The sequence below is a fragment of the Chionomys nivalis genome, chromosome 7, assembly GCF_950005125.1.
Source record: "Chionomys nivalis chromosome 7, mChiNiv1.1, whole genome shotgun sequence".
NCBI lineage: Eukaryota > Metazoa > Chordata > Mammalia > Rodentia > Cricetidae > Chionomys > Chionomys nivalis.
In genome coordinates this window covers 85,230,645-85,374,823 of record NC_080092.1, presented here as the reverse complement: position 1 = coordinate 85,374,823, position 144,179 = coordinate 85,230,645, and the positions used below count along the sequence as shown (strand labels likewise).

At 43.1% G+C, this 144,179-nt stretch overlaps 1 protein-coding gene across 1 annotated transcript; it reads right to left on the bottom strand.

The window, feature by feature from the left end:
• Positions 1-87,789: 87,789 nt before the first annotated feature.
• On the bottom strand, positions 87,790-143,242 carry Itgb3 (integrin subunit beta 3). The gene is made up of 15 exons (XM_057776482.1): positions 143,144-143,242; positions 126,798-126,883; positions 117,457-117,652; positions 116,104-116,356; positions 113,200-113,362; positions 112,480-112,641; positions 110,222-110,317; positions 109,551-109,640; positions 108,478-108,612; positions 105,788-106,217; positions 96,686-96,908; positions 95,353-95,453; positions 93,266-93,385; positions 89,634-89,800; positions 87,790-87,970 (listed from the first exon to the last, which is right to left on the bottom strand). The coding sequence occupies exons 1-15, from the start codon at positions 143,217-143,219 to the stop codon at positions 87,905-87,907; spliced, it is 2,364 nt and encodes a 787-aa protein (XP_057632465.1). The 5' UTR covers positions 143,220-143,242; the 3' UTR covers positions 87,790-87,904.
• Between the last annotated feature and the right edge of the window lie 937 nt (positions 143,243-144,179).

Here is a 144,179-nt window from a genome sequence, read left to right as displayed (position 1 = left end):
AGCAGCTTTTGGGTGAAAAGTCCCAAACTAAGGACATCATAATATATACCATCAAGTCAAATGGAATAGTACTCGATGATAAAAGAATGAATTATTGAAGCATGTCAACACTATTGTGCCACATAAAGGAAGCCATCAAAAAGGATTTAAATGCAAACATAAATCTTAAGAGAGAAAGATAAGTGATTGCTAGAGGTAATAAGTGGAAAGATGCTGTGGGACAATGGTCTTTTATCCTGTCACTTGTATTATTTTTAATAAAATGCTGATTGGCCAGTAGCCAGGCAGGAAGTATAGGCAGGGCGACCACGTAGGACATAGAGGTGGGGTGACAAGAACAGGAGAATTCTGGGAAGAGGAAAGGTCAGTCTGCAGTTATCACCCAGCTGCAGAAAAAGCAAGATGAGAATCCCTCGCTGGCGAATGTATCAAGCCACATGGTTAACACAGATAAGAATAATGGGTTAATGTAAGATGTAAGAATTAATTAATAAGAAGCCTGAGCTACTAGGCCAACCAGTTTATGATTAATGTAGAACTCTGTGTGTTTATTTGGGACTAAACGGCTGTGAAACCTGGTGGGACAGAAATCTCTGTCAACAGAAAGAAGGTAGAGAAGGCAGGAGACATTGTCAAGGGATGTGGAGAAAATCTGGGGGGTAGGATGTGTTTATTATCTTAACTGTGATGAGGGTATCACAAATGCATGTACAGGCCAACACTTCACCAAATCATGCAATATAAATATGAAAACATAAATTTTATATACAAGCTATATTTCATAATGCTGCTTCAAAAATAGTATCTTAAGACAATAAAAACTATGGCAAATACTTGAAGTCAGAGTCACCTGACCCACCTTCCAATACAGGATCTGGTTTATGTGTACTTAAAGTGTCCAAAATTTGCTTGAGACTTACTTCATCATTTTCTAAAAAATAGAAGGTCATAATTATAAAATGGCAAAGTGTTAGTGCTACTGATCACTAAATGACAGAAGGTGGGACAGGCAGGTGTTAATAACCCATTGTTACATAACTATGAAAGAAAGTAAAAAAGCCAAATATTCTAACTTCTGAAATGAAACAGGATTCAAACCAAAGCTATCTGAGATAGCTCTACACAGAGTTTGAACTATACTTATTTACTTAACTTAAAAATAAAATATAAATTTTTATATATGGACATAAATATGTATATATGTAAAATAGACTCTGATGTATAGCTCTGATAATAAGTCCAGGAGAAAAAAGTATAAATTTTAATGTGTTTTCAATACCTTCTGTTATATCATAGCCCATTTATCTATCTCCGCCTGACTTTTCATTAGATTTCAAAGGTCAGTTTGTCTCTTAATTGGAAGAATGACTTTAATCAGGAAGATGAAGAGGGGTCTGGGAGATGACTCAACTGGTCAAGTGCCTCCCCCTACACACACACGCGCGTGTGTGTGTGTGTGTCTGTGCGCGCGTGTGGTGGTGGGGTAGAACGCACATGTAGGGGTGAGGAACCATGTGAGAACCCAGAACTTTCATAATGTAGCTTGCTGGGCAGGGGGCCCTCTGTAACTCCACCCTCAGAAGGAAGGTAGGGTAGAGGATCCCAGAGCAAGCTGGCTAGCAAGAGAAGCTGTATCAGTGAGCTCTGGATTCGGCTGAGTGATTCTGCCTCAATGATAAGGTGGAGAAGGATCCAGGAAGATTTCTGACATCAATTTTGGGCCTCCACATGTACATATATGTACACACACACATACCTACGCATATACAAATGAAAGAAGAAACTTTTAAATCATAAAACAGTAAAAATGATAGGACTGGGGTATAACTCAGTTGACAAAGTACTTGACTCACAGCAAAGTGGATCTGAGTTTGACTCCCTAGAAAAGCCAGGTGTGGTGGCAACCACTTGGGATCCCAGCCCTGAGGGGATGGAGACAAAAGAACCTCTGGAGCTTGCTGGCCAGCAGGCCTAGCCTAAACAGCAAGCAGCAAACCAATATGAGATTTTGTCTCAAGAAACAACGTGGATGGCTCCTGAAAAAGGACAATGAAGGGCCTCTGGGGGCCTCCTCACACAAATACATTCACAAGCAAACTCCAAACACATGTGTAGCTACACACACACATACACACAAATGCACGTGTATGTTGTGAGATATTCATACACCATGTGAAGGTGTATTGCTGTGATCGGTGTAATAAAAAAGCTGAATGGCTAGTAGCTAGGAAGAGTTTTGGTGGGACTTCCAGAGACAGAGAGGACTCTGGGAAGAAAAGCCAGAGAAGAAAGGCAGAGAAGTCAGGAGACACAGAGAAGAAACAGGAGGTGCAAGATGGAAGAGAGGTAATGCCACATGATAGAATGTAGATTAATATAAACGGGTTAAGTTTCAAGAGCTGATGGGACAAGGCTAAGCTAGGGCTGAGCTTTCATAGTAAGTCTCTGTGTCAGTATTTGGGAGTAGTTGGTGGGACAGAAAAGGACACTACATTTGGTGCTCCAATGTGCTGGCATGACCACACAGACACAGCAGTCGTGCCTGCCAGCCACAGCAGGCTGCTGCTCGCAGGGACTCGGGAAAGAGGGCTTCCCAGCTTCCCAGAGCTGGGTGGTAAATGCAGCTTATGCATTTATGGGGGGGTTGTCTGCAAATTGTTACTGGTCATGGTAAGGGAGGAAACTAAGCAAGGAAGGTTAGATTCAAGGATCTCTTTCTGAAAAGAGATAAAAGGGCAGGTTATTGAATCTACTTTAAACTAAAAAGCAACCATTAATCTCAAATATTTCACTTTGGTATGAATTTTTTATGTGGATACAAAATGAAGACTATTTTTGTTAGAAAATATTCTATATATGTTTCTAGTCTTAAGATATTTCTGTATATTGATACAGATTTAAGGTTATTTTTGTTATATTGTATATGTTTCTATTCTTGTTTGAGATATTATAGCTATGCAACTCATTTAAAAATGCAAAGTTTTAGTTCTTGAAAACTATTTAAGATAATAAAGACATTAGGAGTTAGCCATCTATAATAATCAAACATAGTAATGTTAGGTATGTCTTTAAGGTCAAACAAATATATTTTAGACAGATAGATGGTCTTTAAATACTTCCAAGACCTACAGAATATGGCATTTAAGATATTTTAATAATGTAAGTCTTTTCGTGACAGTGAGACATATCTGCTCCTGGCAGCACCAATCTTCAGAGAAGGTGATACACATCAAAGAACTTCCACATAGAATTTGCTTTCCTTTGTGGCAAAGCTATCCAATGGGAAAAGAAACTACCATTGCCTCGACTGCTGACAGCATGCTTGTCCAAACTGGACAAGCAGGACACAAAAGAAGGCATTTGACAAACTTTGCTAAGACAAGGTAAGACAGTCCTTCAAAAATTCCTGCTTCACAAAAGTCTATCAGATATTCTAGACCTGTAGGCAAAAGATGGATGCCCCAAACTTACAGAGAAAACTTGGGTGACTATCCAGGCAGCCAGATATCTCTGTCATTTCTACAGTTTTGGAAGTTGCTTGCTCTGTGCTTCCTGTTTACTCAGACATATCCTTCTCAAGTTTTTTATGGGGCTGAGGACTAGGTAGTTATAGTTTTACAGTTTTCTTTGCTTTTTTATGGGGCTGATAACTAGGTAGTTATAGTTTTACAGTTTTCCTTGCTACTAAATTAAAAAAAAAACTTACATAAAAAATATAAAGTCTATGAAGTTGAGAAACATAAAAGCTTAAGTTGTTTATCTAAGAAAATGTTTAGAGGTCTAAAAAGATAATTTTAGGATGGTAATACAAGTTATGATAGAAAATGGCTTATTTATAAGACTTTAAATTCATCAAGATAAGATACATAATAGAGTATTTTCTCTGAATATGTCAAATACAAATGTATTAGACATTGTGGATGTAATTCTTATCTAATAATTGTTTTTATTATATACAGCCTTACTATGTTAGAGATAAAACCTTTCCTTTTTAAATAAAAGGGGGAAATGTTGTGGAATATTTGTACTGTAATTGGTGTAATAAAGAGTTGAATAGCCAATAGCTAGGCAGCAAGAGGTTAGGTGGGACTTCCAGAGACAGAGAAGACTATGAGAAGAAAAAAGGCAGAGAAGCCAGGAGATATGGAAAGAAAACAGGAGGTGCAAGATGGAAGAAAAGCAATGGCACACAAGAGAATATAGATTAATATAAATGGGTTAATTTAGGTTATAGGAGCTGGAGGGACAAGCCTAAGCTGAAGATGGGCTTTCTTGAGTAATAATAAGTCTCCATGTCATTATTGAGGAGCTGGCTGGCAGGACAGAGGAAGGCTCATTACACATGTACACATCGTCATCATCTTGGGGTGGGTTATACAGCATGTAAACTATATCTACATGTTAAAAAGACACCAAACAGTTGCAAAGAAGAAACTGTACAATAAAAAAGAAGAATTCACCATTGACAGAGGCCTGTTTCAGGATCTCCTGCATCGTATTGTGGCTTATTGGAATTCCAGTACTCGTAATATTGGAGACCAGTTCACTTGCAGCTATCTTATTTTTTCTGATATTATCAAGAGATGTAATCTCTTTCAATAAGCCTGCAAATACAGGAGGAAATGAAAACAAATGTTGACGTTGAGATCAAGTAATTTTTAATCCTTGGTACCCACAGCCTACAAAAAGGAAGTAGGTATATATCTTTAAAGGCATTCTGAGTCAAAAAACTTTTAAAACACATCAGTGCATTTTTTTTTTAGAGGTCAAACAACAAACAAAATCACACAGTAGGTAGGTAAAAGCTCCTTTTCTGCATAAATTCTGAGGAAGCTCATTTTGGTTGTGAACTGTTTGCTCTCAGAGGCGTTTCTCCTACCCACTCCACTGTAATGTACCACCAGCAGCCGGGCTTGCCGACACCTGGGCAGCAGTTCAGAGAAGGAGGTCAAGAAGCAGGAACTGAAGTCAAGGAGTTGAGGAAAGGAAACTGTGAAAGAAAACCCTGGTGCACAATAAAAAGCAAGGCCTTGTCTTAGACTTCGGGGCCTTCCTCTTTCACAAGCATGTCTGTGAGCTCCACTGCTCTGACCTTCCCAGGGCTTTCATCAGTGAGACGATGACCACACAGAGAGTGAGAGACGTGAGGGAAATGTGCCACTAGAGTAATGAGACATTTCTACAATACAGCATATGTATATTGAGAGAAGTAATTTATACTCAAGATACAAATTAAACATGCTAAGGAAGGAGAAGTCTGGATATAACATTTAAAATAAGACAGAGGAAACATGGGGAAGATGCTGAAAATAAAGATAAAACAAACAGTATTTTAGAAAAACTTGAAATACCGAAGATAATTTCTAAATTTAAATTTTATTCTTTTATTATGCTTACTGTTGAATGGTGTTGCTGGACTAGATGATTCAATGAAAGAAGTAACTGTTTCTTTTAAGATCACTTCTTTTTCTGCAAGGTTAAAAGAGTAGGGTTTAAATGAGTCTATTTAAAACAGGACACCAGGAACTGGAGAGATGACTCAGAGGCTAAAAATATCGGCTGCTCTTGAAGAGAACTGGGGTTCACATCCCAGCACCCATATGGTAGCTCATGACCACATGTAACTCCTGCTAAGGGGATCTGACACTTTCCTCTGACCTCTGAGGGCATCAGGCATATATGTGCTACACCTATATGCATGCAGGCAAATATTCATACACATAAAATAAAAATAAATATTTAAAATATTTGTTTTAAGATCATTCCACTCAACTTCCAAATTTCTGTGATCACAGCACATTGGTTAGATTGAGGGAGTGCAAATATACGTGTGGGCACACACCTCCCACACTCACAACACACATACACAACACACAGAGATTCAAGGTTTTTAGGGGGTGCTGGGTTTTTTGTTTTGTTTTGTTTTGGTTTTGGTTTTTGGTTTTTCAAGACAGGATTTCATTGTGTAGTCCCAGCTATCCTGGAACACACTCTGTAGACCAGGATGGCCCCATTCAGATACTTACCTGCCTCTGCCTCTGCCTCCTGAGTGCTGGATTAAAGCCATGCACCACCACCGCCTAACAAGTTAGACTCTAAAAGCCTCTACTGAATTTGGAAATGTTCCATTTTCTTTTTAATGCTATTCAGGACCTATCACATTTATTGCATAACTCGTGATTTTCCCCCAACTTTTAAAACTCATACACAGGTTATGTATCAAACCGTTTTCCAGTTCTTATTTATCTTTTTTTAATATACAAGTATCATTAGCAGATGATTAATTTTATTACTTTTAGTTTCTAAAATTTTTATTTTTTTCAAATTTCTTCATTTAAAATGTTTATACTTCTCTGCCATCAACTTTATCTTTTATTTATTTAACTGAATACAAAACAGTAGAATAGAATGAGTAAAATAAAAACAGCAAAAAAGTAAATATGTAAGGGAAATACAGTATGAGGCTAGATTGACAGCTGACAAAACAAGGCAAAAACTTCATTAACTTCATTAATCACAAAGAGTCCATTAACGGTGTGGTGAGGAGTGACAGCCATTTCACATGTCAACATAGGCTATGAAATGCCAATTTGAACATCTTGAAATATAAATATAAGTGTTCTTGGAGGCTAGTGGAGGTCAGCTCAGACTGTTTACAGCCACATACACTCACTGCTGCCACAGAGATCAGAACATACAAGTTTCTCCTAGACCACAGCAGAAGCTACCCACTGGTGTAGGAGTTCCTTCTGTCTATGTGTTGCTTTTGTTAATGAATAATGAAACTAGCTTGGTCTATAGCATGGGAGAATGAAGGCGGAGTCAGAGAGACACTATGGAGCAGCCACCAGAGTCAGACATGCTGAAACTTTGCTGGCAAGCCACTGCCACGTGGCGATACACAGATTAATGGAGATGGGTTAAATTAATATGTAAGAGTTAGCTAATAAGAAGCTAGAGCTAATGAGCCAAGTAGTGATTTAAATAATATGGTTTCTATGTGATTATTTCGGGTCTAAGCAAAATGGGCAGCTGGGAACCAACATGCAGCCCTCCTCCAACAACGCACCACTTCCTCAGTTTTTAACTTCCATTCTCCCAAGTTCTCTGGCACATGTGTCTGAAAAATAAGGCTATTCATGAAGCTATAGTCTATGTATTTTCTGTACATTTTACCTTTCATGTTTTATGTCATTGTAGTTTTTTAATTCAATGGCTGCAGAGTTATGCTTTGAGCAAATAATTTGCATAACTATTTAACACCCAGGTTGTTCTCATCCTTTCATTGTGTTTTCATGGAGATCTTCATCCTCAAATCTCTTTATTCTTCTAGAAACGTTACTCTCAGATAAATTTCTGAATTAACTTATGGGTTATTGCTTGCATCCAAAATGTATCATATGATAAAATAAAGATGATTTCAGCAAATAGTCATACTCTTTATATTCTTTATCCTCAAAGAGTGTTTAGTATCAATTGAAATTCAAGTACTTTATAGTTAGCTAAATAATACATTAGACTATATAAGCAAGATAAATATATATACATACATATGCATACATATATGTGTATGTATATATGCACATATATATGAAAAAGATATCCTATGAGCTGGGAATAAAGCTCAACTGGTGAGGTGTTTGCTTACCTACACAAAGCCCTGGGTTTGATTCCCAGGACTGCATGAACAAGGCATGATGGTGCACATTGTAATCTAAGCAATCAGTAGGTAGGAGGAGGAGGACCAGAGGTTCAAGATCATCCACGGCCACAATAAATCCAAGGCCAGTCTAGGATCTATGAATCCTTTTCTCAAAACAGCAAAACAAACAAATGGAGCAGATTACCCCCAAAGGTCCCATACTGAGTAAACATAATGTAACTCAAGGATGCAAACATTAGGCCAAAGTTTCTCAGTTGAGCAAATATTAAAAGCAGATTTATTTAGTTACTATAAAAAAGAAGGAATTACAGAACTGAGAGGCAAAAGTTTCTGACTGCATTCCTCTCCAAGCAGCCTGCTAGACCAAGCTAAGTGAGCACTGCTGCTGCCCACCTTGATGTATGGCAAGCTGTGCACATCCATTCTCCTTGCAAAGAAAATGGGACCATTGCAGCGGATGCCTTCTGGTGACCCCAGAAGTCACACACATATTGTCCTTTAGCAGCTCATCAAGTCTAAGCATCCTATGACTACAGCAATGGTGACGGGACTAATATTATATCCTGTACCAAAAGAATCCAAAAGCCCATGTGTCACCTTTAGAATCCAGGGCTGAAGAAATAGAAACACAATATTTTTAACTATTGCATAACAATGAGAATCTGGTTTCGAAACATTAATAACAAGATTATGTCTATTAGTCTCATCCAAATAAAGATTCTCCAAACATTCTCCACCTTGACTAATATGTGGGCATCAGTTTCATAAAGAGCTCCCTAACACAGTGTTAACGTTCATTTAAAAAGAGGCTGTCTGAGCATGCTTCCCCTAAAGCTCCCTAACACAGTGTTAACGTTCGTTTAAAAAGAGGCTGTGTGAGCATGCTTCCTCCAAAGCAAGACCTGAGAAGTAACTAAGTACTCACCATCCATTTCAGAAGTCGGAAACTCCCCAGGCTTGTCTTTCTCCTGTAAAGATTTCTCAAAGCTCTTTATGACAGATAAAAGATCTTTAACTTCAACTTTTTCATCAGTGATTTTATCGACAATGTTGCTTGTGTCCTCTATTCCTATTTTGATGGAAAAATATAAAAGCAGGGCTAGTACTTTCAGCTACAACAGAGATCCACTTGCATCTACCTCCCCAGTACTGGGATTAAAGGCGTGTGCCACCACCACCCAACAAGGCTGGACTTTTTTATGAAGACTGCAGATAGAATCGGGTCCTAATTCTTGAACTATCTTTCCAGACCCATAACAAACAACTTGATATGAAGAAAATGTATTCATTTTCTAGAATACCAGTTCTTTTTTTTTCTTTGTTAAATAGGAAGTGCCATAAAATTTAGAGGTCTTGATGCTCAACTAGAAAACAATATAAATTAAGGCATATTATCTTAAGCATTCAACTCACAAAGCTAAACAACAACCATCAAAGTGGCCCCTAATGGTGTCAGGGCCCACGGATGTAGCTCAGTTTAGACAGCTTGCCTGGCAAGCCTCTGGTCTCAGACACCACATAAGCACAGTACAGACCAGCACCTGGGAGCGTAGGCAAGAAGCTGAGAAGGGGCTCTGCTAAAAATGACACATACAAGAACTGGGGAGCTGGCTCGGCAGGCAACAGTGAGGACCAGAATTTGGATATCCAGCAGGCATGGTGACCCACCAGTAATCCCAGGCCATGAAAGAGACAAAGGATCCCCAGAACAAAGTGGCTAGGTAGACTAGACCCAATCAGTGAGCTCTGGCTCAGGTGAGAAACCCTGCTCACTATATAAGGTAGAGAGGAACTGAGGAAGATGGCATCATCAACCTCTGGCCTCTTGAATACAAAGTTCCACCCACCCACATGCCAGCACACATATTCGCATGCATACACACATACCAAAAATGTAAATACATACAGAAGCCTACAAACCTGAAACTTCTGTCTGCAGCTTTTCAAATTTTATACTTACTCTGGCACTCATTAAATATATCAGTGTTGGCCAGTCCTCTGATGACATCCTTCAACTGGACCACCTCACCTTTAACAAAAGGAAGGGACTGTTTAGATACTCTGACTTAAAAAAAAAAAAAAAAAAAAAAAAAGACTACTTGATGTTTTTATAAAGCCAGTGTTGGAAAACATGGAAAACACAAAAATAAAAAGGAAACCCAACTATTATCTTGGAACATGTGATAAGCAGATCTAGAATAAAACCTATCAGGGATATTACTTTTAAAATATGTTCCTTCATTTTGGGGGCTCAATAAATTATATTTGTGAATATATGTACATACAAAGACATATAGGCATACAGTGACAATTTATGAAAAAATAAGAGGCCATGAACTTGAGGGAAAGCAGGGAGGAATGTCTGGGAGGGTTTAGAGGAAGTAAAGGGAAGAGAGAAATGTAATTAAAATACAGTCTCATCAGGCAGTGGTGGCGCACGCCTTTAATCCCAGCACTTGGGAGGCAGAGGCAGGTGAATCTCTGTGAGTTTGAAGCCAGCATGGTCTATACAGTGAGTTCCAGGACACTCAGGGCTACACAGAGAAACACTGTCTCAAAAAAACAAAAACAAAAACATAAAAAAAAAACCCACAGTCTCAAAAATAATCAACAATATTTTTTAAGCAGGTTGAGCAATAAGGACAAGCCAGTAGCAGCACTCCCCCATGGCCTCGGCATCAGCTCCTGCTTCCAGGTTCCTGCACTGCTTGAGTTCCTGCCTTAACTGTTTTTAATTGTGAACTGTTATATGGAAGTATGAGTGAAAAATCCGTCCCCCCCCCTGCAAAAGAAATGAAGTAAATAAATAAAATTTCCTTTAATACAAATGTTTTAGTTTAAAAAGTAAGAGAAATATTCTTTTTTTCTGAAAGAGAGAAAGAGGAGGATGAAGAGGAGGAAAAAGAAATCGGCTGGCTACAGCTCCTTGAACACTTAGGATGAGTGACACAAGAAACATGGCGCCTTCGCTGATCTAATGTAAGATCATCTTAAGTGTCGGTTTTTTGATGAAATGACTACTCACTGGAAGGAGTAGTGTTATCCAGCGCCTTCTGGACTTCACTGTCTGTTAGGTCGATTCCTATAGCCTTTAAATTCTCCTTAATGTCAGAAATGGCATTAGGATTATTTCTGTCAATGTCAGCATTGTAAAGCTGCTCTTTCTCTCCTGGAAAGAGACAAGGACCACAGAATTAGAAGAGAATCTATTCAACCTGGGGGGAAATGAACATTCTACAGTTAACGATAAACCTAACACTGAAACACCAGCTGGTTTCCTCTAAGATCAAAAACAAAAAAGACTCCACCTTACCCAACGCTCTGCCAGAGACTGTGGCCAGCATACAAAGCAGAGATAAGGACAACCATCTGCTAAATAAGAGGAAAACTGACCATCTATGGTAGACAGCTATGCCACTTGAAACATCTCCTAAAACCATAATTTCGTAAGATTCTAGAATATGAGGTCAATGTAAACACTGTATGCTTGGGAGATGGTTTAGTCAATAAGAGCTCTTCCAGAGACCTGGGTTCAGTTCTCAGCACTCACACTATGACTCACACCTGTCTGGAACTGCAGTTCCAGGACATCTGACACCCTCTCTCAGAGGCACCAAACAAGCACACGGTGCACGGCTATATATGCAGATAAAACACCAATGCACACAAAAGAGCAAAACAATAATTTTTAAAAATTCAAAACCTTATCTTGTAGAAAAATATCAAAAAAGAAAAAAGATAAACACTGTAATTACATCTATATTTTGAAACAAAAACAGAAAGACTTCTTCTATATCCAAACCACTGAGGTGTATAGGATTTCATTTTTGTGCTTAAATACTGAAGAGTTTGTAGTTTACTCCTATCTGTGAATATATACATATAATATTTTTCTACATATATTTCCCCTTTGCCTACCCAGTTTTCACACCATCCTCATCGGAAGAGAACCAATCTTATTTCCTATAGCAACCTGAAATGATACCAGTATTTTGTAACCATTTAACAAATGTCAACCATAATAAGGTCTATTCCTGGATTTTCTATATCACTTTGACCTTTTAACTTTTCATGCAATAGTATCAAATGATGTGATTATAAAGATTTGTGGTATAAAAATGTAAAGACGTGGTAGGTTAGGCTTTCAGCAGCTCTTCCATCTCAGTGTTCTCATGTTAATTTTTATATGCTAATTTATATATGCATCAAGCTTGTTGGTTCTAAAAAGAAGCTGTTGATTTATTTTTTTATTGAGACTATATTAAATATATATATTTAAAAAGTCACTTAATTATTGACCTTAAGGTAGTCCTCTCCAGAAAAGAGGTATTTTTCTACTTTCTTCCAAGTAAAATATAATTTTGTATTCTTCAGGAATGATTTAGTATTTTTGTTCTACAGATTTTGTAAATTTCTTAGGAAATATATGAATGAAAACATGATTAAACATAATGAGATATCCAAGTATGGTGATTATAGGATTACAGATGTGTCCCACCACACGTACTGAAGAAGGAGGATCGCCTCAAGTTTACGGACAGACTGAGCTCTATAGCGTGTACCAGGCCGGCCTGAACTTCATGGCAAGACTCTGTCCCAAAAGTAAAGTAATTATGAAATACTTTTCAACCTCAAAAAACAGGGGATCCTGTCATTTGCAAAAACAGCTGAACCTAGGGGACATTTACTTTGTGAACAATTACTGGATGGTGTCATTTGTACAGAATCCAAGAAGCAGAGTGTGATGATGGCTGTCAGGAGGAAAATAGGATGTTGGTCAAAGGGTAGAAAGTTAGACATGGTAACTTCCGGAAGTTTATCACAGAGAGTAGCAGTGGTCCCTGCACTAGGGGCTAGCGTAGGAAATGGATCCTAAAACAGCACAATGGAGCTCTTATGGATGGGATGTTCACACATTGTTTATGGTAGCAGTTACACAGAACCATACTGCTAACTAAGTTTATATGTTATTCATAAATTTGTGAAAAACACAGTGTACAGTACTTGATAATGTAAAAAACTAATAAACAGTCTTAAAGATCTACTCCACTCAATTGCCAAACCCTTTAAAAATTGTTTTATAACTATTCTTCATTTTCTAATCATTTCAGAAGTCAAATGTGCATCATGAGTGATCTCGGAGAATAAAACATCACTGGATAATTCTCTAGCACTCTCAGTGAGATTGCCCACAATTCAGGGTTTACGTTACATTTAGTAACATTTGTGTCATCATTCAAAGCAAAGTTACAAATAATCTACCTTGCACTGTCTGTCTTCATACTGCATTTTACATGGGCTTTAATCTAAATCTAGACTGTTTTCATATGCAAGCCATAGTTTGTCTTTCCAAATGTGAGCATTAAACACATTCTAAGGAAAACTCACGTTCAGACTTTAGAGCTGTCAAGGTATCCCCAAACATGATCACAAAGTCTTTAACGGTAACTTTGCCTTCTTCTGGAAAGCAAGGAAAAATTTAGCTGAAAGAAATAATGTTTCTAAATACATTAGAACTCAAGACAACAGACAACAGACAGGCCAACCTGTACTATTTCTTTTCTCTTGTCTCTTACATTCTCTAAAATTTGCAGTTCTATTTCTTTCTAAATACTTATTGATTTCATCATATTAGTGATAATATATTAAAACAGATTCATTTTTTTAAATCTATGACATTATTGTTATTTTTCTTCCCACTGCCTGTGACCCCATCCCCAGAGATCTGAGACCTCTGGCCTCCACAGTCACCACGTGTACACACACACACACACACACACTAAAACTTTAAAACAATCTCTCAGTACATGTCTTCACTTCTGAGTTCTACTAAATATTTGAGGAAGAAAATAGAAAGAATATTCTCCAAATCATTTTAAGAACTTAGTAAAGACAAATCCAACCGCACCTGTCATTAAAATAATAAAGTTATCTTGTACGTTAGTAAATATCTGCTTCTCTGAGCCACCACTGTGTGCAGCAGCCCCTGTCGTCCGTGATTCAGTGTCTGGTGGATTAGCACCTGACTTGGGGCTCCAGGAGCCTGCTCTGCTCTACAGGTAGAATTCTTGTTGATCACAGCCCATGCCAATCAGTTCACCAGATTACCTCACTCCATAAGCACCACTGTTGGTTCCCCACTGGGACAGAATGGGTCCTGGATTCCCTGTTTTATTTGGCTCTGTGGAGCTCTGAGTTGGCACACCAGTAAGGTAGCGTGACCAGTCACCCCACTGCAGTTGGTACAGGACCATCCTCCGTCTTGTGTGCTCTACCCAGATACCTTCTTCCTTCACCTGTGGAGAATAGTCCATTTAAGGCAGATAGATTAAAAGCACTTACCATGCCCAGGCACATTTTTTAACACTTCCGTCAGTATGGCTTTAGCGGAATGAAGATTGTCATTCACCAATAACGTCTTGAAGTCAGAGACATCAATTAGATCCTTCTGGAGAACTTGGGGAGTGGCTAGGAGGAGCTGTGTGACTACAGAAAGACAACCAAAGAAAATGTTTCAACAGCAAACACCATGCACTAACCACCACTTGCTTGAGTTGCATAAAATAATGGAAACATACATGAAACTTCGAACATAGCTTTAAAAACAGGAGCTAACAATCACTAAAACCTTAGTGCTCGACACTGCTCTAAGCACCTCACCTACTTGATCTCACAATAACCTTAAAAGTAATTGTTGTTAGGATGCCCATCTTTCAGGTGAAGAGACTGAGGCCAGCAAGATTAAGTTGACTTGCTGAAGAGTACATTGGTTAATTGATTGACTACATGGTAAGAACAAAATTCAAACCCAGGCAACACAGGTCCAAAGCCAAAGCTTTTAACTACTGTACCTTTCAGACAGACACATTTGGGTAGTCAAACTATGCCCAAACTAGTAATGGACCTTTCAGACAGACACATTTGGGTAGTCAAACTATTGCCCAAACTAATAATGGCCCAAAACATTGGGCCACAGATTGCTTCACATGTGGGCCCCTGAGACCACTGTAACATGTTACAGATAACCTTTAAACCAAAGCTACACTGCATTATTTAACTAAAAGTTGTGCTACTAAAACAAAAGAGACGGTAAAACAAAAGGGTTAACCTGAGGAGCAAAATGTAAACATGCTGTCATTTTGTTCAAAATTATTAATAAATACTACTCTTGGGGGACATAATTGCCCAAACGTCTGTTGGCCCAGAAAGCTCCTTCCTCCAGCTCTTGTTAACACTGCCCATAACTGAGAATATATATAAGACAAATATATATACATATATGTATGTATGTACGTATGTATACCAAATAGAAAGCTGGCTGGACAGATATAGGAAGGCAAACAACTCCAGAACAACTACTAGATGATAAGCTTTTTAACAGATGCAACATTTAATACCCAGTCGTGATCTTTAATCTTGGCTGTCAGCCTGACAGGTTTACAACCAACATAGAAATACATCTCTAGCTAAGTCTATAGAGAGTGCTTCTGGAAAGATTGACACTGAACAGGAGAGAGCCTGCATGTGGGCAGCGCCACCCCACGGGCTAGTCCTGAACTGAATGGAAAGGAGAAAGAGGGCTGAGCAGCAGGGTGCATTTCTCTCTGCTTCTCGACTGTGACTGCCCCATGCTCCTGCCGTCCTACCGTGTCACGACGGGCTGTGCCCTCAGACTGGAATCCAACAGAAGAGCCTTTTCTCGCACTGATTTTGTCAGGGATGCTGTCACAGCCTTAAGAAAAGTGATTGACAGACACAGAACCAAGGAAGACGAAGACCAAGGGGGATACTTACAAGCACTCAAAGACTCAAAGCTCCACACTCTGATGCTTCTTTTCTTTGACTCTCACGGAAAACAGACATTAGCAAAATACAGAAAGACTCATAGCAAGGAAAAATACAGACTCAGGAAGCAAGTCAGCCCCAGAAGGGAACTAAAAATAAGGCCTGAGGCAAGAGCTAGCTGAATAGCAGACACGCGGAGGGCATTTCAAACCAGGGCTCTTAAAGGACATAAGCCTGTGTGTGCTGATAGTTTTGTGAGAAATGAAAAAAATAAGAGATCTGTAAGAAAATGTGCACGTTTTAAAACAAGATGAGTTCAGTGTGGTAGTGAAGGCTTGTAGTCCCAGGCATGGGAAGGCTGAGGCAGGGCATATGACTTTGTGATCAAAACCAATAAAGCATATATTTTAAAAGGCAAGGTTTATGTTTATAACTTATGTGTCAATTACAAATACACATCTAGGAGCTCAAGAAATGGCTCAGTGATTAAGAGTGCATACTGCTCTTCACAGAAAGCCCCAGCTCAGCTCCCATCACACACACTGAGAAACTCAGGACAACCTGTAATTCATGCTCCTGGAGAGTCAATGTCTCTAGCCTCCATGGGCACCCACAGGACCATTCTCATGCACATATGCGTGCATATACACGCGCGTTAAGTCTTTAAAATACATAACTAATTTAAATTTGCGTAAGTTATAAAGCAAATTTCCGGTCACCTTCTTGAAGCAGAAGTACTCACATACCTATGGAGTCCTTAAAGCTTGGAGCATTTTTCACCTCCTTTAAGAAATCTTTTAAGTTCACCTCCATGTTATCTGGAAGGTCAAAATCAAGCATGCTGACATTAAAAATGTTGTATTTAATCAGCACATAAAATTAAGATTATGATTCACAATAATTGTAAACTCGTTTTCATTCACTTTTCTCAAATTACAGGAATTATTTCAATAGAACTTCTAACACTTATGATTCATTGTTAATATTATCATTTTATTTCCTTTATATATGACACTTTACATGTATTAATTCATTTAATCTTTATAATACTATATGTTTGTGTATCATTAATATGACTATTGTTAGATGATGAAAGCAAAGAGAAATTAGCTTGTTCAAACGATGGGATCAGGAAGTTCTAGAGGCTGTTATTTGAAATGATTCAGTCTCATTGCAGGAGTGACAATGTTACTATAAGTGTATATAAATACTGATACAAAGTCACAGTAGTCCTGAGAGAGTCTAAACTATAATGAAATGACAATATGGGTAACCCAGGAAACATACCAGATAAGCCACAGGAGACACCATATAAAAGGTACAGTCTATTCACCTATGACTAGGGTCTTGTAAAAGAAATAAGAAAGGTTAACCAGGAACTAAGATACAGACTGCTGAGCAGTGAGTAGCAACACTACAGCCATCTTAGAAATAAAATTAAATAAAATGACTAGAAAATGTACCTAAATATTCATTCAGAACCATTCAAAAAACTGAGTCTATGCTAAAATGGGAGTTAGAACATATCCCAAGTGAACTGAGATGTATAAAGGGCTTCTTCCTTTCAACCAGTAAAAGGGAGGCATACTGGGGCTGGAGAGAGAACCTCAGAAGTTAAGAATCCTTCCTGCTCCTCCGCAGGGCCCAAGCTCAGCTCCCAGTACCCACATCCAGGAGTTTACAACCACCTTGACCCTAGCTCCAGAGGATCTGACGCCCTCTTCTGGCCTCCTCTGGTACCTGCACACATGTAGCACTCGTGTGCACATAAGTAAAAAAGAAAAGAGTCTTAACATTAAAAAAGGAAGCTGCATGTTCACTAACGCAGTATGAAGGAGGCCTAAATTATCCAATCTGACACACAGTGGGGGGGGGGATATTCCTGTGAGAAACTGAAGATCCACCCAAAATCTTGTCTGGGTTTGGAGCCTAAATTTATGTCACTTAGATGTGGCAAAATCAAAGGTTCAACTTCAGTGCCCAGCACTCATGTCCAGCAGCTCACAGCCTCATTAACTCTAGCTCCAGAGGATCCAATGCTCTCTTCAGCCTCTTCAGATACATCCACATAGAGCATACATACACAGAGACATATATATCACACACATAAATAAAAATAACTCTTAAAAATGAAATAAATATGTTCACTGACTCAGTAGAAACAAGGAAGACTAAATCACTAAATCAGATAAAAACTGACCCAGACTAGAAAACAAACTAGAGAGTCAGGCAGTGGTGGCGCACGCCTTTAATCCCAGCACTCGGAAGGCAGAGGCAGATGGATCTCTGTGAGTTCGAGGCTGGCCTGGTCTACCAGGACATGCTCCAAAGCTACACAAAGAAACCCTGTCTCAAAAAAAAAAAAAATCAGTCAATCAATAAACTAGAGGAGGTAATAAAAATCAATAACCAAATCGTGTGAGACAGGCGCTTCCAAACCTAGAACACTTAGGATTCCCACAAAAACAAAGACAGACATTCCCAAAATAAAAGTTCACCTCAAATCAATGAAACTCAGCATATTCTAGAAGATTGCCAAATGATATCATTTTCTAAAAGTAAACATGCATACACATACACACATATCTAGTCACATGCATGTAATTCATGAAAAGGGATCAAGTATGTATCACTGAAGTCAGTGGTGGGAAACGAGGGTAAATATGGAGCCACTTGGGAGACAATTACTCAAACAAAACAACTGCACTTTTAAAACGCATTTTAATTTATTTGGTTAAAAATCATTTGTGGCAAGCACTATCTATAAAAGGACAGGTGAAGTTGGATCTCCTCTAAAGAAAGATTCCATATCAAGACAAAATACTTTCTATAGTGTATGATATTTCCCCACTCAGGCTTATAAGTAACGAATGGAAATTATCTAATAAGTATATATCATAACCAGATGAGTATGAGCAGTTAGATATGTCAATAAATATGTAAATTAGTTTTATTGGCCCTGACTTATATCAACCAAGCTTCCAATAGCATGACTCTATTTCTCATGTTAATCTTGTATATATATACTGCATATCTACATTCCCAGGAGTAGGAAAAATGAAGACATTCTTAAGCAAGGAATAAAGGGGCAACTCACCACCAGTGCCACACTGCTCAAGAGCGTCTCTGAAGTCTTCTTCACTTAGATTAGCATGCAGAGATTTCAAGGCATGCTCCAAGTTAGATATGGAGATTTTGCCATTATCAACATGTGACAGGCTGTCAGCAGCTTCTTGGATTTCTACAGGGATAAATATGTACAACATACTATTGTAAAAAGTACATAAAGGGCTGGGAGTGGTGGCGCACACCTTTAATCCCAGCACTCAGGAGGCAGAAGCAGGCGGATCTCCATGAGTTTGAGGCCAGCCTGGTCTACTTAGAGAGAGAGTTCCAGGACAGTCAAAGACACATAACAGAAAACCTGTCTTAAAAGAAGAAAACATACAAACCAATTTATCCAAAACCCACTATGGGCAAAGCCATGCGTTAAATACTTAGCAGAACCAAAAATGTAGTAGAAGTAAAATATTTTCTATTGGTAATGATGACCTGCTTATGTCAAACAATATTTAAGTTAAAAAAAAGTTTATGGCAAAAAGATGGTAGTGGATGTTCTAGCTTGCTCTCTGTCACGGTGATAAACACTGACCAAGCACTTGGGGAGGAAACGGTTAACTTCAACTTACAGCTTAGTCCTTCATGAAGGGAAGTCAGGGCAGGAACCTGGACTTCATTTCATAGAGCTTTATTACAGGTTTATCAATGTTCTCTCTCAAGCAGATCCTCTGTCCACAACCTCTATAGCCAAAATGACAGTCCCACACATCTCACAGAATTTATAATACAAGATATATTTTAAAGCATTGGTGTTTTACATTTTTTATCTACACCATTTCTCTTTTTAACTTCAAAACGAAGTTGTGTTTATTTCCATACTCTTAAGTCACACACAGTGACTCAAGCCTCCATGAACGTCACTGGGGAAAAAACATCATCTACACCCTTTCCACTTCATGGTCGTCTTACAGCTACCAACAAGCTCCATCGGAAACCAACCCCTTGTCAAAGAGTTCCCTGTAAATTCCTTAAGGAGAGAGACCGACACTGCTGTCTCTGTAAACATAATTAAAATCTATTACATAATCGGTGCTATGAGGGAAGACACACAAGATCAATCTCAGATTAACCTTCTCACTTCATTAGTGCATAATAAACGTGGACTAAGGCTCTATGAAATGGAATATGACAGCTGAGCCAAGCTCCTGGGTGGTGGGGCAAGGGTAAGTTGACCCAACAAGAAATATTACAAAGTAATAGTGTATACAAAAACATGGACCCAAAAGCAAATTGAAGCAATTTAACTTATGGTAAGTAGTATAGCTATAGAATAAATACAAAAACATGCATGATAAACAGCAAGGCTAAAGAGATTTTTAAAAAAGCAAGCCATTTATTCGATGAATGTTTTAAATTATAAGTTATCATAAAAGATCCAAAATAATATCTTGTATACTAAATTTAATTAGCTTTTCTTAACAGTAAGATAAGAACCAAGATTCACTGTATTCTAGAGCTGAAATTATCCCTAGGCCACTGGCACTTCCAGACAAATAGTAGGTGATAACATTAATCAAATAATTAAAACCACAAACAGTTACTTATATGGCATAAGTACTATGAAACAGAAATGAACTAATAAGAGCACACGACAAAGGAAATTAGTCTGAGTTATCCGATGAGGAAGGAAGCTCACTGGCAAACATAAATGAGCAAAACAGGTCAGGCGAGAATATGCCAAGAAACAGAATATATAAATGTTTAGGAGTAAAAAGATAAAGTTTGTAAATTGTGATGAGATGGGGGAACCAATATAGCTGAAGTAGTACAGACTGCAAAATAAGCAATGCAAAGTGATGTCTATATGACCGGATACACCTCTCCTGCACATCCACCCAAAGACCTCTAAGTCCCCCCACAGAGATACTAGCTCATCGTGTTTGTTGCTACCTTACTCACAACAGCTAAGAAACAGAACCAGCCTAGATATCCATAGATAAAGAAAACGTTATTATATACTATGGAACTGTATTCCACTGTAAAGAATAATGAACTCATGACATTTTCAGAAAAAAATAATGGGTGGAACAGGAAAAATTATGTAAAGAGAAGAAACACAGACTCGGAGAAAGATAAATATCACATTTTCTCTCTCAATCAGATTATAGATCTAGGCGAGATACATTAAAAATACACCAACATTTGAACACCATGTAAAAAAAACTCTGTTGCTCTGTGAAATGTGTGCATACATATCACATATGAAGTTCATACTCACCACTTATTGTTGGTAATTTCAGGTGTGAAGACAGAGCTTCCTTTATAAACCCTGAAAACGGAGAGAGAAACAATGAAGTGAAGAACAGCATCCTGCCCTTGCCTACTTGGACAGGAAACGGGATAACCCGAGTTCTTCTCTGGATGACAGTAACCAGTGACAGCCTTCCCTTCCCAGTCAACCATATTCTCATTCTTCACTCTCGTTCCTCCCAGCTTCCTTTGGGAGCCCCTTCACCGAGTCCTTAAACATGGCTAAACATGGCATTCCTAACGTAACAGGAGCCCCTGCTTTCCTAGTGCCTATCAAGAATTCACTTACTCTCTTAAATCAATCTCTCGCCCTCTCTCCTTCCTGTCCTCTTTCTCAGCCTCTCTTTTTCATCTACCAAGCTGCTACCCCTAGCACTTTTCCTATGTACCAATTGCAGTTATCACATTATCCCACATTCTTTCTACGGAGCTGTAAATAGGAACAAAGGTTTATTGGAGGGACAGATCATAGAAAAGAAGTCACTCTGTTTTTTAATTGTTATTATTTTATATGCATGCATGTTCTGCTGGCATGTACGACCGTGACCACGGGTGTAGCTGTTGTCTATGGAGGACAGAAGAAGGCATCAGATCCCTTGGAACTGGAATTACAGACAGTTGTGAGCTGCTATGTGGGAGCTGGGAATTGAACCCAGATCCCCAAGAAAAATAGCCAGTGTTCTTAACTGCTGAGTCATCTTCCCAACCCCACTCTTTGTGTAAATGGTCCCACTGCAATTGAAGAATGTTTTAGAATCATTTATAGGTAGTAGGGTATTATTTGAAACAAAAGGTTAAAACACACATATATCATACCTTAAATTTTTTTGTCTGGGTATGATGACCTAACCTTATTAAAAATATTTCCAAAGTGTTGGGGTTGAACAATCCTGTAGATAACTATGATTTCTAGACCTCGGCACTATTAACATTTTGGTCCAGATCACTACTGACTGCAGTGGTGCTGTCCCCGGTACTACAGGGTGAGGATGCTTAGCCCGTGGCTCTTGTTACTCTCCAGATGTAGTCCTTCTCATTGGCTCTAGCAATAAAGACTGTCCTGAAGTGCCAGAGAGACACTCAGGAAATTATGAGGGGTAAGGCACGGGGTGTGATGGTCAAATTTCACTGGCCATCTCTTGGGAAAATTTTAACTATCTATATTTTTTGCTAAAACTCTATCAAAATGCAGTTCAAAATATAGTTAAGAGCCATACAAAAGATCAAGTAAAGTTTTGTAAATAAACAGATAACATAGTTGGCTACAAAAACAAGCATGCTTCAATTAAATTATTCAACAGTACTTTACCTAATAACCTTTCACAAGAAATAGGGGAGGAAAAAAACGGAGAAGACAGGAGGGGAAACTATAGTGCTAAGATCATCTAAAATACACACAAAAATGTATTAATGTGGAATGAAATTTGTGTAGAAAATAAACATTATTTTGAAGACGCACAACAACATAATGAAATCACCTGAGATCAGTTTGTAATACTGGTATGGTAAAATAGTTTGAAATCCTTGAATAAACATTTAGGAAGGGGGCTGAAGAGATGGCTCGGACACTCTTGCAGAGGTACTCAGCACGGTTCTTATGGGGCAGCTCCCTGCTTCCTATGTCTCCATGCAGGGGGTCCACAGTCTCTGGTCTCCAGCACCTGCACTTGCGTACCCACACACAGAGCCATGCACATACACATGGCTAAAAATAAACTTTAGGGACACCCAGAAAAACAGTAATGTTAACCATTAAAACTGAAAGCCCATGGGTAAGCTCCCTTAATTTAAAAGATGTAAAATAAATGTAATTATGAGCCACTGGCTGTCTGCTTAATCAACTTACCCTCGGCATTTTCCACTCCCTCCAGATAGCTGTCTTTAACAGACCGATAACTTCCTTTCATGGAGTCCAGCGTATCAATGGCCTCTTTCAATGCTACAAGCACAGAAAAGGTGCAAATAGAACACAATACAACATAGATATACCATGCATTAAATACGTCATTCGGTTTGTGGATCTAAATTTTTGAGCACAGTGGGAAAATCCATGACCTCTTTTAGATAGGCACTGCCTGGATGGCATTCAGGAAGCCCAGGCAGTCGTGTAAGCAGAGCCTTCCACCCCACTCTGAGAGTTCTTCCCACCAACCGTCTTCTCCGTCTTCTAGCTATATCCTTCCATCATTATAGATAAACTCACCTCTCACTTTTGTTTTGTTTCAGAGTCTCACTATGAAGCCCAGCCTGGGCTTATATTTGCAATCCTCCCGCCATGCTTAGAGAATCACCCTTGTTTACATTCAAAACTATCTTGTAAAGCCTAGGATTTGGACAGAGTGTTTCAAAATACATACAAAAGTATATTACTTTTTCAGTAAAAAGTTCCCTTCCTTCTCAAGCATCCTCTGAACCCAGTTCTCCTCTTTCCACTTTCTTTCTCTTGCTCCTGCCAGTTAACTTCACCCTATTATGGCAAACAACCCTACTCTCCTGTGTGTAGTAGACACTTGAATAGGAAGCCTACAGTCAACGAACCCCTGTAATTAAGAGAGAGACAGAGAGAGGGGGTGACAGACAGACATTAAAACAGAGAAAAAGCTCCTACATCTAAAATATACATCGAGAAAGGCTTCCCTAATAATTCACTGAGCGAAACTGATAATAAACTACTTAAATTTTATGTAAAAGTAACCATGTTTAATAGATTGCCTTTTTTTTTTCTGAGTCATTAGCCTATTTTAAACCAACATATAGCTGGGTGGTGGTGGTGCACACCTTTAATCCCAGCACTCAGGAGACAGAGGCAGGCGGATCTCTGTGAGTTCGAGGCCAGCCTGATCTACAAGAGCTAGTTAAAGCTACAGTGAAACCCTGTCTCAAAAAACAAAAGCAAACAAAAACCCAACATATAAAAGTTTTTGACACACACTTTTTATCCCAGCACTTAGGAGACAGAAACAGGCAGATCTCTGTGAGTTCAAGGCCAGCTTGGTCTATAAGAACTAGTTCCAGGACAGGCTCCAAAGCTACAGAGAAACCCTGTCTCGAAAAACCAAAAAGAAAAAAAGAAAATTTTTTGAAACTTGACTTTAATGGACTAAGGAAGAATTAGGTCCCCTACTAAAGACCTCATTCTCTAACTCAAATAAATGAGAACTAGAAGTAACACGCATGGGACCGTGTGGTGGTATTTTGTTTGCGCTCTAACAAATAAACCTTATCTGGAGATCAGAGTCCGAAGTTAGCACTAGTTAACCATGGAGGCCAGGCAGTGGTGGCACACACCTTTAATCCCAGCACCTGAGAGGAGGAAACAGGAAATGATATGGCTGTGCGGAGAGAGGAAGTAATAGGCAGGGCAGAGCCCCTTTTCGGGTGAGAAGTGGAGAGGTAAGAGGTGACTGTGGCTTACTCCTTTGTCTCTCTGATCTTTCAGCATTCACCTCGCCATCTGACTCCAAGTTTTTCTTATTTAGACCAATTAGAACTTGCACTATAGTGCAGCGGTGAAGCTACAACACTGGGATTTAGAGTTACCCTAAACTACTGTCAGATCAAAGGGAAAATGGCGCACAACTGGAAATATTTAGAAAACAACAGGAGCCCAGGAGATGCTCAGTGAGTGAAGCCCTCACTCTGCAAGCCACCAGGAGTCAATCGTGAGGACTCCACCTGGGTGGGCTTGTCAAATCTTGATCAGCTCCAAAGCCCCTGCTCTAACCACCACAGTCGGGTGCATTTCCACTCTACACACACACAGGCTGAAGCGGATCAATCACAACGGGTACTGTGGAGACTAAGCATCAAACGTGATGCTTGACTACATGTCCTCCGAAGGATCCCGAATTGCTGCCTTGTGACAGTTTGACCGGAAAGCTCTTACCAGTGTAGCTGGAAAATTTCGAGCTGTCTCTCAGAGCTTCCATACAGTCCTTAACGCTCACCGTGTTGTCTTCTAGAGTGGAAAGAAGAGAAGTGAAAAGTACAGATTCCTGGGCAAAGTCATTTCAAAACCTAAAATTAAAATAAACATCTGAAAATGTTTCAGTTTTTTAAACACTTTATTTACAAGGTGCTTTTGGATTCAATAGCTGTTATTTCTTACCATAGCTCTACAAGGCTGCAGACACACTACTTCCAACTTGGCCTGACATGGAATTCAGGCACCAAGAAGGACCTGTAATTTCAGCTGGCCCAAAGCGGCAAAGTAGTATTTCTACTCGGTTTAAATTCTCAAGCCATCCTTCACTGGAAGGAACAAGGCAAGCAGAAGGACTTTAACAAGGGTGCTCCCCCAAAAAATGAAGCTTGTTTATTTTAATGGCTTATTTTGTTAAAAGGTTTGTTTATTTTTATGACTGCAAAAGAGTAGATTTTTAGAGGAAAAGAGTAGATTTTTAGAGGAAAAGAGTAGATTTTTAGAGGAAAAGAGTAGATTTTTAGAGGAAAAGCTTCTTGTCAAAGATTATTTTCAGAAGCGTAACTGAACATCTCTAGACATGCACGCCATTTTTGCAAGTCCTCCTACAAAAAAAAAAAGATAAAAAAAAACAAACACCTTGATAAACCCTGAGAATAGTGCAAATGCTTACCAGAAACAATATCCGATTGAAGGACTTTTTCCACTTCATCTTTAAATGATGTAATCCCAAGATTCTCTAGAAAATCTTCCACGGTCTCCCGAGATACCTTCTCACCTTCGAGTGAGTTAAGACCTATAGCTATCTCCTCCAACTCTAGAAATATATATTTTAAAAGACATTTGATCATTGAACTGAGCTCTCATTTTTAAAACAGAATAATAAAGACTTGTGTCTGTGTAGTCCATGGTTAATTAGTAAATCCTGAGTTTAGGGGCTCAGGACAGTTCAGTGGACAGTTCAGTGGGTAATGGCACCTGCTACATAAGCCTGAGGAAAACCAGTTAAATCCCCAGAACTCCCAGTGGAAGGAAAGAACCAACACCTGAAATTTGTCCTCTGACCTCCACACACGTGTTGAGGCATGTATGTGCCCATATGCATATATCATACACATACATCATCATATATACTTATCATCATCATAATAATAAACTTTTATGTGTACATACTGAAGGAAAGCATAGAAATTTACAAAAGCTATGCTCTGATGCCTCCAAGCTCTCCAAGTAAGTCTAGTAAGTTGGTAATGGAGAGAACATTCTGGAAGCCAAGTTCCCATGTGCCACCAAACTTCTAAACAGGCTTTTCCAAAGATAGCAGCCTCAGTTCTGCTGTGTTAACCCTTTCTTGGCCTTCATAACTCTCCTTAGAAGTTCCCAGCCCTATGTACACTGGGTGGCAATGCCATCTTCCTCGTCTCCGTGGTCATCTCTCAGATTCAGGTGCCCAACTAACATCAGCACTTTGTGACTTAGTTTACTTTGTTCCCCGCCTTATAAAAATGTCACCAATCCTGAACAACAGTCTTTCCAAGCACTGCCCTCCAGTTTCAGAATTAGATATCAAGTTGTAACTCTTTATTCAATACATAACATGCTCCCAATGTCATTTTATTACTGCACGTGGATTACTAAATTTGATCCTAATGGCTGTGTAAACATAATGCTATTAGCTTCTTAATTCTGGAGATAAGAAAGTGAAATTAGAGGTCAGATAGTGTAGAAGAAAACTATTGAAGTACAAAAAAGTGATGAGATAATAATAAATAACAATAATATATTACAATAAACAAATTTCTGAGAGATCCTATAAAATAAAGCAGTCCATAGGATAGTTCTAAGCCTGAGGCCTAAAATGCCATAGGAACATTTTATACATAGAAAATGTTAAAAAAACACTAAGAGAGGAACTGGAAAATGGCTCAACATTTAAGAGCACTGACTGCTCTTGTAGAGGACCAGAGTTCAGTTCCCAGCACCCACCTTAGTGGCTCACAACCATCCTTAACTCCAGTTCCAAAGGACCCAACGCTCTCTTTGTACTGCCAAAGGTACCAGACACATACATGATCACAAACATATCAGTAGGTAACACACTCACACACACACAAAATAAATATAAATCTTAAAAATAAGAAGATTTCCCATAGAGTCCAAGAAGTGAAGATGGAATTTAATAGATCTTTCAGTGGACTGCTTTATATTTAAAAAAAAAAAAAAAAAAAAAGTCCTTTTTTCTGAAAGAAGCTGCCAACTTCTCATCAAACTAAGCTTCGTCTGCCTTCCATCAGAACAATGCAAATACGTTAGCTAGAAATCAAAGCAAATTATCAAAATAAACAGTTTAAACGGTCACAAATAATTTACTTACCTTCATTTTTTTCTTTCCTTCTTAACTATCACTGGGGGATTGAACCCAGGATCTGTTTGCTCATTAGACAGAGGCTCTACCAAGCTACAATCTTAGTTCCAGTATCTTTTCTCCTTCTCCTCTTCCTCCTGCTTCCCCCTCCTCTTTTTCCCATTCTCCTCTCTGCATGTATGTGGTATGCTTGCATGCGTGTTCACATGCGTGGGGGTATGCATATATGGAGATACAGGTGTACATATGCACATGCATGCCAAGGTTGAGTGTCTGAGTCTTCTTCAATCACTCTTTACTGTATTCATTGAGGCAGGATCTCTCCACTGAAATTGGAGTCCATCATATGGTTAATCTAGCCAGCCAACTTACTCTGAGTGTCCCAGGTCTCTGCCTTCTAAGAGTTAGAATTATAGACAAATGCTGTATCTACCTGGGGTTTCTGTGTGTTCTAAGGATCCAAACTCAGATTCTCAGGCACATATGGCAACACTGTATCTGCAAAGCCATCTCCCCACCCCACTCCACACCCATAATTTACCTTTTAGCCTGAGGGTGTCCCGCATGTCCTTCACTGCTTTTGAAAATTCATCAAGTTGTACTTTGTCACCTTTTGTGAGAAAAATATTTTATTAGATTACCCTCAATAAACAAAAGTTAGAGTCAATGAGCCAATCTACAAAATGCAAATCATGTGGTTTATGCTTAAGAATCATATTTTTTAGTAACAGGTTGATTTATGGAAAGAGGGAAAATACTACGGAATTTAAACTGAGTCCTCAATTTCCATCAATTAAGAGAAACCATACAACCCATAGTCATAAAATGTAGAGAAAGTACTAAATAAAAAATAAGAGATAGGTCTCAGTTTTAGTTCAGACTTTGCCTGAAGAAGAAACTTTTGATAGACAACCTGAAGGCTGACACCCTTTTATTTAGGGAAGAGCATGGACATTCCAGACTACTACCAAGGGACAAATGGGAGACAGAAGCAACTTTCTTTCCTAACCGCTACCAAGAAAGCTTAGGCTGGAGACTTAGCATTCTTGTAGCTGATGATCACAAACTACAACAAAGCACAGGGGCCAGGCAAGGCACATCCCCGAGCAGTCAAAGTCCTACTTTACAGGTTTCAAATATAGCTACAAATATGATATCCTGCCTTCTATCCAGCATATGTTTTAAATTAGCACTTGAATTCCTAGGAACTATATAATAAAACTACATTCCTATACTGTACTACATTTTCCTGTTTCTTATAGAAATTTCTGGAATCTACCTAGCTACAAAGGTTTTGCCTCTAAATCTGTCAGCTATCCTGACTAATGTAATAAGAAAATATTACCACAAAATTTGAACAGATACTTTATCCTTTTTTTAAAGACAGGTTCTTGCTAGGTAGTACATGCTGGCTTGAATTTACTATGCAGCCCAGGCTGGCCTTCTCAGTCTTCCTCCTTCAACTATCTAAATATGCTGAGATGATATGCATGAGCCATGACATACCCTGCCTCAAACAGATCTCAAATTCCCCAGTCTCCCAGTCTCTTCTCTTCTCACTGGTATACACATGATGATATTAAAATAAAAATAGATACTGATGTTTTATATAAAACAGCCAATATATGAACTCTTTTATAGTTCCTAAATCTATGTATTATCATTTCAGCTGTTAGACACTCCACCTCATTGAGATCTGATTCTGTAGGAGGCTTGGAGGTCTTTATGCTCCCAGACAAGCACTAGGGAAACCTGGAAAGCTAAGCACACAGGGTTGTTCCTTCAAGGGAAGGAATGCAAAGCCAGTTATCCAACCGAAAGACTGGACTTGATGTGCTTTCTGGCCTGGTGACCCCTGCATTATCTATGTGGATACTCTCTAGCCCTGGACCCTCTCTCAGACCTTTATCATAAATTTGTTTTTCCTCAGTCAATCTATAGAGCCTATCTTTATGGATTTTACAAAGAGTTTTGATGGAGTCACATCTGATCTTGATTTAGCTTAGTTGTGCATGCAGTATTTGGTTAATTATCAACAGAATAATTCACCAAATTGTGCTGTGCTTAAATACTCCTCTTAGAGGCAAACTCCAGAAGCTTGAACCAGCACTGGCTACTGAGTCACGCTGAGCTGAACTGCCTTCTTTCCTCCTGCAAACTGTCTGCTGGCCGTGAAGGCTTCAGAGACCCCTTCATGAATCTAAAAGACTGCTGGGGGAAAACAGAGAAAATGCTCCATGCCATCTTCTCTGGCCAGAGAACTCTTGGATAAAACCTGAAAAGCACAGCTGACTCAAGAAAAAATAGACAAACAGGACTGCATGAAAATAAAAAGGGTTGTCAGAACAACAACAGCCAGACTGAGCAAGAGACAGGCAGGCAGACAGACAGACAGACAGACAGACAGACAGAAAAACACACACACACTGTGGGCAGGAAACTAGCAACCACTCACCCATGAATTGAGAGAAAATATTCTCAAATCATACATTGGATAAAAGGTCTACTAATCTAAAATTTAATAATGAACTCAAAATGCTTAACAACAAGAAAATATATAACTCTATTTTTAAATGGGCAAAATTCTTGACTAAATATTTCTCCCAAGGAAAAAAACAGGTAGCTCTTAGATGTATGAAACATTCTCTATGCATGAAAGAAACACAAGCTGCTCTCACAGTGAGATCTCACTTCATATCTGTTTGATTGTTTATCACTAAAAACAGCAACATTAATCCTTGAATACTTCTTAATTTAATATTTGGAATACCCACCATCAACTGTTGCTAATTTCACAGCATCTAAGAATTCATCCTTTTTTAGATGACTATTCAAACTAGACAGTGTGTCCCACAAGTGAGGAACATCCATCTGGTCCTTGCTGAGATCATGGAGTCTCTCAATAGCATCCGGCAACACTAAGCCATGGACAAAAATACAAGTTTCATAATATATTTATCCAAGATATTAACATAACAAACTATTATTTGGAATAATTGACAATAGGGATTTGGGGGTTAGATGAACATTAAATATAACATAAATGAACAGCCAATTTTCAAGTATCAAACACAATAAAATATTTAATAATATGTCTTAGAAGTTCTGAACTTTTTAAAGAACATATTCCCTCACTCCTGGGTAATCACAAAAAAATAATTTCCTAACTGGGAGTGTAGATCAATGGAGCAGCTTCCCTGCATACTCAAGGGCCTGAGTACAATCATCAACAACACAAAAATAACACTTTTCCTTGAGGTTTAGATTTTTAAAAGTCTGAGTTCCCAAACATTTAAAAAATGTTGAGATTTTACTTTTCATTGTGTGTATATATGTAGCGGTACAAGTTTGCATGAAGGTGCCCACAGAAGGCAGAAGAGCATGTCAGATCCCCTGGAGTTGGAGATAATGGTGCTTGTGAGCTGCTCATTGTGGGTGCTGGGAACCCAACCAAGTCCTGTGCAAGAGAAGCAAGAATTCTTGACAGCTGAGTCACCTTTCTGGCCCCATGTTCCCTTTGGGGGGGGGTGTTTTTTGAGACGTGGCTTCTCTGTACAGCCCTGAGTGTCCTGGAACTCATTCTGTAGAATAGACTGACCTCAAACTCACAGAGATCCACCTGCCTCTGCCTCCTGAGTACTTCGATTAAAGGTGTGTGCCACCACCACACAGCTCATATTCCCAATTTTTAAAAACAACAAATCAAATATTTTTGCTTCCTGTAGTTCCCAAAATTCTCCCCTATCTCCTTCTTCCTATATTGAAAGTTTTGTTATTAGTGTAATTTTAAACTGGAGAGTGAAATTATCTTCTTCCCAATCACAGAAAGACCACCCTACTGCAATAGGAAGAATGGGGAAAGTTTGTAGTGCTTCAGAGACAAAGACGCTGGCTGTGATGGCTATGACAAGGGTGACAGTATGGAGATATGAGAAGATGACAAATCAGGATGTAATTGGAGAATGAAGATGTGTTCAGTGAAGAATTAAATGGAGGCTGAAGACTAGAACCACTCAGTCCTGAGAAGCTAAGTAAATAGTAGTGTGTGCAGAGTTTCCCACAGGAAAAAGAAGCTACTGGGGAAGAGTTGGAGATGAACTGGGAGTCAAAGGATAGAGGGACAGTTGAGGCAGTCAGATCGCCACTCTGAAACAACCTTCAAAGATGGGATCCAGCATGGAGTCTGCGGTCATGCTGATATTTAAAAATCAACCACCAAAGCAGCAGCCATTAAACAAGATCAAGAAATAAATGCTGATGAACTGGTAGTGGGTAGAGACTAAGAGCCAACACTGTCTTGGGTGCTAGAATTAAAAGGTTAACAAGATGAAGATGAAAATTGATTTAGCAAAATGCACTTTAAGTGTTCATAGGAAGTTAGTGTAGAACAATGCATCTTTTTATAGAAGGAACTGAGGCTAGAGATGTAGTTTAGCATGTCAATACTTGGACCTAATCCTACCACCAAATAAATACATAAATAGCCCAACTAACAATTAGAAAACCTGTAGACCAAAGCAGCAGGCTTTTTCTTCACTGTAGCCAGAAAAGATATTTTTATATCAATTTTAAAGCACCAATTAAAGAATCTGAGAATGGCCAACTACCTTGGCACATGTCGGTGTGCCACCAGCACCCAGGGAGCTAAGGCTTGAGAATCACCTGAACCCAGGATGGGGAGTTTAAGACCAGCCTGGAAAACATCATACACCTCATCTCAAACAAGCAAAACACTGTGATGGATGAGACGAAGGGGGCAGTGTGGCACTGAGGCCAAAGTGGAAAAGCCAATTAAGAATGACTCTTACCTGTAGGGCTATACTAGTGGATACAAAGTTTGATGGGGGAGCACCATGGGATGGTATAATGTAGATTTTGAAAACACACAGCTTTATCTGAGCTCTATCATAACACTAATGTGGACCAGATGTGTGGCACCAAGCAGGCCTAAAATAAGGAGAACTCTGTATCTTGGGTTTCTCTTCTAAAAAAAACATTATAGCATTAATATGGGAATCAATGGGGTAATGAAAAATATTCAGTATTAGTGCATGATAAATATTATATATGAGTAACCATAATACAATAGCTGTAATTACTATAAGTATTTATAATTATTTATAAGTGCACATAAGTCTATAGTTAAAACTAAAATGTTTACAAGGTCTTTCTAGATGAAAATTAGGACTAAATGCACTTTTTCTTTGGTTTGTTTGTTTGATACAGGGTGTCTTAGAATTTTCATTGCTGTGAAAAGACACCATGACCACAGCAACTCTTATAAATGAAAATATTTAATTGAAATGACTCACTTAAAGTTTCAGAGATTCAGTCCATTATCATCATAGTGGGGAGCATGGTGGCATGCAGGCAGATGTGATGCTGGCTGCATCTTGATATGCAGGCCACAGGAAGTCGACTAAGACACTGGGCAGTATCCTGAGCATAGGAAAACTCAAAGCTCATACCCACAGTGACACACTTCCTCCAATGAGGCCATCCCTACTCTAACAAAGCCACACCTCCTAATAGTGCCACTCCCTGTATGATTATGGGGACCATTTACATTCAAACTACAACACAGGGTCTCATTATGTAGCCCTGACTGTCCTGATACTATGTAGAGTAGTTGCCTTGAACTTATAGAGATCCCCTTGTATCTACCTCCCAAATGTTGGAATTAAAGATGTATGTCACCACGCCTAGCATTTTGCTACTTTTTTAGGAATTTAAATAAAAAGCTTAAACTCTACCTAAGAACTAGACTAGAAAAAAATTCTGATTTTCATACAACATAAATTATAACATTTATACATACATAATTTTTGAGAGAAGTATTCGCTCTTGCTCATCATGGTATCAATAAACTCTTTAAAATTCACTGGTTTTGTTTCTAAAGGAAAGAGAAATATTTTCTTTAATATCTTCAAGAATTAAATTACTATGACAAATGCTGAAAATTATAAAAAGATACAACTACATCCACTATAAAATACTAATCACTAAAATATATGCTTTGAAAGAAAAAAGGCAATTCAATTTAGAAACAAAAATCAAACACTTTCTAGAAAGTTGTTCCAAATAGTGCACAGTATTGTAACTCTTAGTGCATGTTACCTGACCTTTTATTTTGTCCATGTGTGCTCGTGAATGTCTGGAAGATCTTTATCTCATCATCTATCACTTTCTCTTTGCCTGTACCCCTCTCACAGACATTATCACCATTGCAATAATTTTCCAAGCAAAGCAAGTAATGAAAAGATTACAGCCATACTTAGCAACACAAAGTGACACAGTCATTGCCTGGTGATCTGTCAGATGACTAATTAGTTTAGCATCTTATAAAAATATTCATAGCCCTCTGCACACATGGGCTAGGGGTGCTTTAACTATTCTGGGACATTGTTCATTCACACAAACACTAGAATTGGCTCATAAAAGCCTGAATTTTGATGGAATCTCTTTAGACAAACAAATTAGAGAAATGACAGTCTTAATCTATGGTCATAGCACCCTCGGCATTCCCAGATCTCAGCTCCTCCCAAAAGCTAAATAGCATTGGATAGAAGAACAGACTGGTTTCAGTCTCTAAACCTATCAACGTAGGACATGTTCCCATTCAGATCATCCCTTATATCCAAATGAAGTCATATTTTCTCTATACAAGTTCTATACAGATTATATTTTCTACTTCTTTTTAAGTAGATGGTTTAAATCTATGCAACTCAAAACATTATAATGAATTCTCATACACCGTGCTTAGAAATCAATTATTATTAACTCAACTATTCGTCCACGTGGAACCTGTTTGACTAGCCCACCTCTCTCTCCCTTAAGAAAAATTCTTACTCGGTTACATGGGCACTGGCACCCCAAACTGGTGAGCTTTTACTGTGAGTGGACAGCTCCGGCATGAGGGCAGCACTTTGGCCCCTTTCAGTGCCTTGTGTCCTGACCTTCACCTTGTCAGGCAGCATGATCAAAACTTGGCTTCCTTTTTCTTTGTAGTTTTACCTGGGAAGAGTATCTGAAAAGACTATTAAACTGGCGATGACGAATTTCAAGCATTTAACTGTACTTCCGAACTTTCCTTTACTGACACTTTTTCTAACAAAAACAATAAAGTCATTATTCTGACAACAGTTTCCTTGAAAATTTATCATTTACCATCAGCTTCAGTTAATTCTTTGATCTTCTTTAGTTCTGGCTTAGGAAGAAAAATTCCAAAATTTTGAAGACAGGTGTCTAGATCCTCATAAGCAACATTTTCATTCTGAATTTTACTAATGCCTTCAATGGCATCATTCAATGCTGAAAATAAATTTGTTAATGTTAGAATTAAGTAAACTTAAAACAAAAAAAAATCACAAGTATTAAGATGAATGTCAGGACTATCATTAAATAAAAATACAAATCACTTTAGACATTATTGCATAGTAACTGCATAACCAGAATGCTTTAAGGGGTGTTTGTGTGTTTGTTTGTTCAGGTTTTCTTGTTTGAGGACTGGGTCTCATTAGCCCAGGCTGGCATCAAACTCCCGTTGTAGCTCAGGATAATCTTGAGCTTCTGATACTCAATCATCATGCACGGTTTCTGCAATGTTGGGGATCAACCCCAGGCTCACGTGCATGCTAGGGAAACACTCTTCTGAGCTGTACCTCCAGACACCAATTTTCAGTGCTAAAAATCAGTAAATAACAGGATCAGTAAACAATATTCTACTTTGCTATGTGATTCCTACCTAAGAAATGCCAACTTCATCATATTGACAGTATCACCACTGAAAGTGTATAGAAAAAAAATCTTATGAGAATGGTCTATTTAATTCAAAAAGTTAAAATTCCTTGGTGGTTTATTTCATATTAGCATACGTAGAAAACCTTCCATCCTTATTGATAATTGAGATAGTATTTTGTGGGAACATGTAGTTTGGTCCATGGTAAATTCATTTAGTTTAATCTTCTTTAATATAAATATAATTACTTAAAAATAATTGTCCTAAATCTCTTTTATAATGGCTTAAAATCTATACTTTATTCATTTGGACAGTCCTTCACTAAATTTAAATTGTTAGATTTGTGCTGTAAGGAAAGCATTCCTTTTTTCCTTTTTTCCCTTTTTGGGGGGAGTTGAGGGACAGTCTTACTATGGAGCCCTGACCTGAAACTCACTCTGTAGACCAGGCTGGCCTTAAACTCACAGAGGTCCACCTGCCTCTGCCTCCCAAGTGCTGTGATTAAAGGTGTGTGCCATTATGTCCAGCCATGAAATCATTCTTAAAAGAAATTCTTCCAAAATATACAAGTTTTCATACCGACCCCCCTCTATGCCGGGATTTTGTCTAGCTTGAGCTCTCAACAGGTCTTCTGTATGCTGTCTCAACTGCTGTTCGTTCATATGTGCTACTGCTCTGTGTGTCCAGAAAACACTGATTCTTTGTGGTCATAAACCACGTCTGGCTCTTGCATTCTTTCTGTCCCCTATCCTTGAGCCTTGGGAAGAGGGGATATGATAAAGTTGCCCCATTTAGGGCTGAGCATTCCACAGTCTCTTATTCTCTGCACTTCTCCTGGCCGAGGGACTACTGGCTATTGATAGAAGCTGGAAAAGGGAGACTCAATTTTCTTTGAGTTGGTTGAGCATGTTCCAGTGGAAGGCTACACACCCAAGAGTATATGGCAGTGTCAGCTACATTTGATGAGTATTTTTAAAAGTGAGCACAACCTTGGGTAAGTAGGGAAGGGAAAGGGGGAATCTGGGAGGAATGGAAGGAGGAGCAAATGTGATCCAAATACATTGTACGAAATGCTCAAAGAACTAATAAAACTGAGAAAAATAAATTAATAAAAAATCAAGCAAACATAGTTATGTGTGCATACAAATATATGCACAGTTTTTAAAGAGGTTGCTAGAGCAGGTGGCAATCAACATAGAGAACAACTGGCCAAGGTGTGGAAATAAGAGACTACAGAAGGCTCAGCCCTAAATGTATATAGCACATGCCCTCCTCTCCAGGCTCAGGGATCATTGTGGGAGAAGGAACAGAAAGAGTCTAAGAACCAGAGGCAATGGACGACTACAGGAAACGGTGTTTTCTGGACACAACTGGGCAGCTGCACTATGAACTCACAGCAGTTGCAGCAGCATGTATAAAGACTGCGCGAGAGCAAGCCAGGCCAAATCCCCAGCATGGAGATAGAAGCTGGGCACACAATCCCAGCCTAGCCATGGAGCTATTGACAAAACGTTATCTGCTAGGGGATGGAGACACAGTTTTCTCTAAGAGTATAGTTCCTAGTGAGAAGGCCATGCTCCAGTGGAGTGCCACGCATCCAAAAATATTTGGCCAACACAAATTCGTCTTAAAGGTTTTTTCTTTCTTCAAAAAAATGCTTCTGGCCGGGTAGTGGTGGCACACGCCTTTAATCCCAGCACTCGGGAGGCAGAGGGAGGCAGATCTCTGTGAGTTCGAGGTCAGCCTGGTCTACAAGAGCTAGTTCCAGGACAAGAACCAAAAACTATGGAGAAAGCCTGTCTCGAAAAAATTTAAAGAAAAAAAATGCTGCTGGAGAGATGGCTCAGTGGTTAAGAGCATTGCCTGCTCTTCCAAAGGTCCTGAGTTCAATTCCCAGCAACCACATGGTGGTTCACAACCATCTGTAATGGGTTCTGGTGCCCTCTTCTGGCCTTCAGGCATACACACAGACAGAATATTGTATACATAATAAATAAATAAATAAATAAATATTTAAAAAAAAAAGAAAAAAGAAAAAAAAGCTTCTTTATTTACACAGAATTTAGTAGTGGAAATATATTAATGTTGTTCCAAAACATAGATCATATCGTTTTTGTTTTTGGACATGTGTTTCATTGCCTTTTGCTCATATTTTAGTCAGAACATAAAAAAAAAAGGGGGGGCGAGGGGGACAAGCAGTGGTGGTGCACACCTTTAATCCCAATGCTTGGGAGGCAGAAGCAGGCGAATTTCTGTGAGTTCGAGGCCAGCCAGATCTACAGAGCAAGTTCCAGGACAGGCTCCAGAGCCAGACAGAGAAACCCTGTCTTGAAAAGCCAAAAAAAAAAAAAAAAGAAAGAAAGAAAGAAAAGAAAAGAAAAAGAAAGAAGGAAGGAAGGATGGAAGGAAAGAAGGAAAAGAAAGAGAGAGAGAGAAAGACAGAAAGAAAGACAGAAAAAAAAGTAAAGAAAGGAAAAAGGAGGAGGAGGAGGAAGAAGAACACAAAGTTCATGGAGTAGATCTGGGAAGACTTGGGGGTGGATGGTAAATATAATCAAAACACACTGTATGAAACCCTCAAAGAGCTAATAAAAATTTAAATTTTTAAGTAAGAGAGGTATCATAAATCATTTGAAGAAAAAGTGAGATCTGGAAAAATAAATAGGTTTTCTCAAATGTAACATTCAGATAAAGTATTTTATTTCATATTTTAATCTTGTTTTAAAAACTATTTGTATAAACAAAATAATTCCAAGCAAAAAACAACAAAAAATGAAAACAACAATGGATTGTGGTGACCATTGCATAACTCTATAAACTTACTTAAAAATAAGTGAGTGGCTCAATATTATATGTATATATTATAACCTAATAACTGCCTCATAAAATGTCCTCAAACAAAAGTAAAGCATATCAGTATTTCATTCAAACAGGTTCTTTATGAATAATTGAAAATTAATTCCTAACCAATGAGGCCAATCACCCGTTTGTTCTCCTTGCTATTGCTTGTATTGCTGACCTCTAGGTAGCACGACAAGCCTATGAGGCATCAAGTTACCGAGTAGACACCGAGTTCTACAAGCTGGCTGTTGACTTGCCTAAGAGCCACAGCAGTAGTGAATGTGGCAGTGAGTGTCCATCTCAAAGCAAAAGTCCAACTCTTCTTGTTTTGGCTTAGTTTTGTGTCATTTTAAGCTCTGTTTTGTTTGTGTTGGAGACAAGCTATGTAGCTCAGCCTTGAATTCCCCATTCTTTGTTTCAGCTTTCCAAGTGTGGGGATTAGAGAGGTATGTTCCACCATGCCACACAGAAGCAAGTTCACAGTGCTCTATTGAACCTTCTTTTCCACCTAATTGCTCTACCTCCAAGTCATTTTGAATCAAATTTTCTACCTACCATCATATTCAGAAAAATTGTTCTCCTTGGAGACTGCCATGATAAAGTCATCTAAATTCACCAATCCACTTTCTGTAAGATAAAGAATTTAAATTACACATTCCGATAGATTTTACATTAAAAGTATGTTTTCGTTTTCATTAAATTAAGAGAAAAAACTTACTTGATCCTTAATTTCACCACCCTATTTTGCCCTCATACACTCTCCTAAAATGAGTCTTACTGATTTCCGTCAGTTCATATCTTTGTTTCTCTTTTTTTAATTTATGAGATTAGGTTTAGCTTGGAGAATCCTGCTGAAGAGAGAAAGAATTGCCCAAGCCAGAGGGATCATCACAAAAATCCACAGAAACAACTAACCTGGGCTCATAGGCACTCACAGAGTCTGAACCAACAACCAGGGAGCCCCCATGGGACTGACCTAGGCACTCTGCATTTTGGGGACAGTTATGCATCTTGGTCTACTTGTGGGACTTCTAACAATGGAAGCAGGTGCTGTCCCTAATGCTTTGGCTGGCTTTGGGGAACCTATTCCTCATACTGCGTTGTCCAGCCTTAATACCAGGGGAGGTGCTTAGTCTTAACTGCAACTTGATATGCTATGCTTTTTGATAACCATGGGAGGCCTGCCCCTTGTCCCTTTCTAAACAGAAACAGAGGAGGAGTAGAAGGAGGGGGGAGGAAGAGGGGAGGTAGGAGGAAAAAATGGGAGGAGAGGAGGGAAGGGAAACTGTGGTCCGATGTAAAATAAATAAATTAATTTAATTTAAAAAAGAAAAAAACTCTCTAATACAAAAGCCTTCTCAAACTTAAGGGTTCAACTGCTACCTTAGTCACTAGCTCCAAATCCCTCCTATGAGTAGAACCGTCAGTTACTTCTCTTTAAATCCAAGCTACTTGACTGGAAATTTTTATAGGCCCTGTTTTACTCCCTGGTCTCTACAGCTAGCTCAGTGCCTAGTCCCACTCTAGAAGACAGCACAGACAGCAATGCGGAGCCTTGCCAAAGCAATGCCAGTTTTCCAAAGCAATCCAGTAACTCGGACTCACAAGGTTGTTTTTTTTTTTTTTTAATTTTACCTTTTTCCACTTTTACACTTCTTTGTTTTTTCCTGTGTGTGTGGAATGTGTATATATATGGTGTGGTGGTAGTGGTGGTGATGGTGGTAGTGATGGTGGTGGTGGTGGTAATGGTGGTGGTGGTGATGGTGATAATGGTGGTGGTAGTGATGGTGATAATGGTGGTGGTGGTGATGATGATGATGGTGGTGGTGGTTATGGTGGTGGTGATGGTGATGATGGTGGTGGTAGTGATGGTGGTGGTGGTAATGGTGGTGGTGGTGATGATGATGGTGGTGGTGGTGGTGATGGTGGTGGTGATGGTGATGATGGTGGTGGTGGTGATGTTAGTGGTTATGGTGGTGGTGGTGGAGGTGGTGGTGATGGTGGTGGTGGTGGTGATGATGGTGGTGGTTATGGTGGTGGTGGTGGAGGTGGTGGTGATGGTGATGATGGTGGTGGTAGTGATGGTGGTGGTAGTAGTTATGGTGATGATGGTGATGGTAGTGATAAAGGTGGTGATGGTAGTAATGGTGGTGGTGGTAATGGTGGTGGTTATGGTGGTAGTTATGATGGTGGTGGTGGTGATGATGGTGGTGGTGGTGATGATAGTGGTTATGGTGGTGGTGGTGGTGATGGTGGTGGTGGTGATGGTGATGACGGTGGTGGTGGTGATGGTAGTGATGGTGTTGGTGGTGGTGGAGGTGGTAGTGGTGGTGATGATGGTGGTGGTGATGGTGGTGGTGGTGGTGATGGTGATGGCGGTGGTGATGGTGGTGGAGATGGTGGTGGTGGCAATGGCGACAGTGGTGGTGAAGGTGGCGGAGGCAGTGGCACGATGTATGTGTGGGTGTGTGTGAGAGAGAGAGACCACACACTACCATGCCTGATCAGCTTTGATGGGCTAGAGAGATTCTCTGATCCTCAGAGTTGAGCAGCAAGAGCTTTATCCACAGAGCCATCCCCTCAGTCCTGTATTTGTTCTTTCTTACTCTTTAGAACGGCTCATTCTGTTCCATTCCTCAGTAAGGGGAATACCGCCCCCCCCCGCCATTTTAACCCCACAAAAGTATTACCTTTTTCAAAAGTTTAGAGTTAGCAAGTTCTCACCGTTATTAATGATTTCTGGCACAATCTTCTGGAAGACTTTATCTGATAAGGTAATCCCTATCGAAGGTAAAATGGACTGAAGCTCGTCTGGAGAAATGTAACGTTCCTGGAGCTTACTGATAGCCCCATGGGCGCTTTCTAAATACACAAAATGTAAGATGGTTATATGTAGCTAAAGCAATAGTGCTACCAAAATCCCTTTGTTGTTTTTTTAATATGTTCTGAAACAGTATCTCACTATGTATCTTAAAATAGATTCTCACCCTCTGCATAGCCAACCTGGCCTTGAACTCATGGGGTTACAAATACGAACCATCATGCTGGTACCTAAAATCTTGAGTAATGGAGGCAGTCACACAAAATAGAGTCCCTGTTACTCTATTTTTAGGGAAGTTATTTACGCCGAAGAATGATCTCATTCTTCCTTACATACACAACATGATATGGAAGTGGTGAGTGACATCATTTGATTTAGTAATGCCCAGGTGGGTGACGTCACTGCTTTGTGAAGGCCTCTTCTACCTGTGGACTGTTTTAACTCTGTCACTCCGTAAACCCAGGATTTTCTTACCTAACACACAGTAACAGCAGCCTAGTAGAAGAGGAACCAGAATGAATACCCGTCATCTTCCTTCATGTGTCATATTCTTTCCTCAATTGAGTTATTTGAGCTACATGTTAGTGTAGGAATCATTTCTTTTTCAGTAATCCCTTATTTTAACTACTGCACTAAATGATCATGTGTTTTTGTAAAGTTTCTTTAAAGAGAGCAGACATGATAGAGTAACTTCAGCAGACTCTAAGAAGCGCATAACTAAGTTCGAGCCAAGGTACTTCCATGATGGGAGTAGAACAAAAAGACAGAAATCATTAATTATCTTTTATGAGGGCCACACAGCCTCAGATACCTAAGAAGTACAGTATTCATTATTCTATTTCTAATATTTTCCATCCATAAGAACTAATACCTGACATACTGGGAATATCTTCACATATTTGAACTGTGGGACTCTAAAATTTCACAGATTTCCTACATATTCAAATAAATTACCAAAAAAATTACCAAAGAAAAATACACCTATTCTCTCTTCCCCCCTCTGCTCCCCCCCCCCCCGTGTGTGTGTGTGTGCAAGTGTGCAGGTTGTGGGACTGGATATGGACATGTGTGCATGTGAAGGTGGAGGTCAAAGGTCAGCCTTGGGAGATATTTTTCAGGTGACATCTGCCAAGTTTCTTGAGACAGGGTTTTTCACTGGCATGGAGATCTCAGTTTAGGCTAAGCTGGCTAGCCAGCAAGCTCCAAAGATCCACCTATCTCCACCCTTTCCCAGGAATTATCACCAAAATCACAGAATCATATCCACTGGTCTGTGTATCAGTAGCGGTGGTGACAGAGGCTAACAACTAAAAGGTTAACTATATTCAGGGGGAAAGTGTTTAAGTGTTCAGTGATTGGCCCACGCAGCCCATGTCTGCAAAGACTGAAGCACTCCAGAACCTACATCCTAACTGAGACATGGGACACTGACCTAAGGCCCTAAGTGTAGCTTTTTCCTTAGATGCAACTGGTTTTAGGGTGCTGGGCTGCTCTTTCACAGCTAGCCTCTCAAGTTTTGAGATGGTAGAAGTATCGCTTTTATCCGGTAACTTTTCGAGGCTTGTAGTACTCCTTGGGATAGATGGTTTAGACTTTGAATCTTGAATCTTTAACTTTTCAAGGCTTGTAGTACTCCTTGGGATAGATGGTTTAGACTTTGAATCTTGAATCTTTAACTTTTCAAGGCTTGTAGTACTCCTTGGGATAGATGGTTTAGACTTTGAATCTTGAATCTTTAACTTTTCAAGGCTTGTAGTACTCCTTGGGATAGATGGTTTAGACTTTGAATCTTGAATCTTTAACTTTTCAAGGCTTGTAGTACTCCTTGGGATAGATGGTTTAGACTTTGAATCTTGAATCTTTAACTTTTCAAGGCTTGTAGTACTCCTTGGGATAGATGGTTTAGACTTTAAATCTTGAATCTTTAACTTTTCAAGGCTTGTAGTACTCCTTGGGATAGATGGTTTAGACTTTGAATCTTGAATCTTTGGGTATGGTTCCTGAAATCCCACTTGATTACTGTCAACCCGACTTGAGAGTCTTCTTATTTGTAAGGAAGTTTTTGATCGTTTAATTTCGGGCTCGTCGTGTTTCTCCACGGTTTTACTGCGAGGTTGAAGGGGAGGTTCATTTTTTGATGTGATAGGTTCAGACAGTCTGGAACTCCCTTTCTTCCTGGGTTGTAGATGGTGTCCTGGTATACTTGATAATCTTTTACTTGAAGTAGCTTCATCCATAATTGCTAAGAGAAATATATTATTTTATTTATTGATTTCATTTATTCATATGATTCGTTCAAAATTCAAACAAATCAACTAAGTTCTCATAAAGGCCAATCTAGAAATTATGGATTGCTTAAATATACAAAACAAAGTTTAAGGATGCTGGAAGGGCCAGTGATTAAATGATCAAACTATTAACCAGTACAATCTTACAGATTATTATATTTAAAGACTTTCACTCAAATCTATTTAAAGTTAAATAAAATACTCTGCTGGCATGCATTGTTCTCCACCTCCAAATTTAGAAAGATAACAGGCTAGTAAGACAATACAATTAAAAATACCCTCATTGTAAGTGTGCAGAACTACAATAAGTTGCAGAAGGGGAGCATTTGTTAATAAAGCTAAGATCCAAGTAATTATTCTCATGAATACTCTCATTGGATGCAGGCAGAAATAATTTGATACAAAAGACACAAATCTAGAAAATGAAACATCTGAAGTTACAATTTCATTTATAAAAATCCACGTGATGGTGCTGAAGGAGACTTTGGGTATGAAAACACACTGTAAAGTATTTACACAACTCTACTTGTTGTGGGATATTTGTACAGCGTGTGAAGATGTGTCACTGAGATTGGTTTAGTAAAGAGATGAATGGTCAGTAGTTAGGCAGGAGAGAATAGGCGGAACTCCGGGGGAGAGAGAGGAACTCAGGGTTAGAATCTAGGTGCACAAGAAATGCCAGAGAGATGCTGAGGAAGTCAGACATACAAAATGGAGGAGAGACACAGAACCACATGGCAGAACGTAGATTAACAGAAACAGGTTAATTTGAGTTATAAGAGCTAGTTGGGAACAAGCCTAAACTAAAGGCCAAGCTTTCATAATTATTAAAAAGTTTCCATGTCAGCCAGGTGCTGACCTTTAATCCCAGCAATCTGGAGGCAGAGGCAGGTGGATCTATGTGAGTTCGAGGCCAGCCTGGTCTACAAGAGTTAGTTCCAGGACAGGGTCCAAAGCTACAGAGAAACCCTGTCTCGAAAAAAAAAAAAAAAGTTTCTATGTCATTATTGAGGAGCTGGCAGTCCCAAAGAAAGTCTAACAAAAAAAGGTTTGCTATATTTGGTGCCCAACATGGGGCACATAAATTCACATAGGGCCTGAGAAAGTTGAAAAAAAAAAAAAGTTCTGAGCATGGAGCCAGACTCAGCTTCCTAGTAACCACAGTCTATCATGTTGTCCCAGTGCTTATGGTGTACAGAGGCATGACTCCTATCAAAGGCCTTTCCATGAGCTGAGCATGTAAATGGTGCTCTACTAGGAAGAAAAAAAGACTAAACAGAAATGCCTGCGTTAGCATGAACCCAAAAACTTCCCAGAGCTGCAGCAGATAAACACAACTCCAGACCAGGGCCCACAGGCATGAGGCTTAGCTCTCACCTACTTGAAGGTAACAGAGCCAGGCACCAACACCATGTGCTAAGAAGATCCACATGGCAGTAACCTGACTGTCACCTAATCATATAAGGTTTGGCTCAATGGTCAGAGAAGTGCTGTAGACATGCAAAAGAAAAAAAAGTCCAGGCTGAGAAAATCTCTGAATAGGTATAGTATTCCTGAAAATATATTTAGATACTGGAGAAAGAAAATAAAATGGGTATAGTCATAAAAAATAGTTTTAAAATAATAAAGATTTTAAAGAAATAGTATAGTAATATATAAAAAGAATAAACCATGTAAGGATGGAAAAGAAAAAGATAGGGAGTCTGGATACTATATAGTGCTTAGCTGACTTTGAATTTTTTGATGTTGATGAGCAAAGGAAAAACTGAGAGACACTGGAAGGCAGAAAAAATGCTAAATTAAGCCAGCCTACATATTTTAAAGATGTCTTAACTTCAGAGTGGAAGTCAAAAAATGTGTTGCATAAAGGAAGAGGTTATACCTTTCCACAGCAAACAAAAAGCTATGGATTCTTTCAAAATTAATAAAGGCAAGATTTGATTGAGGTAGAACTCTTGAAAATCTTGGCTGCAGACATGAAGGAAGAAACCAAGAAAAACTACAAGACAGATGACATATAAGCTTGTCCCTCTACATGGAAACAACTCTGAGACTAGAAGAGACATGGTAGAGCTTGTTGGCTACAGAGTACTCATGATAGTTTGGTTGTACAGTCCAAACAGACTTATAAAGTTGATAGATACCTTTTACCTGCTCAAATAATAAACAAAAAACATCTTTAACTGATTTGTGCACACCGCACACTCCATACTTGTATTAATACAGATACGTATATTACCTTTAAAAGTTTGTGTATTTTCAGAAAAAAAGGGACCAGACACCAATGAAGACAAATAGCCCAGGTGATTCACCCTCTCAGAATGCCTCTGTTGCAGTTTTCTCAAAATTCTGTTTCCAGAATAACTTCAAAGCTGCTAGCTAAGATGATTCAGCCTCACAGACTACTCCAGCCAGGACTTCAGATAAGCTCTACACTTTCCTATCACACATAGACTGAACAACAGCTAGCTCTCCCAGGACTTGACCATTATCCAAATTTTCTCAGTGACCCCTAAAGATGCCATCACCTCCAGACATCAAGAAGCAATATTGAAAACACGATACCAACATTCTCAAGAGATAGGGTAGGTGGTTTTTGTTTGTTCAGTGGGTTATGGATGTTTATCATCATATGGAGGGGTAGTTTCAAGCTGTTACTGATCAAAGCCAGAGAAAACAATCCAAACAAAGGAGGTTAGATTCAGGGATCTCTTTCTGAAAATAAAAAAGGTGAATATTGGAATAATGGGATAAAAAGGCAGATTATTGAATCTACTTTTAGATTAAAAAGCAATTACTAGTCTAAAATATTTCACATTATTATGAATTTTTGTATATCGATACATTTTAAAGGTTATTTTGTTACAATATACTATATATGTGTGTATGTGTGTGTGTTTCTATTCTTGTTTAAGGTATTGTATATATGCAATTCATTTTAAAATGTACTGTAAAGTTCTTCACGGTCAACATGACAAAATGGCAGCCTACAGAATAGGAAAAGCTCTTCACCAACCCCACATCAGACAGATGTCTGATCTCCAAAATATACAAAGAACTCAAGAAATTGATCATTAAAAGAACAAATAATCCAATGGAGTACAGACCTAAACAAAGAACTCTCAACAGAGGAATCTAAAATGACTGAAAGACACTTAAGGAAATGTTCAACATCCTTAGTCATCAGAGAAATGCAAATCTAAACAACTCTGATGTTCCATCTTACACCTGTAAGAATGGCCAAGATCAAAAACACTGATGACAACTTATGCTGGAGAGGTTGTGGGGAAAAGGGAACACTCTTGCATTACTGGAACTCACACAGTCCCTAAGATACAGGGAAAGCTGGAACACACACAGTCCCTAAGATACAAAGGAAGCTGGAACGCATACAGTCCATGAGATACAAATCACCTGTAAGTAGTCTTCACGGTTTTATTAACAATGCTGAATTATACTGGTATATAAATATGCTATAAGGATGGATTTTGTGGGAAGACTGTGTATGCTGAAGACACAGCAGGAAGTTTACTCTCAAAAATTCTAAAAAATTTTTAAAGTTTGAAAGTTCCCAATACAAGCAATGATAAATGTTTGAGGAGATGGGAATGCTGATTATCTTGAATCAAAAAGTATGTTCATTCCAAAAATTATCACACTTTCCACATGTGTATATATGTCAATTAATCAATTAACAAATTAATGTCAATAAAAAAATCAACATGTAATACCAAGTAATAAGGATAAATATCAATTATCACCTCTGGAAAACCTAAGGTGGGGAAAACCAAAGGCAGGACTTCCTCTTTATAATAAGCTAACCAAACTACAAAATTTTTTATAATTATTGGAATAATCTTGACCAAATTATATTTGAACAAATAAAAGGGAATTTAAAATGTGACATAAAGTGCAGTGAAAGAGCAAAAGGGATATACTTAATGGAGAACTATGCCAAATAATTAGGAATGGTAAAGAATTTGTAAGGAACTAGAGTCAGGGAAATACTAGTGCTATATAATTGATATTAGGAAGGCACGCTTACAGAATGTTCTGTTTTGGTCTTCCTGATTAGAAGGTTAGGGAAGGAGGCTCAATACTCATTCTAAGAGTTTAAAAAGTTGTGGGCTAGGAGTTAACTTGAATATTGCTTATAAACAAAACTTATAGCCACAAAGGTCCCTTACAGACATCTTCATACTGTTGCTGCAGATCATCCAAAGCAAATATAATGTCCCCAATATCCACCGTGTGGTTACCTGTAATAGAAAGTAATTTAAAGTACTTCTATTTACTTTTGAACATACATATAGTTGTCAACTTGAATATAATATAAATATGACTCAGAAGAATGTGCAGATGGAACCAGAGGAATTATGAGTTTTGAGCACTACCTGGAATTGTTCATTAATATCTAGGTACACAATGAAGTATAAAATTAAGACCACAGTTTTCCCTTTAATAAAAGAGTTTCTTTATCGAAGGAAACAGCCACATTTTAAGTGTCTTTGCTAGAAGATCAAATTAACATTTTATAAATTTTTTTTTTTTTTGATTTTTGAGACAGGGTTTCTCCGTAGCTTTTGGTTCCTGTCCTGGAACTAGCTCTTGTAGATCAGGCTGGCCTCGAACTCACAGAGATCCGCCTGCCTCTGCCTCCCGAGTGCTGGGATTAAAGGCGTGTGCCACCACAGCCTGGTTAACATTTTATAATTTTTTTGGAAAATTTACTATAGATATCACTTCAAGAATTTACCCCAATTGTCTCAATTTCTCGATTGTGGACTCAAGAACAGAAAATGTGTATTTTGATTATTCTCCTCAATTCTTAGCAAAATATCTACCTCCTATCACTTAAAAATGATTTTCCATAAACAAAATATACCAAAGGCTGTAAAAAACAGCACCAAGTCAGAGATGCTAGAAGAGCATTACAGCATCAGTCCCTGTACATAAATCTACAGTCCCTCTACATAAATCTACAGTCCAGTCCCTCTACATACGCATCATAAGTGGGCAATCCAAACCTTGTTTCCTAAGGTCATTATTTCCCTTAATATTTCAGCAAAACAGTGGAGAGCCCCATACTACATACTATCAAAAACCAGTACCTACCCAAACGCTGAAGGTTCCTGAGCAGTTTTCACTGTCAGCGCTTGTACTCTGGATGGTTGTGGCTTTGTTTTTGAGATAAGACCTCATGCTATAGCCCAAGCTGACTTGGATCTCACTGTGTACTACATGCTGAGCTTACACCACAGCAACCCTCTTGCTTCTGCCTCCCATGTGCTGGGATCACAGGCATGTGCCACCACACCCAGCTCTCACAGAGTCTTGATCTCACATTAGTATCTGTAGACTATCATCTCTCCACCTCCACAAGAGCCTACGCACAACCCATGGGCCTTTCTCTGTTAATCAACTTGTTTCAATTATTTGTAATTAAAGACAAAAGCACAAAAATCAATTGTGCTACAGTTTGAAGCTGTGTGGATATTCTCTATCAGTTGCTAGATCCCTACCCCTCCCACTTTTCCATCAGTCTTCTTACAGTACTGAGCCACTGCTCTGTACCAAATTTTCTCATTCAGTGAAGTTAAACTTGCCTCTCTGCTCAGTTCAGGTACCTCCTGGTTGATTTTAACTCTCATCACCAAACACACCTATTAAGATGAGTTTCATGGGTCCAGGAGGTGGAACTGGCAGAGTGTTTGTCTAACACCCCTGAGGCCCTGGGTTCAAAGCCCAATACCCACAACACAGAGAGTAAAGGTCAGTTAACTCATATTTATGTTATTTATAAAAGGTTATTATATTATAAATATTATTTATAAAAAGATTATAAATATGTTATTATAAAATAACCTTTTTCTATAATAATCATAATTATTATAGAATATAATGTGATTATATAATTATAATGTTTTGAATAATTATTGTTTAAATATTATAATTTAAAAATTATAATTTTTATAAAATTTATAATTTAAATATTATAATTAAATAAATGTAATAATTATATTAATTATAATTCTATAATGTAACACTATGACCAAAGCAAGCTGGGGGAGGAAGAGGTTTACTTGTTTACACTTCCACATCAGTGTTCATCATGGAAGGAAGTCAGGACAAGAACTCAAACATGGAGGGAACCTGGAAGAAGGAGCTGACACAGAGGCCACGGAAGGGTGCTACTTACTGGCTTGCTCCTCATGGCTTGCTCAGCCTGCTTTTTCATAGAACCCAGGACCACCAGCCCTGGGGTAGCACCACCCACAGTGATCCAGGCCCACCCACATCAGTTACTAAGAAAATGCCCTGCAGGCTTCCCTACAGCCTGATCTTATTTTCCCAATTGATGTTCCCTCTGATGACTCTAGCTTGTGTCAAGTTGACATAAAATTAGCTAGCACAGCCTTGAACAGCACCTTAAAGTATTCCAATCCATGAGGAAGGTAATACGATCAGATCTATGCTTTGAACAGATCACTCTGCCTGTAGTGTAAAGGAATCAAAGCTGGTTTGGGTAGACTTGGGAGGTTGAACTGTGATAGTCCAAAGAAAAGTTATGTTTTTTTGGATTAAAGTAGGGAAGTAGTTATCAGAAATATCTCAGGGTTTAAAATACAAAAACTTCACAATAATAGAGCTGTTGGGGATGACTTTGTTTTCTACCTCCACCCCTCTATTCCTAATGATAACCTCTGTGATAGATGTTTACAGCCAATTCCTACAACAATCCTTGGGAATCAGTTCCGTTGTTCAATCTACCTCCCCAAATCACATGGGAGACCTAGAGACCTAAAGACTTAGGCAAGAAACCATAAACCAAAACAGAAGGTTCCGCAATAGTTTCACATATAACCTGTTGTCCCTAGCAGGGCATACCCTGAAGACTATAAGATAATATGGCTTGAAACTTGTCTTTAAAAATCTCCACTTTCATGAACCTATCACATCTACCATGCAAGGGCTCATCACAAATAATAAGCTGCAGCTATGGGAGGCTGAAGTAGAAGGATTTCCACAGATTCAATGCCAGCGCAGGCTACAAAATAAGTTCTAGAAAGGTCTAAGATAGAGTGAAAGCCTGCTTCAAAGCCAAAAGGAATTAACAGTTAAGAACACGTTACTCTTTCAAAAGACCAAAGTTCAGTTCCCAGCACCCACACAATGCTCACAGGTGTCTATAGCTTTAGTTCCAGGGAATATGATCCCTCTTCTGGCCTCTGTGGGAACCAGACATGCATGTGGTATATATACATATTGCAGGCAAAATAACACACTCGCATAAATTCTAAAAAACTAAACCAAACAAATAACAACAAACTTGCAGAGCTATGCATAGCTTAGTTCTATCTTCCAAGCTCCACAAAATCACCTCTAGAAAATGACAAAAGACAGTGAAGCCCACTTAAAAGGATAGAATACCTGATTTTTCTGTCCTATTTATACAAACTGCTGTATCAACCTACATTGTCTCTCTCATTCCTCACCATCACTTCATCCAATTAACCCTACTGATCTTTAAGATTTAGTTCAGACATCACCTTCTCTGATAATCTCTCCCTGGTACTTCCAATGACAGCCTACAAACACCCCACTACAGGCATTTACCACACAGCATCACAATTTACACGGTTCTGTCCACACTAGAACTGTATTTTAGCCACCTGTACTCCACCCAACATTACTCCAGGCACAGTAGACTAACTGGCTTGTTGAATGAACAAATCATTTAATTAATCACTAATTAATCTATTATTGTAGGCTATCCTTTGGTCAAATGTTAGCATAATATAGAACCTCTCATATATCCTTATAATATTTTAAATCAAGCTATGCTGTGTAGAGAATAACCAAAGAGGATAGGAAAGTTTAGCCAAAGCTACATAATAAAATTGAGAATTCAAGAATTCTCTGTCATTTCTGAAGTCAACATTGTTTCTTCACACTCTAAGAAATGACCCATCTAAAAGACAAGAAATGACCATTGAAGATGAGATTGGGCTGAATGTTTTCAGACTTGAACTTCTAATTTATTGTTATTGTAATGTGCATATACATATATGCATATATGTATGCATGTGTGTCATATGTTTGTGGTCAAATCAAGTACTCATGATAACAAGGCAAGCACTTCACCAACTGAGCTATCTCACCACCCCAATGTTGAGTTGTTTGTTTTTAAGACAGAGCCTCACTAGATGACTAACCATGCTTGGGCAGGAACTCTCAGAAACCAGAATGGCCTCTAACTCATAGAGGTCAGCCTACCTCTGCCTCCCAAGGGCTGAGATTCAAAGTGTTATGACACCATGCCTGGCAATGTTGAAGTTTTAAAAATCCATTTTATTCTCAACTTTTGGGAAATATACCAAAATAGAATAATTTTAAAATTTTTTCAAATTTTCTACACTAATTTTTATTACCAATATCAGTCAGCAGTACCAGCAGCAAAAGGGAAAATCGAGAAAGAAGACACAGGAGCTGTAATAGAACTGGTAAGCAGAGTTCAGATAACTCACTGTCCACATAAGAGTGACTTATCACATCCTTGAGCGTCTCGGGATTTACTGGAATACCCATGCCATCCAAAAAAGCTGCCACTTCATCAGTGGCCACATGACCACCTTTCATCTTAGAAAAAGTCTTCAAGACATCTTGAAATTCTGGAGGAACAAAAATGATTCAACTGTGAGAATTAACAGCTTTTCCTGGAGAACAGGAAAAAGTAACCCTAGACACATAGGTTTCACGGTGACATTTCACACATTCAAAATATGTCAACGATACATAATCACCTGCATTGCCCTTCCTTTGTTCCCCTCCCCACCTGTTCTCTCTTACCAACCCCTTCCCCCTTCTCCCTTCAGGTCTTTTGTTGCTACTGTTGAACCAATGAGTTTAATTATGGTTACAGGAGCACAGGCACCTTACCAGTGGCTACACCACTGAGGAAAATGGGGAGAGATCTCTTGGTTTCCAATAATATGCTCCATTGTTTTTGTTTTGTTTTGTGAGATTTTGTTTTTGTTTTTTAGGTTCTATAAGATCTAGGTTTTCTGGTTCTCCCTTGTTACTCACTGGTAACTCATTTACCTTGACAAAACATTTATATTATGTATACATGTATTTGTAGGCATATATGTTAATAGTGGTATACAAAAATATGCTAACTGGGTGTAGTGGCAGTGTTTGTAATCCCAGTTCTTAGGAGGTAGAGAAAGGACAATCAAGAATTCACAGCCAGCCTCAGCTATATAGCAAACTCAAAGTCAGTCTGGGTAGCATGAGATCCTGCCTCAAAATAGAAAAAAAGTATTCTAAAGTCAATATTAAACGTGTAATGAGCCGGGCGGTGGTGGCGCACGCCTTTAATCCCAGCACTTGGGAGGCAGAGGCAGGCGGATCTCTGTGAGTTCGAGGCCAGCCTGGTCTACAAGAGCTAGTTCCAGGACAGGCTCCAAAACCACAGAGAAACCCTGTCTCGAAAAACAAAAAACAAAAAACAAAAACAAAAAAAAAAAAAAACGTGTAATGAGCTAGGAGGGGCTGAAGTTATTTTAGAGGTCAGTATGTAGATATATTATATCTAAATTAACATATATACATTATTATATATGTTGTTTTAGAGGGAATAAAAGAAACTTGATTACTCTCAAAACATTTTAACTATAAGCATAAAATAAATACAGGAAACCAATATAGACTTAAATATAAGTGATGATTTAGCAACTATGGAATCTATACAGAGAAGTTTATTCTTAGGAATCTATATGGAGAAGTTTATAGTTAGAAAATAGTCAGATGACAAGCAGATAAAGAAGCCCAGAGTTACGGGAATTTGAAGGAAAATCTAAACAGGAAGTAAAAAAATCAAAAGGGAAAAGCAAGTATCTTACCTATTTCCCATGTGAGTGCTGCCCATGTGAGTGCTGCCCATGTGAGTGCTGCCCATGTGAGTGCTGCCCATGTGGGTGCTGCCCATGTGACTGCTGCCCATGTGACTGCTGCCCATGTGAGTGCTGCCCATGTGACTGCTGCCCATGTGACTGCTGCCCATGTGAGTGCTGCCCATGTGAGTGCTGCCCATGTGAGTGCTGCACATGTGAGTGCTGCCCATGTGAGTGCTGCCCATGTGAGTGCTGCACATGTGAGTGCTGCCCATGTGAGTGCTGCCCATGTGAGTGCTGCACATGTGAGTGCTGCCCATGTGAGTGCTGCCCATGTGAGTGCTGCACATGTGAGTGCTGCCCATGTGAGTGCTGCCCATGTGAGTGCTGCACATGTGAGTGTTGCACACGTGACTGCTGCCCATGTGAGTGCTGCCTATGTGAGTGCTGCCCATGTGACTGTTGCACATGTGACTGCTGCACATGTGACTGCTGCACATGTGAGTGTTACACATGTGACTATTGCACATGTGAGTGTTGCACATGTGAGTGCTGCACATGTGAGTGCTGCACATGTGAGTGCTGCACATGTGAATTCTGCACATGTGAGTGCTGCCCATGTGACTGCTGCACATGTGACTAATGCACATGTGACTAATGCACATGTGACTAATGCACATGTGAGTGTTGCACATGTGACTATTGCACATCCAACAGGTGCTCAATGACATTATGTGAGTGAGTAAAAAAAAAGTTTTGCTTGCTTTTCCAGGAATGAGATACTACCACACTGATTCTAAAGAAACAGAGTCTGATTGACTGCAGAAACACATGATCCCAAGGACTGAGCTAAGAAATTGATCTTGCCTAACAAGTAAATGAAAAGCACTAACAGTCTCAAATTTTTGGAAGTATTGCTTCTATAACTAATATAAATAGTCCTTCCCATCACTTTATCATTTATTTGTAACATAAAATAAGTAATTAGGAAGTCGGTAAGTATCTGAAGTTTTAAGGAGGGATTATATGCAGATTTGTGATAGAGTGAGGAAAGTATTATCACTGGAAAAGAAAATAAGCACATACAAGCACAAAAACATAGACATGAAAATGAAGTCAACATGAGTATAGGTTTATGACTAACTAGGGAAGTAGATTCTTGCTGGGAAATATTCTGTAGAGATGGTTCAGCAGATAAAAGAGCCTGAACTCCAGAACCCATGACGAAAGGAGATAATTGAGTCCTGAAAGCCGTCCTCTGACCTACAGAGAAGGGGGGGGGAGAGAGACAGAGACAGAGAGAGACAGAGAGAGACAGAGAGAGACAGAGAGAGAGAGAGAGAGAGAGAGAGAGGGAGGGAGGGAGAGAGAGAGAGAGAGAGAGAGATTTTATAAAGGAATTAGTCTAAGAGCTAGGGAGATGGTTAAATTGGTCAAAAGCTTGTGGCAAAGTATGAGGATCTGAGTTCTAATCCCCAGGACCGCCATCAGACCAGACATGGTGTCACATGTCTGTAATCTGTACAGTGAGATGCTCACACCCCAGCTAGGCTGGTGTACACAGCAGGAAGAACAAAGAGACCCTGTCTCAAATAAGGTAAAAAGCTAGGATCGGCGCTCAAGATGCCCTCTGACCTCCATATACACACTGTGACATGTGCACATACACATATACAAATGAACATTTACACATACATACATAAAAATAAAATAATTCATCTAGTAGTGATTTAGCACTTACAGAGAAAACAAAAGTTTGGTGATAGAAAATTATGAAGCTGCAGCAGTGGTCCCGGGGTTGGGATGTTTGTGTGTGTGTGCATGTGCAATCGAGGAATTGAATTAGGTTGTCAGCCTTAAGTAGCAAGTGTTTTTACCTGGGGAACCATCTTACTGGCCCCAATCCAAGTCTTTTATGACAAAAAAAATTAGGGGCTGAAAATGGTTCTGCAGTTAAGAGTGTTTGACATTCTTTCTGAGGACTGGAGTTTGATTCCAGAACCAGACCCTCTTCTGACCTCTGTGGATACCTTCATACACATGGAAGACACACACACACACACACACAGAGAGAGAGAGAGAGAGAGAGAGAGAGAGAGAGAGAGAGAGAGAGAGAGAGAGAGAGGCTATCTATAAATACTCATGTCTAATTTGCCTAAACTATGGAATAACAGAAAATGAGATTCTAAGAAGACTTAAGTTCGTCTATCTAGCCCCACATTAAAACCAGTTGCTAAAAATAAATAAATAAAGCCAGTTGCTATCAATCCATTCTGTTTTATACTTCTGATATTATTTTTACCTGGATTCTGAGAGGTCAAATGAGAAGCATCATTCCTGGCGTTCAGGAAATCTGTGAAATCCAGCATTCCATTAACTATAAAGATGGTTCAGAAACAAGGAGAGAAAACGTCCATCAGTAAACCCATTAAGTTGAAAATGTAAACTGAAAATGTAAGTATAATTAACTGATACCAGAATATCATAGCTTGTACGCAAAAGCAGTCACTCTTTTACATTGTGTGGAGAACAGAGAGAGACAGAAAACTTACCAGGAAAAACTTTGAATGCCATATTAATGATCAGCATTTCAGTAATACCATGAATACTACAGACTAGAATCATCAGTACTTTCCTGCTCTTTATGCATGATTTCATCAAACTTGTATTTGTAATTATGCACGTGTGTGTGTGTGGGTGTCTGTGGGGGTGGGAAGAATACCTGCATGTGAGTGTAAGTTCCTGTAGAGGCCAGAAGAGGGCGTCAGACCTCACAGAGAAGAAGTTATTGATGGTTATGAGCTATCCAACATGGAGGCTGGGAACCAAACCCTGACCCTCCACAAGAACAGCAAACATTCCTAACTACTGAGTCATCTCTCTAGCACCACAAATCTCTCTCTCTCTCTCTCTCTCTCTCTCTCTCTCTCTCTCTCTCTCTCTCTCTCTCTCTCACACACACACACACACACACACACACACACACACAAGTACTCTAACTTCTGCATTACATATTCAGAAATGAAAGAAAAACAAAGGGTCCTCAAACATAAGTGTATTTTTCTTCAACATTTTTTCCTTGTTTGGACTTTCAAGACAGGGTCTCAGGAAGCCCAAGCTGGCCTAGAACTCATTATGTAGCCAAGGATAATCACAAACTCACGATTCTTCTGTTTTGACCATCCAAGCATTTGGGATTAAAGGTGTTTCCCACCCACAAGGCTTCTCTGGCTTTTTTCGTTTTCTTTTTTTCCCCCTCCCTCTCTGACATCACTCAATGTAAGTTAGGCTAAAGTAAATGATAAATATTTATGATCACAGAGATATGGTATATTTTTCTTACCTCCTAAAAATTGTCAACTATATAATCAGGCATAAAATGTTGACATAATAATGTGTACACTACCTTACTAAAAACCTTTAGTAACCTTTCCCATTCTATACTTTTTCAAGTAAAATCAAAACATTCAAAACATAATTTGACATAAACTATTGTCCCACCGTCAGTTTTGAAAATTATAACGAAAAGTTACACACATCGCCAGGCAGTGATGGTGAAACTTTTAAGCCAAGGTTATAAAGTTACAGGAGAGAGACCGTGACCTGAGGGTGGGGTGTACAGTACCTGGTGAGATAAGCTTTGAGATGTAGGTCTATTGGTAGCAGACTGGCAAGTGAAGAACTGGCATGTTTTTCTTAGGGTGCTTTGTGTAACAACCTCATTAGACATCTGCACCTCTGACCTTGTGCATTTCTGTAAGATTTCAAACTTATGATCTATTTACAAAAAAGCCTTTAGTCTAGTTTGAACTTGCTTTAAGATGAAAGTAAGCTGTGTGCAGTTAATCTGAGCAAAAGAACAAGGCAGGCTTTTAAGTGTCCACAGTCCTTGTGGGACAAACAGATCTAGTTATAAAGAATGTTCCAGCATAGATTCTATGTATCAAAATTATATAACTGAGAAGTCATCTTCCTGACCACCCACAGATTTATGAGCCCATCAGACTGAGATGCTATCATGAGATTACATATACACATCACATGAAACTGTATGGTAATGAGGAGTAATCATAAGTTATTGCACAAGTGAAATTACAAATGAAAGTAGCAGTTTTCAGAGTCAGTGATCTACAAGCCTTGCTGACAGGGTACCCATCAGGGAATACTTCCTCTGGTGGGTTGACATCTGAAAAAGCAATTGCTTTAAGCTGTAATTGCATCGTGACCTGCAATAGCTTGTGACAACCACTCCTGACAGACATGTAGCCAGAACATTTCTGGGATAAGCACGCCAACACCAATGATAGTGAAATGAGGTGATGTCACTGGTGTCACTGGTGGACCAAGGCCTTACTTTCATTATGCCAGGGTGCTTATTCCAGAATGATCCAAGCACCAGAAAGACAAAATATGATGTGTTCACACAGGATAATAGCATACAAATGATTAAGCAAACAAGAGGTAGCATACAAAAATACAAAAGGAATCTTGTTTGTATAATATTAATATAAAACTCAAAGATTATATATAACAAACTTTGTAAAAAAAATTTAAATAAATACAACTTTTAAATATTTTTAAAAACACATACCCAAAACAATGAAAATATACAAAAGGGAATAAAGAGCATACAACTCAGGACAGCACTTTCCTCAAACTGGACAAACCAAAAAATGGGCCATTTCATGAACTTTATGGATAGATGCAAATTACTGTCAAGGTCTTAGATTTCATCTGGAGAGACTAGGTCAGATACTGATTTCATTGTTAATAAAACATAACTACTAAAATCTAAATAAAAACAGCTCACTCATTGTCCAATGATGAGACTGTCTCATAATCCAATACAGCAATCAATCCAATTACAATCACCTGGAGTATAGCTTTTTAATATCATTGTAAATACTGTTTTTAAAACATAATAAAAATTATATCTTGTAAATAGTCATTTAGCTTTCCCATCATCTGTAATTAGTGAGCTAAACATAGCTTACATTCATGTGTGCAGGACGCTAAAGAGAAAACTCACCATCAATGTCAGTGGTCTTCAGCACCTGTCGCATTTCTGAGTCACTCATAGAAATCTTCAGGATGTGGAGGATCATTGACAAATCATTCACATTGATCTTACCCTGGCGAACTTTACTAAAAATTATGCAGGCTTTAGGAAGTGCTGCATGGGCATAAGGAAACAATTAAAATGATTACCTATCCTGATTATCCCACACTCTCACCAGAGAAAACAGTAATGATCACTAAGCCGAGAAAGAGGAGGACATTTTTATTTACCCAAACTGTCCCTTTAAACTCTTAACCTGTGACTTGGATGTGTCTAGAACATTGAACTTGTCCCGTCTGCTCCTGGAGCAGCACTCAGGATAGAGCACAACCAAAATGTTCTACGTTCGTACTGCTTCTAGAAGGCACGACAGCTACTTTATTTTTCCCAGTCCTACTTCATAGGTGCTCCTCTCCCTCAAAACATGTCTGCAGAACTGAATTCTGTTTAGTTTAATGAAACAAAAATTTAAAAAAATATATTCAGTAGCCAGGAAAGCTGAGGCAGGATGATCAAAGTTCTGAATCTCCCGGGGTTGCATAGTGAGCTCCAGGTCAAACTGGGCTAAATAGTGAGACCCTGAGAGAAATGGGGTGGGAAGGAGGAGGATGGGCCAGGAAAGAAGAGGGAGGGAGAGAAGGAGGGAAGGAGGGAGGGAAGGAGAGAGGGAAGGAGGGAGAGGAAGAAAGGAAAATAAACTGAAAAAATAGTAACATTAGGATGCTAATAAAAGGTTTGTGGAGGGATGGAGCTAATGACAGATTTCAGTGAAACGGAAAATGAAAAGAATGGGATGTTAATGAAAGAAACTATTTTAAGAAGTTTCTCTGGAGGCGGAAATTTTTTTTTCAATTAAAAAAAAAGAAAATACATCTTAGGAGGAATAAATTCTTATATTTATTAAAAAAAAAAAAGAAGAAGTTTCTCTGGACTGGAGAGGAGGCTCGGTGCTCATCTATGTGACTAGGGTTTGATTCCCAGCACCCACATGGCAGCTCACAACTGTCTGTGACTCCAGTTCCCAGGACATCTAATGCCCCTTCTGACCTCCATAAGTACTGCACACACATGGTGTAAAACATACTTGGGCAAAAACACCTATACACATTAAAAGAGAAGACACATGGGGAGAAGGAGGAGGAGAAAGAATGAGGACAGGGAGGAGAAACTTCTAATATAGAACATAGCTCTACTTAGTGATGGCCTTTAATCTCAGCACTTGAGAGGCAGAGGCCGAGGGATCTCTATGAATTCCAGGCCAGACTGGTCTACATAGTGAATTCCAAGCCAGCTAGAGTTACATTGTATGGCCCTGTCTCAAAACAAAACATATACATATATAATCATATATGTGTATATAAGTTTTATGTGCATATATATGTGACCCTGTAGAAGCAGAGATGTATAAATAAATATAAATGAAATGTAACAGGATTCATCTGCTGAAAGGGAGCCATTTCCAGACAGATAAAGGGAGAATGTGAAGGGGATTTGTGTCTAAGAATGTGGGTAGGAAAAGCAAGATGTTTAGTAAGATTCTTCCCAATAGCTTTTATTACCTGTCTATAAAGAAATAAATCTATTTGATCTAGCAATCTCACTTCTGGGTTTGTTTTTAATGAAATCAGATAAACTGGGAATGATGATGTATAGCTACAGTCCCACCACTTGGAAGGTGCTGGCAGGAAAGTCAGAAGTTCAAAGCAATCCTCTGCCTCATTGTGAGTTTGAAGCCAGCCTGGGCTACAAGAAGCCATCTCCAAATATATATATAAGATAGCACTTTCACATCTGTGACCAGCAGTATTCATAGATGCCAACACATATAACAAACTACATAGACCACAGCATCAAAAGATGAATTAATTTTTAAGTATGGTGCATACACATAGAATATCATTCACTTAGCCTTCTATAAGAAATAGTTATTATAATATGTGGTGGTTGGAACAAGCTGGAAGATGTGTGTTTAGTGAAATAAGCCAAGCACAGGGCAGATCATTCTACTTACACTAGTTATCTAAAGAGTCCAACATAAGAAGCAAAGACTGTAATTGTGGCTGTTAAGGACTGAGGGAGGGGAAAGAGAGGTCACTCACCTATGGATATAAGATTTCAATTGCATATAATAAACTCTAGAGATTTCTACAATAGTATACACGTAAATAACAACACTGCATTGTACACTTAAAAATATGTGAAGGAGGTAGTTCTCATGCTAAATGTTCTTGACATTTACAAAGAAATGGGCTTTAAAATGTTTACTTTCATAGATTGTAGATAAGCACATTGTGTGAGTGTGCATGTGCAAGTGTGAAGAGATCAGAGGTCAGTCTCAGTGCCATCCTTCATGAGTCTTCTGCCTGTCTCCTGAGACAAGGTCTCTCAATGGGGCCTGAGGCTTGCCAACTGGGCTAGGGTACCTGGCCAGGGAGCTTCAGGGATCTGCCTGTCTCTGCCACCCAAGGGCTGGGATTAAAGGTACACCGCCATGCCCAGACTTTTTCATGTAAATGCTGGAATTGGCTCACTTCCTCATGCTAGCATGGCAAGCACCTTATCAGCTGAGCTCTCAGAGAGAACTGTAGCCCTAAGATAGAAGTAAATCTTAACTAATTTTTTTATCTTTAATGCAGTTAAAGAATAGGTGATAGGACTGAGAATTTGAGGGAAACAGTGAAAGTGTGGAATAGACCTCAAAGGAAACACAGGAAAATCTGGTCAAAAGTTAAAGGGAACCAAGTGTGCAGAAGACTGGCAGATCTGCGTCCAGCAGGGTCTTCATAGAAAGAGAGGGAGGGAGGGGAGGAAGGGAGGAGGAGGGAGGGAGGGGAGGAAGGGGGAAAACAGAGGGCATGGGGAGGGAAGAAGGAGGGGGAGGGAGAAGATGGAGTGTTGGGGAAGGGTGGAGGGAGGGAGGGGGTATAATTTCTAGAATTTCTTATTACCACTTAATTCTTGGTATTTTAGGTATCCTTCATGTATTTGTTCATATAATGTCATGTAGAGGTTAGAAGTTATCTCCTTCCTCCTGTCAGAGAAAGGGCCACATTAGAAAGCAGCAGAGGACATTCATAAAAAGCCCCACAGAAAACTATCAGCAAGCCTATAAATATCTTGAATTTTTTATTTTTTCCTGGTTTTATTTTGGTGTTTTTTTGAAACACAATCTCACCAAGTGGCCAGGCTACCCTTGAACTCTTGATAATCCTCCTGCCTTCACCTCACAGGCGCTGGGACTATGGCCCTATGCTACCTCTCAACCCAGAGTAGCTTTGTTAAAGAGCTCCACGCAATAAGATTTGCTTTTATCACCCCAAAATCCTCCCCTTGCTCCTTCCAATGTCTCTGCAGGGAGCAGAACCTAACCTTGTCAACAGACAGATTCACTAGCTGCTGGCTCTGGTTGCAGTTTTTCCTGCTCTTAATACAAATCACAGTAATTCTTCAAAGAAAGGTATTTATATGAAAAATAAGAGCTCTTTAAACAGCAAAAATAAAATAAAGAAATCCCAGATTCCATCATCAGCTATAAACAGTCTGGAGAGAAGGACTCATCTGATATGACGCAAAGTGTAAACAACTAAAGCCACAATCAGTCGTGTTGGCAGAGGTCTTAAGAGTCCATAGACTCCTGTACACTGGTGGAAAGTGAGGGGCTGAACAGATGGCTCAGGTTAAGAGCACCTGCTGCTCTTCCAGAAAACCTGTCTAGTTTCCAGGACCCCTACCTGGTGGCTCACAGCCACCTGTAACTCCCTCTTCTGGCCCCCACAGGCATTCACACATGTGCACAAACACACACATGGAGCCAGTGCACACCTTTAATTCCAGCACTCAGGAGGCAGAGGCAAGAGGATCTCTGAGTGTGAGGCCAGCCTGGTCTACAAAGGGTATCCAGAACTACTTCATAAGACCCTCTCTTTAAAAATGTACAAAGTAGGACTGGAGAGAGGGCTCAGAGGTTAAGAGCACTGGCTGTTCTTCCAGAGGTCCTAAGTTCAATTCCCAGCAACCTCATGGTGGCTCACAACCATCTGTAATGAGATCTGGTGCCCTCTTCTGGCCTGCAGGCGTACATGCACACAGAACACTGTATACATAATAAATAAATAAATCTTTAAAAAAAAACGTAGAAAGTAAGGCTCAAGATGCAATGTGAATTTTATAAGCACTAAAATAGGGTGTGAGACCAATCAGTATACAATCCTACAAACAGTGCTCTAACTTCTGCCTGAGCCTAAGATCACAGTCTTTCATTTAAACAAATTAATGGCAGTCTACATACAGAAGAGATACATAAATGCAGAGAAAAGTTTTAAATACAAGTCCCTCATTTGAAAATCAGAATACAATGATTTGAATACCGAGGAGTTGAGGAAGATAAACTAGGGCGTAGTGAAGTCTTGTGACTACCAAAGTGGCATGGCAACTTGTACAAAGTGCTCTCTTTCCCAGCAGTCTTCTCCTTTGCCACCTTCAGGGACGGAGAGGCGATCTAGAGCCGAAAGCAAGTGTGTTGGTCATGAGATCATTCTGGTCACCCAGCATCCTTGAACACCAGCCTCTTGGAAGGCAGTCACACCCAGCGTCTCACTTACCTAAACTCCTGGTAGAAACCTTGACATTTACATTACAATTCATATGCACTCAAAACTTTTTTAAACTATATAATATTCTTTGGAAACACCATTGTTCTTAAGTTTATAACTAATTACCTTCTAATTAACATTTTTAATTAATAGATTGAAGATTTTATAGAACAGGGGAAATCTATGGCAAAGTAAGACGTTGACTCATCTACCAGGTTAGGCTCCTTACAGGCTTTAGCTATACATGCAAAATCCTGCGGGGAACCACTGGTTATTCCAATGATAGAAGTAATTTTATTTCAGGGTATCCTTATAGTTGAATAAATTAACCACTTAACTGTAGCATGTATAAAGAAGATTCAAAAAAGATAACTGACCAGATAGATAGAAAAATATCACTTCGGAAAATGAGAACTCATTATACATGTTTTCAATTTTACATGGATCTTAGAGCTTTGAAGACTATGCAGAGAAGACTCAGGCCCCAGGAGACTGATGGGAGTTGGTACTAAAGTTCCTTGTAAGCTAATGTCCTCAAAAGTAATGTTCTAAGTACCAGACTGGAAAAACAGCAACAATAACAAAACTTAACCCCAGTGGAGGAGCACACAGAATAAAGTCTTTGTCTCAACTCTAAGCTAGAGGGAAAAAGGAAAGAAAAAAAAACTTCTATTCATAGTGATTATGACCAATCTCTAGGCATGTGTGAATATTTAATTCAAATGCATAAGCCAAGAAAACCAGAACATTTAGATCCCAAATTTGTAAAATTTGTGCAATGCAAGGCAGAAATGGGTGCACATTCTCTTTCAAAAAAACAAAGAAGAGGAAGAAGTAAAAAAGAAAAGGCTCTTTTGTAGTCAGACATGAGGATGCTGCAAGCCTGTAATCATGGCACTCAGGAGACAGATGCAGGAGGATCACCAAAACTTCAGGGCCCTCCTTGTCTGTACAGAAGGTTCCAGGGTAGCCAGAGCTACCACGTGAAACCCTATCTTCAAAAATATATATCTTGGAGAGGTAGAAAATCACTAGTTTCTTAACAATGTGGATCTCCTACATATGAATAAAAGGATACAGGCTCACATAAGGGAAGGAGAACTGTGGCTGGAATGTAAAATGAAATAAATAAATAAATTAGTAAATGATAAGGGAAAGAGAGACTGTGATCCAGATGCAGGGAAGACCATGTGAAGGCCATGTGAAGACCACGTGAGGGCCACGTGAAGACCATGTGAGGGCCATGTGAAGACCATGTGAGAGGCCATGTGAAGGCCACATGAAGGCCATGTGAAAAACATGCAAATACCACACGAAGGCCATATGAAGATCATGTGAAGGCTGTGCAAAGGCCATGTGAAGACCATGTGGAGGCCATGTGAAGACCATGCAAAGACCATGAGAAGGTCATGTGAAGACCATGCAAGGGCCATGTGAAGACCATGTGAGGGGCATTTGAAGACCATGTGGGGGCCATGTGAGGGCCATGTGAGGACCATGTGAAGATGAGGAAAAATGGAGATGCATATCACCAACCAAGGAACACCAGGGTCAGAATGAAAACTTGATGGAGGAAGGTCATTGGCTAATAAAGAAACTGCCTTGGCCCATTTGATTGGCCAGCCTTTAGGTAGGTGGAGTAAACAGAATAGAATGCTGGGAGGAATAGGAAGTGAGCTCAGACTTGATAGCTCTGCTCTCTGGAGCAGACGCCATGAAGCTCCGACCCAGGATGGACGTAGGCTAGAATCTTCCCGGTAAGCGCACCTTGGGGTGCTAACAGATTATTAGAAATGGGCTAAATTAATACGTAAGAATTAGCCAAGAAGAGGCTAGATATAATGGGCCAGGCAGTGTTTAAATGAATACAATTTGTGTGTTGTTATTTCGGGGCATAAGCTAGCTAGGCGACCAGGAGCTGGGGGCTGCAGAAACACAGCCAGGAGCTGCTTATGCAACTAAGGCAGGAAAACCACTGGAGCCCAAGATTTGAGTTAGCGTGGACAACACAGTGAGCAGCCATCCAAAACAACAAACCAATCAATCAATCAAACAAAAAGCAGAAATAAGGGGTGATGTCTTAGTTTCCTTCCTATTGCTATGATGACATACTATGAAAGAGCAACTCGAGGGAGGAAGGGTGTTGGGGCTCACGACTCCTCATTCTAGTCCATTACAGCATGGATGTCACCATAGCAGCAAGGATTTGAGGAAACTGCTCACATCCACCATCAGGAAAAGAGAACAATGAATGCACACACACTTGCTCAGCTCAGTTTCTCCACTCTTACAAAGCGCAGGATTTCCTGACTAAGGGATAGTGGCACCCACAGTGGACAGTACTTCCCACCTCAATGTAATCAAGATAATTCCCCCAAAGACATGCCCAGAAGCCCACCTCTGAGGTAATTTTATATTTTATCCAGTTGAAAATTGGCACTAACCATCACAGGAATAAGAAAAGGAAAGGAAGAGGAAGAAGCAATATTTAAAATTTAAAATATTAAGAGATGGTTCAGTGGTTAAGAGAACTGGCTGTTCTCCTAGAGGACCCAAGTTCAATTCCCAACATCCACATGGCAGCTCATAACTGTCTGTAACTCCAAGATCTGATGCCCTCAAACAGACATACACACACATCAGTCCACATTAAATAAATAAATAAATAAATAAATAAATAAATAAATAAACTTTTAAAAAATGCTTTAAAAAAACATTTCAACACTTGGTCTAAAACATCAAGAATATTTGGGGCTCGGGACAAAAAGGAAGTTTTCAGAAACTCAACTCACCTCAGTTCTTTTACTATGAAACTGTACTTGTAAACTTTTCTTTTTTATTTTCTTTGATCCTGAAAACTCAGTGGATTTTTCTTCTCTATACAGGAATAATGACGTTTCATATCTAAATGACACAGAAATTAGAATAACTTCTAGATTGCCTTGATAGCTTTGCCTTCCTCTCAAACTTTGATTGTGGACATTTCCAAACAATATGCTAATCTCCCCATGTACCATCACCCAGTTCAAATAATGGCGTATGTAGCCTCATTTTGCCTTTTATTCCTGCTTCCATCTTTTATAAATTTGAAGTCTCAGTATTTATTTCATTTGCACATATTTCATCAGTATTATTTTATCTGTAATGATTTAATAAACATCTCTATAAGGCCTGTTTTCTTTTTAAAAAAACATTTAAAACATCATTATGACATAAAAATTGATAGACATTTCTTAGTATCAACAAATGCAGAATCGGTGTTCAAGTTTCCAGATGTCTGTTAAATATCATAAACTTTAAAACTCTGTATCAGGATGAAGCAAATTTCTTTTCATCTGCCTAGCCTCTCCTTCTATTTATTATTCCTGCTGCTGTTGGGCCATTTGTCCTCTAGCTTTTTTGACTATTACAGCTACTGGTTAATTTAACCCTGAGCAAATTGTGAAATAAGAGAAAATGTCATCATTTATCCACTTCCTTCCTTAGCAGATACCTTGCCCTTTTGGATACTATATCCCCATTAAGTCCAACCCTCCCAAATTGCTATCCTGAGATCCCAATACCTTGTTCTGAGATCCCCCCAGCCCCCACACACACACCCTAAAACTGTCCTACGTTTAGTCACCTATACAGACCTCTGGCATCAAAGGAAATGAGAGAGAGAGAGAGAGAGAGAGAGAGAGAGAGAGAGAGAGAGAGAGAGAGAGAGAGAGAGAAGAGCTACAGGATTCAAATGATCTAATTTTTACAAACCCAAGCCCAGGTGTCTTTCTTAAATTGTGTTTAAGACAAACTTACAGACCTATGGACCACTGCTCCCAACTAACTGGAGCTCCGCCTTTTAGACTGCCATGTAGATGCACCTGAAGTTAGAGGTTTAAGAAGAGCTGTGCAACAGCTGAAGCTATGTTTCTAAAAGAATGAGCGCAAATGCACACACTCCTGCTGTCAGAACACATAAGATGCATGTCGGGGTTTCTTAAACTTGCAAAAGAATAATTCCATAGTGTAAATTCAAAGTTTTTAACTTACATTCTTTTATATTCTGGGATGAAACCCTTACATTCAGATGAATTTTTCTTCCCTGTTGTTTTAGAAGTTTTGCTGTATTTCTTGCTTTCAATATTTCTTGATGACAAGTTAGTTGTGAAACAATCAGAGCCTTGAAGTGATACATCAATGCTTTCTTCTGTCTGAGAATAATCAACAGTCACAATCATGCATATTGCTTCCCATGTACATATTAGATAGAACATTCAGCTAAAGGGAGTTTGGTTTTAAAAAAAATCTTACTCAGTCAAACACTATTATTCTAAAGAAGATATATATCTCTTAATATGCTGTGTAACTATAAAATGCACAACATTAATGAATATATATAGGTGTAAAGCTTTTTAACATGTTTTCAAAACAATCATTTTTATCACAAAAATAACTATTTTCAGATATAAACCTAAGGCATAGTCCATGAAAGAAAAAAATTATAAATTGCACTCCATGAAAATACATACTCTATGAGAAACACCATCAAGCGATTGAAAGAATGGCCAGAGACATTGGGAGAACAAATTTGCAAAGGACACATTTATTAAAGAATTATCATTCTAAAATATACAAAAAACTATGCATGTTGCATGTATATGTGTATACACACATGTGTGCATGCAGATGCATTCATCCTTGTATTATGAAGGCAAATTTAGAAATGGGTAAATATTCTGAACAAATTTTGCCACCTAAGATGTACAGATATCAAAAAAGCTTATGAAAAAAGTCATGTTTTTAGGAAATAGCAAATTAAACAAGACGCCACTATATGCCTGTTAGAATGGTAACAATATAACAATTAAAACTATAGAACAATAAAAGAAACTCAAGAAGGGGCTGGAAAAAATAGCTCAGCATTTTAGAGCATTTTTGAGATCTTGCAAAGAATTCCCAGCAGCCATATGGTAGCTCACTACCATCTATAACTCCAGATCCAATGCCATCTTCTGCCTTTTGCATGCATCAGGAATTCACACGGTGCATATAAGACATGCAAGCAAAACACTCATACACATAAAATAAGTAAGTATAAAAAATATGAAAGTGAAGACAAGAATAGATGATGAATACACTATGTCATAAATTGGAAAAACATATTGTGTATCACACAAAGTAACCAATAGGGTTGATGAAATTATCAAAATTAAAATGTTACTTTTCATAGAAATGTAAACAATCCTAAAATTTGTATGGAACCATAATGGGCTCCAAGTGCCCAGAACAACATGAAGTTGGGAGGAAGATGTGATGAAGATCCCTGGGAAAGCAGGAGGAAGGGAGCTGGGGCTGATATGACCAAGATATAGTGCATTCATATGTAAAATTTTCAAAGAATAAAAAAATAAATAAAAGAATCAAAAAAAAGAGATTGACAGAATTCCAAGTGATTCTAGAGTCTGTCAAGTTGAAAGCCCTAACCATCACAAATAGTTGTTATCAAAAAGATTAACTGACCAAAATGTGGAGGAAAGGGAAAATATGTATTGTGATGGTGTCTTGTGGAATATTAGTTTAGGATGTGTTACATGTGTTTATGCTATGTAATATTTGATTGATGATGCAAAGACATGTTGCATTCTTCTATGTTGCATTTGTTTAACTGTAGAGCTGTGTTTCTTTGCCTGTCTAAAACATTTGATTGGTCTATAAAGAGTTGAATGGCCAACAGATAGTCAGGAGCCAGAAATAGGCAGGGCTGCCAGGCAGAGAGAATAAACAGGAGGAGAAATCTATAGACTCAAGAGAAAAGCAAGGAGCAAGAGAATGAGACCAGGGACCAGCCACCCAGTCAGCCACAGAGTAAGAAGGAAAGAAAGATACATAAAATAAAGGTAAAACCCAGAGGCAAAACATAGTTGAAGAGAAATGGGATAATTTAGAAAAGCTAGCTAAAAACAAACCAAGGTAAGGCTGGGTATTTATAAGAATAAATATCTGTGTATTCATTTGGGAGCTGGGTGGTGGGCCCCCAAAGAATTAAAAAACAAACAAACAAAAAGAACCAGCCACACTTTAGCGCCCCACATTAGGCACCAAATGCTGTTTTGCATTCAACACAGTGACCGCGCCTGAAGCAACTGCTGTCCCAGCCAACAACTGCAACTTCATAGCTACCAGCAGCAGTTCAGCCACACGGGCCAGGAATTCTGTTCCCTCAGACTCTGGCTCCATCAGGGCTGCTAAAGGAAACTTTACCTAAATCTCTATCCTTCTACAGAACTCAGGTCTCAAAGGCTGAGGTGAAATCCTGCTAGCTCAGAAAGGCTGACCAGCAAGTGGTGAACCTCTTCCCCTTTGCTCACATCTCCTGAGAAAAGAGTCATCCACACAGGTGGCAAAGCCTCCCCTAGGTCTGGGTTATCACACTCAGTATGGTTTTTTCTAGTTCCATCCATTTGCTTGCAAATTTCAAGATGTCATTGTTTTTTACTGCTGAGTAATACTCCATTGTGTAAATGTGCCTCATTTTATTTATTCATTCTTCAGATGAGGAGTGGGTAGGGCTTGGGATGGGGAAGAGGTGGAGGGGAGAGAGGGGAAGCTGGGGCCAGTGTGTAGAATGAAAAGGAAAGTTTTAAAAAAAATAATAATAAATCTTTAAAAAGGGAAACTTTCCCCCAAGACAAAGAATAAGATAATATGCACTTATATTCAATGTTGTGCTGGAGGCCCTGAACAATTGAATTAAATTAATGCACCTGAGCAAATAAAAGTATAAAAACTAAAAAAGAGGGGGTGTCCTTCTGTTCAGTCCCCACTAAAGAACCCTTGCTACACTTATTTCCTCCCTACCACTTCCTGTCAGCTAGTTACTGAATCAGCCTCCTGACCCCAAGTTAATTTTATTTAATAAAACAAATGCAACACATCTTTGCATCATTAACAAAAGCAGAAACAAATGTAACAAATCTTTACACAGTTAAAATAATATTCCACAACAATTGTGGGTACATAAACTAATACAGCCAACTTGGAAAATAGTATGGATGTTCTTGAACATAACCGTCACATAATACAGCAACTCAGAAAAGCTAAAATCAAGGTACTGAAGAAATGTCAGCATTCCTGTGTTCATTTTAGCAGGACTCATAATAACCAAGATAGAGACTCAACATAAGTGTGCAATGATTGGTAAGTAAATAAAGGAAATATGCATAGACATAGCACAATACCATACTGACTTAAATAGAAACTCAGTCACTTGCAAAAGTGTGAAAGGAACTGGAAGGCATATGCTGCATTAGATGAGGCATAGAGAGATAAATAATGTAAGATCTTAGTTACATGCGGAAATCAAAATATTGGTTTCGTAAAAATATAGGAGAAAAGTGCTTATCAAGAAGTGTGTCTTGGGGGACTGGAGAGATGATTCAGAGGTTACGAGCACTGGCTGCTTTTCCAGAGGTCCTGAGTTCAAGTCCCAGCAACCACATGGTGGCTCACAACCATCTGTAATGAGATCTGGTGCCCTTTTCTGGCGTGCAGGCATACATGGAGGCATAATACTGATACATAATAAATATTTACAAAAGATAAGAGGCATATCACTTATCAAGAGACTTTAGGCAAGTGGAGTGATGGCTCAGCAGGGAGAAGTGCACACTGCTCTTGCAGAGACCCAAGTCCAATTCCCATCGCTCATATCATTAGATTCCCAACTGTCTATAACTAAAGCTCCAAGGCATCTAGTGCTGTCTTCCGGACTCTGCAGACACCTGCACTCATATACATGTAAACACACACACACACAGAAATTAAATGTGAACTTGTTTAAGATGCTGGCAGCTCACTATACCCATATGTATCTGGGTAGCACCAACTCAGTGGGTTATTAAAAAACAAAAACAACATGAAGTTAGGAAGGAGACGTGTTGAGAGCGTCCAGGGGGAGTTAGGAGGAAGAGAGAATAAGCTATACCTAAGATACAGTGCATGCATGTATGAAATTCTCAAATAGAAACAGACTGATATGAAAGGGGAAGGATAGAGAAAGGGAAGTTAAGGATCAAAGGGGGCAAAGTTTCAGTTAAACTGAAGGAATGTTTTAATACTCTAATGTACTGACTGCATGCTGACTATACTTGTAATAATACATGCGAGCAGTTGCCGTGACTGTTGGTTGCCACCAAAGCTAGCTAGTAGGGCTATTGCTAAAGACGCCACACATAGGAAAACCAAGCTGAAAATGTTCCCTCTCTACTGGCTAGCCCCAACGGGCTAGACGCTGCTCCACAGGCTACTGGGCGAGAACTGTCAACAACTGTCTAGCTTGGCTGTGGCCCCTGGGTGCAACAATACTGACTGGCCAGGCAAGATGAGCTCACAGGTAAATTAATAGCAAACTAATTGTGGGGATAATCAACCACTTTCTGGTTGGATCTGATGCCTGCTCCACAAAGGAGGATTCACACATCTAACCGTAAGCCTGGTCAATAGTCAGGAGGGTCATAAGCCCTCGTGGAGAAGCTCTTTCACTGAATGATGTGCCTGTCCGACCGCTTCCTAAATAACTATGTTTATGGCCACAGGGAAGGGCTATTAGCTTTTATAAGAGAAGTTTCCGTTTACAGTGGTCAGTGGTGACTATAACTAGTCATAATACAAAAATAGCTAGTCATAACTAGTCAAAATATAAACAACTAGTCAAAACATAAAGGACTATGGGATACTGCAGTGGTTTGAACGAGAATGGCCCCCATGGGCTCTTATATTCGCATGCTTAGTCCCCACTTGAGGAACTGTCTCAGGAGGATCAAGAGGTAGCCTTGTTAGGGCATGTGTGGCCTTGTTTGGAGGAGGTGGCCACAGGGGGTGGGCTTGAGGTTTCAAAAGCCCACACCCAGCCCAGTGTCTGTATCGCTCGCTCTCTCTCTCTCTCTCTCTCTCTCTCTCTCTCTCTCTCTCTCTCTCCTCCCCTCCCCCTGCTGGCTGTGGATCAGCATGTAAAGCTCTCAGCTGCTGTTCCAGGGCCATGCCTGTCTGCTCCGCATCATGATGATAACGGACAAATCCTCTGGAACTGTAAGCAAGCCCCCAGTTAAACCCTTGCTTTCGTAAGAGTTGCCTTGGCAGTGGTGTCTCTTCACAGCAGTAGCACAGTAACTAAAACAAGTGTCCACCCATAAATGGCTCAGAGAACATCAGAGAAGGAGTAAAAAGAATCAAAAAGCTAGAAGGAAGTAAGTGGTGTGGACTCTAGTGTCCAGGCACGGTGTGCCATGGGATCTTGAACTCGCAGCAGCTGCGACTATCTGCACAAGGTCTCTACAAGATTGAGCCTATCCACATCCTGTCACAGGAGGGCGAGGGGCTAACGGAACCCCACTCCTCTCTGAAGAATCTATCTCATGTTGACAGGAATGCAAAATGGGATAGCCACTTTGACAAATGCTTAAATTGCTTGATCACCTAAAAATTATCATACCAAGCCGGGCGATGGTGGCGCACGCCTTTAATCCCAGCACTCGGGAGGCAGAGGCAGGTGGATCTCTGTGAGTTCGAGACCAGCCTGGTCTACAGAGCTAGTTCCAGGACAGGTTCCAACGCCACAGAGAAACCCTGTCTCGAAAAACCAAAAACCAAAAAAAAAAAAAAAAAAAAAAATTATCATACCAAAAAGAGAAAATATATTATATTTACATATGCTAATTTCCATATACAGAATACAATGATATGTGTTAGAAGCACTTTTGATATGGTACTACGTTGTTGCTGAATTATTCCAACGGATGTCTATTAAAAGAGTTCGGGAGTCATCAGGTATTAGGCAGGCTCATCAGAACCTTATACTCTAAATATAACAATCACAAATAAAAAGCAATCATAAAACTAATTTTAGAAGGAGAAGAAATCTTTTTAAAAAAAAAACTGTGTTCAATAATTTACCTTGCAAAATAACTGTGTTTTTTCCATTTTTCTGCTTGGAGGTAAATTCTGTCCTTTGGGACTCAAAGGTCTTGATGAATGAATACAAAATGAGCAATAATATAAAAGGATTTCCTGACAAGATATAAACAAAAAACAAAGAAAAGATCATACTCCTGTTTAAAAGGCAAAAGAATTATATTTATTTGCCTCTTAAATGTAACTTTCAGAATATGATACCTAATAAATGGCTTTCGGTGGGCAAAAGCTAGAAAAAGCAGCTATTAGATGATAAATTAGAGATCACCCAGCTTCTTAGGTTTGCTTTCTTAGTATACAGAGAAGTAGAGAAATGTATCTCAAATGACATGAAAGAGAAGCCCAATTGTATCTATTCAAACAAACCCTAAGATACAGAAGTGCTAAAACAACCACCACCATGTTACCAAGTGTTTAATGTGTGCTAGGCATTACAATGAACACATTGATAATTGACAAATTTATTTCCCATATTGCTCACAATTACCCTTTAAGGAATTGCCATTGTCACTATTTTAAAGAAACACAACCAGAAGAGGAATTAGAATTTGAATTCAGGAAATCAAGCTCCAAAACTCTTGGTCTCCAATACCACAAAATAACTACCTCAAAGCATCACTACTGCATGGGGCTGGAGATACGGCTTAGAGGTTCAGAGCAAATATAAGTTGGGTTCGCAGCACCCATGTCAGGCACCTTACAACTGCCTATAACCCAGCTCCCTGGACTCTGATACCCTCTTCTAGCTGCCTCAGGCATGCTATATATACTCACGTGTATAAAGCCACTTGGACACACACATATACACATAATTTAAAAGCTTTTTGAAAAAAAAATTGGGGGGGAGGAGTCAATGTCTTTGCAAACAAAAGGTATTTTAACCTGGCTCCACACCAAAGACTTTCACGTCATACATATGTAATAACCAACATTTTTTTTAATTCACAATGTCTTTGACTAATATTCAATCCATATTTGATGAGCTATTCATTACACTGTTAGTCGTATTACAGTGCTGGTTACAACCATCAGTGAATTTTTTTCTATTGAAAATATTAATATTCTGGGACAGGCTTCCACAATTGCAGATCGAAATCTCAATATGGCTAACGCCACTGATGAATGTTCAAACATTAACCTCCAGGTATCATATTTGCTTAACAAGAGAACCTCCGCCTCACGCAAGAACTTATGCTGTGGAGGATTCCCACCAGCCCTGCCTTTGTGAGGTAAAACCTTGAGAGTAGACACGGAAACACAGAAAACGTCCTCAACATGACAACAAATGATCTAACTGCCAAAGGCGCAGGCAAGTTTCCGGGCCACTAAGTCGCCACCTACCTAGGACAACCATTTGACTGACCACCGGGATACCTCTCCACCTTTCAGGAATGTTCCTTCCTCCTGTAACACTGAGGTTCGCCTTCTCCTTTAGTATGCATTCTCAGCCTCAGAAGCGGCTTAACCCTCCCCTCAGCGAGACTGGCCTCTCCCTCTGTCACCTGAGGGCCCTGAGCGTCGAGCCTTCCCCGGGATGCTCTAGCTCCGCCCCTTCTCGCGCTCCCTCCCTGCGAGGCCCCGCCCCCGAGATCACCTGATCAGCCCGAAGCTCCGCCCATGGAACTGCCTTGAGGGGGTCAGGCAAAGACCCTGCCACGGGGTCCTCCCAGGCTTCCGGGTCAGCCGCTGAGCTGGCGAGCCCCTGCCGCCTGGGCGCCTCCGGGAAAGCGCCGAGGTGGCGCGCGCGTCCCCACACCTCATAAGGGCCTGTGACCTCACCCCGATCCAACCGAGGCCGGTTGTGGACACCATTGGGAGACTGTCAGCTTTCTGACATTCTCTGGTGCTCTCTGCCCCACTGTGGCCTGTCCCCAACTTCGGGTTTGTCGGCTGTCCACCCTCGGACTACCTCCACCCTCGCTTCTAGCACCTTCCAGGCCTCCTGGTCTCCAATGGGCAGCAACTCAAGGTCATTTGTCCCATTTATTGCTTTGATTAGGTCCAGTGGCTTCCTTGGTCAGAGGATGGGGAGGGGGTCTCCTACTGGTGAAATGACAAAGAGATGATGCCTGGCTATTGTATCCCTGCGGTCTATAAATCCAGTTCTGTGACTATAAACGATTTTTAGGCCGTACTGAATTTGTAAATGCTGAGAAGTAAAATTTGAAAATACTTTTCTCCAAAAGTCTGTGACAAAGAGTCTTTAAAAAAAAGATAACAACAACAAAAAAAAAACTTTATTGCATATTTTTATTTTTAGAGGGAATGCGTACACATGCCATAGCATACATGTGGAGAATGGGAAAAGATTTAAGAAATTGGTTCTTTCCATAATGTGGGTTCCGGGTATTGAACTCATGTCATCGGGTTTGGCAACAGGAACCGTCATTCTCTGAGCCATCTTGCTGGCCTTCAAGTATCTTACCTTTATAAACAGATCAGTGAATTTGCTCATACTGTAACCTGTCGGGAGCCATGCAGCCTAGTCTCAGATCATATACATATGGCTGACCAGTCCAACGGGTTTCCCTGGGGCAAGGCACCCATGGAAACAGACTGTCACTTGGCAAGAACCAGTAGTCTACAGGACAGCGTAGGAATTTGCAGAATTCCTGTAACTTGCAGGCTCTTTTTCTCTCTCATGATAATGTTGATCCTTTGGGCAGTTTTTAGGTTTCCTTTGTCAATCACACATGCAGCAGCTGAAAATTTCCCGGGAAATTCTGGTCTTTCTCGAATATTTCCCCTCAAGTTTCAGCAGAGAGCTAACGCTTCTCAGATCTCTTATCTGGAATTACAAGCTACAGCTCCTAGTCCTGGGAGCTTTGCTGAGTCAACGGAGACAGCTGGGAGCATGGGAGAGCACGACACTTGTAGTATTCACTGTGTCTCACAGTTCTGGAGAGGAGAGAAGGCATGCACACATAGAAGAGGGAAAAGGCCTCAGGAGTACACACGGTGCCACTGTTGAGAGTTAGTTCCCTGGACACGAAGCATTTAGAATCAATGATAGGATCTAGAATGATCCAATGGGAAAAATACAATGCAAAATGTGGGATGACAGATCCGTCATAAAGATACTTACACATACATACACAGGAGCTTATACACAGGAGCTTATATTGGTGGGAGGAGCGTGGTATGGTGGATGGGAAAGAGCGCCTTATCAATGTTTGCCTTCTACAGAGAGACGGAGGCATGGGACCCTCTTGGAGAAAGGGGAGCCGTATAAAAACATATCTTGCAGACATGAAAGAATTGCCTGGGTTTGAATAGTTTTGTCCTTAAAGCACTGTGCCCATGTCCATTACTTCTTAACTTTGTCACCACAAGTAGCTGCCAGCTGACATCAGTGCTGCAAGAGCAGGGTGTGTCTGGCTGATATTTAGTTAAACCTGCAAAAATGCTGCACTCTGTGTCTAGAATAAGATTATGTAGGGGATGAGAAAGTGTATTTGGGGAAGCACAAAGGGGAACAATGGGGGCTTTCATAATGATTGCGATGTGTTTCTTAGAATATTGTGTATTATTAAAAGTCAGAAATAGGAGCCAATAGTAAAACTGTTTATATAACTCTGTTTAAGTATAAATAAAAAAATTTACTCCCCAGGCAATTTTTAAACATAAAATATGTAATAGTAACTGAATACATAGAATAGTAAGTGAACATGATGCAACAGATTTCAAACTGTATCCCTCTTATCTAGCCAGAACTTAGCAGTGCAGCAACATGTACGCAAAGCCTTTTACATCCGGCTTTATGTGAAATGTATAGTAAAGCCTTGTGTCTGGCTTTGAGTGAAGGGTTCCAGAAAAGCCTTTGCTTCGCAATGTTTGGGTTGATCAGTAGCAGCTGGGAAATTGTTTTGAGTCTGTTTAAACCTTGAAGAGTTGTTTCTCTGGAGAGTCTGCACTTGGTGTACGTGAGAGCTTGCAGCTGCACCGACCTTGGTCCTAAGACCTCCTGGCCGACCTGGAGCTCTTCCTTTAGATTATGGCACAATCAAAAGGGACTGGGATTTGTGTGGGCTGTCTGCTCACATGGGCAGCAAGAGCAAGACGACTTTGGTAGTTGGACCCTTTCCCAACCCCAATTAACCTTGTAATTGTTTGAATGAAGAAACTGAAGTGAGCTAGCTGGGTGTCAGTCTTTTCCAAGAAGGCTGTACCCCTCTCCTCCTTCAGAAAATAAAGATTTAGCACCTCTCTCTCTCTCTCTCTCTCTCTCTCTCTCTCTCTCTCTCTCTCTCTCTCTCTCTTTCTCTCTCTCTCTCTCTCTCCCCTGTGGCACCCGCAACCCAACATCAAAGAATATTGTACCCTTTGAGTAATGCCCCCGTCCCTATTCTGTCTACTTCTCTGACAAACAACAATCTATTATCTACTTGAAGACATCTGTTCTCACGTTCCACATACATGTGAGATGACGCAGTGTTTATCCTGGGCCTGGCTTATTTCTTAGCAAAATGCCTATCCATTTCCTTCATGTTGTCACCTTCTAGGATTTCCTATTTTAAGACCAAAATAATCTTTAGCTGTGAATGTATACACCTTCCTTATCCATTCATTCATCAATTGGCAGTCACTTCTGCTGTCAGATCTTGGCAATCAAGAATAGTACAATAATAAACATGGCTGTGCAGCTGTCTTGTGATATACTGATTTCCCTTCTCTTGGGATTACTAGATCATATAATATTTCTACTTGTTGTTTCAAAACCCTCCATCCTTTTTCCATGACGGCTATAGTGGCTTACATTCCCACCAAATAGTATACAGGGCGCTTAAAGGAACACTGCTAACTGGCCTGCTTACCCCGAGGCTCATTCAGCTACCTTTCTTATTTACCCAAGAACCCCTGCTCAGGGGTGGAACTGCCCACAGTGGGCTAGGTCCTCCTCTGTCAATTAAGTAATCAAGAAAATGCCCCCACAGACATGCCTACCGGCCAATCTGATAAAATCAACTTCTCAGTTAAGACTCCCTCTTCCTAGCAATTCCCCAATTGATTATTGCCTCTCCCCAGATATCTCTACTTCATGTCAAATTGATAAGATCTGCCCAGCCCAGTGCCCTTGTCTTTACATCCTCACAGCACTCAGCATCTGCCTTTGTCGTAATAGGTGCTCTAACAAATATGAAGTCATAGCTCACCGTTAGCTATTTTCACTTCCCTAATGAGGCGTGATGATAAATATTTTTTGGATATCGTCGGGCTGTCTTCCTTCCAGGAAATGTTTATTAAGAGCCTTTAGCCATTTGTCCCCACACGTGAAAAGACTTATTTATTGTTTGTTAAATTTTTTCTTTGATAACTTCCGACACATACACAGTGCATTCTGGTTGCTCCCACTCCCTGCCTCCTCTTACCTCCCTTCCACCTCCATCAACACCCCACGTCCTTTTTGCACCTTTTGGTTGTCTGTGAGTGAGTTTGCCCAGGGCCCGGGACCAGCCCGGTGGGCTCACCAGGACCTTTGTTCTGTTTTCATTGAATTGTTTCCGTTCTTGCTACTGAGTTATTTGAATCGGAAGCCCTTTTCAGAAGTGTATTTTGCAAATATTTTCCCGCTTTTCAGGTTGTGTCTTTGCCATTGCTTCCTCTGCTGTGCAGAGACTTTCTTGCTGCTAATAGCCTGTGTCTGTTTCTGCTTTTGTTGCCTCTGCTTTCAAGGTCAAGGGCAAAGCTTTGCCCAGGCCAATGTCATGGAACTTCCTGTTTTCTTCTAGTAGTTTTACAGTTTCAGATCTGCATGTAGGTATTCTATCCATTTGAGTAGGTTTTATGTTACAAGGGCCCAATTGCTTTCTCTGGAATGTAGATATCCACTTTTCTCAGCAGTGTTTATGGAAGAGATTGCCATCTCTCTCCTGTGTATTCCAGGTCCTTTGATTAAAAATCAGTTAGCGTCTAAGGAAGCATAAAGTCTTTGTCCATCAGCAGAAGCCCATAATAAACATATCTTAAAGAGTATCTTAAAGGGTAATCTTGTCTCAAGATCCTTAAATATATCAAAGCCTTTATTTCATGGAAGGTAGGATGGCCGCAGGTTCCACTATTAGATGTGGATATCTTTGGGGAATGAGAGACAGCAACTCTGCCTATAAAAGATGGAACCTGCTCAAGGGGTGGCAGTTGTTCCATCCTCAATTGAACATTGCTTGGTTCAGTGAGCTGCTTACAGGACTAGACGATGGCTTATGACGTAATACGATAAAACTAAGTCACGGAAATCATTGCGATTTCTTCCCTAGTCTCTCGACTCGGAGAAAAGTCACCAAACAGGCAGTCCCATGGTGGTATCCCACTGGGAAGGAATGCCTGTCACCACCAGCCAGCATGGACTGGCTGCCTCCTACCAGAGGCCATTGAGTAAGACCTCTTGGAAAAAAAGATCTTGCCATTATTTTGAGCCTTCAGTTGACTGGAGTCCTAGCCAGTGGTTTGAATCTGACGTCATGAGACTCTGAGCCCAGACCACCAAGTGAAAGTCATTCCTGGATCCGGGAGTGCGGAAACCGGGCAGCGGTACTTTTAAGTTTGCTAAACTGTGAAGGAACTTGTTCTGTGTCAATAGGTAACGAACACAGTCCCCCAGGTCACTCCTTGGTCAGTCATGGCTGCTTTACATCTATTTCTTCTGCATCCCAGCCTACAGAAAAGAAAGGGAAAAGCCAGGCTTCTCCCTTTAGTGCCATGTGCCTCCTTCATTTGCATTGTTATCTAGATGGGCATGGAACCTCTGGCTGTAAGACTAAGGGAAAATATGCTGGGTGCTATTAACTGTCTGTCTCCATGATGCTTACAGTTGTCAGGAACAGCTACTAAATCCAGCCCACGCCCACCGGCATTTTCCACTGGCCACCGAAGTGGCATTTGCACACTCATCACCGACCCCTCCAAATCCTGCTGGTAGTGCATTAGTCACTGGAAAGCCCAGCTAATATATTTTGTAAAACAATTGATTGTGGAATGTTTTTCTTAGATTCTTTTCAGAGTAGCCACGGGTGTAGCTTAGTTTGTAGAGTTTGTTTATAATGCACAAAGCCCTGGGTTCAAATCCCAGCACTCAAGAGGTGAAGACTGGAGGATCAGAAGCTTAAAGTCATCCTAGGCTGTATAGTGATTTCAGAGTGGGGTACATGAAACTGTCTCAAAAACAAAAACAAAAAAAAAATCATGGGGCTGGACACACTTGATCAAGAATGGAGTGTGCATTGTCTGGCTAGCCTCCTCCTCTTGCTTTCGTTCTGACCAGGCTCCTTGCCTTTAGTTGGCGTCCCACTCACGTTCAAAGGTAGTCTGTCCTCTGTTTGCTGGGATAGTTCATTTTAGTTGTTAATTTGACCAGATCAGAATTCAGCTCAAACCTACTTTTGGCTGAGCCGGTGAACCTGCCTCCCAGAAGGACTGACCAAGAGGCAGGATCTTCCCTAGAGTCAATGGCATCTCCTCAGTTGCCCAGATACAAAGTCTAAAAGGAAAGCTTTTGCTGTCTGCCCACTTGCAAGTGAATGCGTCAACTTGCTGGCAGCCAGTGCTGCGGCACATCCTTCACTGACACCAGAACCCAGCTTCTTCGGCCTTCCACTGCGGCCTTCCACTGCGGACAGCAGCACAGCAGGCCTTCAGCACCAGACCGTGGCAGCACTGCTGAGGCATGCCGCTCTATGGGCTGAGCAGCTGTCGGGTGTTCTAGGCCTTTCCGTGTGCAGCAGCGGTCGTTGCCTCCCCAGCAGGTACTGTGTAAGCCTTCCTAATAAATCCCCCTTGTAATATCACTGTAGATTCACTTCCTCTATTCCTGCAGTTCTCAACAGAGGTCACCTAAGTCCATCAGGAAACACAGGGATTTATGATTCATAGCAGTAGCAAAATTACAGTTATGGAGTAGCAATGAAAGGAATTTATGGTTGGGGTCACCACAACATGCAGAGTTTAAGGGGCTGCAGCATTTGAAAGGTTGAAAACCCCTGCTCTAGACACTCCTACCAGAGTTGCTGCTCCACGTACCAACCTCTCTGAGATGTGGACAGGTACAGATCACATTCATCAATGGTTGGAAATGGGACTGGAAGCCATTTGTGTTATATTCAAGCACGTGCACGCACACACACACACACACACACACACAAAATCATGTCCACATATTGTCCATCCCTCCCCACCCCAAGACAGTGTATGAGATTGAATCTAAAGGATAATTTGTTTATCAGGTGGAGGAAATTTCAAGGCAGTAAAACACACAGGGGGTGGCAGCCATGTCGCCAGCTCTGAGCTGAGTTTTCAGAGACAACTGGAACAAGAAGTGGGGCAGAGGCACAAACTTATCTGAGGGACTTTGAGAAGGGAGGTCCTGATTGCTCTGGCGCATAGGACTTCGTAGGGAAGTTTCTTCATGCTCAGCCATCCTGAACCTCCAGAAGCATTGGCATTCTCCGTGTGAGGCTGGGTCTTCAGGTATACAAAAAGCAAACCTTGTGAAGTCAGGAAGGCTTCCTTCAGATCTGAAGGGAAGGTGTAAGGAGGTCCGAAGGTCCGGCAATGCATGGCAGGGTCAGAACCCCTGGAGAAAATAATACATACAGCTATTTAAAAAAAAAAAATCCAAAACTGCAGTGGAGACTCTAGAACATTTGAGATGGCAGGAACAATGACTCCTTTGAAGAAAGCCGCAGGCAGTAAACAGACCCAGCCTACTAGGAGAGCTGTATGGGCTGCACAGGCTGTACAGGGCAAGGCCACAGGGACAGGGCTGCCCAGCACATCATGGCTCATGATACCCCAGATGCAGGACTCGGAGCTACAGGATGATTTGCAGTGCAGGGCAAAGGTCATGCTTTAGTCTTGCTGTTTCCATGCTGCAATTCCCCTATTTAGATTTTTATTATTATTGTAATTTTTATGTGTGTGTGCAGGTGGTGTGTGGACAGACATAGGCCACAGGGCCTGTGGAAGTCAGAAGACAATGTCGTGGAGTTGGTTCTCTCCGTCCACCTTCCTGTGGGTTCCAGGGACTGAACTCAGGTCATTAGGCTGTGCTCACTGAATCATCACACTGGTCCCCATTGTTTCTTAAAGCATGTACCTTGTTTGTTGGTAGTTTTCACAGTGGTCCCCAGCTTAGAACCTCTTTGGAGGAGACTTGGGACTTGCACAGTGGGACACTGTTGATACTGTGGAGACTCTTGAGAAAGGACTAACTGAAATTTCCATTAGAAAATGGACATAAGTTTCTGAGGGCAGAATGTTAGGATTTGGATACAAAATACCTCCCCCCAACCTGCCTCACACACACACACACACACACAAAAAAAAAAAAAAAAATGCTAACACTTTATTTGCCCCAGGCTCATCTCCATTGCAGCAATCTGAGGGCTTTTAGGGAGGTGCTAGGATAGTAAAGACTCTGGATCTAATCAACATATTTGTTGATATTATGTTTATATCAAATGATGATAGATTCACAATTTGTGGCATTGAGGTGGTAAGAAAACTTGGAGAGAGGGCCTGGATGGAGGAAGCAGGTCACTGGAGGTGTCCATCCTCTGTCTACCGCGAAGAACAGTAGCCGCCATGCTCTTCCACCACAGAGTTTCTGCCTTGCTGAAAGGCAACAAATCCACCCAGCCTTGGGTTGGAACCTCAAAACTAAAATAACTCAAAACTAAAATAACTCATCTCCTTGTATTCTTCTCAAACATTTGTCAGAGAAACAGTGACACAAAAATCCCATCCCCAGACATTTAGTCACCAAACGTCTCACTGTAAATAAGACGCCGAGACACTCACAAGACTGGACACATGGAGGGTGATAGGGCTGTGACAAATCCCACGGGATTCAGCAGGAAATGATTGTCCATGGCCACTCAAGTCTTTTATGATGTTGTATATTGTGTTACCAAAAAGAAAAAGTTTTTAAATTTATGTGTATGGGAGTTTTGTCTGCATGTATGTCTGTACTCCGCATTTATGCCTGGTGCTTGAGGAGGCCAAAAAAGGACATCAGATCCTCTGGGACCTGAGTTATAAACACTGCGTATGTGTATGAGTCACCATGTCAGCGCTGAGAATTGAACCCTTAGTCTTCTGGAAGAACAGTGGGTGCTTTTAACCATTGAGCCATCTCTCCATCCCCAAATGTTTATTTTTAAAGATCTTTTGAGAGGACAGTGTCTCACTGTGAATTCCTGCTGGGCTGGAACTTACAGAGATCTGTCTGTTTTTGTCTCCCAAGTGCTGGGCTTGTATCACCATGCCCTCACAGACTTTTTTTTTTTTAATGGACAGGAAGTAGGGTATGTGCTCTTGCATGCAGGTACTCACAGGGTCTAGCAGAGGACACCAGACCCTCAGAAGTCAGAGTTGAGGGCAGTTGTGAGTGGCCTTGTGCAGGTGCTGGGACTGAATCTGTGCCTTCTGCGAGAGCAATTGTGCCTTCCTAACCACTGAGCCATTTCTCCAGTGTCTCCCAAATGTCCATTATGGAAGGAATTTATGAGGCAAAGGAGATTATTATTATAGTCAAGTATCTGTGTGCTAGTTTTCCAGGGACCCAGATCTATTGCTTCTTCTAGCTTTTGTTGTTTGTTTTTAAGAAACTTGTGGCCATGAATTTAATTCTTTAAAAGAAATGTTTAAAGAGATTTTTCGTCTGAATGAGTATCTGGTTTTCTGAACCTGTCCACCAGTGAACATTTACAGTATAGTAACTGAGCTAATGATAAGCTTCTGTGTCAAAAAGACACATACTTACGAGCAGTGGCTAGTAAGTATTCTTAAGTTCATTATTCTCAAGCAAGTGTTCAGCAGAATCACTGGGACAGCATGTTAAAACAGATTGCTGGGCTCCATCCTCAGATTTTTCCCCCTTTTTTGAAAATAGATTATTTTCTCATATAATATATCCTGATTACAGCTTCCCCTCCCTCCACTCCTCCCAGTTCCTTCTCACCTCCTCTCCCACCCAGATCCACTCTTTTTCTACCTTTAGAAGAGAACAGGTTTCTAAGAGATAATAATAAAATACAACAAAATAAAATATGATAAGGTAAAACAAAAACTATCACATCAAAGTTGGACAAGACAAACCAACAGAAGGAAAAGAGCTCACGAGAAGGCACAAGAACCCAGTCTTCCACGCCCTCAGGAATCCCATTGACACAGACCTGGAAGCAATCATATATAAGCAGACGGCCTGGTATGGACCCCTGCAGGCCCTATGCATGCTGCTTCAGTCTCTGAGTTCACGTAGCTTTGCTCCTACTGACTTAGAGGGCCTTGTTTCTTCAGTGTCCTCCATCCCCTCTGGTTCTTCTTTCTGTCTCCTCTCCTTCAGGGTCCCATAAATGCTGGGGGAAAGGGATCTGATGGCTGAATGTTCTGATTAGGGCAAGTGTCCCAAGGTCTCTCACTCTCTGTGTCATGTCTGGTCTATTTGTTTCCACCCCTCAGATTTTCTTAGTCCTTATATGACATATAGCATTTTGTATATATGACAGTGGTCTCATATGATTATAATGGAGTTGAATTTTCTTATCACTTAGTGATATCATAGCTATCATGTAATATATAAACATGTAAAGGAACCTGTTGCTGCTGAAGTATACCACATGCAGTTGTATACAGTGTATAGTACTTGATAATAGCCGTGTTGATGGTTGTGTACTTACCATTCTCTGTTTCAGACATTATTTTAGTGTGTACTCCTTCTAGTTATTTATTTTTTTAAGGTTTACTGTAATAATATTATATTATATTATATTAGTCTTGTTGCCCTGGATCAGCCTCTTATCTTTGGTTTACCACGTAGCGCTAGGCCTCCTGAAGTGACTCACTTCCACTCCCCAGGTGTACGTAGCCACACTCCCACAGCAACAGAACTACTCAGCATTTCTCAGAATGTGTGACTGTGGCGCTGGGACAAGAGTTGTCAATTTTCCTTTCTCTGTCTGCCGTCTGTCTGTACATGCATGTATGCAGTAGGAAGTCAGCCGGGGAGCCTCTGGAGCTGGAGTTGCAGGTGATTGGGAACTGAACCCCAGCCCTCTGAAAGAGCAGAGAGCACTCTTAAGCCCTGAGCCATCTCTCCAGCCCCTCAACTTCAATTTTTTAAACTTTCTAGGTGATTCTGCTACTGCTGGTCCTGGGGCCACCCTTTGTCACCCGCCGTTTGAAGTAGAAGTTAGGTATAGAAATGGTCCTGAAACCCCGCCGGGCGGTGGTGGCGCACGCCTTTAATCCCAGCACTCAGGAGGCAGAGGCAGGTGGATCTCTGTGAGTTTGAGACCAGCCTGGTCTACAGAGTGAGTTCCAGGACAGGAACCAAAAAGCTACGGAGAAACAATGTCTCAAAAATCAAAAAAAAAAAAAAAAAAAAGAAAAGAAAAGAAAAAAGAAATGGTCCTGAAAATAATTTGCCATTAAGCCTTCACTGGTTTCTGATTTGCACAGCAAAACCTAGGCTATGTTGACAGTCTGTTCTGCTTTGGGTTCAAAAATTCCTAAAAGAAAAAAGAAATCCCCAATTTAAGAAAAACAAAACCTTAGAAAGTAATGACCTTCTCATTTTGAAAATGTCAAAGTTCTGGATCCCGAAGCTAGCCCCAGATCTCTCAGTCTTCACTGTTCTGTTACTTCTGGAAGCCGTGACACGGTTTGCACCCAGAGAAAACAAATAACAACACAGGAAGCTTGGGGTAGCCTTAGGCCAATTCCTTTGGAAAGCGCATTTAATTCCATTACACAAATCAGAGGAAGTTGGGAAGGTGCTTAAATAATTTCAACCAGAAATTGACAAAGAGAAATATCTTGTTCTTGTGGGCAGGTTCAGAATATCTGGGAAATAAACAACTGACTCCAACTGGAACAATATGTCAGGCAAGCATGTTCCCTTTTTTATAACTGTCCTCAGACATTGAGACTGGACAGAAATTACCTGTGAAAGAACAGGCACGATCCCTCCGTGCTGTGCTGCTCAACGCCATGACAATTTTACACGGTCACCCTCATGATACCAAACAGACTGATCCTCAGCCTCTGGTGGAAACAGCCACAGGGACTCCCGTGTACTGACAGGCATTGCTGGTCATCAAGAACCACAGGCCTCGTTTCAGAATCAGACAAGATTCCCGCTCACCTTCTTCCTCTCATGGTCTCCTCATCTGAACCATCTTCTCTAGACATAATCCCAGTCTGCTCTCAGGGGCTCTGCCTAAGTAGCTAAAGGTTATGGTTAATGTCTAACCTTCTTAGATCTCCAACCATCCTTCCTGCTCCCTCACTTATCCTCTGCCATATTCCTACCTCCTAACCAAGGACAAGACAGGACAGTCATGGGCTTGTTCCTGTTCTCAAGGCCTGTCCTCAGCACTGACACCTAGATCGGCCACTCCTTACTGATGGTCTTCCCTGACATGAAGATGCAAATGGATGCAGAGTGAACAAGAAATAACTAATTGTATGATATCTAGATGCTCCATTAGATGCACCCATTACCAACAGATGTAGGGGTTGAGAAAGAATGAGACTCACAGAGAGGCTATGAAAATGACATCTGCTCTTGTAAAAGCCGAGGGATTCAAATCTCAAAACTAAAAGACAAACACTAGCAACAACAATGTGCACACACGCGCGCACACACACACACAGAGTTTTCAGTGCTGGGACTCAAACCCAGGCCTTTCCATAAGCATTCTACCACTGAGCAGTATTCCAGTCCCCTTATACATACAGACTCTTGGCTGCATGCTTGATCCCATATTCAATCCCAGCATCTTAGGATGTTGATACAAAAGCTGGGAATATAACTCAGTTGGTAGTGGTCTCGCCTAGCATGTGTGAAGTCCCGGGTTCTATTCCCAGCACTGCATAAACCAGGCATGATAGCACATGCCTGTAATTCTAGCACCTGAGAGGCAGAGGCAAAGGAAGATCAGAGTTCAAGTCATCCTTGGCTGCATAGCAAGTTCAGGGCCATCCTGGGCTACATGAGACCCTGTCTTTCAGAAGAGTTAAAAGAATATTGACAATTGAAATAGACCTTCCAAGTAGCTAGTCCAAACTCATCATTTTTCAAACAAACAAACCAAAAAAAAAAAAAAAAACCCTAAACTCCAGAGGGGGGAAAATGTGGCTTTCAACGTTTAAAAGATTTAGTTTTAGCCCTAAGGTCAGGACTCATCGAGATCAGTTATAGGTCTCTTTTCTTTAGGTGGTGGGGCTCCGTTTTTATTGTTCTTGAGAAAGGCCCAGTATGTCCATGTACCCATCCTCGCATGCTTCCCGGAAGAGGGAACCCTTAGAGGCCCAGCAAGTGAGAGGCAGGTTACAAAGATGTCCCAAAGGAGTGCCTGTCGCCCACACAGTCTGTGGGCTTCTTATGCTCTCCTCTGCCATCATGAGATCACAGATATAATAATGCAAGTGTGTTTATGTACATGCTCCTTTAGAGTGGTGAACCTCATAGTTCTGGGTGTCCCCAGAGAGAATCAAATAACATTGCACTTGCGCCTCTCAGATTAAAGGCTGAGATAAAATGAGGTCGTGCAGCCCACAGGAGAACAGGCCACACATGCAGACCCGACTGGCCTGTCATTCATTGCTCCCCAACACTTTGCTGGGCAGACTAATGGGAATGACTCTATTATAAGACACCCAAGAGGTAGATAAAGACAGTCAGCCCCATGAATAGGTATAGCACACAGAGGCAAGGGATTGAGGTGTGTGGGGGTTCCTGGGAAGAAAAGACGACCTGGGGAGTGGGGCTAGACCTCTCCCCTGAGGAGAAAGCGTTTGGTCATGAGCGATCTCCTCAGTGCAGAGCAAAAGTCTGTAACAGAGAGAATGTGGAGTGGGAGGTAAGAGCCGCAACAATGACACTTCTACACAAATCCTGCCATTGTGAGCTTGGAGGTGCTGGCACGTCCCCAGGCCATGCATGACCCCTGAGTGGCCCTGCCATCTTCATGCCAAAGAGCCAGGTGGCAAGGACTTTCCTTATGAGAGAGTCATGGCAGGGCTGAGGTGAGGGCAAAAGACGCAGGCAACCCTTGAGGACTCGATTCTCCCAGAAGGCCACCACCATCAGCCTGAGGCGGGGAGGTGGGCAGAGGCGCAAATGATACACCTGGCCTTCAAAGCCAAGCAGCTCCTACCGTAACTGTTGACAGGACCAAGAACCAGAAACTTACAGACTCAGAACAGAGCCAAGGCTTGGCATTGCTTCCTCTGGAACGAAACACCGCAGCCCTGCCCTTCTCTTCTGGGAGAAGGACCTGACATGGCAAGGGGGCTTCTCAGGTATTGAAGGGCACCGCTCAGCCTCCAGTTCCCCTCAAGCCAAGCAGGGAGAATCCCTTCAGGGGGGATTCTGAGGACAAAGGCTGTGGAGCTCTGCCTTTGGGGACACATGACAAGTCTTAAATTTCCCCACCCCCAACACACACATATCTATACACACACAGAGATACACCCCCACACTGTGACATCTTCCAGTCCCTCCCGATCCATGCCCCAAATCCCACCCACAAATACTGTCCCCTGTAAACATGACGGCAGAGACTCCCACAACCCTGGCCCAGTCTGACAATGGTCTAAGGATGACCTCTTCTCGTTAGGTGCCCCGGTAGGTGATATTGGTGAAGGTGGAGGTGGCCTCTTTAAACAGGGGGTTGTTTGCCTGCAAAGAGAACACAAGAGAAGCTCACGGTCAGTTCCTTGCACTTCCTCACTCTCAGCCGTTGAACTTCATCTGAGATTTTAGCCCAAGACATCCTTCTCTAGAGCACACTGTCAGGAGCAGCCGGTGTCACATTTACACTTTTGCTCCGAGGACGGGACTGGACAGGAAATAAGGAGAGGAGAGATGGTGAGCTGCAAGCCTGCTGCTGCTTCTTAGGGCCTCTAATCCAGCCTGTAGCTCTTGGTGGTGGGTGCCCATTAGCTCTCGGCAGTCCCCAAACAATGCGCCATTTAACCCAGTCTCTCCTATCTCTTCTCTCCCTAGCCTGTGTTCTCCTCCATCGAGGCAGTGCCAGGTGATGTGAGCCAGAAAGGAAGATGTAGGGGTCAGAACACAGAGCTTTGCTGGAATAATTTTTAGCTTATTTGATCTCATCTCTTGAATCATTGGCTACCCACTAACCTGTTGTGTACTCAGGAAAACAGAAGGCCTTCACTGGCTTTCCAAAATTACTTCCCAACAAAAAGTGATGAATCCCCACTCACACACACCCAATAGTAGTTCAAGAAACTTAGAACACTCTTGGATCCCTTGGTAGCACAAAATGTTCTACATAGCCATAAAAACATAGAGCCATCTCTGTCTGCTTCTTGGGTCCAGTGGATACAAAGTCTAGGGTCACCATGAATAAAGTTTCAGCCTCACTCTGGACACTCTAGAGTCAAACAGTCACTTGGCAGGCCCAGGAAAAATAAAATGAGCAAAAGGAGAACAGACTAAAATTAAATACACAGATGGTTCTGAAATAACGCCCATTTGATAGGCTGGCAAGCTGTTAGAGCAGGGGTAAAGCGCTGGCTGTGCACCGTGCTGAGCCTGAATTTGAGCCTCAGATCCCACAAGGAAAAGAGAACTGACTCCTGCAAGCTGTGCCCTGACCGCAACACAAATGCCATGGCGCACGCGCACACATACAAACATTCTTTTTAAGTCTCATTTGGTTAAATCAGGATAAACTGCATTCTGGGCTCCCCAGAAAAGCCCTATTCGGAAGGAGAGAGTGAAGTAAACAGATGTCCTGTCGCTACATCTAGGAGGTTGACCCCCAAAAGGGATTCCTGTAGTCACCTAATTCCTTCTGTGTCAGGAGAGCCCCTTCAATTCTCTGCCCTCAGCTTCCTTAACTATAGAATGGAATGGTAATACTGTCCATCAAAGGGGCTTTTACAGAGACAAAGCAAAGGAAGGTGTCCAAAGCATTTAGAACACTTCTTGGTGTGCAGCCCTCAGTGAATGTTAGCTATTCTGTCGCTTTCTGTTCACGTTTAAACTTGGGACTCCCTCACAGTGATACAGTGTGCTCTATATTCATGATGTAGGTTTGTCCTGTCTCCCTCCGCTGGAGGGTAAGCATCTCCTTTCATCACAGCTGCCTACGTGTGCAGACAGTGATCATGACATGTGGTCACTGTATATAGTAGAGGACTCCATGAAGTATAAAGACAAAAGGACAGTCAAACTGTCTCCCGAGGTCTAGAACAGAGGACAGCCAGGGAATGGCTGTCAGGGCCGACTCCGACCACTGTGAGCATCTGCTGCCTCCACCTCACTTCTTGAACCAAAGACTTAAGAAAACACGAAGCCCAGCACAGCCTCTTACTGTGTCCCATTTTGCCCTGGATCGTTCTTCCTCGAATTTAGCAAATTCCTTCCGGTCGTGGATGGTGATGAGTAGCTTCCAGATGAGCAGCGTGGCAAGACCGATGAGCAGAATGGCTCCCATCACTGAGAGCAGGACCACCAGGATGTCAGGACCCTTGGGGCACTCTGGGAGGTAGAGGCAGAGAGCAGGAGTCACCAGACATAGCTAGGAATGAGGTCTTAATATATGAACAAAGGACCAGAAATAGGACAATCAGAACACTAATTTCATCACTATCTAAAAGGGGACAATCTTCAGGACAGCAACAGTCTGCCCTGAGTGGTCTAGATCGGGGTTCTCAGGCTGAATCGTAGCCATTCAGTGTAGGGTCACCCAAGCGTACACTCTAGAACTTAGAGGAGAGATGGCTCAGAAGCTAAAAGCACTTGTTGCTATTTCAGATTAATATTCTATTCCAGATTAAGTTCCCAGCACCCACATGGTGGCCGAGAATCACCTGGCATTCTCTTCTGACTGCCACTGGTACCCAGGCATACATACGGTACGTCTACATAGAAGCAGACTACTCACTCAGACACATAAATCTCAAAAACAGTTTTTTTTAAAAAAAAAATTGATTTGGGGGTGACTAATCATGGTGTTTCCATAAAGCTTTGGCCTCTATCCAAAGCACGACAAACACACACACACGCACACACACACACACCTGCCAATACTAGAACTTATCCCTACTGAGCAGCCACCGGCTAGAGGCCAGAGCAGCTAGCCCTTCCTTTTATATTCAGAACATTTGTTTTCTACTTACCAAAGTCCTCATCTCCTTCCGCTTTCTTCCCTAAACACAGGCAAAGTGTGACTTGTCCTTGGATCTGTGCCATTGGGCACTCTGGAGCCAGGAATGCCTGGGTTTGAATGCTGGCTTTAATGCTTACTTTGCTTATCTGACCTTCAACAAATTTACTTTTCTGGGTGTCTGTTTCCTGTTTCTCCATCTTTCAAATGGAACAACTATTCACACTCATTCAAGAGCTTGTGATGAGCAGTGACTAAACTAAATAGATTTAAAGAGCTCAGACTAGTGCCCGGCCCAAAATGAACTCCTCCATAAACACTAGCTGCCATTGTCCCTGGTGACGCTCGCATACCGAGTCTTCCCTTGTCCCTGGTGACGCTTTCATACCAAGCCTGGTTGCTTACTGCCCCATTGGCAATTGTGTCTCTTTCCTTGGTCCAGATATTTACATCCCTGAGAGCTATAAATTCGGTGGCCTTCTCAGCGTCCTTAGAGACCAGGATACCTGCCAGCCAGGACAATATTTAGTCATCTTAACCGTATTGGAAGCTGACTTCTTTGTTCAACCCAAAAGTCAACAACCAAAGCAGACAAGCTATGTCACTCCTTCATGGGTCAGCTGATTGTATCTTGTAGAGCTCAGCTTCCCATAAGCCTCAGGTGTCCAACAAGTGATCTCATACTGGCAACTTCCAGTGTTATGAAACCAGGTGTTTGTATATATGGGTGTTGATGAGTCTGAGAAGGAAGTCATGCCCACTTTCCACTCTGTCTCCCACCTTCTTCTCTAAACAGACACCCTAGCTCACCACACACTGCACAAAAACAACCGCCAACACAAACCACTCTGGCCATTTCCCTACCCAGCAAATTACAACCTATCCGTAATTAAGGGGCTCCTGGAGAGAGCTGAGGTTCCAGGGTCCAAATTACCAGGGGCAAAGGGTCCCAGTTCTTCTGGGAAAAGCAACCGTGAATTCTTTGAAAGCTTGGGCTAGGGCTGACCCTCAAACCTCAAAGTGAAATTTTACATGGTGGTCTGGGAAACACAGGTAGAAACCTAAAGAAAAACAGTCTGTCCCCACTAGGGGTGGAAGGCAGGAGACAATAAGGACCAAGTGCCTCTGGAGGCCCCTCACAAGCACAGCAGGGGACCCACAGTGGTCCACACACAGCCTCGGAAGGGTTGGCAGATTTAGTAAACAAAAGTATAGGAAGTCCAGGTCAATCTGACTTCCGATAAATAAGTTACTATTTTAGTGTGTGTGTACTAAATATTGCATGGAACACACCGTGTTTTTTCTGGCAGACCTATTAGAGAGTGAAAAGGATCCAGTTCGGAGGCCTGGTCCATGTGACTCAATCCATTTGGAGATATTCTTTACTGCCCCGCAGTGACTCAGCCCTTCAAAGAAAACATCTGCAAGACCATGGAATGGTGAAGGCAGCCAGAAGAATATCTTTCCACACTCAGGACCCCAGCTGCCCATGCTGCTTCAAGCTGGAACATCTGGAAACAGCAGGAACGAGAAGAATATCTTTCCATACTGAGGACCCCAGCTGCCCATGCTGCTCCAAGCTGGAACATCTGGAAACAGCAGGAATGAGAATAATATCTTTCCACACTCAGAACCCCAGCTGCCCATGCTGCTCCAAGCTGGAACATCTGGAAATAGCGGGGAGTTGGGTCAAATTGGAGGCAGAGGCAGAACCATAGAAACGTTGGCCCCTGGTTGAGAGTGTGACTTTGAAATACAGCATTTGCATGAGGGCCTCAGTTCTACTTCCAGCACCACAAAGTCCATGAGCACTGTAGGTCACTAGACCTGGAATCCCACTTCCCACTGTGAAGAAATGGATGTACTATCAGAGAATGTACCAAGTGATCCTCCAGGGTTGTGACCATCCCAGATGATTGTCACCTTTGCTCCCCTTAACTAGAGTAGATGCCAGTCTCTAAATCCCAAGCCAGACGACTTGGGGGAAGTTATTCAACAGGAGTACCAACAAAGATGGCGTGACAAAAAGACAAATTGATAGTAGAGCCCAAAGCAAAGACCTAATTCCCTCTGTAACACAGAAGGATGCAGGTACGACTAGGGTAAGGATGGCAAGAATCTATGTGGTGAGCAGGAAGCTGTGATCACCCGTAATATGTACGCTTCATCCCACACTATGACAGTCCTGAACTGTAAGGTCCTAGAACTTAAGTTCCGAACTCCTTGACATCAAAACCTGGGGAAAAAAACCCAGGTTGTATATTGCTCTTAGAGATATCCATATTCACCTCCTTTCTCTCCTTATTTTTCTGTCTCCTCAATTAACAAGTCACCTTATTTTTTTTTTAAGATTTACTTTTAGTCAGGCAGTGGTGGTGCAAACCTTTAATCCCAGCACTCGTGAGGCAGAAGCAGGCAGATCTCTGAGTACAAGGCCAGCCTGGTCTACAGAACAAGTTCCAGGATGGCCAGAACAACACAGAGAAATCCTGCCTCCAAATTGGAAAAACAATATTTTTCATTTATAACTGTATGTATGTGTTTGTGTCTGTGTCAGAGTATGTGTGTGAGAGCCGTTGCCTGCAGAGGCCAGGAGAAGGGTGTACAATCTTGAGCTGGAGTTACAGGTGGTTGTGAACCAAGCTCAGGTCCTCCGTGTGAGCATCAAGTGCTCTCAAACCACATGAGCCATCTCTCCAGGCCCAGTGAGTCCCTTTCTTACTAATTCTTTATGACATAACCCCTCACCTCTTTGGCCTGTTTTGGAAAATCCTGCCTAACAAGGTAGTCTCCTCCCCAAGGCCAGGGCCAGGGCCAGGGCCTCAGGGCTCACTTACCCGGCTCTTTGACCACATACAGGATGGCTCTTCCACTGGTGTCTTCATAGTACTGGAATCTGACGACACAGTCGTTCTCATTCTTGTAGGTACAGTTCACGGCGTTTTTGCCAGTATCGGCTGACAGACAGAAAGGAACAAACACATGGAGAATGAGAAACAAGTCACGTCCCAGAGAAGAGCTTTTCCCAAACCCAGGTCATAGGACATCTGGAAAGTACATGACAGGAAACTCCCTGACACTGGGCAAGATGCCCAGGATGGAGATCACGCCTGGCAATTGGCACTGACTGGCCCGTGGTGATGAATTTGGTTTCTCGCGGACCCTTTTTGGCTCTTATTCCTTCCTCTGAATGGGGCATGTGATAACAGTCTATAAAGTCAGTCCATTCTGATCCAGAGCCTGTCCCTAGCACCTAGCATCTGTGATCTGCCCTCATCATCTTCATCTATGAAAGGAAACCGGTGCCCCCATCTTACGTGAGCATTAGGTAGCATCGAATAGTTGCACACACAGTAGGCATCCCCTCCCCTCCAGCTTCCTCTGCTTTCCCACTGCTTCTCAGTCTGCAAGCCCTCTAGTTCCCTCATTCCTGTTCCAATCTGCTGTGCCTCTCATAGCCATCCCCCATCCCTGACTCCCATCAGGCTTTGTAGGCTTCATCCTTCTCATTCTGGAACCTGCCAGTCCCTGCTAGACGCTGTGGATTCCTCTCCACTAATGGACTTTGCCATAGACTGATGATGGCTGCAGATGGGTGAAACCAACAAGGACAGCATCAGAGAACTATCGCTTAGCTATTAGACAACCCGAGACAGGAAAGAGGGAGTAGATACCGACGGTACGTTAGCGACTGTCTATTTCGTGTCATTTAACTCTCCCCGTAAGGTGGGAGCCACCGCTTTACTTTCGCAGATGAAGAAAAAGAGACTCAGTGAGTCAGATAAATACCCTTTCCCCCGATCTAATCACAGAAAGTCTAGTGTGGAAAATTCCACTTCCTCAACCCCTAAACGCCCACCTCACTGTAGCCCCTTTCTGCTATCAGAGACCTGGTTCTCTTATAGCCCCCACACCGGAAGCTGTCTTCCAGTGGCTCCCACATGAAGAGGTACTTCCTGTCTCTGCATGGGCAATTGCTGTCTGTGCAGAGATTGTCAATTCCTGGGCACTACCTGGTCCCCCCAAACTCAGATAACATAAGAGATATATTGGAAGCAGCGAAGATCATCTTTAAAGACAGCACGGAGTTCAGGACAGAATAACTGTAAGAAAGGATTTTGTTCCCCCTTTTTATACTTCTATCTTATTTCAGGGTGGTGGGGGCTCCAGAAAGTCAAGCGAGCATTAGGAGAGCAGTTATGATTATGTATCTACAATGCTGAAGGTTTCTCTCCAAACCAACAAGCTGTAAGCAAAAGCCTGGGAATTATTTAATACTGTTAGTAGATTTTGGGTTTTATTATACATATATATATATGTATGTATGTATGTATTTATTTTGCCTGCATATGTATGTTTGTGCACCATGTCTGTGTGTCCATGGAGACTAGAACGGGGCATTGGATCCTCTGGAACTAGAGTTTCAGGTGGCTCTGAGCTACCATGTGGGTGCTGGGAACTGAGCCCAGGTCTTCTGCAAGCTGCTCTAAACACTCCCAGAATTACAGGTGTGTGCCACCGGCCCAGTGTTACTTACTCACCTTCTAAGCCAGGGGTGGCAGTCACAGGCCTACACCTTGGTTTCTTCGTCTATAAAATCTAGTGTATCACCCTCCTCTCCTTTAAGGGTAAGGGTAAGAATCATCTGACTTGTACTTCCTTTACAAGTGAGGCACAGGCTCTTGCTGAGACTGGGACCGCAGGAAGCAGAAGGTGTGAGCTGCTGAACACATTTACAAGGATGAGGGAGACTCTCGGGAAGCCAGCCTTCACCACGTGCCTACCGCACATCAGGCCTGCACGGCATTCCTTGCTGTGGGAACTACTCTCCCACTTCAAAGATGGAAGCCGGCAGGTTCTGAGGTGGAGATGGAACTATACACAGCCGGGATGTGTGAGACCCCGTAAGACCTGCTGGACTCACTCAGTTCTGTCACAGGCTCAATGTCATCGCGGCAGTACCGGCTGCAGGTGTTTTCTTCATGGAGGGTTCCCCGGTTGAACTTCTTACACTCCACACACTCCCTGGAGGAGAGAGGACACAGTAACTAAAGCAAAGGAGAACAGCCCTAAGTACACCACATCCCTGAAAAGTACCATGGAGCTCAGTAATGAAGCCCTCCTCACCCGCAGACAGGACCTGGCCAACCCACCCTGGATCTGAGGCAGAGCCTCGCTATAGAGCCTAATCTGGTCTTGAACTGATCCTCTTGCCTCAGCTCCTGACTGCTGGGATTATAGGATCAAATAGGCTTCATGGAGCTTCAAGGGCTATGGTGGTGATGGTGGTGGTGGTGGTGATGGTGTGCTGATGATGGTGATGGTGATGCTGATGGTGGTGGTGATGCTGATGGTGGTGGTGATGCTGATGGTGGTGGTGATGGTGGTGGTGGTGGCAATGGTGGTGCTGATGATGGTGATGGTGATGCTGATGGTGGTGGTGATGCTGATGGTGGTGGTGATGGTGGTGGTGGTGGCAATGGTGGTGGTGGTGGTGGTGGTGGTGGTGATGCTGATGGTGGTGCTGATGGTGGTGGTGGTGGTGCTGATGGTGGTGGTGGTGATTTCTCATCACTTCTGGGAGGTTTAAGGTCAGAACTAGTCATGTGATTTATGAGTTCACTGAAAACTTAGAGTTCTGTTCAAACACAGTTAAGAATTTCAAGGCAGTGAAAACAAAGTGTTTAGCCCAGCATGAGGCTCTTTCTTCTAAGCACTGGGCCTACCACAGCCAAAGTGTTTAACTGTGAACCCGACAATGGCAGAACCACAAACTTGGGCTTCCTCTAACTTCCAAACAGGGCAAGTCTGTAGTGGCAAAATGCCCATTTCACCTGACACCCACCATAACGCCAGCCCCTGCACCTTCCGTAGGGATCAGAACATTGCATTGGAATGTTGAGAGAATGTCCTGTTTGCTTCCCCTCCCAATGCAGAGGGCTTTGTGATGCCACTCTGGGAGAGGGCTTGCTGCAATTGCTACCACTCTGGTCCCTGCACAGCTGGTACCACCTCCAGCCTTCCCAAAGAAAGGCATCATGGAAAAAAGGAAAGTAGTCATTTGGCCAGAGCAAACCATTCTCTAAGCCAGATCCTTGGGAGCTGGGTGCTCTGGGGGGGGTGAGGGGGGCTCTTAGTTTCCCCCAGCCTCCCTGCCTCATCCTTCTCCCAGCCTCCCTGCCCCTCTCCCTTCTCCCAGCCTCCCTGCCCCTCTCCCTTCTCCCAGCCTCCCTGCTCTCTCCAGACTGTTCACTCACTTCTTAAATGAGCAGGCATCTGGGCAAGTGGGACACTTCTCACAGGTATCCCCATAGGAACCTGGCTGGACACAGACACAGCTGCCACATTCGCAGTTGCCACGGCCACTGCACAGCAGCCCGTTGCTGGACATGCAGGTGTCGGTGCGGGTTGTGCAGTTGCAGTAGAAGCCAGTCCAGTCGGAGTCACACACGCAGTCCCCGCAGTTGCACTGACCATGGCCTACAAACAGAGCGCAGGACAGCAGACCAGCTGGTGAGAAGCCGGTCCCATGACAACAGGCTACTGTTACCCGGTTCCTCCAGCCAGTCTAACAGTGATCCTGCAGGTAAGTGGAGGGACCGGCTCATTGCCAGCAAAGCTCCACCCAGCAGACACAGACAACAATGTAGGCACCCCAAGGAAGAAGACCTGGAAAGAAGAGGAATATTCAGATCTGTGCCTACCAGACTTCCTGTCTTTTTTCTTGCCCTGTTCTGAATCCTCCTTCCTTCTCTGCCAGCATCAGTCTGAGAACTAAAGCCAGCTCTTTAACCCCAAGGGCTGATCCGGCAAGAATCCATAGCCTGTGCTCACACAGAGCTTCCGGGAACTTCACCAGATGGTACTGAAGTTGGAGATGGTGAAAAGCTCCTCCAGGCCCTCCACACATCTCCTCTGACCTGACAATGCTGCCTCTCCGATGCTACTTGAAAGGCCAACCATAATTATCATTGTCTTCTTCTCCCTGTTAAGTCAGACGCCAACACACACAAGCTCGGATTTGAACAAGCTAGCCCTTCCCGCCAGCAAAATAATGGACCGACCAACAAGCTCCAGTACTGTGTTTCTCAGAGCAGCTGACTGTCATCTTGCAAGGTGAGAAGCAAGGCTCTGAAGGAGAACACATGAGATGGGAAAGTGTTCTGTAGTGAGCATGGAGGGATGGAGAAACCCTTCACAGCCTTGTGTGCATGCTGGGAAGGCACACACAGCATTCCTGGGTATGCAGGGAGAAGGATAGGGTCCCCAAGGCCAGACAGAGGCATTGGGAGCCTACAGTCAGCCAGCAGAGCCAAGGAAGCAGAGAACAAATAAAACCTACTTTATAGCCTGCTGAGGGCCAGGACTGCTAAATAAATCCCATGAGTACCATAGAGAGAAGGCAGCAGAAAACGAGAAAAGCTGAATGAAAAGAGATTTTCAAAGGTAAACAGCCAGAAACTGGTCAACGGTGACCATACATAGCCCAGGGGCCTCCACCAAACTGCTGACCGATTGTCTCTGCCTCTCCACACCAAAGCTACAAAAACATTCGCCATAATTAATTTCTGAAGTTGCAGGCGTGGTTCATGAGCATCCAACCTCACCAGTACATCCTGTCTTTCTCTCACAACCATTCCTCCATATGCCTGTGTTTCCATCTAGTGGATGATGCTATTTTGAGAGATTCTGGAGACCTGACAGGTGGGCCTCACTAGAAGAAATAGGTCACTGGGTCCTTGTAGGGCATAACTGATATATCCCTGACCAATTCCTGGCTTGCTCTCTCTGCTTCCAGGTTGGCCATGAAGTGAGCAGCAGAGGAGATAGCTGTTACACTGTCCTGCCTAAAGCATTTGGGACCAAACAAACATAGACTGAACCCACTGAAATCATTAGCCAAAATAACTCTTTCCTCCTTCATTTCTTTTGGGTATTTTATAACAGCAATGTAAACAATTACTACATCCTGTTGCCCTAGGTCAGCAGTTCTCAACCCATGGGTTGCAACCCCTTAGAGGTTGTGTATTCGATATCCTGCATATCAAATATTTATGATATGATTCACAGAAAAATTACAGTTATGAAGTAGCAATGAAATAATTTTATAGTTGGGAGTCACCACAACACGAGGAACTGTATTAAAGGGCCACAGCACTAGGAAGATTGGAAAGTACTACCCTGTGTAGCCGAGAGCACAGCAGATCAGCTTTGGAAGCCATCTAGAGAATTGTATTTCTTCCCAAAACCAAGGAACTGGATATTCCCAGTGGAAGCTGTGCCACCAGCACTCACAGTGATGACAGTAATGTCCGTGGGCATTTGCTGAGCATTCGATATGTGCTGAGCACATGGCATGTCCTGTTATCCTGTTGTCGAGTTGCCCTATTCATTCTTACAGTCCCATCGTGTCAGAAAGGTCAGGGAACTTGCTTCAGGCCACAGCTGATACACAGCAGAGTCAGGGCTCAGCCTTGAGTGACCACACATCAGTCGACACCCTGGACTCTCCCCTTCTTCTGCACTGTTTCTATGGTCTCCTGTTTCCGTTCATATTGTTCTTTCTACCTTTAACTCTGTGTCTTTTCAAATCCCTCTCAGCAGTAAAGAGCAATGCCTGCTCTTGCAAAGATCCTGAGTTCAAGTCCAGCAACCATATGGTGGCTCACAACCATCTGTAATGAGATCCGGTGCCCTCTTGAGGAAGAGACCTGGTCAGTCATCCTCATCAACTTAGAGCACGAAACCCAATATGGACAAGTTCAACAGAACCGCCATATACGGGCTGCCCATGCATGCTTCATCATTGCCAGGGCATACATTTCATTTTTTTCTTCATTCATCCTTAAGGCCCAATTCAAGTGTCTTCCTCCCATTGACTTTTTCTGACCTCTTCAAATTGAGTCAAGTGTCTTCTCATGTTCTCCCAGCACACTGTGGCTGCTTCTATGTTGTGGTAGTGTGGATGTATCTGGCCCCCACAAACTTAGGGAACGGCACTATTAGGAGGTGTGGCCTTGCTGGAGGAGGCTGGATGATACACACCCTTAATCCAGACCTTGAGACTGGAGGGCACACCTTTAATCTGGGCCACACTTTCTGTTGGAAGTGTGTCACTGTGGAGAGGGCTTTGAGGTCTTTTTCTCAAGCTTCACTCAGTGGGACAGCCGTTGACTTCCTGTTGCCTGCGAGATGCAGCACTCTCAACTCCAGCACTGTGGAGGCCAAAAATGCAGGCCCATTTCCACCTTGTCTGACGTCAGAGAGTTTGGAGATTTGACAAGCATAGTAGCACGTCCTAATTTAGGAGGCGAATGCTTGATTCTTTTGAAATTAAAATAGCTCAGTGCCATTCTGCTGGGTGGTCAGGATATGCGAATGTATTTCTGCTCCTTCTGTTATAACTATGAGGTCACCTGGGGAAGGCGTGTCTCCAAGCATATGTGACCTAGAGCACTTTCCCTACCTAGACAACAGAACGCTAATGATTTGATGTCTCAGAGTGATAAAGCCATTGACGGTGTGTCCTGTTAATAAAGAGGAGTTTAAAAGTTGGAAGTTAGCATTACCAAAAGTGACCCATTCTCTAGAGCTCTGCATCAGGAAGAACTGGACAGATAATAAAAAGATAACTGTTAATCAGAGGAAAGGCGAGGAACAAATAATGGTCTGGAAACCACATCAGTATCTCCAAGAAGGTGGGGAGGGTTGTCATTGGGCCCGCTGTCTTTTGGGCACTATGGGTCCCTCTGCTAATGGCTCTGGCAATGTCCTCCCATAAACACATCACCATTCAAGATGAAAACATGTAACTAGACTCAGCTACATCACTTGCTTGAAAGAAATATTTTTAGAACAGGTGGACCAGTTGTGGTGAGCCTGTAGGATATGCTAAAGAAACGAGGTCAAGGCCAGACAAGGCTATACACTGGGGTTGGAGCAGTAGATGCTCTTCCGAGACTGGAGTTGGAGTCCCAGCACCCACAGAGTAGCTACCAAGTGTCTCTAACTCCAATCCTAGGGGCATGCAATGCCCTCCTCTGGCCGCCACAGGCATTGCATGCACATGTACAGACGTACATGCAGGCAGAGCACCCACATATATTTTTAAAAGATGGGACTAGAGAAATGGCTCAGCGGTTAGGAGCACTGGCTGCTGTCCCAGAAAACACGGGTTCAATTCCCAGCCCCAACATGGCAGCTCACAACTGTCTCTATAACTCCAGTTCCAAGTGATTCGACACCGTTACACAGACACACATGCGGGCAAAACACCAATGCCCATGAAATAAAAATAAATCATTTTTAAAAAATAAAAAAATCTGGGTGGTAGTGACACATGCCTTTGATCCCAGCACTCAGAGGCAGAGGCAGGTGGATCTCTGTGAGTTCCAGGCACACCTGGTCTACAGAGCGAGTTCTAGGACAGCCAAAACTACACAAAGAAACCATGTCTTAAAATACCTAAATAAATAAATGTTTTAAATTAAGAACAAAAGATGGGGCCAGAAGCAGGCTGCCCAGGGATATCTAGAGACTTCGGGGGTGGGTGCTGGAGGAAAGCTTGGAACCAGAAATACTCTGTTTTAGGCTGGGTTTTCTAGAGGCATGGTTATGGCTAGGCTCTTCTTTACTGGGGAGAAGGACGGGAGGGAGGAAGGAAGCAGTCAAACGCCAGCTAGGCTTGGGAAATGGTAAAGTGCTTGCCACAGAAGCAAGAGGAACTGAGCTCTATGCCCAGCACCCATGTAAAAAGCCGGTGTGCAGAGACGTACTTATAAACCCAGGACAGGAAGGCGGAGACAGGAAGAGGCCTGGAGCCCGCTCACACTCCAGGTCCCAGCGGGAGACCCCATCTCAATAAGCAAGGTAGACAATTCTTGAGGAATGACACTCAGGGTGATCATGTGACTTCCACACATGCACGTGTGCATGCACATGCTTGCACGCACGCACACGCACACACACAGCAGCTATGTGGTCTAGAATAGAAACTCCCTTCAGCCTCAATCCGTAGAGAGTCTGGAATTATGAATGGCACCACAGAGCTAGGACCACTTTGAGGAAAAGGAAGTGCCCCTGTAGAACCTTTCTTCACCAGTCCTTGGTCAACTTCTGAAGGCAAGGCTACTCCTATCAGCACCAAAGAAAGACAGCTTTGAACTGTAATCAGTCAGCCCTCCAGACAGCAGCTGGGGGTGGGTATGCCAGACAGCAGAATGGACCCCATGGTGCCCACTATGCCGTGGTTTTAGCCACGATGCCTGGACGGGGAAAGAAGGATGCCACAGAGGCCTGGCAGCTCTCACAAGAGGCCTCTGCCTCCGCAGAACCCTCGTTCCACAGTGTTCCCTTTGTGAAGCAAAACAAAGTGAGCTTTGACAGGATGACCTGCTGGGCCAGTGATGTTGAGAATGGAAGTGGGTAGCCGGAGCCAGCAGGCTGACCCCGAGACCTGGCAGAGGCCGCCCTTAAAGGAAACCACAGTGTAGTAATGTCACACTGTTGGCACCTCTCCAGCCAAAGTGGGCCCTAGGCCGGGTTCACAGGAAAGCCAAAGCAGGGAGTAAGAAATGGGAGAGGAAGGTGGGGGAGGAGGGTTCCAACCAGAGGGTGTGTGATTTCTCTCCCTGCCAAGCCAGACTTCCAGACCAATTCAAGACTCCACTCCTTTCCTGTATGAACCAGCTTTCCTTTGAGCTCCGTCAGACATCACCACCTCCTTGAACCTGCCCAGGACTCCCGTATCCATGAGTCTCTCTGGGGACTCTCCAGGTTCTAGCAGGCTGAGACTGCTAATGTGTAGGAAACGTCCTTCTGTTATTAAACAGGAAAGTTGTCTGTTGACACCTGGTCCTCACATGTGGCTAGAGCACAGGGCCAAGCCCACGGAGGAAGCCTATCTTTGTGTAATGGGGAGGAGGGCGCCTGTCCTATCTCCCTGCTGTCTGTGGTAGGGGTTAGAGACTCAGGCAACCTCAAACACCAAGCCTGAAGTAGGGAGGAGTCAGTCGGGGCCACCTGCTGTGCTCAGAGCTTCACAGGCTAGAAAAAGAGCAAGCACTCCTGTCCTATGGCCCCACAAGGCAGGCACCGGAGAAGAGGACACTGACGGGCTGGAACCGCGCATAACCCCTTGTTCTCTCATGGGAACCAAATACCAGCACGATGCCGAGTACTCCATGGGCACATGCCTCTGGGAATGTGATAACAGTGCCACAAGAGGAAGATGTGAGGCTAGGTGGGCACCAGACACCCTGGCAAGAGCAGTAAGATGGGTGCTGCCGCCAAATGAGTCCCCTTAAAGGATTAGAGTGGAGCACACAGAACCAGAAATCTATACCTCAGGGAGTGAGAATTGCTGAGGCTCTGGGGTTGGGAGCCAAAACCAACACACACTGGCTGGGATCCCTCCCACAGAGCTCACACTAGACTGGAACCAATCAACCCTGGAGGAGTGAAGGGGCCCGGAGGCTCTTCTGTAGGCCTTTCCCAGCATTCCCAGCTTGCTCCTTTGGGTGAGTCTTTGGTAGTCTGAACATGGGAGAAATACTATTAGATATTCAAATGCTCTCGTATGTCTGTTTCATCAGGGCCCTGGTCTCTCTCCACTGCTGTAGTGAAGAGTTATACCGCTTTCCCCCAACACTTGCTGGAGTGACTGAAGTAAACAATGTCACGGATCAGAAGAGGTATCATTTTTTATGTCTGTGGTGCATACGTTTTATGTTTTTAAAAATTCTTTACTTATGCGTATGTTGGGCATGCATGCTTTGAGTGCAGGTGCCCTCGGAGGTCAGAGGCATTAGCTTCTCTGCAGCTGGAGTTGCAGGTGATTGTGAACCACCTGGAAACTGAACTCAGGTCATCTACAAGAATAGCACCTGCTCTTAACCACTGAGCCGTTTCTCCAGCCCCTTGGGGCCAGTTTGGTCATGGCATATTTGTCTTTCTGATTGCACTCTTTTGTGGTGGTGGTGGTGATGGTTGGGTGTTGGCTAACCACAAACTTGCTAGGTAGCTGAGGATGACCTTGACCTCCTATATATAGCCTACAATGCTGGTATTTTAAACATGTGCCACCATGTTAAAGTGAACACCTGAGTCAACTGAGCTCAGCCGGCTAAACCCCAATGCAAATGAAGCCTGTCTGGGTCTTAGATTATCACAGAAAACAAGTAGAGCCTCTTCATTCAGTTGATCACACAGAATACCCAGAACCCAGCTCCAACCAACTTGAAAATGTCTGCAGTCTGTCCGTCCCAAACAGGGTTAAATCACAGCAACTACGGTCCAACATAAACCTACCTGCAGAGCCTAAGAAGAAGGCTCAGACTGCCCATTTCCCTGAGAATACTCAGATAAAGACCATACTCACAGCAAGTTGGCTTCTCCTGGTCAGAAAAGCGCCTAGCACTGGTCTCTGGGGCCAGTTTGAAGTTATCAATAGACCTCAGAGGTGCACTAGGTTTTTCAATAAGGACAACTCAGATCCTTCAGGTTCAACATTATAGTCCCCAGGCCAGAGACAGCTTACATTGCACACATGAGGACCTGAGTTCACATTTCCAGCACTCGTGTTTTGGAAAATAAAGCTAGGCTCAGTGACACATACATGTCTACATGTGTGTAACCCCAACACTGGGAAGCAAAAACAGTCAAATCCCTGGAGCTCACTGACCAGCTAGCCTAGCAAACTGGTCAGTCCAGGGTCCATGAAAGAGCCTATCTCAAAAAACAACATGTGTCACGCCACCTCCTATGGAGTCTGCGTGATTTCTCACTTAGACTGTGGCACAAGCTTCAAGGAAGAGTGCCCGCAGAGAAGGTGTGTGTGCTGTGCTTCCTGCACTACAGCCCTTGCACTTTTGGCATTACCTGCTTATGTTCTAAGGAATGCAGTCTGGTTTCTTCTGGAAGGGAAGACATAAGTTTCCAGAGTCTACTAATGGGACATTGCCATATACAGGGAGTATGTGATGCTAATGGAGGAAGATGGGTTAACATTAAAGGCAAAAAGGTTTCCAGGTTTAATCTGGTGCTCAGTAAAGAAGAACAAAAGGCAAAGTTAATTAAGCAATTAAGACAGATTCATCAAAAATGAGATAAGGATAGAAGAGAGAGATAAATGCCTGTAACGTCTTGAGATTGGTTTTGGGGAAGGATTGAGAAGGAGTTAGAAATGTGGAGAAGGAGGAGGAAAGAAGAAGTTCTTCTGCATAGATGGCAGGAATATAAAAAGACCGTAGACTGTGTGACCGTTAACCACAACCGCTTGCCCTTAGCTCAAAATGCCATGAACTCATAGGCTAGATGAAGATTTATATCGAAACTAATGCCAAGCCAAGACTAGCATGACCAACAGACTCACACCAGAGACATCTGTCTGATGAAAATCTATCCTCACGTATCTGATACAATGATTCTAATAATAATCTGTATCGCATGAAAAAAACAATACATGCAGTTCAGCAATCTTTCTGTATAAAGGATGAGCCTCACACCCAGTAAAGACACATTCAGATGCAATTCCTTTGAGTCTTGTGTCTGTCTGTCATTCGCCGACTCCTTACCCACCTATTCCTGAGACCCTGTCTTGTAGGTCCCAATGCCCCGGCTGAGCTGGTCCTTCCCAAACATGGAAAGTGATTGAGGAAGACACAAAATGCCCACCTCTGGTCTCTATACCCATATACATACAAGTGCATGCAATTTTAATCTTCTGGCAGGAAGTCTCTACTGTAACTCTCCAGTGGACTTTATCCCCATGGTCCAATATGATAGGCACTAGGCACACGTGGCTACTGACCAATTGAGAAACTGAATTTATGGTTTCTCTCTCAATTAGTTTAAACAGCTACATGTGGCTAGTGGATACCTTGGCCAGCACAGGCCTAGAATATGAATACCAATAGTTACGAACAGATGATAGAACAAGGATAACATTTAGCACAAGTATATCATTTTCCAAGTACTGTTCTAAGTGCCCAGTGTCTTGCATATATACCACTACTGTCTACTGGTGACAGAAGGATAAATTCAAGTAAAATTATTATGAACTTTACCGCGTATTCCAATATCATATTTTCCATCAGTGAACACTAACAGTTTATCATGAGACTGATTTTTAAGATGAAAAATAAGTTGACCCTCCTGCCTACCCTCATCTTAGCTTCCCTATGCCCCACGAACAAGGTTGGAAGGGTCTGGTTCCCTCCTCTGCTCATTTCTGGTTTTCTGCTCTGAGCGAAATGGATCCTCAATTCTGTCCACCTCGCCAACCTCAAGCCCGCCACATGGCGCCTGGGGTGCGCGTGCGCGCATGGCCATTGAGCACGCGGCTGTGCGCTCCTACTCACCAGAGCACATCTCCCCCTTGTAGCGGACACAGGAGAAGTCATCACACTCGCAGAACTTGCCCGTAATCTTGCCGAAGTCACTGCTGTGGCAAACACACTGGCCACAGAGGCACTCGCCCCGCTGGCTGCAGACGGGTTGGCCCTCCTTGGCGCTGCACTCCTCCTGCTGAGAGGGCCGGTAGTCCTCCTCGGAGCACTCACACATGGATCCCAGCCAGCCCTGGTCACAGCGGCACACTCCACACTCAAAGGTCCCATTGCCATTGTTGCAGCGTGGGCTGAGGGGCTGGGCAGAGGCCTGGCAGGCACAGTCACAGTCAAAGGTAACCTGGACGGTGAGGCTATCCTTAAAGCCCACAGGCTTGATGGTGAAAGACTGCTCCTTCTCCTGGGGGCAGCCGCGTACCTTGGCCTCAACGCTAAAGCTCACCTGGATGGAAAGACGACATTCAGACCTAAGTGAATCTGGGTACCACCGGCCCTAGAGAAATGCTGTGCTGTACCCTACCAAGGACAACAAAACTGGGTATCAAATCCAATGGCCAGTGGGGAGTTTCTTGACCTTAATTCTATCAAAGGCTACATAGTAAAAGCTACACTGGCATCATAGTTACTACTGCGACCTATTTGATTGGACAGATGGTTACAGCCTAGCAATAGAAGGCTGGTTTTCTGCTAAGAAGTCAACCAGCTCAAGCAGGGCAGGATCTGTGATGCCAACTAAGCCTGCTGGAGTATTATTATTATGTATTAACAGCAGGACACGAAAAATGCTGCTTTGCACCACACCGTGCCATAGAGTGGTCAGTCACAACCTGAGGGATTGCAGTATAAAGTGTCATTGGAGGGTGTGAAGTGTGAGCTGTGAACACATATGTTTAGGAAATAAACATACAGGGCAATGGACCAAAAGACCTATTTTTCTTCATTCCTCTCTCCCATCCACCAGTGCCTTGGGGAGAGCAGAGGAGGACCAACAAACAAAGAAAACCAGGGGACCTAGAGAGATGGCTCAGCAAGGTAAGAACACTGGCTACCCTTCCAGAGGGCCTGGGTTCAAATCCACATGGTGGGTCACAACCATCTGTAACTCCAGTTCCAAGGAATTAGACACACTCTTCTGGCCTCCATAGGCACCAGGCACCCATGTGATACCCAAATACACACACACACACACACACACACACACACACACACACCAGCAAAATAACCATATACATAAACTTTTAAAAGAATAATAATCAAGAAAACCATGGAAGGAACAAAGGGGCAAGATGAGCATTTTTTTTTTTTTTTGAGACAGGGTTTCTCTGTGGTTTTGGAGCCTGTCCTGGAACTAGCTCTTGTAGACCAGGCTGGTCTTGAACTCACAGACATCCGCCTGCCTCTGCCTCCCGAGTGCTGGGATTAAAGGCGTGTGCCACCACCGCCCGGCCAAGATGAACATTTGCACTATTAAGTCCCAAGGTGGGTGGGTATTTTTGCCTGTTCTGCTTGCTATTTGTTGGATTGTTTTCATGAGCAAGAATAAAGCCTAGCACACAGTCAGTGGTCGGCAAAAGTCTACAGATGATAGACTGCAGAGAAGAGAAAGGCATTACTCTGGGTGGGTAGAGATCATTTCACTTGCAATCAGATGTACAGGTGTGAACACAGCAAACCGAGATGAAGGTTTGATGTGGGATGCTCCTTTGTATGAATGAATATGTTTTATTACCATTGGTTATTAAAGAAGCTCTTTCAGCCAGTGGCTTAGTAAAGCCAGGTAGGAAATCCGAAGAGACAGAGAAAGTGGGCGGAGTCGAAGAAATGCCACGTAGCTGCCAAAGGAGAAAGATGCCAGCAGCCAGCCAGAACCTTATCAGTAGCGCACACCCTTGGGATGATACACATATTAACAGAAATGGGTTAATTTAAGATGTAAGAGTTAGCTAGAAACAAGCCTAAGCTATTGGCCAAACAATGTTGTAATTTATATAGTTTCTGTGTTATCATTCGAGTCTGGGCAGCCAGGAAACAATCTACAACAGTTCTCAAAAACTGGTAGGAAGTAAACCTTAGGCAGCAGGCACCTCGAGAGGAAAGATTAAGAGCTCTCATAATCAAACTTCTAATTCTGGAAAAGGTTGGGGTGTAGTGGGTATTCACCCTGCTCATGACCTTGGGTTCTCCAGCCCCAATAGAGGCGGAGCTTCTTGTCTGCTGATATAACTCCTTTAAAAGAAAGAGGGGGCGCCGGGCGGTGGTGGCGCACGCCTTTAATCCCAGCACTCAGGAGGCAGAGGCAGGCGGATCTCTGTGAGTTCGAGACCAGCCTGGTCTACAGAGCTAGTTCCAGGACAGGCTCCAAAACCACAGAGAAACCCTGTCTCGAAAAACCAAAAAAAAAAAAAAAAAAAAAAAAAAAAAAAAAAAAAAGAAAGAGGGGGGCAGGCTCTCCCTCTCTTGTGTGGTGGTCAGAGATCAGACTGCTGGTTCCATTGCCTCCCCTCCCCCCACCCCCGGCAGAGCAGAAGCCCTCGGTGACTATCTACCTTGTTGTGTACCTCATGAGTGTTTTCTGATAAATCCCCGATAGCCATTTGAAAAGCTCCTGTGGATTCACCTATATTTGCTTACAAGGGGGTACACGCAGATTCTGGAGCCCCAGGTCACAGCTTCAATATCAGCCCCTGCCTAGTCCACCTCACCGTGTCTCCAATCTTGAGTCCCACACAAGACTTGAGGCCTGGGATGACCTCGTTGTTGAGGCAGGTGGCATTAAAGGACAGTGACAACTCTTCAGGGAGGTCACGCACTTCCAGTTCCACTTTAGAGCGGATTTTCTGAGCAGAAAAGGACAAAAGAAAGTAAGAACACAGACAAAAGCCAAGTCCATCTCACGCAAAGCCAGCACAGTGGGCTGGGACTTGCCTGAGGCTGAGGTTTCTCTGCCAGTAGTTGCTCTATGGTCTCTGCGCTCAGTCGCCTCTTTGGGTTTCGTTAGGACCTGGCTATCTCTTATTCTGCCCCATAGCTGTCCCTGTACATCTAACTCACATCTGCCATCCACTCTACCTCTGTCCTATTCCTCCCTGTCCTTCCTTCCTGGCCCATTTTCTTTCCAAAAGATGCCATCATTCCCAGAGCTGGCCATCCTCTACCTCTAGCAACACTGGAAGAAAACAGGAAGGTCGCGTGGGAGAAAGGCAGTCAGGGTTCCAAAGAACTTGGCTCTGTTAGAACATGGGCTTGAGCCTTTAGGCATGAGACAATAGCCCAGGTCAGTTCATACACTTCAGCTCTCTCCGGGACAGAGTCCCAAAGCAGTTTGTACTGTGACTTGACAGCTCTGTCAGAGTATCTGGCTTCTCTACCGCCGTGTTCAACTGAATCACATGATATGAAACTTCCTGCCACTCCTAAAAGTTCATATAAAGTCAGACCACTCCTTTGTCTTGGGAATTGGTCTGGGAAGAAAGGCCGCTTTCGAAGAGGCTTCCCCTGCCTTCGCCCTCATGCAAGTTCTCTCTCTCTTTCTCTTCCTCTCTCCTCTCGACCTCCCTCACTCTTAATGAAGTTCCTCTTCAGGCTTTCAAGGGAAGCCTCTCATCCCCTTGTTTAGGCCTCCATATTGTATTGCTTCCACCTCCTCCCTTCCACCTCCAGACCCAAGCACGGCCTCGAGGCCCATTCATTTTAAGAAATTTCATCACTGAAGGGAATGTATCAGGTTTCCACTGCAGACTGACGACTGCGTCCCTCCTAAGGCCAACAGCCTTACCCCATAAGCATCAACAATGAGCTGGAGGACATTGCTTGAGTCATCAGACAGGATTCCCACTGTGGTCCCTGGGATAAGCTCGCTATAATTCTAGAAAGGAAGACAAAAACACCCATAGCTTACTGAGGGAAAGTGGTCTCCTAAAAGTCCCCCCTAGTCAAAATGGCAGTGGTTGTCGTTGGGGGCGGGGGCGACATCAAGACAGGGTTTCTCTGTGTAGCCCTGGCTGTCCTAAAATTCGCTCTCGAAACCAAGCTGGCCTTACACTCAGAGATCTGCCTGCCTCTGCCTCCCAAGTGCTGGGATTAAAGGTGTGCACCACCCACTGCCAGACTGGCAGTCTTAAAATGAAGTTTGGAAGGCACTGTGGGATGTCTCACTTGTTACTACCAGAACAGATCTAGCAGATTTCCCTATCTGAGGAAAAGTAGGAAACCTTTTTAACTTCCCCTCCTCCCACTGAATTATCTCCCGCCACCACCACAAACATCTTCTTCCTAGTAGGTTAGAGGTTGAAGGGGAAAGGTTACAGAGAGAACTATGTGAAGTACCCAGAGAATGGGTGTAGAAAGGATTTTCCTAGTCAGGTCCCCGGATAGTGACAGCATGAGCTGGCCACCTGGGACAGGCCCATCTGTGGTGACAGGACGGAAGCCCCAGAGGCATGATACCTGGTAGAGGTTGGCGACATTCTCAGTGACTGCGAAAATCAGGTTAATGTTTTTCTGGGATAGCTTCTCAGTCATGAGCCCCAGAGATGGATAATCCTGGAAAAGGGGGAAGAGGTGAAGGTTCATGCTTCCCTGGACTCTAAGCCTTTGAACTTGTCTTATTTGGGGAAATGTATAGCTTTAAGATTTTTACCCACTAATCAAAGTGAGGTATTGTGGTTTGGGTGTGGCGCCTGTGTGTCCCTTGGGTTTCATGTGTTGAAACTGTGAGATGCTGAAGGGTGAAGACAAACCCCCTACAGTATTTAGGAGTAGAGTGTCTGGGAAATAAATAGGGTTAGAGGTCATTGTGGTGAAGCCCCCAGAGTTGAATCCCCGCTAACTTTATAAGAGGAAAACAAAGAAACAGAAAGCCTACACACGCTCCCTGACCTCTGCTTCATGCCGGCCTGAGTCTTGGGACTCAGCCAAAAAGATGATGACCAGATGTGGTCACTCAAACTCGCCAAGTTCTAAGAACAAAACTAAAGGTCTTTTCTGGCTTACTCTGTCTGCGCTATTGTATTGTTAGCAACAGAAACCAGAACACGAGATGAGTGAGAAGGGCAAAGCAAGGCAAACTTAGCTGTGAGCCCTGGGCTGGTGGTGTTCCAAAACCAAGCTCCTTCCTTCCCACTCAGATTCCAGCCAGCCCCATGAGTTAGGACCCACTGCTGTGAGCTCTGGGCAAATGGTCTAGCCTCACTCTATCGATTCTGTGGAAGAGCTCTAGGCAATGGTCTAGCCTCGCTCTATGATCACCTACTGAATGATCACCAACCACCACTCTTTCCTACTCAGCACTGTTCTAGCACATTCCTCCTGCCACTGGAGTGACCTCATCTTGGCAATCCTCCTTCTTCCTTTGCCTAAGCTCGCCTCCTCCACAAGGCCTTCCTTGACCACCCTAGCTCCTACAGAGCTTTTCCTCCTTTCCTGCCGACAGCCTTTGATTGTATCAGACACCTAGCACTCAGCATGCACCCTGTGCTATTAATACAGATGTTGGAATATAGCCTCTCTCTTCATCGAAGCCAAAAGCCTTCTAAGAGTCAGTCCTTACAGCTTTTTCATCTCCCAGCTCCTGGCCAATGCCTTGTATAAACCAGTACAAATGTTGCTGACTCGCCCATTGTCTGACAGTGCTCAACTTCTCATGAGATCGCCAGCTCAGTCTCCTGCCTTTAATCACTTTTAAGCTGCAAGGTGGTTCCTCTATTTATTGACTTTAAAAAATAAAGAGTAGGCTGGGGATGGCTCAGTGGGTGAACACTTATCTAATACATTGTGAGACGCTGGGGGAAAAAACATTCATGGTAGTATAAATTTCTAATCCCAGCACTCAGAAGACTGAGGCAGAAGGATTGCAAGGCGAAGGCCAGCCTAGGCTGTATACAGAACAAGACCCTTCCTCCATAAATAAATAAACAAAGCAGGCATAGTGTCACATGACTGCACCCTCACATCCGTGGGGTGATGGCAAGAGGACTAAGAATTACAAGCCTGGGCTGCACGGCAAGACCCTGTCTCAAGAAAACAAAGGGGTGAGGGGACAAGACAGGCAAAGAGTCAAGATCTAATCCAACTACTCAAAGTGTTATTATTTTAAACTTTGCTACATTTGCCTAACAACCGACACCAATTGTTCCCACTTAAATTTAAGCTCCTTTCCTCTTAATTAACTGTCTATAGTTAATTAAAGCATGTAAAATAACTTTTCAGGAGTTTTCTTACCTGTCATCCTAAATTATCCACAAATCATATGTCCTTCAAACCAAATGGCTCTGTGCCCTTTAACTTTTCCCCAAGAGGCGCTGCTCTCTGGGTCTTTCATTTCATCAATGAGACCTTTGTCCTCTTTTCCCATCTTCCTCCAGTAACCACACGTGAGCTTGATCCCAAGAAAGGACCAATCCACAGAGGAAGGAGGGACGCAAGCTTTCCAGCTGTGCCTGAACACATGCTGGATGCCATGATGCTGATGCTGATGACCGTGGAGTCAGTGTGAACACTCACACAGGCATGGTCATCTCTCATGGTCGGACCATTTATACCCTGAATGAGGGTGACCCATTAGGATGTGGCAGAAACAGGCATTAGCTGAGCCCCACATAATGGCCCAGAGCAAAGGCCGTTGTTAGATTCACACAAAACCCTTGCCTGGAATAAGACAGCCCATTCAGAGTGAACGAGGACCACAGGGGGACCAGGCATCTCACCATGGTCGTGGAGGCAGAGTAATGGTTGTCACTGCCAATGTGACACTGCCCATCGTTGGGCAGGACAATGCCTGCCAGCCTTCCATCCAGTGCAATGTGGGTCTTGGCATCAGTGGTGAACACCAGCAAGTGGGACGCGTCATTCCTCCAGCCAATTTGTTCCTGTAAAAAAAAAAAAGGCAACTTCAGCTATGTCATCAGTGTGGAACAAAGACCCCAGAACCTAAAGAGCTGGACAAGCTGAATTGAAGAGGGAGCTCGGCCCCAAGCCTTGGAACATAAACTAGAACGTTCCACTCCAGGCTTTCTTCCCTTAATCAGCCCATTGTTGATTAGGAAGGGAGGCCTGCCTTCTTCAGCTCCACACATAACTCCTCCCGTGACAGGAAGGCATCTGTATCCCTGGAATTGACCCAGGCTAGAAGAAATCCCACCCTAAGATCTGCTCTCTTTGCTGAGGTCAAGTTAACCCAGGCTTGACTCTGAAATAATTCCAGAACATGTGGGCTGCTGTTCTCCCTAGGAAAGGTCTGGGGTTACTGTGGTTCAGAGAGGTGTTAGCTGTGGCCTTGGTGTGGCTATAAAGAGAGACTTTGTAGCAGAAACAATTGATTACTCATACTGTACCAAGTCCTGCTTGACTCCTCTCCCCCATCACACCGGAATCCCCGTTCTGAATTGTACCAGCTACACCTGGCACCCCTTGCCCTCCAAACTCACATCACAGACTGTAGCCTGCATGATGGCATCAAAGCCGCCCTCTGGGGCATCTCGGTTACGCGACACACTCTGTTTCTTCACTTCCTCGTTGAAGCGGGTCACCTGGTCAGTTAGCGTCAACACATGCTTGTAGCCAAACATTGGCAAACATGCAGTCTTCATACTGAGGGGAGTGAGAGGCCATCTTAACAGAAGCTGTGGTGTAAAGGCGGTTTGAGGGTCAGATAAAGAGAGAGGGACAGATATGGACAGTGGCGTGCCCAGACTAGGTCCATATCATATTGGTTTTTCTCTTTTTATTTTTATTTTGCAGTGCTGAGGATTGAACTCAAAACCTCATGCATGGCAGATAAAAGTTCTATCACACAGCTGCACTCCAGTCCCACAGAACCACAATTACTGGGACAATCTAGACTTCAAGTCCTTCAGATTACCTATGGCACCACAACCGTACCCCCAGATAGCCAAAAGGACAGGAAAGATAGCAATGAAACCAGACAAAACAGATTAAAGTCCCGCTCCCCGTTCACCAAGCACGGGCTTTCTAACAGCCTTTTTAAACCCGCATTCCAGAAAGTACTTGGGGCACAGCAACAAGAAAAGTAATACACAAGCCAAATGAAGACAAGGGGCTGGAGGCGTAGCCCAGTGGCAGGTTTGTATATGGAGACACAATGGTGCTTATCTCATGAGAGCTATTGCAAGACCAAGAAAAGCAATTACACAAGGGGAAGGCTCCAGCTATCATGGCTGGCATCATCAACACTTCTTTTTTTTCAGTGCAACAATAAAGCAAATTTATAGACCATGCTGTCCCCAGATGTTTTCTGGGGAAACAGATAGCCCAGACAGACGCTGAAAAAGTGTGCCATAGAATTTTTTAAAAGTTAAAAAGAAAACCCATGCCTCATGAGTCCAGCAACCATCATTTCAATATTCTTTATTTTTAATTATGTGGGGGGTGAGAATATGAGAGGGGAGAGGCAGAGAGAGGAGACAGAGACAGAGAGAATGAATGTGTGCAGACGCCCATGGAGGCCAGAGACAGCATCAGATCCCCTAGAGCTGGAGCTACAGGCTTGGATTAAGAGCTACCTGACCCGGGTACCGGGTACTGGACTCTGGAAGAGCAGGAAGCATTCCTAACCACTGGGCCATCTCCCCAGCCCCAGTTATCATCATTTTAAATAACTACTATCCATACATTTACGGTCCTCATCAAGTAAGCCACTCAATAGTAGACTGCTATAGTTTGAACAGGAGATAGACTCGTGTGTTTGAATACTTGGTCCCCAGGGGGTGACACATTTCAGGGCGGCTGTAGAATCTTTGTAACATAGAACCTTGCTGGTGTAAACAGGATTATATGGCCAGGGCTCGTTTTGTTTGGATTGTTCCAGTCAGCTCCACTGCCAGCCCTTGTGGCATGTAGCAGGTGGCTGCCACAGGTTCCTGCCACCACAGACCAAGCCACTTTAGACTTCATGACTTATTTGTCATGATGGATTACATCCTCTGAGCCATGAGCCAAAGCAAACCTTACCCCATTTACGTTGCCTCCGCCAAGCGTTTGGCGACAACAGCAAGAAACGTAACTAATGCAGAAGCTAAGCAGAGGCACAGGGCCGGAGACGTCATTCAGCAGCAGGACGCCCGCCTAGCAAACATGAGATCCCAAATTCAATTTCTAGAGCTCCTCCAACCCCAGAGCTACGATGGGTTGGCACGTGCCTGTAATATGGCACTCGGGAGATTGAGACCAGCCTACGCTACATAGCAGAAATCTCTGTCTCGGAAAAAAGAGGTGTGAGGATTGGAGATATGGTTGAGTGGTTAGGAGCACTGGCTGGCCAGGCGGTGGTGGCGCACACCTTTAATCCCAGCACTTGGGAGGCAGAGGCAGGTGAGTCTCCGAGTTCGAGGCCAGCCTGGTCTACAGAGTGAGTTCCAGGACAGCCAGGGCTACACAAAGAAACCCCGTCTCCAAAAGAAAAAGGAAAATAAAAAGAGCACTTGCTGATCTTCCAGAGGACCCATGTTTAATTTCTGGCATCCACATGGTGGCTTATAACCATCTGTAACTCCAGCTCCAGGGGATCCAACACCCTCTTCTGGCCTCTGAGGGCACCAGGCACACACATGGTACACAGACATGCATGATGCAAGCAAACACTGATACGCATGAAACAAAATTTAAACATATATATTTTTATAAAGGAGGCAAACAGAGAGAGAGGGAGAACTTAACTATTAATATATTGTTAAAAATTCAAAAAAGTGACTTAATTTTCTTGCATTTTAACTCTGAAAAATTTATGCTCTTCATGACTAGAATAATAAGACTAGAACCAGTTCTTCTGAAACCATAGCGACATTTTCACTCATCGAGACCTCGCTCCACTCTTGACCTCATCTGCCCCCCACTTTTCCTCTCTATTCACTTGGGACTAAGCCAACAAGCTAATGACGTTTCTGTGTAGAACCCTAGCAGCCCCTAGCAGCCTTGAGCCTGTTCGCGTAATACTCCAGATAGTAAGCCCAGCTGCCGGACAGAGAGAAGCTGAAAACAACACAGCTTTACATAAAGCAGCCAACCAAACAACCTCCAGGGGGCTGGAGAGATGGCTCAGCGGTTAAAACATTTGATGCTCTTCCAGGGGACCAGAATTTGGTTGCCAGTACCAATGTTAGGCGACTCATAATCACTTGTAACACCAGTCCCAGGGGGTCTGACACCCTCCTCCAGCCTCCACAGTCACCTGGCACGCACAGACACAAAAACATACGTATACATAGAAATAAAAATAAATTTCTAAAGAAAATAAAACCTGGAGTTTAAAATGGCAACCAGGTCTTAGACCAGCCTGAGACAAAGGGAAGGGGTGCTTCACTGGCTTGTGTTACCTGTAACAGGGGTTTTTGAGGGCCTCTGGTGGGGAGATGAACATGTATGGTGATACAGGTTTGTCCACAAAGGCCCCAAAGCCAATCCGAAGGTTGCTAGTAAGCTTGCGCATCTGGGAGGCTAACTTGGTACCCAAGGTCTGGATGCTTGACAGATCATCTTTCATGGAGAAGGACAGGTCCATCAAGTAGTAGATGTCTACAGGGTAATCCTCCACCTGTCGCACTTGAAGTGAAAAGATCTTCGAATCATCTGGAAGACAGAAGGATGTCAGTTTTTCTCTCCTCCTCTCCGCCATAGGAGATAAATAGCCATTCGATCAAATTAAGCTTGAAAGTTTTGATTCCCACCCCACCCCCATTATAACTCCATTCATCTTGCAGTCTCTTGAACTTCTTCCTTTCCATTCTGTGATTTCCTGCTATAAATCCCCATGTCTACTCTGGGTCCCCAGGTCTACTATCTCAAGTCAGACAACTCTTGACCGGCAACTACAGGTCAGACTCTGTGAAGGACAGGAACTGTACTGGGTACGGTGGCACACAACTGTACTCCCAGCGTGCACACAGCAGAAGCGGGGAGATTCCTGAAAATTCAAGGCCAGCCTGGGCTGTACAGCGAGTTTCAGGCTGAACAGAGGTCCTGTCTCAAAACTAAATAAATAGCACCCTGCTTTTCTCCAAATCCCACAATGCCTTGCATACAGTGGGGCTCTCTCCAGCTCTTACTGATTTATTCAGGCCAAGCATTAAAAAGCTTAGCCCAATACCCCTCCCTCTTTAGTTCCTACTTCGTCTGCTCCTAAACAGTCCCTATCCCCTGCGGTGGAAAACAGGCTCACAAATTGGCCGGGTGGTGGAGGCACATGCCTTTAATCCCAGTACTCAGGAGGCAGAAGCAGGAGGATCTTAGTGAGTTAGAGGTCAGCCTGGTCTACAGAGTGAGTTCCAAGACAGCAGGACTGTTACATTGAGAAACCCTGTCTTGAAAGAGAAAGAAAAAAAAAAAAAGAAAAGCTTTTTCATCCTATATCTCATTTGCACCTCCACAAAAAGCTGCTGCAGACTTAGATAAAACACATCAGGAGGAGGCGGCATCAGAAGGGTTAAGTAATTAGTAACCAGTCAAATCACTGGTAACAGGCGGGGCTGGGATTCACACTCGGACCTTCTGACTCAAATCCTTACTCCTCTTATTTTCTTCCATTCTCCTACCCACAACTGCCCCCTCCTCTTTCCACCCCATTCCTCGTGCATGCTGCCCCTTACCCCCAAGAGTTCTGCTCAGACTTTCTATGGATGTCCCTTGCCCTCTTGTGCTGGGTGTCTCCCCAAGATGAGCCCTGTGCCTACCTGGCCGCAGTCGGAGGGCAATCCTCTGGGGGCTGACTTGAGTGATCTGGGTGCTGTCTCCAGAACCCTTGTCGCTGAGTGGTCTGTCCTCCAGGATCCGGGCCTCACTGACTGGGAACTCAATGGACTCTGGAGCACAGCCGTCCTTCAGCAGGTTCTCCTTCAGGTTACAGCGGGGTGAGCCCTGGGGCAGAGCCTATGGAGACAGGAGCCCAAGGGAGGCCTGACATCAGAGCTAGCATGGCTATGCCTCCGGCATGACACGTCACCTCCCAATGACTTAGATCTTACCCAGCCCTTTGAAGCTAATCTAGCATAGGAGTGCTGGGGTCCTTTCCTAGTGATACACACAGCAGGAGCAAACAGGCTGGGTCAGTACCTGTTCGTGCTTGACAGATGAGAGGAGGGTGCATTAAGTAAGGTGTCTGGCAAACTAGTGCTTTCCAAACTGTGAAACAGAAAGCAGTCTGTGAGTCGCAAAATCGGGTTTACTATTGAATTGAATGGAATAGAAAATACCTGAGTATGTAAATAAAAGTTTCCATGTAAGATGGGGTAGCATACATAATGAGTAATTTAGCATACATGATGAGTAATAATACATGAGGTATTTCTTTCTGTAGGTCAAGGTTAAAACCACTTACAGCTATTGTGTTAGATACTGACTGCTTTATAAGGTCTTGGTTGTGCGCTTCCTGTCTTCCCCTCCTCACGGAGGACGCAGGTGACAGAGGGGAGACAGGGAGGGTAAAGAGTAAGAGCAAGGGAATGAGCAAGCTGAGACTGACCCTCAGTGTCGCCACTGACTGGGTACCAGAGCACAACACCCGGCTCTCGGAGCCCAGTTCCTTCAGTTGTAACGTGAAAGGTAAAAGTCTTCCTTGGCTACAAACAGCAATCAAACCACAGAGACAGAAGGGGAAATGACGGTTGCTGCGGGCTAGGGAGGAGTGGAAGGAAGAGTTGTTTAATTCGCCCAGAGTTTTAGTTTAGCAAAATGAAATTAGTTATGGGGATGGATGATGATGAGGGTGTCCCATTACAAACAGATTTAATGCCACTCAAGTGTACACTTAAAATAGTTAAGACGGAAAAATTATACAAAGGAATGCTTAGGAGGACTGGGGAAATGGTTCAGTCAGAAGTGTTTGCTGCACAAGTGTGAGAAACTGAGCTCAGCACAATGTTTTAACAAAAGGGGGGGCCTGCTGACACAGGCCTACAAACCCAGAGCTAGAGAGGTGGAGCCAAGAGCATCCCTGGGGGCTTGCTAACGAGCTAGGTTAACCCTATCGCTGAGCTCCAGGTATAATGAGTGACCCTGAGTCTCAAGAAATAAGGTGGAGAGAGAGAGAGAAAGACATACAAAATAGATCTTCACACACGTATACACCACACACACACACACACACGTTAAGGTGGTAAATCCTGTTATATGTATTTTACCACAATTAAAAGAAAATGAGTTTAAGCCAGGTGGTAGTAGCGCACGCCTTTAATCTCAGTACTCGGGAGGCAGAGGCGGGCAAATCTCTGTGAGATCATTGCTACCTGGTCTACAAGAGCTAGTTCCAGGACAGGCTCCAAAGTTACAGAGAAAAGCTGTCTCAAAAAACAACCAAACAAAAAATAATTAGTTTAAAAAGAACCAACAAGAAGAACCCTCCATCACAGGGATGTCGTGCCAGGCTAAAAAAGACCATGTGTGTATACAGTAAGTGCTCAATCAGCGTTAGCTATTAATATGAAGTGTTGATAAGGAATTCCTGAAAGAGCCCCCTTTGAATAAACCCCACAAGCTGGGAAAAGACCGTGAGGACAGGCTGCTGACCAGAGCTGTTCCGTCACTTTCCTCCTTCGCTCTGGATGAAAACCACACTGGCACAGATGCCCTCAGCCTCTGAACTCCGTGTATGCTCACATGCAAGAACTCACTGTTCTTGGAAGGACACTGAAATCAGAAAACAGGCCCCAGAGCTAGGTCACCGCTAGCTAGCCATGTGACCCCATAGAAGTCACTTTGGACCTTAGTTTCCTGGGATTAGGGAGCACGATGCCCTCGGTTTGGTCATACCCCAGCACTAAGCATACTTAACTAGAACTGCCTGAACATGTGTCTAGCTGGCACGTGCCAGGTCGAGGAGATTAATCTGAAAGCTGACACACCCCTACCTGGACCTATTCCCAATGTCTAGGTCTTCAGACTTTCCTAAAAAAAAAAAAAAATCCTACCAATATCCCCGAGCTACTGTTAACATTTACTGAGCACTCGCTGCAGCTAGGCTGGGACAGGGCGCCACAAACCACTGCCATGCTGACGGCCTGGTCAGGCAGGAATTACTCATTCTTATTTCACAGGTGAGGAACCTAAGTGTAGGAGGCTTCACCAACGAAGAACACAACTTTCTGGGCTAGAAATCTGAGGCCCGAAGAAGTTAGGTGACTGCCCAGAGTCGCAGAACTTGAGTGCCATACAACTAAGATGCCTCCCAGGCTTTCTGCCTGGGAGCAGCCTCATAAAGGAAGTTTTACTGCATTCCATAGAGAACGTAATAAAACACAGTAAAGCTGGTTGGGAGGAATGGTCCTGGGAGGAGCCAGAGCAGAAAATGCCCCGGGCATTCAGAGAACAGGATCGGAGATAGAGACCTGCGAAGTGTGGGGAGAGATGGGCAATATCCTCCATGTCCAGCTGTGGAGAACCTGGGCACCAGGACACCTGCAGAGGGATCAGGCCACAAGAGACACCCACATTCTAAAGATGGGCAATATCCTCCATGCCCAGCTGTTCAGAACCTGGGCACCAGGACACCCGCAGAGGGATCAGGCCACAAGAGACACCCACATTCTAAAGCTCAAAAGGTCCCCTTTGAGGAGTTGAAGACCTGCTCTGTGTAGATAGTGACATAAGTAGCAGTGCAAGCATACAGATATTCCACACACGTGCACACATACGACACACATTCCACCTTCACACACATACACTCTACCCTTATCCACCTCCCCAAAACACACACACATATACACATTCCACCCTCACACATACACACTCTACCCTTACACACACACACTACACACACACACTACACCTACACAAATACAACACACACATCACACACTCCAGCCTCTCACACACACACTCTACCCTTACCCACACTCACACACACACTACACACACGCTACACCCACACACACACACTACACCTACACAAATACAACACACACATCACACACTCCAGCCTCTCACACACACACACTCTACCCTTACCCATACTCACACACACACACTACACACACGCTACACCCACACACACCACCACCACCACCAGTCTTATCTGTGATTCCCACTTCCCACAGACCTCAGAGAAAACCTTCCCGAAAAGGCAATGATTAGATCACCGAGCTGCCAGAGAAGCTGAGCCTCTCCAGAACAAGACAGAGACAGGAGGGGGAGACCAAAAGGTGGGGACCAGGGAGCTGAGGGAGAACTGCAAGCCACTAAGAATCCTCAAGCTCTGCAAGGGGACCATGCTCTGGGTAGGGGCTTTCCTCACTCCTGCTTCCTAACGGCAGTCTCCATAAGCGGAGAGCTGCAAGCTCACATGTGCTGACAGTCATTATGCTTTCTATGAACGTCCCTAGAAAAATCAAAATAAACACCGAAAAATAAAAATAAAAAGAGCCGGGCGGTGGTGGCGCACGCCTTTAATCCCAGCACTGGGAGTTCGAGGCCAACCTGGTCTACAAGAGCTAGTTCCAGGACAGGCACCAAAGCTACAGAGAAACCCTGTCTCGAAAAACCAAAAAAAATAAAATAAAATAAAAAGTAAACAGAAAAATAATACCAGGCCGTCTCCCTCCTTTGGTGATCGCTGGTGTCAGAAGTCAGAAACCTAACAGACTCCTTGGCCCAGCTCTTCCTGAGAGCCTCCTGCCCTGGGAAGATACCAAAGATACCAAGGCGATGTCCTCAACACACTTGGCCACATTCCCACCCCAGGCCCAGATGCGAGAAGGGCTATCTCCAGGTCACTCAAAGAGAAAACTAGAAAACGGGTTGATGTTAACTGTTCTAGTTCCCACCCAAACCGGATGCTACACAAAAGAGTAGAGCCCCACCCCATGCGGGGGGGGGGGGGGAATCACCCACAGAGGTAGGAGGCCGGGGGCGGGGCTGAGCTCTGTGAGCTGCTGGATCCCCTCCCCTTCCTGAGAGGCTGACACATTCTATTAGGTCCAGGCCCCCTTGATTCTGTTTGGGAAAAGTACAGCATAAATAACAGTCCCTGTGATCTCTGTCTCACAGGGCTGGGCAGGGGCTAAAATAAGACTGTGAGATGATTTCAAAATCCAAAGTCTCAGTGTGAGTCAAATATATTCAAATCCTCTGGGGATCCCGGGTAAGGGGCAGAGGCCGCTTTCCTGAAGTCGTCATTGTAACAGCCACTGTGCTGTGTGCTCTCTCTCTCCTGGGGGAGGCAAGGGAAAACATATCCTTGGAGTTTTCTTTTTTCAGTACTAAGAGTGGACGTGTGTTCCAGACTCTGCCTACCACAGGGCTATCTCCCTGGGCCCACTCCGACACTGCTGTCTGATTGGCTCACTTAGTAAGGGTAGGAAATTACCTGAACACAGAGAGAAGTATGGAGGCAAGATAAAGGAAAACAAGGCATTTTAGTCTATAGCTGTCAGGACTCATGCTTTGTTGGTGACGAGGGACACACTCTTACCACTGTGTTATTTGTTTGAGGTTTGTCTGTTTGTTTGTTTTGTTTTGTTTTATTGAGGCAGGAGTTCATTTAGCCCAGGCTGGCTTTGAACTTCTATTGTTGTTCTATTGGCTTTGAACGCTTCAATGTGTGTAATGCAAAAATTACCTTGAACTGTTTTTATGGTATATGTGTGTATTTTATGCACACAGACACATGCATGTGTGGGTGTGCCTGTGCACACACACGAGGAAGCCAGAGGAGGATGTTGGATGTCTTTCTCCATCATTCTCCACTTCTCTTTCTTTTTTTAAGACAGGGTTCACCATGTAGCCCTGGCTGCCCTGGAACTCCTTATATAGACCAGGCTAGCCTCAAACTCAAAGAGATCTGCCTACTTCTATTTCACCAGTGCTGGGATTGAAGGCGTGCGCCACCACAGCCAGCCACCTTATTTTTTGATAGAAGGTCTCTCGGTGAATCTACAGTTCGCTGCTTTGGCTAGGATGTCTAGCCAGCAAACTCCTGGGATCTACCTGTCTCTGCTCCTCAACCCTGGAATCATAGGCACGAGGGGCTATTCCCAGCTTTTCCATGGGTGCCGGGGATTTGAACCCATCTCCTCATGCTTCCACAGCAAGTGCTCTTACCCACAGAGCCATCTCCACAGCCCAACCCCGAACTTGTACCTTCACCTTGATCCTCCTACCTCTGCCTCCTGAGGACCAAGATTACAGGCATGTGGTTACCACGCCCAGTTTATGAAGTACTGGGTTTAGCCCAGGGCTTCAAGCACTCTACCAACTGAGTCACATAGCCAGACTTGCTGTCTTAGTTGAGGCGTCTTTGCTACGAAGAGACACCATGACCATGGCAACTCTTATAAAGGAAAACATTCAAGTGGGGTGGCTTCCATTTTCAGAAATTTAGTCCGTTATCTTCATGGTGGGACATGATGGCATGCAGACAGACATGGTGCTGGAGAAGTAGCTGAGAGTCCCATAACTTGCAGGCCACAGGAAGAGAACTGTCTCACTGAGTATGACTTGAGCATTATATAAGACCTCAAAGCCTGCCTCAACAGAGACACACTTCCTCCAATAAGACCACACCTACTCCAACAAGGCCACACCTCCTAATAGTGCCACTCCCTTTGGGGGCCATTTTCTTTCAAACCACCACACCTACTATACATTTTTTTTTCTACAATAACAAATTTTGGGACAAACTCAAGGTAGACACCTTGTGCTCCAAGTTATAAATACATATAAAGGAACTACAGACATGATCACGAAACGCTGATAAACACACACACACACACACACACACGTCCTGAGCCTTTCCCTGCAGATGCAGAGAAGGAAGTCCTACTGGAGTCTTCTCCTTTCTAGTCCCAAACCCCATTCTTCCCCTTTCATTCTTGGATGTCAGGTTGGGAGCTGGTCTACCTTGCAACGTGTGCTCAGGCCTGCACATCAATTCCCAGCATTTCGCCCTTTTAGAAAGATGGCCAAATTTAGAAAATATCCAAAGCATACCAAGATGAAAAATGGTTTAATCCAACTTGGATTGGGTACTCTGTGTTTATATGGCAACCCCAATTCTACCTCCACCCACCTCATCCAGTGCCAGCCTCCACCAGTAGCTATGATATCCCCCTTGCTACCATAACAACCTGTTCTGATGCAATAGGTCCAGGGTCCATTCTGGGAGCCGTTATATTTAACAAATACTTCAGACTTGTTAAATTACTACATGGCTTCAGAAAGTTCTAGACTCCAGTGTGGTACCACTTAAGACAAGATTACAAGGTCTAACGCTGTGTGAAGCTGGGGTCTTCGCTAGCTGTATAGACTAAAGAGAGCACATTGCCCAAATCCATGTTATCTAGCCATGTATCTATCTATCTCGCCAAGAACACACCCTATGCAGAAGGGCCCAAAACACCCCACTCATACATACTGGCTCTATTTTCCTCTTACCCAGCCAAGTGCTTACTATACACACCCAAGAGCTGCTATCCTTTAAGGACCAGAAGTTGAGCCCAACCAGTTGTTTTCAGAGGCACCTCCTGAAACAGTCAAGGCAGTGGAGGCAGGGAGCTCTGCAGCACCCCCAGCCCCACCTTTGGTTGTTTTAAGTCAAGATCCAAACACTTTCAAGACTTAAGCTTGCCCTGTGCTAGGGAAGCCCTCAGGGAACAGATAAGAGCCATGTTCTCGTCCTAATCCAGGGTTCCTCCCTGTTTGACACATTCTGTCCCACATCAGACTCCCTGGATCCCATTCCTCCTCCTCCTCACTTAGTGATGTTAGATGTCGTCATCCACTGTGTTCCATTCTTTCATTTCCTTTGGTCCTAACTGCCACCCATTTCCTGACTCCACCCCATCAATAGGCCAGTCCTCTCCAGCCTCTCTACCTCTGGCCCCTCAGTCTGCCCCACAGGGCAAAGATTCACCATAGTGACCGATAAATATTCCGAATCTGTTCATACGGGTTAAGGAGGGGGCCTTGGCTGGTCAGGGCCCAGCTCTAGCTTGTCCCCATAAAACCCAGATGGGTAAAAAGATGGAGGAGGAGAATGGGACAGGGCTGGACCCCCCCCAAAAGGACAGACTCTCCGGGGAGCCTTGCTTTCCCCCAAGGCTCCCTTGCCTACATTAACTTCAGTTTGAAAGGGAGGAGAGGTGGGGGAGACATCTTTTGAGCGACACTAGGTCTTCTTCAGGGAGGTCCTCTGTGCTCCCCTCTGCTCCAGCAAGCCAGCCTCGGGGGCAGCCAGTTCCAACAAGACACCCTCCACATCCGACTCCTTCTCCTGGGATTGTTACAGAATTACAACTTCCCTAGAAAGGAAGCTTCACAAAGCCATGATGGCGAGCAAAGGCAAAAGGATATGACAAATGAAAAGGGAGAAGCCACGCCACACTTAAGCCTCCAGCACAGCCCAGAGGGGAGGGGCACATGCGGGGGTGGAGAAGAAGGGCTTACTCTCCCCAAGCCCCAGAGAATGTTTCATTTGCTAAATGAGATCAGTCTGGCCCAGATGTTAGACAGCTGCCTCTAGAACCAGTTCCCGTGCTGAACAGTACAGAGGCCAAAGCTGTGTGTGAGCCGGCTCCTCGGAGGCTCTGGCAGCCCTCCTCTAGGGGATAAACACAGCCTTCTGCTCCCTTCCTCCCCAGTCTGCCCAGGAGACTGCCTTTTTAGGAAACTCAGAGGATCCAGAAGAGAAGCAGACAGAGTGAGGGGAGGGTTAGGCTGGTCAGGGAGCTGACCACAGGTGGCTCAGGAGCCAGCTAGCAGCTCAGGTGACATCTGCTGGGGGTAGTGACTCATTCCCTCTGTAACTGCTGGGAACCTCTCCAGGCACAAGCACCTCCCCTACCTCCGCTTCAACCTTTGCCAACTCCCAATTCCCAGCCCGGCCACAAACACAGCATTCCCTCAGACACACTCATTCCCTAGGGCCTCAGACACAGCAAACTCTCTACCCAGACATAGCTGATCCTCTCCTGTGGGCTGTGCTTGTTCCCCCATTGACACCTCAGAGAAGAAGGGAGAGAGGGAGGGAGGGAGGGAGGGAGGGAGGGAGGGAGGGAGGGAGGGAGGGAGGGAGGGAGGGAGGGAAGAAAGACAGAAGGGCCTCATCATCAGAGAAAAGAGAAGGAAAAGGGATCTCTAAGAATGTGTTTGCACGCGTGTGCATGCACACACACACACACACACATACACACACAGAGGATTGCTCTTTGGGTTTTAGCATTGTTTTTTCACTCTGGGGGAAAATAAGCATCCCTCCACAGCACCCTCTGTGCACCCTAGCACCCCTCTCTCATTTTGAGACTAAAACCCTTCTTCCCTGAGATGGTCTAGCCCAAAGCAAGCAAAGCCTGGTGAAGAGTAGCAACAGTCACTACAAGAAAAGAGGCCCAAGCAAACGGGCTGGGAGTGGGAGTGCAAAGCAGGCTCTAGACTCAGGTACCAGCTTCCAACCATGCGGCAATGGGAAGCCTTCACCTAGTCTTGCTCCACAGAGGAAAGAGACTGCATTCAGGAGGGAGGAAAGAGTTCCATGTGTCTGTGCTTACACAAAAGCACCTAAATCGAGGGAAACGGGGTGTGAACTGAAGTTTGGGGGGGCATACCCATGTTGATCATTCTACAAGGCTAAATGAATGCTACAGGTTGGGAGTCAAGTTATTTGGAGCTATATTATCCCCCTAAATAGACATCTGTCACCCACATCTGGATTTGACCTAACATTCTTAAGATGTCAAATAAAGTCCTTTTGGGAATTTGCAAACAGATTCTTAGCTCCCACCAACCCAGAGGCTAGGAGTGCTCTCTAGTGCACCAGACGCTTATAGCAGGGACTCCGCCTCTTTGCTGCAAACCACCATACCTGATGTATCACGGATGTGTTTTTAAAACACCTTGGTTTTATTACTTTCTTTGTTCTGTTACTATAAAACCTTGACTAAACTGGCCATCCTGCTGGGAACACAGCATTTGAAGCAACCTGGATCCGTGTACCTTGGCCACTGTCACTTACGCTTGGCTCTGGAATAAACTTCCTCAGATTCCTTTGGAGTGAGGGCATTGACAAAATAAGGTACAGGCTCCTTACCTCATCTGAACACCAGGCACACGCAGGGCTCACAGCCAGACACTGCTGGCAGGAGTTCACGCCTCGGGTGGTACAGATGTTGGACTCTACAATGAGAAGACAAAGAAAGACATTAGCACCTCATTTGCTCAAGGCAGGGACCATCCTACCCCAACTACCCCAAATGTCTCGAACACTCAGGTGAACATTTCCCAGGTACACACAAACATACCCTAACTTTACCATAGACATTTACCAAACATGAGCTATTGATAAGCAAGAAAGAAAATAAAAAAGATGGGGACTCATTACTATATTAGCAGGGGAGGCCACAGTGACAGCAGCTGATGGGACTGGGCCACAGACCCAAATGTCTTATCAGAACCGATAGGATGGCTTTAATTAATGATGGTTTTATACCTACACTGGACGAATGAAAATCCAAGGCCCAGAGTCATGGCGAGGGACCTTCTCCAGCTGTCTAATGTAGTCACGGCCACTGCACAGAGGACCTAGGACCAGGTGTACTACAGCTAACACCTAAATACTGTGGTGGTGGGGTAAGGTAGCTTTAATGGCTGTGTCCCACAGTCTCAACAGATGTCCCAATACATCTGTCTTGGAGGCCAAGATCCGTTCCTTCTCGCTTTTCCAGTTACCTGTTAGTTCTCTCGCCCAATTCCTGAAGTGCCTCCTTTGCCTATAACTGCTATTTCTGGCTTTGTCCCCAGCAAAACTATTTCTAAAGAAATTATCCTAAGTACTTGGGGGTTTTCCCAAGACCTCCAAAACTTCTCATCTAGGCAAACATCTGTTTTATTATGACTGGATTCTGTCCCTCTCAACTTCTGAACAGAACACACTCAGAAAATGACCTGCCATGGTTAGAGACTAGCTGTACCTTTTGTTTTGTTCTGGCTTGGTTTTTCAAGACAGGGTTTCTCTGTGTGGCCCTGGCTGTCCTAGAACTCACTCTGTAGACCAGGCTGGCCTCAAACTCAGAGATCCATCTGCCTCTGCCTCTTCAGTGCTGGGGATTAAATGTGCTAACGCTGCCTGGTGACTATCTGTATCTTTGTCTTGAACTGATGAGGGTATTTTACAACTTTTACTGATAGAGATTAACACAGAAAATTTATGATAATGTAAATCTATTTTTATGAGAAAAATGCATGTGAATCTCTTCTAACAAAATGACCAATGATGTCTACCTGGTAGAGAACATAAGTAAGGCTAAAGTTGACTGTTTTGCAGACATTAGCCTGTTTTTAAAAAACCAATGGCCAATTCATTTCCAAATGGCTGGCCAACTATAAAACCTCCTTCCTTGAATTCCATCTGGAACTAGTCCCAATGTCTTTCTGGTTCCCACACTATTTCAACTGCCTAAAACTTTTGACAGATGCTCTTTTTGTTTGTATGTATGAAAATAATACCTTTAAAATTACATTTTAAGAGCCTAGAAAAATATTTCAGGAGTACAATGAATGTTTAGCATGTATGTGGCCTTAGGTTCCATCCCCAGCACAGAAATAAAATAAGAAAAATAAGAAAGGAGGAGGAGGAACAAGGAGGGGAAAGAAAAAGGTAGGTCCATGGAACCCTTGAAGTCTGCCTGTCTGCCTGTCTGAACCAGTCCAAAGACATACTGGTGCCAACTGAAAGGTTTGGGGCTAAATAGTTCTATCTCGTTGCCGCTGAGCTCATTTCTAAACAGTACACCAGAATTCTAGACTAAAACCTGTAGGCCAGTCTTGGTGGTGCACACCTATAACCCTAGCAGTCGGGTGGCTAGGGTCATGAGCTGGAGCCAGCCAGTTCTACATTGCAAGTATGAGGCCAGTCACAGCAAGGGTCTATTTCAATGTCTAGTATTACATTTAGATATATAAACACGTAAACCATGCATATATCAAGGGAACCTCAGACAATATAGGCTGTCATGAATCTCTTCAAAACACTGGGTTGCACGTGGAATCCTTGAAGCACCGCTTCAGGTTTCTTCGAAGGCTTGGCTCCATCTTGCTTCCACAGCCTTTCTCTACTCCAGGTGTCACCAATGAGACGACACTACAAGCCCACGAATAACTCCCAGAGCTCTATTCTCAGACATGAATAAAACCTGAGTGTGTGCATATGTGTGAGTGTGTGTGCAAGAGTGAGATAGAGTGTGACTGTGAGTGAGTGAGCCTACGTGTGTGAGAGAAAGTGTGTGTGTGAGTGTGTGCGCGCGCGTGTGCGCACATGCATGCACAAGAGACAGACAAAGAGTAGTTCGTGAGCTGGCAGCTGTGGCACTGATTCCAAGCCTGGCCCCAAGCGCACCAAAATGGGGTAGCTCTCAACAACACAATGTGTAACAGAGAAAAGGTAGCTGATCTTTCCACAGATGCCGGCCAGGTTCCAAGCCTACAAAGCCAACAGTGCCACCCACGGCTTCTCCCTCAAGCGCAGCCTGGCCGGATCTCAGCTTCACTGCTGTTCTCTCCCTGGGGACATGATCACAGCCCCTCTTCATTACCACCCCATCAGAAGAGTTCTGACAGGAACCTGTCCTGGACTATTTTAGGTAGTTCCCCTCTTTGGGGCGTTTCCATGGAGACTAGCAGCTAAGAGTGATCCTGGACATAAATATCGTCAATGTTCACTAGAAAGAGAGGAAATAGTTAAAATGAAAAGTGCACTCGGGAGGCAGAGGCAGGCGGATCTCTGTGAGTTCGAGACCAGCCTAGTCTACAGAGCTAGTTCCAGGACAGGCTCCAAAGCCATAGAGAAACCCTGTCTCGGAAAAAAGAAAAAAACGAAAAGTGTAGGTGTATGGGTACTGTCAAGTTCTTTTTTATTACATGTATTTGTTTTGAGAGAGAGAGAAATAGAGAGAGAGAGAATGAGAAAGAATGTATGAACACGTATGCCACAGTGTAGAGACCAGAGGACAACTCAAGACAGTTAGTTCTCCCTTCTGCTGGGTAGGTCCAGAGAATCAAACTCAGACTCCAGGCTTGGCAGCAAGCGCCATTACCCTCCTGAGCCATTTCAACAGCCCCGCCCAAGTTATTTTCAAAACCTTTCCCAGTCTATCCATTCATCCATTCTCAAATTAGCATTCCCCATGAGTCCTTGACTTACAGCTGCAATAGAAAGCCTGGCCAGATGTGAAATAAGAAACAGCAGGCCCCTCCCAGGGTACCAGCAGTCCCTGACCTCAGAGAATGAGCCGAGCTGGGGAGGGGTCTGTCTTTTAGGAAGTCATGGTTACCCTGGTCCCTTGATCTTTTATTTTTAATGAATCCCAGATTGATAGTGTAAACCCCAAGGATTCCCCAACAATCTCCCCAACCAAGCCCTGCCACAATGGGCAGGAGCCCTGGAATGCAGTGGTTGAAAGTGGCTGACTCGTCAGAAGTCTCTGAGACTGCTGCTCCCAGGCTGTCCCTCCCTTCTGAACATGTGGGCCTCCCCCAGGCCTGTTTCCAGTCATTCATAAAGCCTATATGCCTTCTCGGCCTCTGTAGTCCAGAGGAGCTTCCTGGAGAAGAGGGGAGCCTCACCAGAATGTCAGTGAAGACAGTGGATGGCTCCCAAGACTTCACCCAAGAAGCCAAGCAAGATTGGCCAGACCTGGTCCTCAACAGGAGGTTGTACTGCTTAAAGGACCATCCTTGAAAGCAAAGCTGGCATGCATAAAGTGCTCAATGGAGATTGTTGCCAGCGTTGTTTTTGCTCTTGCCATTTTTATCCTTAGCTTCATGCTATTTAGAGTAGACAACTATTTTACTATTTTTTTAGAATTCCTTAAAGTAATTTTATAGGACACCAGGCACAAAGCTAATTAAACCCTGAACAGAGGGTTAAAGATGGGAGTATGGAGCCAAAAAGTATCACGATGAGGTGAAAATCTAAACACAGCAAGGAATGTGTGTGTTCAAAAATCCAATCTAGGAATCATGGCCGAGAAAAGACGGTCACTGGGAAAGACATATGAGGCCAGCCAAGGAATCTGCCTGGAAAGTAGAAATAAAAACGGCTGTGGTCTGGCACATCGGCCTGGTTTACAGAACCAGAAAAAAGATAAGGGGTGGGGGAAAATAGGCAAAAAGGAAACGAGGAAGGGAGCTGGAACCAGGGGAAGTCATAAAAGGCTGTGCTGAGGACATACCGTCCAATGAGACAGGATGTCAAAAAGTAGAGACAGGATGCCCTGATGAGGCCAGAGACCTTCAGGGCTTAGTTAGGGGGAGAAAGGAAGATGGTCCACACTAGTGAGCACCATGGAGATCTTTCCTACTGCCTGCCACAGAAAATTCCTGGCCAGGAATTTTCAGTCCTGCCACTGAAATGTAGCCGCTTCCCAGTGAGGTCCATGGGGATGCTAGGTGACCAGGTGGTGCCTGATCTTCCATTGCAGGCTCCAGAATGAGTCAACGAACAAAGTCTCTCACGCTAATGGCCCTATGTGTGCACACATGCCTTACCAAGCACAAGTTGCAAAGGATGTTTTGGGTTTTTATTTCTCCCTTAAGGGGAGCTCAGTAGCTGAAGGAAGGGAGAAAGTGGAGAAGCTCAAGGCAACAGGGACTTCTGTGCTAAGGAGCAAATGGCCCAAGAAGCATTGCAGAGGGGGTAGAGAACTCAGACTCCAATATCTCATCAAATTAAAGATCATGGATGCAGGGGTATCTGATTTCAGAGTTTAAATCATTTTAAAATGCACCAAAGCCAATTAAATGTGGAATTTAACAATAGAAATTATGTGTGGTTTGCCTCCATCAAGAGTAAATATTAAAATATGTCATGGGTTTAAATATATCCCCTGACACACAAAGATATCCTGCTGTTCTAATCCCCCAGTACCTGTGAGTGTGACCTTATTTGGAAATTTATAGATGTAAACAAGATGAGGTCATTAGTGTGGACACTAATCCAAGATGACTGATACCCTTGTAAGAAGGGAAAATCCCAGGTGGAGACAGACACAGATGGAAAACACCCTGTGGTGTCAGAGACAGAACCTGGAGGGACAAGGGGTACCAAGGGGTACCTGCAACCAGTAGAAGCTACAAAGAGACAAAGATGGGTTCCACTCAGAATCCTAGACATACATTTTTGATGTCCAATTTATGTCACAACAGCCCTAAGAAATTAATTCTAAGTGGATTTGCATTTCTACAGCCATGTATGACATTATTTTGATGAAGGGTGTCCTGAGATATTTCCATGAACTGGGAAAAACAAGCCACCCTGGAATGGAAACTTTGCCATGTCTCATTCAACCACAGATAAGATCAGATGAGAGGTTCCTTTAGTTTTAAAACTTTCCACCAATATTTGTCAATGGTACTAGCCTTCATTCATTCATTTGCCCAATATTTATCAATGGTACTCCAGCATTCATTCATTCATTCACTCAATAAGCATTTGAGAAGCACCTACTCAGCACTCTCTTAAGCGCTGGAGACACACGGGTGAACTAAACAAGCCCCGATTCTGTGATGTTCGTGTTTCAGTGAGGAAAGCGACGACAAAGAAACCAACAGCAGAGACAAAGGCAAATGCTTAAACACAAAGCAAAGCAGAATAAATGAGAGCATCTCATCTGGAGAAGGGGGTCCAGAGAGGCCTTTCGGGAAGCTGACATTCTACAGCGATGCTGAGGAGTGGATTGTGGGAAGCATTCTCCAAAGAACCAAGACCAGAGCTGGATGGACTTCCTCCTGTTGAAGAAGTGACTAGAAGGCAGAGGAAGGAGGAAGAGAGAGGCAGAGGTGTTCACCACTCAGTGGGAATGCTGAAGGGATCCAAAGAAGGGAAGGGAGAAGCTCAGTCATCGAGCACACAGACAGGATCGAAGCCAGCAGGGGAGTGGATCGAGTAGGGTATTATTATTAAAACAGTCCGGGCAACAGATGTCAACGGTTTGGGTTTGGAGGGCAGTGTGTTAATGGTGCGGTCAGCTCGAGATGTAGTCCAGGACTTGCTGATGGGCTAGGCATGTAGAATTGAGAAAGGATTTGAACCTGAGCAAGTACGCTCCCTTTAGAAAAGATTTCTATGTTTTGACTACTGGTCATCCCGCTTCACTGACCTTTTAGTCATGAAACACTTTATAAGGGAAGCCAGATCATATCTGGTCACCATCTCTAAACGAGTTAGTCAGAGAGTTGTGGATGAAGACAGCGAGACCTTTTCCTATGAACAGTTGTGGCCTAAAGCTAACACCTAGCTCTAGAGAAATTCAGGAAATAAAGCAGGACCAGTGAAAAAAGGGACAGAGCGGATGAAGCAGAGAATAGTTCAAGAGGTCTAAAGTCTGCTTTGCCATTCTGCAGACCATATGATCGCAGGGTCACCCCTATGCCTCTCTGGTGCTCTCTTTAAAATAGGTCGCATGCCTATTTCAAGATTTATAACTGCTCCCCAGGACTTAGACAACCACCCAACTTTATCAGACAAGCTCTGAAAACCCAGACAGCTATTTTTATCCCCTCCCTACCAACTTGGTCTCCCAAATATGGGTATAATATTTACTATATAAGGATTAAGTGAGGTAACATATGTGAATAACCCCCATGTTCAGTAAATGATCTACTTCCTTCTCCCTCATCCTCACCCCAGGTATACTCCCTGCACCACAAATACACCTCATCTTTCCTTTTACCTCAGGGTCATACGTAAGAGGGCCCTTTGTCTCTGGTGAAATGTAGGAAGGAAATCACCCTGGCTGGAGACAGGAGCCCCCACGAGCAGACCTCACTAGTCACTAAACTAGTTTGTGATTTTGGTGAGTCCCTCACTTCTTCGAAACTCTCTTTTTAGCTTTTCTGTAAAGACAAACGGAACTAGATTAGAGGACCTTTGAGGTGCTATTGGCCCTAAACATGTATATTTTTCCAGAACCAGAAACTGTCAACAGGACCATGAATACTCTAGAATCCATAGATATGCAAGGTTCCTTGCTACACCAGTGAACATTTCTTCCTTATGACCTAAAATTTGGGTCAAATGTTGCATTTAGAGGTCTGGAAGATTTTACTCACACCAGCTCCACTCCCAACTGACTCATTCACTGAACAGACAAAGCATGCCTGTACCATGCTCTGTTTGAGACCCAGCCCAGTGATGCCCTGAAGGTGACCTTGGCATCCAGCTTTGCAGTTCTGAGGGTCCCTCCCAGCTCTTTTCTCCACAGTCTCAATGGTAGGAGGGCAGGTGTGAACTCTAGCTGTCAGAGCCAATCTTGAAGTCAAATCAGTTCAACTGCTTTTGGAAGATCGTTGGGCAACATTTATTACAATCCGAGATGGGAGCAGTAGCCCACAGACATAATCCCAGCACCTGGGAGATAGGAAGAGGAAGATCAGGAGTTCAAGGACCATCTCACCTATAAAGATAACTGGAGACCAGCAGAGGCTAAATGAGACCCTATCTCAAAAAATAAAGTTGGGCACAGCAATGCCTGCAGTTTGAGTTCTTCCAGATGCTAAGATGGAAGATGGTGTGAATCTAAGACTTGGAATCTAATCGAGATAACAGCAGGATTTTATCTAAAAATAAACTGGGGGGAGAGGTCCTAAATAGGTAAGCGTTTGTCTAGCACACATGAAGGCTAATGTGGGATTCCCCTCTGTATGCTATGAATATGTTTTATCATTATAGGTTAATAAAGAAGCTGCTTTGGCCAGTGGCAGGGCAGAATATAGCTAGGCGGGAAAACTAAACTGAATGTAGGGAGACAGAAAGTAGAGTCAGGCAGATGCTATGTAGCTGCCAAAGGAGAAAGACGCCAGACCCTTACCGGTAAGCCATAGTCTCATAGTGATACATAGATTAATAGAAATGAGCTAATTTAAGATATAAGAGCTATCTAGGAATATGCCTAACCCATTGGCTAAACAGTGTTGTAATTAATATAGTTATTGTGTTATTATTTGGGTATGGGGGGCTGGGAAACAAAAGCGGTCTCCATTTACATAATGGCACCCAACATGGGGCCCCAATGTTAGTTCATACACTAATCTCACAGAACAATTAAAAACAAAATTTCTAAAAATTCCATGCCCTTTGGCCTACCCAACACAAATTCAAGAAATTACTCTTGTAATCCCAATACAGAGAATGCAGAGACAAGATGGTGAGTTCAAGATCAGACTGAGCTAAAAATGAGCGTCTATATCAAAGGAAAGGAAGGAACTAGACAGGGGAAAAGAAACTAAGTTTATAGAAACACTTCCACAGATGAACATCATATACAAGGTTATGTCTCTGTGACTTTATTTGTACCAGCAGATAAATGCCAACATAATAGATAAGCATATTCTGATATACCTATATATCACTCTTCTCTTGGCCATCTCCTGCAAGAACTATAACTTTCAGAATAAGCTATGAAAATCCATAAGCTGACATAAAAGACACATAGAGTAGGGGCTAGAGAGATGGACCTGTGGTTAAGAGCACTTGTTCTTGTGGAGAACCTAGGTCCAATTCCCAGAACCCACATGAAGGCTCACAGCCACCTGTAATTCCAGTTCTAGGGAATCCAACGCCCTCTTCAGACACCAGCTGTGCATGTAGGGCACACACAGCATGCAAGCAAGCAGTCATGCACATAAAATAAAAATAAGTATCTTAAAAAGATGCCTAGAGGATGTTATTAAGTGACAACGATCCTACCATGGGAGGTCCTGTTTGAGAAATAACAATAATGATACAGAGGACGTATATATGGGGGAACTCTAGGATAACTGTCAACAGTGGTATCTAAACTGAACCTACAAATAACCTGCATTGTCTACATTATTGCATTTCTGCACTGTTAGTTTTTTATTTCATTTTGTGTGCACCTGTGTGTGCAGCTGCACACACCATGTATGTGGAAGCACAGATGTCAGGTGTCCTGTTCTATCACTCTCCACCTTTTACATGGACTCTGGAGATTTAAACTCAGATCTTTGTGCTTTCAAGTAAATGCTCTTATCCACTGGGTCATCTCCGGTCCCTGAACTGCCTATTTTTACAAGCTGAATCATTTTTGTTCTCTAAAAGCAAAGTAAGACTAATTTTCAATGTCCTTGGTTCTGCCTCTTTTTCCGTGTTTGTATTCATTAATGTAGGTTCCCCAGAGCCTGGTGGGCTTCTACAAACTACATCTTCAACATCCCAAAGCCAGTCAGGAACACAACAATAAGCTTTGTCAGATACAATGAGAAGGAGAATGCTGGCCCAGATTACAGAATGGAAGGAAGATCAAGAGATCTATATATAACACAGTGACTAGAGTTACCAATTACATATCTTCTACTTGAAAATTTCTTTTTTAATAAAGCAGTTTAGCTGGGTTAGTGTTGCACACCTTGAACCCCAGCACTTGGGAAGCAGAGGCAGGCAGATTTCTGTGAGTTCGAGGCCAGCCTGGTCTACAGAGGGAGGTCCAGGACAGCCAGGGCCGCACTGAGAGACCCTGTCTCGGAAAGTAAAAGAAAACAAAGTAAGTAAATAAGCAGTTTAAGTGTTCTCTCCAGAAATAAGCGATAACTCTGTGAGCTGACACATGTGCTATGCAGGTTGGTTTAGCCATTTCCCAATGTGTACATTTTAAAATATGTTATACAACATATATAGAAGTATTTGTTGATTAGAAGAGAATGAGGAAAAGCTATCTTTGACCAGTCTCTCCCCATGGGCTTCTGGAGCTGCTCAGGGCAGTGTGCTCAGTTCTCAAGAGTGGAGTGCCTAAGAGTGAGAGTCAGCCCTCTCTGGTCTCAGGCAAGATGTTCAAACACAGTCCTCACAAACAGTTCCAGCAAGGGCTTATTCTCGGACAGTTATCTATGACACAAGGGTCTGAAACTGTCCGAGAGCTCACAGACCAGATTCTCTTCCTCTAAGACTTTATCCACAAAAAGCATCGACTACAGGGACCTATATAGTGGCTACTGAGCGTGCCTTTTGTCAACATTCTGGAACTCTCTTCTAGTGCCATATTTCAAGCCTGATTCTAACCTCGGGACTTCTTGTTTCCCAAAGAATCTTCCCATAGAGATTCCAAATCACTAAGGAAGAATGTCTCCAGTAAGGGATGAGAGAGCAAGACCAGAGCAAAAGAAAATCTGTCTGCCTCTTCACCCACTCCACAGCTTCTGAGATATCAGACGAAGCCCCACGGGTAAGACAACCTGTTCAGCCATCCAGCAAACAGACATAAAAGCCTACAGAGCCGTAACATGATGTAATTCTTAACTGCGGGTTCACTGCTCTTTTCTTAGGAATTGTTTTCTACAGAAATGTAAGTGGCATGTAGCACACATGTAAGTACAGGAAAACTCATCTGCACACAGGCGATAATTTCATACATGCGGGAAATGTCTGACTAGAACGCACCACCTGCCTGCCTAAGGATGCTGTAGAGGGGTCAAACTGTGACACCAGCAACTACAAAATCAGGCTTTCTATAACGATGAATCTGAAGCTACCTCACTCTTCCTCCCCGACCTGCCGGGAAAAGGAACAGCGGGGATGACAGTCATCTTCTGTAGGAATGTGACCTCTAAGGAGTTGCTGGGTTTGCTTTTCAGAGCTGCTACCAAACACATGCTCAGTAGAATGGCTCCAAGTGTATTAACCAGCCCTTTGGCCTGAAGAACTGTGACATATTTGACCACAAAACATCTGTCACCGAGGCAGAAAGATTCTAAGAGCCAGAGGTTGGGTAGGACTGGAGTAACACAGTGACTTCTGGATGTGAGGCAATCATAGCACCTTTGTCAGTCTGCATTCCAGCACAGAGGGGTGATGGCTCACAGGCCCCGCCCCTAACCAAAGCACTACTGACAGCTGATGGTCTCTGGGGGCTGGAGAGTCAGTTTTCTTTAAGGATGTGTCCCCTCCCGAAGACGGCCCCTGCTCCAGTGTGTAGTCCCACACCCGCGAGTGTATAGGAAGCATGAATGGGGCACAGTGGGTTATAGAAAAAAAAAGGAGAGAGAGAGAAAAAAAAAAGGAGGTGAAGTTAGAAGGAGTGATGGACCTGGGAGGAGTTGGAGGAAGGAACGAGAGGGAAAGGATAATAACACATTGTGTGGAAATATTTTTTTAAAAAACTAATAAAAATATATATGAAAATATCTGTTGCTTTTAGTACCAAGAAAAAATAAAAGTAAAAAGGGGAGACTGATGCAAAATTCTCAGGTTTTTATCTGGCGTTTGGAACCACTGGTGACTGAAGCATGGCGGTGTGTGTCTCTCGGTTTGGACACTGATGGCACCTCCATGGTTTAGCGGCGATAGCCTCACCGCTTTCAAGGTAATATCTCACTGCAGGAGGATGGGATGGCCCCTGGGAGCTCTTGGAATTCTATAAGTACATTGCAAGTAGAAGAAGCCAGACTTAAAAGTCCACACACCATGGTTTTAGCTCACTGACATTCTGGAAAACAGATCTGTGGGAGCAGGAGACAGATCAGTGGTTGCCAGGGACCAGAAGTGGGAAGAGAAGATTCACGAAGAAGCTGGAGGGAACTTCTCTGAAAATACTTCCCATCTTCATGATGGTAGTGATTATTTGACTGTATGGCTTTACCAAGAGTACACAGAATTGCACAGTGAGGATGCTGAACTCCATGGCACAGTAAGTTATACTTCAGTGATACTCATTTTTAAAGACTTCTTTCTTCTTTATTCTCATTCTCTCTCTCTCTCTCTCTCTCTCTCTCTCTCTCTCTCTCTCTCTCTGTGTGTGTGTGTGTGTGTGTGTGTGTGTGTGTGTGCGCACCTACATGAGTTTATGTGCAGCACATACATGCAAGGGCTGGAGTTACAGGTGGTTGGAAACTGTCTCATGTGGGTGTTGAAAACTGAACCCAGGTCCTCTAGAGGAGTATTATATGCTCTTAACCCCTGAGCCATCTCTCTAGCCCAATCCTCCTTTTTTAAGATGTATATGTTTTTATTTTATGTGTATGAGTATTGTACCTGCATGTATGTATGTGCATTATGTGTTCAGTGCCCAGGGAGATCAGAAGAGAGTGTCAGGTCCCCTGAAACTGAAGTTCCAGGCAGTTGTGAACCACCTACATAGGTTCTTAGAACTAAATTCAGGTCCTCTGCTAGATCGGCAAGCACTCTTAATCACCCCCAACTCTAGCCCTTTAAAGGGGTGGGAATTTTCTGGGGACACCGTGTGCCTGGAGAGAAAGGTAAGAGTTTATCATTTTGCTGCAGAGTCTCAAGTTCCAATAAATTCTGTCAGTTCCCAAGGAGAAGAAGCCTTGGGCAGCATCATTCCCAGCTCCTAGGTTCATATCCACTGGTGACCTGAGCAGCAGTAGGCACAGGACTCTTCCACTTGGGGAGAAGGTAGAGGAGGGGGTGGTGAGTCCTAGCAGGCCAGCCTGTGGGCAGCAAGGAGGGTAGTTTGTCCCCGAAGCTGCTCAGCCACACACATACCCCTTGCCCCGTTAATTATCTGTCTGTTGATTCATGACCTGCGGTTCCTGTGGGCATGCTTCCTGGCTGTTCCTGCCAACAAGGGCAGGATTCTTGCAGCTGGGAGGAGATGATAAACAGAGACCCGGGGAGTGCGGGGAGTTGCAAAGGGAGAATTTCTATCAGGATATCCTAGAGTCACATTGGGTTCCCCTCCTCACACCACTGCCTCCTCGTCCTATCTTATGCTATTCCCAGGAGACACATGCCACCTTCGCCATCACGTCACCTTCGCCATCACGCTCGTGAACCAAAGGGGAAGAATAGAAAAGATTGTTCTAGTGACTCCTCCAAAGACAGGACAAAGGGGAGACACTTCAGAGGACCCCTGTGTTTTCATCCTTCTCCGGTCGGAAGACGTGCAACAGTGCAAAAGCCCCAGACAGCCAAAAGGCTGGGGGTGTGGTTTAGCAGTAGAGCACATTCAGGAAGCACAAAACCCTGCGTTCAGTTCTCAACAACACACACACACACACACACCAGAGTATTCAGGTAAAAACACTTGAGGTTACAAATGTATAAATATTGGATTTCTTCAAATTAAGAGACATCACCTCTAGATGTCTTTTGTTTGTTTTGTTTATTTTCTTGTTGTTTTTGAGACAGGGTTTCTTTGTGTAGTCCTAGCTGGCCTGGAACTCACTCTGTAGACCAGGCTGGCCTAAAACGCACAGAGATCCACCTGCCTCTGCCTCCCGAGTACTGGGATTAAAAAGCATGCGCCACCACCGCCCAGCTTAGATATCTTTTTATACCATGCCCTACATAGTTCTTTTGCTGTCTGTGTGCCAAGCACCGGGCACAGTGTTGAACAAAACAGACACTGTTCTCTTTGTGGAGACTGAAGTCTTATGTGTTAGGTTTTACCACCTTCATCTTACAAAGTTGAGATTCATACGGGGGAAATGAATGTGTGGGCCTCTCTCCTCCTGGGCCTTCTCATAGATTCCTACAGGACCAGAGGGGCTGGAATGTGCCAAGACAACAAAGAGAAATGGGCAGAATTAAGAGGATGTGAGAAATGGATTCTCAACTGGGAGCCTGGATTGCATTGATGCATGAAGTAGCGGCAGCTCTGGTCTACAGCCCATAGTACACACCAGTGATTGATAGGAAAAATAATGACAACAGGAACCACCATTTAAAGAACACTCAATTTGTGCCTTTGTCTCACTTAGTCTGTGCAATAAAGGCCCTACTTTTCCCCACTTTACAGGTGAGGAAACACGACTAAGACACTAGCAAGATCACATGATCAATCAGGTGTAAAGTCAAGAATCAAACCTACATCCTGCTGGTTTAAACCCCAGCGGTCTCTTTCCCCTTTCCTCTTCTCTCCAGGCCCTTAGGATTCTGAAAAAGGGCTTCAGCTGGAGAATTTCCAGAATATAAACTCTAGAAGAAATATAAGCACTCCATCTCTGACCTACTTAGGCTAGACTAAGCACTAAATAGGAGGAAGCCATGCAACCCAGTATTCAGATGAAAATAAATGATTATCTTTGTAGATAAAAACTGAAACTCACAACAACTCTTGACGCCTCACAGCAGACTCTCCTACTCCGGACAACCTCTCTGTGCCACCTCACTCCCACGCTGGTCCTTCTGTGTCCCCAAACAGCTGTCCTGTCACCCCAGGACACCTGTTTCCCTGGGGACCTAATGATACTTGCAGCTCTGCCACAAGTATGACAAACACTTCTTTCACAGGGTGCTCTAGAGTCCTCTGGTCCTCAACAGGACTCCACTGCTTCTCAGAGGGAGTCTGAGGCTAGCTCAGCACAAGCCATCACCTCTCTGGGGTATTTCGATCACAGCAGATCTGGGAACAGATAGCCTGGCGGTATTGTGGCTTTTGTCTGTTTGTTCTGGTGCGTACGTGCACCTACCCATGCTTGTGCATTTACAATTGCTCCTGGGCAGAGACCAGGAGACAACCGTGGGTATTATTGCTCGGAAATAACACCTTTTTTTGGAGCTCCCCAAGTAGGCCAGACTCGTTCACCAGTGAGCCTCAGGGAGCTGTCTGCCTCTGTCTCCTCCCCAGTACTGGAATTACAAGCACACCACTACACCAACCTTTTAAAATAAATTCTGGGGACAGAATCCAGGTCCTCCCACTTTCTCAGTCTAGCCTCCCCACCTTCCCCGTCCCCATTAAAGGATCTTCAGACCCAGACTTAGCTATACCCGAGCAGTGTGATTCTGTATGGATCATTGCAACTGTGTGAACCAAACCAACAAGTAATACGTGGGTTCAGGAAAGGTGCGAGAAAGTGAGGGACCAAAGTAGCAGACATACTTCATCCTCACTAGAGCTGATCAAGCACCCTGCTATCTAGGCACCATCTGTGAACTCAGGACTCTCTTCTCAAATTACAGATGATGATAACGGCAATATGATGATGACACCCAGGAGTTACTTTGAAAGCTATAGATAGAAACAAATCACAAAGTGTTTGAAATACATCTCAAGGAAATAGCGAAGAAGAGCTGGAAGTGATCAGACACAACAAAGAACACCAGCTCCTTGGTTTGATTGCACAGGGTACTTGTGTGTGCATTTCCACACTTTACATAGGCACACGCTGTCATCATATGTCAATTTAAAATTCAGAAGTGGTGAGTTTTTAAGGTTTTACGTTCAAGGAAGTTAGCCTATCTGTAAGAAACATCATGTTTTCTGGTAAGTTTCCCCATTCCCAGTCAATAGCAAGCAGCAGCTACCAGAGGCTCAAACATCTCCAGGGCACAATGCTGGAGATCCCACTTTCTGTTCTGTGGTCACAAGGCTCATCCAATGTAGGGTAAAGATCACAGTTTTCATCTGTCCTTGGGAAACTTCAGCAACAGTGGGCAACCAAAAGTTTTCCTGAAATATCCTTCCCGGCCCATGGCGGTTTATCTATATCATCACGGAAGGGTCTTGAAGGTGATCACCAAAATTTTTTTTGAACACTTAGCCTCAAAATCAACTTAATAAAATTTTACCCTAAAAAAAAAAATAGCCCATCTGGGTCTGGAGATGTAGTTCAATTAATAAAGTGTAGTTGGTATGAAGAGACCCTGGGTTCAACTCCCAGCAGTGCATAAACCCTGGGCAGTGGTACCCATCTGTAATCCTAGCACTCATTAGTAAAGGCACAGGAGGGTCTGAAGTTCAAGGTTACTCTCGGCTACACAGTGTGAAGCATCCTGAAATACTTGAGACCCTATCTCTCTCCCTCCCTCCCTCCCTCCCTCCCTCTCTCTCTCTCTCTCTCTCTCTCTCTCTCTCTCTCTCTCTCTCTCTCACACACACACACACACACACACACACACATCTGCAGGGTTTAACTTGCTCCAGCTGACCCAGAACCTCAGTTTCTCCACCTCCAGCAATATCACCTCCCGCTCCCCTAGGGCTCTGCTGACTGGACCACTCCCCATCCCGCAGCACCAGTGAGACTAAAAGTTGACTGCCCAGGCAATTAACTGATGGTGTGAGCTGCACGCAGAAGGGACAAAGCCAGCCCCAAGGATGTCTGTGCTGACTCCCAGCACACAGTCAGGGCGTGTTGGTTGCGAGATCTGTCCCAGAAGGACTCGAGCTCGAATGCTCCTCCTTAAAGAGTGGAGCAGCCAGATGAACAAACTCTAGGGGAGAGACGTGCCTTACTCTGAGAAAGGGGCAACCCAGCGTGTACGCACTCACCCAAGCAGGTGAGCCGCATCCCTCTGCCAGGGCACTGGGGCCGCCCCGCGGAGCCCCACCTTGCCTCTGCCACCCGCGACGCGCCCTCGAGGTCAGCGGAGGAAGGACCCGCCCCCCAGCTCCTCAGCTTCCCAGCCCGAGCTCCGGGGTCCCACGGTCCCATGGCAGCTGGCACACTCGCCTCCCTCACCTCCAACGACAACGCCCGCCAGTGTCCCCAGCGCCAGCAGAGCTGCCCAGAGCCACCCCGGCCGCCGCGCTCGCATCCTGTCCGCTGTCCTTCACACACCGCGTGCCACGGCGAGCCTGGCGCCCACCACTGCTTTTCCCGCGGCGGGAGGGGAGGGAAGAGGAGGGGACGCAGTGGGTGGGACTCGCGGGGCGGGCCAAGGGCGTGCGCTCCCTCCCCTCGGGCGCCGGTCTGAACCCTGCCTGAGGCTGTGAGCGCTAAGGGGAAACTGGCACGCCTCTCTTTAGAACCCTCCCCAGCCCTTCCTTCTCCACGAGGATCCACCTGAGAACTCACTAGTGGGGACCGAGCTCCACAGGGTCGTGTGCGCATCTGGGTCCCAGGGGTTTGCGCCTGGGGGCTTGGAAGAAAGAAAAAGAAAAGAAAGAGAGAGAGAGAGAGAGAGAGAGAGAGAGAGAGAGAGAGAGAGAGAGAGAGAGAGAGAGAGAGAGAGGAAAAGAAGGAAAGAAAGTAGCTATAGGGCCACTTCCTGGGCTCTTCTAGTCCCACCTCCGCAGAGACATCAACACACTGATACTTCACTTCGCCTGGCTCACTTTGATTTCTTCCAGTCTCATTCAATCTCTCTGTCACTCGTTAACAGGCAGCTGTCGAAAGCTTTCCCTGCAGCCTCTTGGCAATTTCCACGTCTCCAACTTGTGTTAGAGAAGATGGATCTGTGAAGAGCCTCTGTCTAGAAATGTTTGCTTGCACTTAGCACGTGTCTTATGGACGTTTCAGGGCAGTCACTGTATTGCCTCCAAACTCAACTTCACTACTTTTGTTAGTTTTTTTTCCCCCCCAGAGATCACTTGCCTGCTATTCCTATCCCCTACGCTAGTTTCCTTGGGTCTTCCCTTAGATAGGAAACCTCTAGAAGTTCAAAAGTTGCAAAATACTGAAGCTGAGGCCATAGGAAACGATTGGGGCTGTGTATCCTGGCGCAAGAACGGTAATGGTGTGGAAAAAAACGAGAGTAGGGCTGGCGATGCAGCGG

Excerpts from the sequence above, each read along its gene's own strand:
- Itgb3 (XM_057776482.1), bottom strand. The coding sequence starts at position 143,219 with ATGCGAGCGCGGCGGCCGGGGTGGCTCTGGGCAGCTCTGCTGGCGCTG. Across the intron at positions 110,318-112,479 it reads ACTCTGCCTCCACGACCATG|GATTATCCATCTCTGGGGCT; the intron begins GTGAGATGCCTG and ends CCCCTTTTCCAG. Across the intron at positions 93,386-95,352 it reads TGAGCCTGTGACAGAACTGA|CCGATACTGGCAAAAACGCC; the intron begins GTGAGTCCAGCA and ends TCTGTCTGTCAG.